General features: G+C 41.0%; 2 protein-coding genes across 3 annotated transcripts; both read right to left on the minus strand.

Annotated features, from left to right (window-relative positions):
- Positions 1 to 20,668: 20,668 nt before the first annotated feature.
- Positions 20,669 to 96,620, minus strand: MSH2 (mutS homolog 2). 2 transcript variants are annotated; one of them, XM_081254041.1, is made up of 16 exons: positions 96,487 to 96,620; positions 89,557 to 89,711; positions 86,360 to 86,638; positions 84,968 to 85,114; positions 82,520 to 82,669; positions 81,473 to 81,606; positions 68,468 to 68,667; positions 51,840 to 51,949; positions 35,863 to 35,986; positions 34,262 to 34,412; positions 31,719 to 31,816; positions 28,189 to 28,434; positions 26,889 to 27,093; positions 25,393 to 25,640; positions 22,944 to 23,119; positions 20,669 to 21,121 (listed from the first exon to the last, which is right to left on the minus strand). In XM_081254041.1, the coding sequence occupies exons 1-16, from the start codon at positions 96,557 to 96,559 to the stop codon at positions 20,951 to 20,953; spliced, it is 2,667 nt and encodes an 888-aa protein (XP_081110167.1). In that variant the 5' UTR covers positions 96,560 to 96,620; the 3' UTR covers positions 20,669 to 20,950. The 2 variants fall into 2 exon arrangements, with proteins under 2 accessions (XP_081110167.1, XP_081110166.1); XM_081254040.1 differs by having other exon boundaries at positions 96,349 to 96,620.
- Positions 96,621 to 108,020: 11,400 nt separating this feature from the next.
- Positions 108,021 to 118,524, minus strand: EPCAM (epithelial cell adhesion molecule). The gene is made up of 9 exons (XM_081254436.1): positions 118,251 to 118,524; positions 115,926 to 116,033; positions 115,403 to 115,643; positions 114,435 to 114,500; positions 113,343 to 113,406; positions 112,402 to 112,503; positions 111,015 to 111,215; positions 109,257 to 109,301; positions 108,021 to 108,476 (listed from the first exon to the last, which is right to left on the minus strand). Exons 1-9 carry the CDS (start codon positions 118,324 to 118,326, stop codon positions 108,435 to 108,437), a joined length of 945 nt encoding a protein of 314 aa, XP_081110562.1. The 5' UTR covers positions 118,327 to 118,524; the 3' UTR covers positions 108,021 to 108,434.
- Positions 118,525 to 144,179: the final 25,655 nt, after the last annotated feature.

Consider the following 144,179-nt stretch of genomic DNA (forward strand, 5'->3'; position numbering starts at 1 on the left):
AGCTTCACTCCTGCTGCAGAAACTCCAGAGAGATTTGCCACCAATTTCAGTGCCCCCTTAGAGGCAGTGGTGAAATAAGCGATCTGACCACAGAACGAGCAAGACGAGCATCACTGCCATCTTATTGCCTGCTCCAGCTCACCCACTGTACACTGGGGAAACTGCTTAGAGCCACATAGGCAAGCAGCTTGCGGACGAGGCCAGATTCCAGCCTGGGTTGGCCACCTCTCTTCGGGAAGAGAGATCCAAGAAATCCTCCCAAATTACAGATGCCTGCATAGCCCACCATGGTTTAGTCTGACCCTCCTGTGTTACAAATGAGGAGCCTAGGTGGAGAAAAGTGACTTGGCCAGAGTCTCTTGGCTGTATGTGGGAAAAACCTGGACCAGAAGCACATCTGTTGGCACCTCTGGCAGAAAGCCTCTGTTTTTTCCATGACGTCAAGCCATAGCTAGGGAGAACATGGCCTTGACCCATACCCCCAAGGGGATGCTCTCCTCCGCTGCTTACAGGTTCCCTCTCTTCTAACATTTATCACTTCAAGGCCTTCAAGGTCTAACCCCAGGTGACCCCAGCCCACCTGGAGAGTCCCCCAGACAGTTGCCCGGAGAGTCATCCAGATCCACAGTAGACTTTGTATGAACAAGAAATACACCTCTGAAATGTCAAGCCACTGAAATGTGGGGATTGTTTGTTACCGCAGCTTCGCATTGCTTATCCTGACCGGTACACACTTGCTCATCTATAGCTGTTCTCATCATGGTTGAGTGTATGTCCCCACCTGCTCCAGGAGCTCATGATCTCCCCCAAGAACAAGGCCAAATTGTCCCCCCTTTTACTGTTTACTTAGACAAGTCACAGCCTTGTTGGGGATTGCTTTTCTCAACCATAAAGTGGAGTTTAAAATGTTAGCCCATATCTCTTAGGGATTTTGTGAAAATAAAAAGAGACATAGCTTGGAAACAGCACAACTGTTAAATATAAAATCTCTTTACTCCTCATTTCTCCATCATCAACCCCCGACCCCATCTGCCCCAGTACCCATGTCAGGGCCCAGTCCCCACCAGTGCTTACTTGCTGGTCACTGAAAATGAAGTGACCGGCACACCACCTGAGACATTCAAGAAAAGGTGCAACCCCCAGGCAAGTCAGCAGCTGCCTCTGGGTTGAGATTTCAGGCATCTCTTCCCCAGTTTCACCAATGGTACCATTTGAAGAAAAAACAATGCTCCCCCACCAGCATCTTGGTGCTGAAAATTGGCAAGACCACCTGCTGTAGGACTTTGGAAACAAACATGAGGCTCAGACCCTGGCTCCTTTTGTCAGGGGTCCCCAAGACCACCCTCAGGTCCAATGATTCACTAGAAGGACTCACAGAACTCAGACAAGCTACTCTACTCACAGCTGTGGGTTATTACGGTGAAAGGATACAGATTAAAATCAGCAAGAATCCAGGAGAAACCAGGTGCATCAGCACCCAGGCATCCTCTCCCAGCAGAACCACATGAACAGCACTTAATTCTCTCAGTAACGATGTGTGACAACATGTACGAAGTATTTGCCAGCAAGGGCTGCTCACCTGAGACTTGGTGTCCAGGGTTTTCATGAGGGTCAGTCATGCAGGCAGGGAGCACCCACGGACTGACCTTAGCTACTCAGCCTTCAGCCCCTCCAGAGAGCAAACCAACACAGCACTGCCCAGGGCCCAGGTGATCACCATGAATCACACTGTTAGTGTAAACTATGTAGCGTGGCTCGAGTTTCCAGGTGTGCAAAGACACTGCTATCAGGCAGGATTTTCCAAGGGCTCAGAGGTTATCTCCCCAGAGCAGCTAAGGGCCAGGCCTTGAGAACATGCAGATGTGAGCACCCCCAACCTGCTGAGTAGACCCTTTCGTGCACACACCTGCACCTGGGCCCAGTTCTTCACTGGAAGGTAGACTCTGCCTCCCTGGGTCATGCCAGCAGAGGCCAGTGGCCAAAATGGGCAAGAAGAGCACTGGAAGCACAGCTGGGCTCAGCTCCATGGCCCCTCCCAGCAGAATCAGCACCAGATCCCAGCCCCAAAGACCCTCTCTTCCCCGAGCAGGGACCTGAGGGGCTGATGTGTTCTCTTTGGTGGCCATAAAAATTGTCCTGCTGCAGCCATCAGAGGTGACCCTTATCCCTTCTACCTCCTGACTCTCCACGTGGAAGGAGCCTGACATGCTCCTCTCGCACGCCCACTGGTGACATCACTCCGCTGTATCACTTTCACACACGTCCCGTTTTCAGCTCTTCTGGAAGGTAGAAGTTCTCTCTCTACCAGCGTTACAGCCCCTAGTAATGTCCCCAAGAGCAGGCCCGGCCGGCTCTTTTTCCTATAGCTCTCTCGCTCAAGGAACCATGGACAATCCATATCAAAGGGTACTCACATGGCACTACACAGTGTCATACCCAAAAGTACCTCTCGCCACAGAATTCCAAGGTCCAGTGCAAGTGCCTTAAGTCTTTGCAGCCTCACGAGGAGTTTCTTCTCTACCTTGTCAACATCCTGGTGGATGGAGGGGGTGATTTCTTTCCTCCATCTTGGGGCTGTTTTCCCCCCTGCCAACTCCAAAGGCCACAGGGACCCCTGATCCCTGTACAAAAATATGTCAATACTGCCTGGGCCTGCCAGAGCTGCCACATAAGCAAATGAGCCCTCCACAGGGATGCAAGTAAAACAGGGTTATAATACTCCATGCCCAAAAGATGACAAATGTGAAAAATTATGTCTACCGTCAGAGGCCTTATGAATAGAAATGAGGAGGATTACTATTCTTTTGCTGACAGAAACTTTTTCTCCACACTATGACTTGAAGTGTAAATAACCAGGGAGAAAGGAGATACTGTGATTTCCACTTATACTACCACACAAATAGATGACTGACAATAGAACCCTTGCATAGGGCTGTTTATGGCAAAGCTAAAGGCAGAAATAGCAGGCCTCACTGGTACCACAAGGGGCTGGAGGTGGGGAGGGGGTGGGAGGGAACAAAGGTCCAGCAGCTTTGTGGTTTGTCAGAAGCTCAGAAGCCCAGCCTCAAAGAGACAGAGTAGTCATGGCAGACGGTTCCGTCAAGGGTGGGCCTGCGGATGGAGCCTCACCCCACAAGTCACCTAGACAGGGCTTCTGGGAGGGACGGGCCCACAGCCAGGGTGGGGGTAGGCTTTGGGGTCAAACCACAATCATGCTGGGCTGTCACACCAAGGATTCAGTCTCCAGAACCAAATCTACAGGCTGGGCTCCCAAAGCGCTCTGCCCACTGGCTCCCAGCCGGCCCCATCTCCTCTGAGAGTGACACCAGGCCTGGCAAACATTGTTCCTGGGCAGCCCCCAGCTCCCGCAATGAGACCTCATCTCGCTCCTCCTCTGAGGCCTGTCCATTCAGGTGACACCTGCTCTCAGCTTTTACACTCTGGAATAAGCACTGAGAAAGGGGTGATCTGCTGCCTGCCTGGGGGAAGGCAGGGCTGGGGGACATGGGAGGGGAGAAGGACCAAGATTGGCAGGTCAGCTGGCCTTGGCCTGGGCCCCACCTGTTCCAGCACACAGCATTCCAGGACAGGTCTGTTGAGGCCACACCTGTCCTCAGACTCCTCTCAAACCAAGGAGAAGAATAATCTTCTGAGGCTGACACTTGAGTCACCCAGGCCTGGGGGAGGGCAGCTCTTCCCTCAGTCCCTACTGCAGACTCTCAGTCAAGCCCGAGCCTACTCCACTTTAATCCAGCACCCACATGCTTTCTGAGTCAATGCTCTGAGTAAAAAAAATCATAAAAATCAACTTTTGGTGTCTACTTGGTGCTGGGTTGACTTCTAGAGTGTGGTGTGATTTTCTATTCAGACTGACCTGGATGAGGGTCCCATTAAGCAAATTCCTTAACCTCTCTTAGCATCAGTTTCAACATCTTGAAATGGAAAAACAAACCTACCTTACTGAATTGGTGTGAAATGATATTATAAAGTGCCAGACACAGTGTTTAGCACAGACATTCAGTTCCCTTCTTATCTCCCTTTATCAATCCACAAATTCTACTTTTCCTGTGCCAACCTGACTATAAGGGGCTACCCAACCAACCATGCATCCATTGATCCAGCCATTCACTGTTCCACCCATCTACCCATCCACCTACCCATCCATCTACCCATCCATCTACCCATCCATCCATGTATCTATATTACATCATTTTTTGAGCACCTTCTATGTACAAGCCACTGCAAGTTGTCCACAGAAGTAGATATAGTAATATACAATCTAGAAGCGAAAATTAAATATTAAGACCAAGATACAAATGACTTGGCAGAACGTGAAAAGTGTCTTAAGGGAGGTACAGAGAAAGTGTTGGGAAATTAAACATTCCCAGACCTCTCTTCGAGCTCCAATAGAAGGCAATTGCCAGGATTACATCTGATTTCATAAAACATTTCCTTCTCTAATGGACACCACTAGGACATTTTTCTCCTCCTGCACAAGGAAGAAGCCTGAGTCTCATTTTCCTAACCTGGGTCCTGGCTTTGTCTCGGCTTTCAGTTTACTGTGTTCAGCTCTAAGTTGCTCCACTGAAGACAATGTGCAGAGTCCAGATTCCTTCCAGGATTTTAATCGGACCGTCCATGAGGAAATTTGAAACCACCACAAGCTAAATGAGGAGATGATGGATACATTAAAGACAGCTGCCTCAGGCCAGGCATTCCCTACACAACAGCTTGCCAGAGAGTCCATTAAGTGAGGGCTTTGCAGCACCAGCAGCCAGCCTCCACCTCCTTAAAAACTTCTCCCCACTAGACATTTCTCCAAAGAAGATATACAGATTGCCAACAAACACATGAAAGGATGCTCAACATCACTAATCATTACAGAAATGCAAATCAAAACTACAAAGAGGGGCCTCCCTGGTGGCGCAGTGGTTGAGAGTCCGCCTGCGGATGCAGGGGATACGGGTTCGTGCCCCGGTCTGGGAGGATCCCATATGCCGCGGAGCGGCTGGGCCCGTGAGCCATGGCCGCTGGGCCTGCGCGTCCGGAGCCTGTGCTCCGCAACGGGAGAGGCCACGACAGTGAGAGGCCCGCATACCGCAAAAAGAAAAAAAAAAAAAAAACTACAAAGAGATATCATCTCACACCAGTCAGAATGGCCATCATCAAAAAATCTAGAAACAATAAATGCTGGAGAGGGTGTGGAGAAAAGGGAACACTCTTGCACTGTTGGTGGGAATGTAAATTGATACAGCCACTATGGAGAACAGTATGGAGCTTCCTTAAAAAACTACAAATAGAAAGACCATACGACCCAGCAATCCCACTACTGGGCATATACCCTGAGAAAACCATAATTCAAAAAGAGTCATGTACCAAAATGTTCATTGCAGCTCTATTTACAATAGCCAGGACATGGAAGCAACCTAAGGGTCCATCAACAGATGAATGGATAAAGAAGATGTGGCACATATATACAATGGAATATTACTCAGCCATAAAAAGAAACAAAATTGAGTTATTTGTAATGAGGTGGATGGACCTAGAGTCTGTCATACAGAATGAAGTAAGTCAGAAAGAGAAAAACAAATACCGTATGCTAACACATATATATGGAATCTAAGAAGAAAAAAAAAAAGAAAAGGTCATGAAGAACCTAGGGGTAAGACAGAAATAAGGACGCAGACCTACTAGAGAATGGACTTGAGGATATGGGGAGGGGGAAGGGTAAGCTGTGACAAAGTGAGAGAGAGGCATGGATATATATACACTACCAAACGTAAAATAGATAGCTAGTGGGAAGCAGCCGCAAAGCACAGGGAGATCAGCTCGGTGGTTTGTGACCACCTAGAGGGGTGGGATGGGGAGGGTGGGAGGGAGGGAGACGCAAGAGGGAAGAGATATGGGAACATATGTATATGTATAACTCATTCACTTTGTTGTAAAGCAGAAACTAACACACCACTGTAAAGCAATTATACTCCAATAAAGGTGTCAACAACAACAAAAAAACTTCTCCTCGCCACCTGAGTTCTGCCCAAACTTAAGTCAACCCCCGGAAGAATTAGGGGGAAAGTATCTCCCTACAAAAGTGCCTGATAAACAGCGTAGGGCAGCATTTCTCAGCTGATAAAAGAGGAAAATCTTACAAATTTTGTTGCCACAGTGAGAAACAAGGACCCATCAACATGATGAATGAAACACCCCATCATCTCTGCAGGCCACTACCCACCAGGAATTTGACCGTAAGATTCCTCCAAAGACATTGGTGAGAAAATGCTGCCGATGCGGCTAGTGGGGTTATTTAAGGTTGCACATTTAGAGACAGAAGACCCAGCTCTGGCACTTACCAGCCGTGTGAGTTTGGGCAAGGCCCTTCAGCTCTCTGAATCTCCATTTACTAGCGGGTAAGTAGGAAAAGCACCCACCTCGCTTATATCGGCCGGCCGGCTTGCTTGCGACGGTGCTCTCTCCGGGCGCCAGCTCACCGGGGCGAGAGGCATGGTGGGGACGATCTTCCCATCTCTCATGAGCTCAGTGACCTTGGGCAAGTAGCATCCCTCTCCTCAGCCTCCGCTTCCGTGTTTGTGTAGATTACAGGTTCGCGTGCGGATTAAATGAGACGCATGGCGCACGCGGAGCACGCCAGGTGCTCATTGGTTTTTGTTCCCTTCCCCCGCCCCCCGTCTTTGCTGTCCACACTCAGAGGAGTGCCCTCAGCCTAGAACAGGAGGCACAGGGTTCTCCTGGATCCCGAATGCTGAGGCCAACCAAACACTCTCCTGTGCCCCCCATTTTTGACTAACACCTCTGAGGCCTTAGGATGACTTCTACTTGGAAACCAAGCCAGGCTCAGTAGCTGACGGCTCCTAGGAAATGATTTTCTGAAACCCTTCCTCCTTTCACTGCACCACCAGCCACCAATTCACGCCCCAGTTCAGCATCCTTTACCAGACTTGAGAATCACTTTCATTCATTGTGCTTCAGCACAAAGAGATCCCCTTCTCCTCAGAGGCCTTTGTGGTAATGAGAACCAGACGCCCCTCTGAGCAGATAAAGGCCAGACCAGGGCGACTGGTGGAGTGAAGGCTGCAGTGTCGCCCCCTCAGCCACGAGCTGGCCACCCCCATGCAAGGCGCAGAGCTGCCACATCACTGTTCCTGTTCCTTCCGCTTTCTCCCCTTCCCCCTCCCCTCCCTCCCTCCCTCCCTCCCTCCCTCCAGCGGCCATGTTAGCGGCAGCTGACACTTATTGAGGGCTCGCCAGGAGCCAGACGCTGTGCTCCGCGTTTCCCGAGTCATGTCCCTTCTGATCCTCGAAAGCCTCCAAAAAGAAGTGTGTGGACATGTGCCCTTTTCTTCAGCCCAGCACCCCTTCTTCACTTCCTTGCATCATGGTACTGCCCCCCATTTCCTCCAAGAAGCCCCACCCCCATGCTGCGTGGTTCTTGGGGGCTGCCCTGGTAGCCTTTGCCTCACGTCAAGGTGATTGAAATCCTTCCTGGGACTTTACATGTGGACCCTAAAGAGAGAGGCCCTCTTTTCTCTGGGATGAGAGCTGTAAGGGTATGACCCTGTTGCTGTTTGCTGGTGGCCATGTCCTCCCCGTCACATGAAGGAACCTGAGGACGAGGCCAACACCCAGACAGGCAGGGATGAGGGAGGGAGGGAGGCCAGCTGGCACTGCTCCAGTTCCCAGCAGCTCCGACCCCAGATGTCTCTTTTTGTATAAATTGGTATAGGTTGGCTTTCTCTCACCTGAAAGCAAAAAAGTTCTGATTATTCGTAGATAGGTATATTAGATAAATTCTATTATTATCCTCAATTTAAAGCTGTGGAAGATGAGGTTAAGGTTCTGAGGTCCAGAGGCAGAGCAAAGATTTTTGCATGAATATATTTCATTCTAAATGAGTGCCCAGTGTGGCCATACGCTGGATGCCGTGCGAATACAGCAGTGGAGAAAGGGTTGTTCTTCTCTTAGAACAGCCTAGGGAAGAGGTGCAGTCACATGTTACTGATACAACCCCACTTTATTCAAATCCACGTATGCAAAGCCATATTTACGGTCTGCATGATGCTGCAAAACAACTCATAGCAGAGTTGCCCTAAACAGTGGATGCCTGAATAATTCACAGAAGCACGAGTCTCTTATGTCTCTTTTGAGGCCCATTAGGAGTTGGCTGTCATGGGTTTTCACTCTGGCTCAGAACGAAATCTGTGCATGAATCATCCAGGGACCCTTTGGTCACCAGCAACAGAAACTGCACTCAAAGTAACTTAGCCAAAAGGGAATTGGTTGGCTTGGTGACTCAGAGACCAGGGGTGGAGCTGCCCTCAGAAACCCCAGGGACCACAACATGGTCAGCCTGCTTTTGCACCTTTCCCCCACCAACACATCTAAGAGCTCTCCTCTCTCTGGATGTTGACTCAATTTTTCCTGCTGCTGCTGGGCTCCATGTGATGATGGCTGGGTGGGTGAGGGAAGATGAAGGGAGGGGAGGGGCATGCCCATAGACAGTTATGGGTAAGCAACATCCCAAACCATCTTGGAGGAAGGAGAGTTTCTCATTCCCCAAATCTGTGTATCAACTCTAGTAGGAAGCTTGGCTCATTGGCCCACCTCTGTGGCCAGGAAAATGGGCCCTGTGACTGGCAGCCCCTTTTGAACTACATAGAGGGGCTTCACCAAGCAAGGTGGGGAGGGAAGGGATGGTGAACAGACAAAACGTCAGACATCACCTCACTGTCAAAGTGGATTAGAGTTTGTAGAAGGCTCAGTGGAGGACGTCCAGTCCAGCCTCCCCGCAACAACACCCTGGGATGGGGCACACAGCTGCTTACCACCTCCATTCCTGGCAATTCCACTTCATACCACCTGTGTGGCCTCGGTTCCTTGGTTCCCTCGTATCTAAATCCAGCATTTGAACTTGGCAGAGTTGTCTGAAGACCCTCCCAGCGTTGATCATCCAAGGACTGTCACAGCAACAATACATGAAGCCCTCCTGGGAAAGGGGTCCCTGCCACAGCCTGAGCCCCAAACTGTGCAGGAGCTGGTACTAAAGTAGCTAAAGCGGGGGGCTGGCCAAAGGCAGGGGAAAGGGCCAAAGCCAGGACCAAAGGCCAGCCCTCGCAGAGCAAAGATCAGGAAGCAGCTGGGCTTGGCATCACTGGAAGGTCAAATTGCTTGTGGGTGAGGAAGAACTGGCATCAGACTGTTGGAAGTTGTGAAGGTGCTCCAGGAACTCGGGCCTCAGTCTGCCTGGACTATTGGGGAGAATGTGGGGCCGGGATGGCAGGGATCTGGAAGCTCCAGGAAGGAACCAGAGAGGGTAAAAGCTACATGTATAGAGGAAGCAACTCAGCTTCAGGCCAAGGAGGTTGCGCCTCTTCTTACTTGGCTGTTGTGCTGCCAGGGCCCAGGTGGGAAGTACAGAGAACATCTTCAAGCTAACAAGAGGCCGAGTCCCCAGGGCTCCCAGGGGATGGTGACCTCTCTGAGTTGTCACCTGGGACCTCTGGTGACCACAGAATCTGGGCAGGAGTCACCATCGGACTAGCTCCAGGGGAGATTGTGATGCTTCCATGTCCCTCGCTAGGTAGACAGAATTGCCCACCAACCCCTGAGACTCGGAGAAAGGGCTGCCTTTAAAACCTGTGACGCCAGTTGAGAACAGGAGTCAACTTCACATAAGGAGGAACCAAGAGATAGATGTGGGTTGATTCCAAGTGGTCTGAGAGACAATATCATTAAGAGACCCACAAAAATCTACTGAGAAAAGTCAGAAGAAAGCAGAAATGACCTCAAAACACCCTTGGAGGTGACCCTACGGCCTCCGTCAGCAAGACTGTGGGAAGGAAGGAGTCTGGCCAATGACTGTAGGTCCTGAAATGGCCACTCTGCCCTGGAGCCTGCCCGCCACTGAGTGTCCTTGAAGCATGATGGCTTCCCCAAAGGGAAGATAGCACTTCCAGCGCTGCCCTTTAGAAAAAGGACACAACTCCTAGAAAAATGAAACTATTCTTTTTTCCAGCTCATTTATTTTCTGGCTTTTCAGTTCTCACACCAAGGGGAAAACTGGGAGAGTAGGGGAGAGAAAAGGATCATCTTAGCAAGTATTACGGTCTCTGGAAAGTCTGCAAACAAAGTACAAGTATAGCAATTACCACTTAGACCTGGTGCTCAAAAATCAGTTCAGGTTCATTATTTCCAACTAAGTTAATCAATCCCAAGAGGAGGGGAGGAGAGAAACAATTTCTGAATACACAAAAATTTATCATTCATTTCTTTTACTTAATGACCCTGTGTGAAGCGGCTCCACCTGGAACTCAGTGTCTGATTGAGAAGCTCTGTGGTCAGAGGTGCTGGAGGGTCAGGAGGCTCACCCTCCAGGACAGCTCTGCCACCAACCAGCCATGAGGTCATCGGCACATCAACCGCCCTCTGCATCCTGTGGAGGGTCATCTTGTTCCACCTGTGCCAATGTTCAAGTGCTCCGCTACCCTTCACGACAGCACAGAGGGAGAAGTATCTGCATGGGGCCACATTAGAGTCCCTGCTCCATGGTGTCAGTGACCCAGGTCCCCAGGGAGCTCATGCTCTGTGCACAAGTCTTTCCTAAGAAACTACTCCATGCCTGCTGTGCTGAGGTCCTGAGTTTTTAGTTTAGTTGAGTTCAGTGGAAACAGGATTACAGAACAGAGTGGAGTCCAAAGAAGCTATTATTCGGGAAAGAGAAGAAAAGAACAGAAGCCAAGACATGCTTTGAGAAAAAACAAATTAAATAACAGTAAAAAATTAACATTTAGACAGGGTGGGGCTTTGAAGATGGTAGGCTGAAGAGGAAAGAAACATCATCATCCCAAAGCACCAAATCCTTGCCATTCCCAAAACACACTTTTCAAAATGAGTTTGGTCCAACTGCCCCCTATGAGGTAGGGAGGACAGCCAAGACTCCATTTCCTGGCTTTCTCTGTGTGGACACATGACTTAATTCTGGCCAAGAAGATGTAAGTGGAAGCAATGTGTACAATGTCCATGATTCCTTAAAGCTAGGAAGAGCATCCTTACACATTCCTCCTTCCTGCTGCCTAAAATGTGGGTGCACTGGATGGAGCCCCAGCAGTCACCTTGGGCCATGAGGGGACCTTGGGAAGAGAAGCCAAGCACAGTAGAGACACAAGCTTCAAGAATCAGGGTCCCAAAAAAAAAAAAAAGAATCAGGGTCCCTGATGCTCATAGAGCCACCTTACCTAGTCTTCCTCCCTCCAGATTTCTTTTACATGAAAGAAAAATAACTTCCACCCTAATCTACTCATGTCTGATGATCTTTGTCGAGTCACTTATCTTCTCTACACCCCAGCTTCCTCATTTCTAAAATGAGTAGTATTTACCTAATAGGTTGAGAATAAACTGGGTGCCAGACACATAGCTATTATTACATCTTATTGAAGCTACTATTTTTAAGAGCTTTATTGATATATAAACTTACATACCAGTTTGCCTGTGTAAAGTATTCAACTCAGTATACTTATAGAGTTCTTCAATTATTATATTACCATGATCGAATTTTAGAACATTTTTATCATCCCCTAAAGAAAGCTTGTACCATTATCAGTCACTCCCCATTTCTCCCTCTGCCTCCCCAGTCCTAGGTATGTTTTGTTTTTAATAGTAAATTCTCTTTAGTCACAATTGTAAGGGTGCTTGAAGATATTTTATAATATTAGGTAGTCCTTGATTTAAGATAAGACAGTCATTTTCAATTTAATATTGATTTTATCAAAGCAATATAGTTTTAAAAGATCAAATTGGAGCATCATGAGGTTTATAGTAAAAAATACCAGTCCCCCCTCTCAATGCTGCCCTGCTCACTTTCAGCTTAGAATCCTCTAGCATTTATATCCATATTTTTAACATGCTTATACTACTATTTCTTTATTTTACAATTTTAGACATTACCTTACAGAAAGAGTGGCAGATTTATTCTCTTACACCCTTCATCCCAAATATAGTTTGTTTTACTATTTTTCTTAAATCACTTGTCGGTGTTTAACTTATCACTAAATGAGTAAAATTCGTAGTTAGGATAGGCAGTGTACTATCATGATACAGTTTTGATATTCCTGGAGTTAATAATCCTGCCCCCTTTCTTCTTTATTGCTCTTCCTTTGCAGCTATTATTAACTCACCCCCACGCTCCCCTCACTGCACTCAAACACGGCAGGTCCACTCGTCCCATTTCTTCCTCGAGTCCATCCTTCTGGGGATTCCCGTCCTCGACCTGGTTGCTTTACGGACTTACTTCAAGCTACTATTTTTCAATCTTGAAAGTTACTTCAGTCATAGCCAATTCTGAAGGCAACAGCCTGCTTCATCTCATCCCCATTGCCCCCAAAACCTAGACTTAAGCTCATGGAGCTGAAAGAGGCTTGGAAGTGCCACTTTGGTCTGACCGCCTTGCCTTTCTTTCCCTTCTCAGGTAACCAGACTCCCCTATTCTATTTGCTTGGAATTCACTGGACCTTTTTTCTCCATGTCTGATTCTAGTGAAAGGGCCACCAAAAGGGTTTCAGGAAAAAGCATTATCAATGAATATTTCTAGGCCTCAACATACTTGGATGCTAAGATCACAGCTAAAAATGATAAAAATAAAGCAGCAAAGTGCTCTGTTGCTGATTAGAGAATTACGAGCTAGATTACTGACATGGCACTTTGAGGAGAGCGGGTATCACCTCAGGGTGGCTCTTTGGATGCTGGCTTAGACTAACTGCAACCAAGGCTTAAGCCCTTTTATAGTACCTATGAAAAAAATCATTTGTTTTTAGGTTGGGGCATTCACCTTAACCCTACTATTCCCTGTACTCTGCACCTGCCTGGCCCTGAAGGTGTGGCATTTGAGAACTCTAACAACCCAACCCCCTTAAATTACAGAAGAGGGGAAATCCAAGGAGGGGCAGTTTCCAGTCACACAGCTAAGTGGCCAAGCAAGGGCTAATCCAATTCAAGCAGCCTTCCTGATGCACCACATTGCTGCTCACTTTAACTCACCCATATCTTGACCTGTGCAGGCTTACTCAGCACTTTACTCACTAGGCACGAATTCAGAGCACAGCGGTGGAGAAAACCTCCGGGGTTATTCCCCACAGGCTGGATAAAACTTTCCTGGCTCAAGAGAGAACATACATAACACCTCCAAGTTAAGTGATCCGAATATCTGAGCGTGCCAGATTCGGTGTCCTGCTCCAAACACTGTTGACATTTAATTCCATCTCCTCATTTTGCAAGCTTCTGGCTGACTGTCTCTCTTCTCATTTAAATATAATCCTTTGTCCAAACGTTTCAATGTAATCCCTTGGCCAGATGTTGGCATTTGGTGACTGGTGAACTTCTGAAAGAATGCAGCTGCTTAGCTCCTGTTTCCTTTGGGGTATCAAGCCCCAGAGAGCAGCCATGTAGTTGCCATGAGCCAGATGGGTGGCAGGGCCCCAGGTGGATGCCTCTTGCTGTGTCCACAGCCCCGAGAGAAGCTTTCCACAGGAGAACCAGCTTCCACAAGAGAACAGAAATAGTACTTCTTAATGTCTGCACCACACCTCCCGTCTTCCTTAACTCCTGTTGCACTGCCGACATCACTCATTTGACACTAAATAATACTTAGAAAGATTAAATTTGTCACATGCGCATCTCAGATTCCTAACAATATTTTAAGCCTTTAAATGGAAAGAAAAAAGGTACGGATTTTGGAGACACACTGCTTGGGGTTCAGGGCCCAGCTCTGCCACTTACTGGCTGGGTGCCCGGGGCAAGTTACTCAACCTCTGAGCCTCGACGTTCTCATCTGTGAAGCGCAGGCAATAGAAGTACCCACCTTTCAGTATTGCTGAAGAGGACGAGTCTTTTGAGGAGCCCAGCACAGCACCTTGCCATTTTCAGATATTCACAAAGTATTTAATGTTGCCAAATCGTGCATCTACTTTGTAATATTAAGGATTCAATGTGTAAAGTCATTTTCATGATGGATTTGGCTGAGCCAAACAATGTTTAGCAATAAAACATCACATTAGAATTGATAATAAACATGAAGTCCTAATCATTATGTGAAGAAACAATTGATAAAACACATCTTGCTAGATGGGCAAATGCACCATAAAATTTCAGATGAGTGGCTGAACTGAAAGTAGTTGCATTGCCTTAATTAGATTTAACTATACTTAATGTGGTTTTAAAACATAAATTAAACTGATTGCTAAGTGTAACAGAGAAGTGTCAACAAAATTCTAGGAAATAAATGCAACAGTAATATTGTGATAATACAGGTTAACCCCTATGGTTTCATTTACTGGTTGATTCTGAACACTGAGGAATTCACTGCCATTGGTCTTTTGCTAGAATAAGAAATTGTCCACTGACAGAATTATCCTTTCTTCTAAATTTAACAATTTTGGGGAGTTTATAATTTTATCTCTTTGAGGTGAAGCAAAGGCAGCAGCAGTCTGGTCTTCTATTTACCAAGTCTAGAAATAGGATGGGAATGGTCCAGTGAAGGCCACCCAGCATCCAGTATCATTCATGCCACTGCTGAGTTCCCCACATAGCTGGATGAAAGATGTGTGTGGGCACTTGTTTGGACAAACCACACGCCAAGGCAAAAATATGCTAACATACATTGAATTTGGATCATGTTCTGAATGTGGTCTGACACAGGAAACACTGTTGCTTCCAGGACCGTGGGAAAGCTGCTGTGTCAAAGGCAAGGCGAGGGCTCCCCATTTTCCTCCTCAAAGAACAGGAGGCATTGCTACCTGCAATGAGACAGTGTCTGCAAGGGACTACTTCCTCTGGATACCCTGGCTCTGTACCAACAATGTTCACAAATACCTGAAAGCTGGCCAAATAGGTAAATTCTGGAGCAGAATAATAAGAGAAAGCAGTGGCTCTGTCTATCAAGGGAAGCGGAGTGGGGAGAACATCAGGCAGGAAACTATTATTTTAAGTTGGGCTCCACTTCCAGTTTTAGTCGAAAAATATGTGCAGCATTCTGGGCACTTTCATCATCTCTCCCGGCCACACCCTATCTCCTTATCCCAAACACACTGACCGACCCTAGGAAGGCAATAATAGAGATTTCCTTTGTATATGAAAGTTCTCTTTACTCATTTGTTCTTCCCCATAAGCTGATTAACATGGTTTAATTTATTTCAGACCAGGCACTGGTTTTCCTTCTGACTATTCTGCACACCATCTTAATCAACAGAATATAACTAACAAGCTTAAAGAACCGCTCAGCACTGAATCAGCAGCTCATACCATATGCTGTGGGTAAAAACATACTTCCCAAAAAAGCTAAATGCAGAAAGACTAAGGATAGAAGATGCATTTAATACTCATGAAGTCTAACAGGATGTGCTTAGTATGTGGAACACTGAGATTTTACAGGGAAAAAGTTATTCTTTAAATATATCCTAAAACATCTTCCTTCTGTTCTAATTTTTACCCTCAAAAGAGTATTTTAAGGAAAAATATCTAACTACAAAAACAATTGCATCTTGGATGGATTCTTAGTGCTAACTTTTTTAAAATGCAAAAAAGCCATGTATTTTCTCAGAAACACGGTTATGTCGCCAACAGATTTCATGGTAACAGTATGGTTGAGTTCTAAATCTTGGATAATATTTATAGATTCGGCTTTATTCTGGTATTATCCAAGTTCGTGTCTGAGTGGAGAAGGAAAACCAAGCCACACTGCAATTAGAGTTTTAAAACGCAACTTGTCTTTTGACAGGTCAGAAATTAGTTTATCTTTTGCTTTACATCTACCATTCCAAAAGGAAGGAGACTGGTTGCTTCATTAGCATATTCATGTAATAAGCACAGCTTAAGTCTGAAACATCTTAAACAACAGGTCTATTATGTTTTTTTCACTTTCAAAAACATCTTAGAACTAAACATTAAGTCTCTTTTAGAGAAATGAAAGCAGCCTGATTTATCAGAGCTTGAGAGACTACATGTTTTCTTAGAATCAACACCTCCCCCCACTCCATTTCTCGTAGCCCTAACAACTAAAACCATGGGCTGATCTCCATTTTATACATGCTTTTGTACAGCAATCTAAAAACACGTGCTCATAGCTAACCAGGGGATAAAATATTTCACCGGAATTTTAAAATTGCCTTTTGAATTATATAAAAGTCTTCCGCTTATAAGCAGCTACATGATTTTGTTAAACCAATAAAAATGTCCACATTTAAATTTTTTCTCTGTTAAGTCTGCCTTCTACCCAAGCATTTGCTAGCCAGAAAAGAAAAGCTTATGTATCTTACTCCAAATTATCAATGATGAAAAAGAGCGTGGTAAATCAAGATGAGCATTTTAAAGGGCTTATTGGCATTAAATTTTCATCTGTTCTCATACCAAACTAAGCGCTTAACACATAATTGCAGAGTTTAGCAATAATCATAAAGCAAGCACCTGCATAACCACCACTCAGGTCAATAACCACAATGCTGTAGCACACCAGAAGCCCTCTAGAAGCCCCTCCCTGTCAGCACCGCCAACCACTCTCCCAACTTACATAGTCAAGTTCTTGCTTTTCTTTATCGTCTCACCCCCATGAATGCACCATTAAACAGTATTTTACCTATTCTTCAACTTCATATGATTGGGAGAAAAACGGTATTATTTGTTTTCTGTCATTTCTTTTGCTTACTGTTTTTAAGATTCCATCTATGTTATTTTGTGTAGCTAATTCATAGCTGGGTTGTTTCCAGTTTGGGTCTACCACAAATATTCTTGTATACCATCATTGTACAGTGTGTATACGTATCTCCACAGTATGCACCTAGGAGCAAAATTGCTGGGTCATATGTCTGTTTTCAACTTTACGAGGTAATTATTCTCACCAGCAGTGTTGTGCCACATCAACAAATACCACCAATAGTTGGTATTGTCACATTTTAAAGGACTGTCAATCTGATGGGGAGGGCAGAGTCAGGAGGGTGTAACCCAGAAGAGTTTTCATTTTCATTTTTCTGACTGGTGACTGAAGACCTTTTCATGTGTATGGATCATTTATATTTCCTCTTGGGTAAAGTGCCTGAACTTCTTTTAAAACAAGTTTTGTTGGAGAAAAGGGAACTCTTCCCTACACTGTTGGTGGGAATGTAAATTGGTGCAACCATTAAGGAAAACAGTATGGAGATTCCTTAAAAAGCTAAAAATAGAGTTGCCATATGATCCAGCAATCCCACTCCTGGGCATATATCCAGAGAAAACTATAATTTCAAAATTATATAATTTTGAAACTATAATTCAAAAAGATACATGCACTCCAATGTTCATAGCAGCACTACTTACAAGTGCCAAGACATGGAAACAACCTAAATGTCCAATGACAGATGAATGGATAAAGGTGTTGTATATACAATGGAATACTACCTAACCATAAAAAAGAATGAAATAATGTCATTTGCAGCAATATGGATGGACCTAGAGATTATCATACTAAGTGAAGTCAGACAGAGAAAGACAAATATCATATATCACTTACATGTAAAATCTAAAATACGATACCAATGAAATTATTTACAAAACAGAAACAGACTCACAGACAGAAAACAAACTCACGGTTACCAAAGGGGAAAGGGGATGGGGGAGGGATAAATTAGGAGTTTGGGATTAGCAGATACAAACTACTGTATATAAAATACACAAACAACAAGCCCCCTACTGTATAGCACAGGGAACTAAACTCAATATCCTGTCATAAACCATAATGGAAAAGAATATGAAACAGAATATAAAACTCAATCACTTTGCTGTATACTAGAAACTAACACATTATAAATCAACTATACTTCAATAAAAATTTTAAAATTAAAAAAAGTTTGAAATATAATTTACATTGTACAGTGCACCCATTTAAAGTGTATGCTTCAATGGTTTTTAGGTATATTCACAGATATGTGCAACCATCACCAATTTTAGAACATTTTCATCTGAAAAAGGAACCCCATTTCCTTTAGCTATCACCTCCCTAGCCATCCATGCCCTGCCTGCCAGCCCTATGCTAATCTACGTTGTTTCTATACCTTTTCCTATTCTGGACTTTCACAAGAATGGAATTACATATTATGTAGGCTCTTGTGCCTGGCTTCTTCACTAATATTTCCAAGGCTCATCCTAGCTTTAGCATGTATCAGTCCTTCATTCCTTTTATGGCCAATTAATAGTCCATTGTATACGGCTTCCCTGGTGGCACAGTGGTTAAGAATCCGCCTGGCCAATGCAGGGGACATGGGTTCAAGCCCTGGTCCGGGAAGATCAGACATGTTGAGGAGCAACTAAGCCCGGGTGCCACAACTAAGGAGTCCTCGTGCCTTAGAGCCCGTGCTCCCAACAAGAGAAGCCACCACAATGAGAAGCCCGCACACTGTAATGAAGAGTAGCCCCTGCTCACCGCCAACTACAGAAAGCTCACGTGCAGCAACAAACACCCAACACAGCCATACATACATACATACATACATAAATAAATAAAATTTAAAAAAAATAGTCCATTGTATGGATATTCTATATTTTGTACATCCATTCATTAATCCACTGATGGACATTTGGATCATTTCTACTTCTTAGCTATTATAAATAATTCTGCTGGGACTTCTCTGGTGGCGCAGTGGTTAGGAATCTGCCTGCCAATGCAGGCGACGCGGGTTCGAGCCCTGCTCCGGGAAGATCCCACATGACATGGAGCAACTAAACCCGTGCGCCACAACTACTGAGCCTGCGCTCTAGAGCCTGTGTGCCACAACTACTGAAGCCTGCGTGGCTAGAGCCCATGCTCCGCAACAAGAGAAGCCACTGAAATGAGAAGCCCACCCACCACAACAGAGTAGCCCCCGCTTGCCGCAACTAGAGAAAGCCCGCGCACAGCAACAAAGACCCAACACAGCCAAAAAAAAAATTAATTAATTAAAAATATAATAATTCTGCTATAAACATTTGTGCATAAGTTTTTGTGTAAACATGTTCCTCTTGGATATATATCTAGGAATGGAAATACTGGGTCATCTGGTAACTCTTATGTTTAACTGAGGAAATGCCAGACTGTTTTCCAAAAGTGACTGCACCATTTTACGTTTTCATAGCAGTGTAGGAGAGTTCCAATTTCTCCACATCCTCAATACTGGTTTATCTGATTTGATTTTAGTATCCTAATAGGTGTGAAGTAGTAGCTCACTGTGGTTTTTATGTGCATTTCCCTGATAACATCTTGCATCTTTTCATTTGCCTATTGGCTATTTGCGTATCTTCCTTGGAAAATTATTCAGATCCTTTGCCTTTTAACTGGGTTGTCTTTTTGTTAATGAGTTGTATTAAGAATAGTGTCTGTTTAGTGATTTTTATAGTTCTTTCTATATCACAGATATAAATTCTTTGATACTTTATGTGATACCAATATGTTCTCCCATTATGGATCTACAGTTGACCCTTGACCAACACCGGTCTGAACTCTGTGGGTCCATTTGTACTTGGATTTTTTCAATACATACTGCAATACTACATGATCCACAGTTGTTTGAATCTATAGATGCAGAGCTGTGGATATGAAGGGACTGTAAAGTTATATGTGGATTTTCGACTGCACAGGGGGTCAGTGCCCCAGACTGCTCGCTCTTCAAGGGTCAACTGTACTCTTAGAACTTTGTGATGCCTTTTTATGAAAATAAGTTCCTAATTTCAATATTGCTAAGTGTGTCAAACTTTATGGATGGTGTTTGTGACTTAAGAACTATCCTTCTGGGCCTCCCTGGTGGCGCAGTGGTTGAGAGTCCGCCTGCCGATGCAGGGGATACGGGTTCGTGCCCCGGTCTGGGAGGATCCCATATGCCGCGGAGCGGCTGGGCCCGTGAGCCATGGCCGCTGGGCCTGCGCATCCGGAGCCTGTGCTCCGCAACGGGAGAGGCCACAACAGTGAGAGGCCCGCATACCGCAAAAAAAAAAAAAAAAAAAAAAAAAAAAAAAAAAAAAAGAACTATCCTTCCCAAAGCCAACTTCATATTTCCTATATTTTTATAGTCATAAAAATATTTCCCTATGTTATTTTCTACAGAATTACAAACACTAAAATCTTGGTAGTGTTGCTTTGTACATTTAGGTAAAAAATTCACTGGAGTTGATTTTTCTATACGATATAGAATAGGGATCCAATCTCGTTTTGTTCCTATATGAATACCCTATCATCCCATCACCATTTATTAAAAAGGCTATCCTTTTCCTCCCATGTTCAGCAGGACCAGCCACTACACTCTTAACCTCTCCATCTCCCTGTAAAATAAAAGTAGAATAAATCAGCGTTCACAATCTGAAAGATTTTGTTAAAACCCTGATTTCTAAATCTCATTACAAACTGGGGGGGGGGAGAATGGCAGAGGGGCTGGAGGATCACACTAGGACCCTGGATTTATAGTAAGTTCCTTGACTAACGCATATGCAGCCAACCTGGCTCGTGCCAACAGATGGGACACTGTGGGGAAATTACTGGAAATGGGTTCCATGCTTCCTTCTAGCTTTAAGATCCCTTACTTTTTTACAAAGTCTCTGGGCTACTTGTTTCTTCCATACCATTCGGGAATATGTGTAAAAGTCTGATCACAAAGAAATACAACACATATCAAATTCTAAAAACTACACGATTTTATTTATAAAATTCAACATATTGCCTACTATTGCCCATGTCCATTTAAGTATTCCTCAGTTACAGCTCTCATTTTTCAAAATAAAGATCTTTGAAAATATACTCAGGTAGAGCAAAGTATACTAAATATTTTATTAACTTGATATCCCATGGACATCAATTGCTAACACTATGGAAAAAGGGTTAATATAAAACAGTACAAAAGCATTACAGACAATAGCTTATCAATACTATCTTCATTCCATTAGTGGAATTTACTCATGTAGTTACCTTTATTCTTGAAATTATTTCATTTACAAAATGATTATTCTTTGCTATCACCTCAGCTTTCAGCTGTTTTAACTTCATTATGATGTTTTCTTCTGACATTTCAGTAAAGGGCACTTGCTTCACCTTGGATAAAAACTCTTGAATAATTTTTTCACCTTGCTGAAAAACACGTGAACGTTTCATTAGTCTTTAAAATGACTTTTCTAAAAGTCACATTAAATAGTAATGAATTGTCCCATTATAATTTCAATCTAAACACTCCACCCACCCAATATTTAAACAACATTCTTTAAGTTTTAAGTGTGCACCATCTAGAATTTATAGCAAAGGCCTTAGTGGACTGTATTTCTTCATAGCAAGTCATTAAAAGGATATTTATAAATATATTTTCAGCTGCTAATGCCAAAGAAACTGAATATTTTAGTAGTTCCCAAATCCCTCAGCTTTTATAACTGATATATAAACTTAACCTTCTGGGGGAAAAAGAACTCAAGGTTTACAAATACTATAAGGTATAAACAGTCACTGAAAATTTAATACTCATACACACATGGGATGTTTCTTCTTTGTTTATTTTACTGCCTAGTTATTGCCATTCTAAAGAACGTGGTTATTACTTGCTATGTGACCCGTGGGCTAATTCCTTAACACACATTCCTCATCCGTAAAATGGGGACAATAATATTACCAACCACACAGGGCTGTTGTGAGAATTAAAGAGTTAAAGAGTGTAAAGTGCTAAGAACAGTGCCTGGCAAAGGATATAATGTTTATTACTAAATGCGAAGCTGAACTGAAAAGTCTGCTTTTTACCAGGGAGCCAGTTAGTAATATGTACCTTAGAGGTGAAAGTAGATAATCCAAATGATAAGATAGAGAAGAAACACATCTCTATTAAATAACAAGTGCCTCTTTTTCCCAAAAAATAAAATCTAGATTGAGTAACATCGATAATTCTGTGTTATATGTCTCCCTTAGCTTAAAATTTTTTTAAAATTCATTGTAATTAACATTATCAAAAGTATATGACTTCTATTCTAATTGGGAATCATTTACATAAAGGAGCCTACCTAATCCTGGATCATGGATAGCTGTGGGGCTGATACCAAGACTGTTTCATATCCAGGATGGCAACCTTCCCTACTTAAAACTATTAACAAGTTATAATACATAGCTCCTGCTTGTATAGGTACAACAGATAAAACCTTATCTTTTAAGCCCCCAAACCATACACATCATCTATTATTGTAACATCATCTATCCTTCAAGTAAGAACAACAAAAAAATCACCAGGTAAAAGCTAACAATGTGACAAGAAGTTGTCACAATGCATAATCACAGTAAATGCTGCCAGGACCTAGATGTAAATTAAGATTCTTTTATTTTCGTTATTACAGAAAACTAATAATCCTTTAATTTTTAAAAAATTCACTGGGCATATGCTTATACCTTTCTGTGTGAACAACTAAATTTCACCCACCACTCAGAAGGCCTAACTTAAGATCCACTGCTCCCACAAGAACTGAAACATCCTGCCCACAGAGAGCTTTCCTGAGTAAACATTTGTCATAATTCTCCATGACATGCTCACTATTACTACCTCCCTAACTAGTTTCTAAACAACTGGAGGGCAGGAACTGTGTTCATTTCTTCATCATCTTAGCTAAGCACTGAGTAAATATGTAATTTAACTGAACTCGATCTATTTGTTTACAAGTAATCAAAGATGTGCATGGACCTATAACTCCTTTGAATTATGTATTTTAACCTACACTAATATTCCTATCCTCCTACTTTTGAAATCTGGTACTTGAAGTGCTATCTTTCAATTGTGCAGATGTGTGCAGTGGTGAAACCAAAATGATACAGATGGATCCTTTACCGTGCAAAGAAATGTAAGTGGAAACCAATAATGAATGATCAATAAGTAAACATTAGAATCATATAGGAAAAAAATAACTACAAAAATAATTTGACAAACCTCTCTTTCCAGATAGCACCTCTTTGCTGCTGGTTCCATTTCATCATATTCCTGTGGTTTCCCAATATTCTGAAACTCCTCTAGTTCCAGGGCTTTTTGTTTAGCACACTCTATTACATGCCTGGGGAAATTAGCAAGCTCGGCAACGTGAATCCCAAAACTCTGATCACAGACACCTGTAAGAAATTTGAGGCGTGTGAGGGGCAGCGTAGGAAGAGACAGCAATTTATGCAAATGGAACTTACTTTCTCACTTTGTCATTAGGAAACTTAATTTTGTATTATTTCAAATACATTAGCCAAATGTTTCAGAGTAACTGAAAGAAATTTTAATTAAGCCTCCAGTGAAAAGTGATTATGACTTGGCACAGTGCTGTATTTTATCCTCAACAAATGTAGTAGGAAAAATAAAAATAGCAGAGAAAAGCCTTGACAGATAGTCCTCAAAAGCCTAGACAAATATCTGAATCGGAAGAAAAATTAATCAACACAATATCTCTGAGGTTTTCGCATTTCATAAGGGAGGAACTAAAGTACTGTGAAAAAAAAAAGATAAATGTAAAGTACCACTATTTAGGAGGAGTATTTAATTCAAAATGTATTTCAAATGACAATGAAATTTTTGACCCAAATCTAGTCTAGTAAATTTTTAGACTAGGTATGTTAACTTCACCCACATTTGCAGAAAATAAACTGACTTAAGACGTTCCTTCCAAATGTTAAATACCAGTGATGCTCACAGTGTTATCATGGAGCTCCCATTTTCGCCTCAACCGTAAATTTTCCTTTAGCCTAGTTATGTATCCCATGCATTCTGGAGCTGGATATTTTGCACAGCTTAGAGAAACAAAAATAAAATAGAAGCAAGTGTTTGATAAACATCCACAGTGAAGGAGGAACCTGTTCCTATCTTCTCCAAACTTCACCTCATCTGTTTTAATACTTTGAACCCATTTCTTTTTTTTTCTTTTTTTTTTTTTTTTCCGGTACGCAGGCCTCTCACTGTTGTGGCCTCTCCCGTTGTGGAGCACAGGCTCCGGACGCACAGGCTCAGCGGCCATGGCCCATGGGCCCAGCCGCTCCACAGCATGTGGGATCCTCCCGGACCAGGGCACGAACCAGTGCCCCCCCGCATTGGCAGGCGGACTCTCAACCACTGCGCCACCAGGGAAGCCCTGAACCCATTTCTTTATCACACAAAACACCTTTTAAAAGCAAAACCTCAACTTCATGCTAAATGCCATGTCCAACCAAGAGTATCTATATTCTCTATCAGCAACAACAATGCAAACAGTAACTCAGAAGGATTCCTAAGAAGCATAAGCAACAAAGAATCAAAAATAATCTCATTTGGGCTTCCCTGGTGGCGCAGTGGTTGAGAGTCCGCCTGCCGATGCAGGGGACACGGGTTCGTGCCCCGGTCTGGGAGGATCCCACATGCCGCGGAGCGGCTGGGCCAGTGAGCCGTGGCCGCTGGGCCTGCACGTCTGGAGCTTGTGCTCCACAACGGGAGAGGCCACAACAGTGAGAGGCCCGTGTACTGTAAAAAAAAAAAAAAAAAAAAAAAAAAAAAAAATCTCATTTATGTGCAACCAACTGATGCAGAAAAATGCATTCATGGAAAATCAGAGAGCCATCTGAAAAAGCTATTCTGATGATTGGTGAAATGTTAAAGCAATAAAAACTTTACAATATGTTAATCTCATCAACGCAGTCAGCTGATTAGCTGCCAGGCCCACTAATGACAAACTTTTCTCAAAGGATGAAATGCCAACAAGTAAGTCATTCCTTACTTGATAACTACTAAAAATTTCAAGGTTTCTGGAAACCCCAGCTTTAAATGAACCTGTTATATAACACATTCTTAAAAATATAATCAGATAATTATGACAGTTTATTAAACAGTAACAGCTAGAGCCTCAGAACTTCAAAGCTTATTGTTACTATCAAGTAGCTAATTTGACAAGAAAACATGCTGCCATGGGAGGTAGAACAAAACCCCTGTGACGATGTTCCAAAGTGCAGATCATTCTTTCTGTGACCTTTTTAAAATGACTGGTTCTACTGTGACACACAGAAATATAGATAGGGCTTCCCTGGTGGCGCAGGGGTTGAGAGTCCGGGTTCGTGCCCCGGTCTGGGAAGATCCCACATGCCGCGGAGCGGCTGGGCCCGTGAGCCATGGCCGCTGAACCTGCGCATCTGGAGCCTGTGTTCTGCAACGGGAGAGGCCACAACAGTGAGAGGCCCGTGTACCGCAAAAAAAAAAAAAAAAAACAAAGAAAGAAATATGGATAACATACCACGTCCCTGTCCCCAGACTGTAAATTAAGAGGTAAATGTGTTCTGTAAAAACATCAGTAATTCATCCTAATGCAGAATAAGGCAATTACTAATGATTCCAAGGATAGGAACACCTAATTTACAGTACACCAGTGGTATGCACTCACCTTTCTTCACCTGATAAAGCATAGTTAAGGTCTCTTCAGTAGTTAGTGCTGTGACATGTAGATTGTTAACAGTTGGTATCTGATTGGCCAAGGCAGTAAGTTCATGAAAATGGGTTGCAAACATGCAAAAAGCACGGATCCTTGTTGCAATGTACTCTGATATAGCCCACGCTAACCCAAATCCATCATAGGTAGAGGTTCCTCTTCCCAATTCATCTATGATTATTAAAGAATCTTTGGTTGCAGACCTGAAACACATAATTACATGAAAATTTCCCATGATATAGCATGTGGTAATGCAAACAACAAACTTAAGGCAATACAACGGGAAAGATGTGCCACAAATGTAACAGATTAATTATCTTAATATATACAAAAATTCAATAAGGTCAATGAAAAGCACTAAATTTCAGTAAGAAAATGGGCATGGACATGAACAAACAATTGACATAAGAGGAAACAAATGGTGAATAAATATTTTTTAAATTACCAATCTCATTAGCTGTAATCTAAGAATTTCCAAATAAAGCAGCTATCATTCATTTCTTAACAATGAAATCAGTCAAGATTAAAAAAAATAATACCACAAGAAGATGGGACAAGGGTGTGGTGACACGAACACTCACATACACGGTTGGTGGTCACGTGAATCTGTATGCCTGCCACAGCCCTACCAACACCAGATACTAGCATTTTATTTTCTCTTTAACCAAGTGAAAGGAGGGGAACTTTTTTTTTAATTAGAGAATTTGACAGTTCTTCATGTGCTTATTGGTCATTTCTTTCCTTCTCCATGAAATGCCACTGACAACTTTTGCTTATTTCTTTAATTTTTTAAGTTATGCATATTAACTTATTGACTAATTACTGAACATTTGTACTGCTTTTATAATTCCCCACAAACGGTAATCAAAGCATAATTTATTAAGGATCTACTACTATATGCGAAGTACTTGAAGACTCCAAGAAATAGAAGGCATAGCCGCCCTGTCTTCAAAGAAGCTCCTAAAAATGAAATAAAGACAAGAGATTTCATAAAGTCTAAAATTAAAAGCTAATAAATTACAGGCATGTCAAAGAGTTCGAAGAAACACCCATGACCTTAGGCACATGTGACAAGGAAAGTCATCAGAGAAGTAGAATTTCTGTCATTACAGGCCTGTAAAGATTAGAAAGGACTTGCTTGGGTAAACAGCAGGGAAGGACCATTCCGGGTAGCATGAACAGCGTAAGCAAAAGCATGGCAGTGGGGAGATTCATAAGGTGAACAACTACCAGAAACCTTAAGAAGACAACATTAAAAATCAAAGAAGCTTTCCACAACTATCGCCAATCACCCTTTTAAGATAATATAAAGTGCATAAAGCTCACAGGAAAACTATTAAACTAGATAAAAGATCACAGATGTTTTATAGATGAACCTGCAAATTTACTTTTCAAAGGACAGAGACATCCATATCCATTTCCATTTTCAGGAGACTGGGAAATGAACTCACCTGAGAATAGAAGCAGTTTCTAACATTTCAGCCATGAATGTGGAGACTCCTTTCAACTGACTGTCACCAGCCCCTACCCGGGCCAAGATGCAGTCCACCATGGACACTTCTGCTGACTCACATGGCACAAAACACCCAATCTGGGCCATGAGAACTACCACCCCAGTCTGGCGAATATATGTTGATTTACCTCCCATGTTGGGACCTACAAAACATGATATCAACAAGCAAGATTATTAACTTATTTGTGCTACTAATAAATTAAATATTACTCCTAAATTGCACATTGGTTACTAATTACCTAGGTCATGTGATATGACATACAAGAAGCAGACCACAGGCTGCCCAAAGGCATGAACAAAGTTCCTGCCTTATACTAGTCCCTGAAACAATGCTATTTTCTCTTCAGACAAACCTATGCTGTACCCTTCTTCAAGAGGACCCATGAAAAATATATCTTACCTATAATTTGACTATGGTCTAGAAAGAACATACAGACCACTTCCCCACAGCTCACAAAGCTGCCTGCAGGATAATTTTATGACATTCAGAAAAGCAGTACAGGCCTAACTGATTAATTAACTGAACACTGTAATTCATTAATAAATGCATCTATCAGAGAATGAATCAGTATGATCAAATCCTTCAAATCACTAAAACCCAAAGACATGACCCTACTTTTGGAAAATGTGCAATTTACCAATTAATGGTGTTAGATTATATGAACAAGTTGAAAATCCATTTGGGGAAATAAAATACAATCACTGACTGCTTCCCAAACACATTTGCCCAAAGACTCCTATCACCCCTGCACCCTAACACTTTTATTTTCTAGAATCTCGTTAAGATCTCTCAAAACCCTTTACTTTGAGACAAGCTACCTTAGTCTATACACAAGTCTACTTTTTTCGAGTTTCACATGAATATAGTATCATGTCTTTTAAAGAATTGCTACCCTAAGCTGAGGTCATTCCAGCACCTAATTCTGCTTGACTTTCAATGACCTCACTATTGAAAGGTTTGGCCCAAAGGTAAGCTTGGAGGATGAAGAGATGTTCATTTTTAAATGCACTGAACCCCTGGAACAGGGGTTTCATTCTGTTCACATATCTTCATTCATTCGTTCATTTGTTCATTCATTCATTCACATATTATTAATATACTACTAACTAGAATGAACAACGTTCTTTTTCTAACATCAAGGACTAGGATTTTCTTCATCAACTTAAAATATATTTCCACTCCAACATAATAAATGGGAAACATTACCCGCAAAAAGCCCATAAACTAAGTTTTTTACCAGTAATGATATGGAACATCTGTTTATCTTTTTCAAAGTGAACATCATTAGGAATAAATGCAACTTCATCTTGAACTTCAACACAAGCATGTCTGGATGCTTTCAGTATAATTCTCCCTTGTCCTTTCTCCAAAATGACTGGCCGTACATATGGAACAGGTGCTCCATTGGACACATGAGCAAAGCTGACAACAGCATCTAGCTGAGCTAACACATCATTTAGTGTCTGCATCGGTTCTACATAGCCTATATAAAAACAGAAAAGGTACACAGGAACATTGGATAAGAAAAAATACATATAAGCAGCTGTAAGAGTAAATTCAACCCTCCTCCATTTGGGAATTCAAAAACCATTTCCTAGTTTATATAATTTTTAAAAACTAACAGAGGTTTGCCATAACTGAACATGAAAGGAACACCTAAAACTTAACATGAGGTTAAAATGTGTTGTCACATTTTCCCTTACTATGAACAGATTTCAAAAATAGAGTATGATGCCCTCCCTTACCAAGATCCATTAAAATATAAAAGTGCATAGCTGCCTGGACTTCCCTGGTGGTGCAGTGGTTAAGAAGCCGCCTGCCAATGCCGGGACACCGTTCAATCCCTGGTCCAGGAAGATCCCACATGCCGCAGAGCAACTAAGCCCATGTTCCACAACTACTGAAGGCGGCGTGCCTAGAGCCCATGCTCTGCAACAAGAGAAGCCACCACAACGAGAAGGCTGCACACTGCAACGAAGAGTAGCCCCCAGCTCACGGCAACTAGAGAAACCCGCACGCAGCAAAAGTTAACATCACCAATGATACGGCAAAAGACATCATGTGCCCCTTAATATGAATCCACAGACAACGGTAACGTCTGTGTATTCCAGACAAAACTGTATCACCTGAAAACAATCATGAGGAAACATCAAACTCAAACTGAGAAATGTTCTACAAAATAAATGGACTGTTCTCAAATAAAAAAAAAAAAAGAGTGCATAGCTGGTTATATAAGGAAATGAGGTAGGTTAAAAAAAAAAACTAACAAGAAAAAGCTTCTATGGAAAAGCTTTCATGATATATTGATAAGGTAAGAAAAGCAGGGTGCAGTGATATGTGAGGCACATTTCCAAATTTTAAGAGTCTGAAACCAGGATGGCATTTCACAATTATCCTAAGAAACCTGCAAATACAAGGTAATAAGATATAATGTGACTGTCAAGATTGTTACTTGAGGTTTTTTTCCCATGCAGTTAAATTTTAGCATAAATTTAGTTCCATAATTGTCTCTTAAAACACTTTCAACAAGATTCCACTCTGCTAGAGCAGTAAAACTAAAAGCTATTACATACATTAAACAGTTCCTGACACATGCTAGGCAAAGCATGATTAGGCAACAAAAATGGTCAAAATTTTCAGAATAGATTCTAAAATTTTAATAGGTCAGAGGGGCTGGTATAATAGACACATGGGTCACATGGAACTATCACATGGACATCAATGTGTCAAAAGCTTCAAAAGACAATCAAGAGAACACTGTTGAATTTTAGAAAAATACAACATTATGAGTTTAATCAAATGGCAGAAAATCTGACTAATCTCTGATTCCCTTGTTCCCCATAAAAGTGATAAAATATTTTTTGAAAATAAAAATTAACTTATGAATGGCCCAAAACAAATAATTCTTACTGTTTCACCACTTTTAAATTTATTCCTGTTTTACCTAACATATTAAAAAAAGGGGGGGAGAGTTCATCATACTAGCCTACCATATAGCAATAGGCACCTGTGAGAATTACTTAAATATTAGTGGAGTACTTACATAATTACTTTAACTCATAAAATTTCTAACATACCAACAAGAATAGGTTTATAATAAAAGAAAACCAAAAGCCTCTTAATCAAGAGTCTATATTTGGTATCTCACAACACCTGGCTCTTCACAGCATCACCTTTTCTGGTTTAAGAGCAAGATAAATTACAAAAATGATCTATTACATTTTTAATAAAGATAGTTTATAATGTGTATATTAGACCAAGAAGAGGTTTCATTTAAATTCAAGGTGACTCCAAATACAAAACCTTCAATTTAAATGTTAAAATCTAGCAGCTCTAACCTACTAGGTATTTAATGAATAGTAGTTAATATTATTTTGGGGGAAGACTCCCAGTTTGAATATATGTAGTGTTTTTTAGGGTCCTTACAAATGCAATCTAGGCTAGGAACTTAATTCAACTAGAAGATTACCATGCTACAGCAATCTGATACCACCAAGCAAAAATGTAATCTTTACAAATCGCATTCATCTCAACACAAATATATAAAGTATACTAAAACCCTTTAAAAGTTTTATGTTTCTTTCTGATTTACTATAAAAATTCATAATAGTAAAACAATTTACAGAATTATACATGCTTATACTTTTTTTTTTTTTTTTTTTTTTTTTTTTTTGCTGTACGCGGGCCTCTCACTGCTGTGGCCTCTCCCGTTGCGGAGCACAGGCTCCGGACACACAGGCTCCGCGGCCATGGCTCGCGGGCCCAGCCGCTGCGCGGCATGTGGGATCTTCCGGGATAGGGGCACGAACCCGTGTCCCCTGCATCGGCAGGCGGACTCTCAACCACTGCGCCACCAGGGAAGCCCCATGCTTATACTTTTTAAATGACTTACTACCCTTAAATAATCCAGCACACATAACCTGAGAACAAGGACATTTTCCTACTTAATCACTATACACACCCAAGAAATGTGACACCAATATCATATTATCTCATATTAAACTTTGCCAATTTGTCCCAGTAGTGTCCTTTATAGCTAGTCCCCAATTCCAACCCCTAGTACTGGATCCAATCAAGGATCATCCTCTGCCTTTGACTGTTCTGTCACTTTAAGTATCCTTTTATCTGGAACAGAATCTGCCCATTCCTTCTTTGCTTCCATGACACTGACATTTTTAAAGAGTGCAGGCGTTAAAAAGTATGTCCCATAATCTAAATTTATCCAATTTTTTTTCTTCTTGTTACTATTCAGGTTAAACAATTTTTTTTTCTTTCTTTTTTTTTTTTTTCTTTTTGCGGTACGCGGGCCTCTCACTGTTGTGGCCTCTCCCATTGTGGAGCACAGGCTCCGGATGCACAGGCTCAGCGGCCATGGCTCACGGACCCAGCCACTCCGCGGCATGTGGGATCTTCCCGGACCGGGGCACGAACCCGTGTCCCCTGCATCGGCAGGTGGACTCTCGACCACTGCGCCACCAGGGAAGCCCCAGGTTAAACATTTTTTTTCAACAGAGATATTGCAGGTTCAGTTCCAGACCACCGCAATAAAGGGAATATCAGAATAAAGCAACACACAAATGTTCTGGTTTCACAGTGCACATAAAAGTTACGTTTACACTATACTGTAGTCTATAAGTGTGCAATAACAAAAAAGTATATACCTTAAATTAAAAAATACTTTATTGCTAAAAAATGCTAACCATCATTTGACAAGGTAGGGTTGCCACAAACCTTCAACATTTAATGTATTGGTTCTATTAAATTTACCTGAAGAAATATTGACAATTTCTTTAACAATGGCATCCTGGGCTTCCTCATATTCGGTTTTATTTTTGGTATACTCTTCATTGAGAGAAGACAATTTACTGCAAATCAAGATAATGGTATTATTAAAAATATTAAAACATCTACTGGAGATAATGTGCACTATATAAAATATATCCAGAGTATTATCCTATAAAGCATCAAAACAATTAAAATCGAAATATCAGTAGAAAATGGGCAACTCATTAGATTAGGGGCGGATGTGGCTGGAATTCAGTGTATTAACATTTATGCTGTTTGGAATGGCCCACTGGCACCAATAGTATTCTTGCTATAACAGTTATTCCCTTGAGTAAAATTCTGGTCTGTGACCTTTTCTAAAATATTTAAATGGAACCTAAAAAATAAAACAAATGAATGTATACAGCAAAACAGAAACAGACACAGATACAGAAAACAAGCTAGTGGTTACCAGTGGGGAGAGGGGGAAATTAGGGATATAGGATTAAGAGATAGAAACTACTATGTATAAAATAGATAAGGCTGTGCTCGCTTCGGCAGCACATATACTAAAATAGATAAGGCAACAAGGATATATTGTACAGCACAGGGAATTATAGCCATTATCTCATAATAACTTTTAATGGAGTATAAACTATAAAAATACTGAATCACTATGCTGTATTCCTGAAACTAATATAATATTGTAAATGAGCTATACTTCGATTAAAAAATAAATAACACACACACACCCACACAGTTTCTCTCATCACTGTAGGAAACGGTCTTTGATACTGAAAGTTGTCGAAGTAAGGTAAATGTTTTGAAAACAATCTTACTGAGCAATTTGAAGAGTAAATGAAAATTAAAGGTTGAAATAAAAATTGCTGGAGATGAGAATAGAGAAAAGATATTCACTGGTATCAAAGGAAGGGAATGAAATTAAAAACAAAAAGACAAGATGAGGGGGTCACAGAGGATACGAGAAAGAGGGGGAAGTACTTATCAGAAGGAGAGTATTAGTCAATCAAGGCAATAATTGTGAACATGATGGAACCAGCCAATGCCATAACATGCATATACAGCTCGAGAACAGTACATTGGCACAAAAAGACTATGAAACAGGCAACTGGAAAGAATTAAAGGAAGAAAAGAAAGAAGCAAAGACATTATAAAAGTGAGACTGCTGTGTGACGGGAAGAGCTGACAGAGAGAAAAGAAGAGGTGGACAGGAATCAGATTGTACAGGTTATAGTAAAGATGTAAAATTTTTCTGGATGACAGACACTGGAGGTTTTTAAGGACAATTATATGATCTGAGTCAGATCCACAGCAAGCAATCTGTTGACAACAAGCAATGAATGAATAAACGAATGAATTTTTCACAACTTTTGGAACCACTGTGGTCAGTTCAAACTTTATATTTTGGCTTAGATAAGACAGAAATTTTGAGGTGTTATAATCATCTTCCAGTCACCCAGTGGTTAGTTATAACATATATAAATTTCTTGAATCAAGGATATAGTGTGATTGAGAAGCAGCAACTAATAAATTTGGCAACAGAAGATCCAGGTTTGAGTATCTATTGTTACTAGCTGTCCAATCCTGGGGAACTGGAGTTTCAGTTTCTCCATCTAAAAAGTGAGAGAACTGTAACCTGTCCTATTTATCTCAGAGAGTTGTTATGAGAAACAAACTAAACAGACCGACTGTTCTCATTACTAGGTTGTCTGAACACCTAGAATAATGTCTACATATAACAGATACTCAAAACACTTACTAAATAAATGGATAAAAGAGGATCATATATACAAAAGTTAGCTGTAAATACTAAGAATATTCAGGAGGGTGGGAGTAAGGCTGGCCATAAGTTCTAGAACAATACAGAAGAGAAAGGATAAATGCCCTCACTCTACCAGTCACAGAAGATTTATTTTTAAATAATTCTTTTTTCACCCATGAATAATCTGCCTCAGGAACTTCCTAACATCAGCAAGAGAAAACGCAGAAAAAAACTGGTAAGGTTTTTTAACATGGAACACATTTTTTTTTTTAAAAGCTGTAGTCTAATGAATGGCCTTATTAAGGCTGGTAGACATCTCCCTAAACTAAATGATACATCCAACTGATATACCAGAATTTAACTGATCAAGAATAACAAAGTTTTCGTAGAAAAAATAAATGTGAAAATAACAGAGATATGAAGGGGGATTAACTCTAATAGATATGGAAACATAAAATAAATGTAATATAATGCATTTCACACTGATAAAAGGATGGTAAGAGACATATATGAAAGAATAATCTTAAAAATAGACCCAAAGTGCCATTTCAGTCAATGAGGAAAAAATGAATTATTTAACAAGTGGTGTTGGGATATCTGACCAACCTCTTGTAAGGGGAAAAAAAAGCTTCAATCTTATCTTATGCCTTATATCAATTAACAATAAATATGGTAAAACTTCCTTATCATAGAACATTCACATTTCATCAGAGAATAGTTTCATGGGACTAGTAAAGACTTAATTTAACATAGGCTTACAAACCTGTTGGTAAATTTAACACCATTCTTCTGGATATCTACTGTACTGAAATTTTTATTATTACGAAGGACTTTTTCTTCCTTGCATGTTACACGAAAATAATACCCAAATTGTGTGCTGGAATCCAGTTTAATCTGTCTGCCAGGATCCAAGCCTTCATGATCAGGAAAAAAAGAAAAAGTATGTCATAGATATCTACAGCCATTTTCAATGTGTTTAAAATACTTAAATCTAAATAGTGAAAAATACACTTTTATTACATGACAGCATACCGGAAATTATTAATATTATCCAACTGGGAAAGATGCACATCCTACTTCACTCAAAAAACTACAAGAAAATATTTAAATCCCCTTATTAATGTTAGCTTCTGATGTGGAGGCCTTTCTAGGTAAACCCAACCAAGGCTGCAGAGCACCAGCAGTGGGTAGCACACACTGTTCTAAGATGCTGTGGGCATGAGGGTGGATAAGAAATGGTCATTGTCCTTGAGAAGTTCTGCTGAGCGTTCTCTAGTTAACCAAAGCATTTCTCTGGAACTAATATAGAGTGTAATCAAGAAAACAAATATACTTTCCAAACAAAAACGTGAGACTCTGACAATGAAGCCCTAGAAAAATTAGGACATATACTTCGTGTTAAGTGTAGGAAGCTTCACAAAACAAGCAATGATCAATCAGCTAGACTTTATGCACCTAAGAGTTTTGAGTTTTTATGTTTGTCCTGTCCTCATAATCTCATTCATCATTGTGATCTTTAGCCCCTAAACCAGAAGAGAGAGATAGCATCTACAAACTTATTTGCTAAAGCATGACTATGGAATGTCAGAAGCAGCGAACAACTAAAGACAGACGTCACTTGACCAGGGAGCAAAGAGACAGAGAGAGAACACGGAGAGATCTATGAAATGAGGAGGGTAAATTTCAATATCCTTCAAGGCAAAGATTCTTAAATCTAGGATCTAGTTCATATAAGGACTCTCCAAGGAAATTTGTAAAAAATTTTATATATGTTGATATGGGCATATACAAGAGTATTACTGCTCTGAGGGCTCTTCTGATATGCTAAGATTTATTTGCTCAACATACATGTGAGAGATGCTCAGAACAAAGAGGTTTAAAAATTCAGAGCAAAAGAGAACAAAACAGTGTGAGACTTATTAGGGAACTGATAATCTAGAGAATTTAAATCTAGTAATTTTTTTAAGTTGATATTAATGAAGTGCTTGGGAACCCCAAAGGCAAATCAATGAACTATTCCTAGTAGAATTAGGCTTATAGAGGTGGTGACATTTAAAACAGGTCTCATTTAAAAGACATGATGCAAGGGCATGTAGGATGATTTGTCTGGCAGTAACGTGGGGTCATCCTGGGATTAGGGAAATTAGTAAGAGAAGAATCTGAAGGGGAGGCCAGGCTCCAGATGTAAAGAACCCTGTCTGTAAACTTTATGTGACTGTAATTTTATTCAGTAGAAAAGGGGGCTGGCACTTTAAACAAGGAAGTGGCATGATCAATTGTGTCTTCTAGGAAAGCAATTCTGGCTCCAGTGTGGACACTATGTAGACAAAAGAATTATTCAAACCTCCAAGAACCCATTCTTACCTAGATCTCTAGCTGCACTCATTAATGTTGACTGCATCTTCTTTTCTAAGTCATCCATTATTTCTCTTAATTCACTCAAGTTAGGATCAAATGAAGGTTTTACAAGGAATTCATGGTTTTCCACCTAGAGACAGAACAAAGAGTAGCTAAATTTTATCAATGATGGGTAAAGATAGAAGTCATGAAAGTATTTTTCTTATTTAATTTAAAATTCACTAATGTTTTGAGTTAAATGATTCACTATCCATAAGTTATTCAGTCACAACTATAAGGAGTTTGTATGCATTAACAGATATAAAGAGCTCTGTTTATTAGGAGCTTAGATCTCTAGATGTAGAAAAATTATTCATATGAAACACAGTGCTGATGATAATTTTGTCCCTAACAGTATTCATTATTTTTATTTATATTTTTCCCTAAGCAATGTTTAAAGACTGTAACAGAATGTGTAGTTTTTGCCCAAATCAAGGATCCATCTTAGGAATCTCGAAAAGTTAGGCCTTGAAATCCCTTTTTGAAACAAAACGACTAAAACTTGAACAGACAAAATTATGAAAGAATATTTTTTAAAAAGAATTAATCCTATCCTTATAGACATTAAGAACTATTGAAAAGACCTAATTTTATGTAAAAATATGAGTCAGTTTTCTAAAACAAGATTTTTAAAAATTCAGTAAGTGAGATTGATATAAATTCCTCCCAATTACTATCCACTTAATCAGAGCACACCTTCTTCACATACCAAAACTGAACACCACAATAAGGAAATAAAATCACAATACAGAAAGCTAGCAAAAAAGAGAATAAAATGTTTATCAAATAACTTTCTCAATTTAAACCAACAAAAGATTTAATTATATAATATACTAAAATTTTAAATAAACCTAATTTTTTAAAAGGGAAAAGATTTATAAAAATAGCTTTGCAAAATATAAAAATGTAAAGGTTGACATTTTCTTTTATAAAACGGCACTTGTTTGCATGTATGAGAAAAACATCAAGTCATTAAATGAGCAGGCATAAAAACACACAACTCACAGATGAGAAAATAAGTAGTAAACTAAAGCCACAGAAAACTGCTAAAGCTCCATAATAATAAAACACATGAATTTTTTTTTTTTTTTTTTTTTTTTTGCGTTATGCGGGCCTCTCACTGTTGTGGCCTCTCCCGTTGCGGAGCACAGGCTCCGGACGCGCAGGCTCAGCGGCCATGGCTCACGGGCCCAGCCGCTCCGCGGCATGTGGGATCTTCCCGGACTGGGGCACGAACCCGTGTCCCCTGCATCGGCAGGCGAACTCTCAACCACTGTGCCACCAGGGAAGCCCAAAACACGTGAATATTTAAGCAACCTTAAGGTATTATTCTATAGCTATTTTTTTTAAAGAAAAAGGAAAAAACCTATCACGAAATACTAATGAGGCTATAGTGAAATTAGTATACTCATTCATTTCTGGTGAGAATCTAAGTTGTTATAACCTTTAAAAAAGAAAAAGCAATATGAGACAAGACTCAGAGATATCTGTTATACTCTGACATAGCAATTCTACTCCTGGGAATTCAATCTAAGGAAATAATGCAACAGAAGCAAACAACACAGGGATGAATAAAATCTCTACAGATTTATCTGTTACAACAAGACCTGGAAATAACAGAACATCACAATATTTGCACAATCGTACATCACTAGAATATTATACAGTTATTTAAACAAACAATGAAGATGATCTAGAAACAAGGACCAAGACTTATGATAATCCAAGGGAAAAAATAATGTTACAATGGTGGATTGACAGTGTTAAAGCAGAACTGCCTTCTTCCAATGAAACTTAAAGAGAAGTGAGGCTGAGCCAGGCTTAGTTCCCATCCTCACTCCCACCTTCCAGAAATTCTCTGGTGAGTCAACAAAACCCTGAGAAATCTCACTAATAATCCCAACCTGGAGAGTAGAAAGTTGAGGGGTGCCCTTACATTTTCCTTCTGCAGATGGGGGAATACTATTCTGAAAATGCTGCTGGGAGACCCCAGTGAAGCAAGGGAAAGTGATGACTGAACTCTAACTTAGTAAACACTCTTAGGCCACACACCAAATGGAGTATCCTTCAGTAATGCCTTACTCCTCCCAAACAATGGATAAGAAAATATACCACCCAACTAAGTGATCTAACCTAGAACTGAGGTATTCTAACAAACACCATACAATGACCTCTACGAGTTATCTTTCAGATTATCACCCACCTAGCTCCAGAAACACACACACCCATTACACCAGCCTACACAAAGGAAATGGAACAAAATAAACCCAGGCTTAGAACTCCAAAACGGGATAATGTAATCAAGAAACAAGATAAAAAGAATAAGGAAGGGAAGTTAGATCCTAGCAATATCATTAAAATACAAATAAATACAACATAACAAAGAAGAGATACCGTTGAATCAAATTACCTGTACTGACATAGTAGAAAAGACTTGATATAATCAGAGAGAATTCACATGAAAGAGATTAAAGTAATTAGAGAGGAGAAAATAAGTATGGAAGATACTAGAAATCTTCAAAAACAAAAGCAAAAACTCCGCTATCCTAGAAATACTAGATAAAATATTATAAGCACTTTTTCAAATAAATGTATAGTTGAGTTAGGGAAAACTATGTCTGAGCTCCTGCAAAGTGGAGAGTCCCCAGCATAGAGCAAGGCCGGGGGACCATGTTAAAAACCTACTTCATGAGATATGGTAACAATTAGGGAAACCTGCCTCTATCAGCCTGGGCCCCTGGAAAAGGGAAGGCGGGGGCAGAATCTCCTCTCTGACAATGTGTGACTAAAAGCCAGCCTTTACTATATATAAAATAGATAACTAATAAGAACCTACTGTCTGGCACAGGAAACTCTACTCAGTACTCTGTAATGACCTATATGGGAAAAGAATCTAACAAAGAGTGGATATATGTATATGTATAACTGATTCACTTTGCTCTACAGCAGAAACTAACACAACACTGGAAATCAGCTATATTCCAATAAAAATTAATTTTAAATAAATAAATAAATAAAAGCCTGCCTTCACTGGGGTTGGGATTTCAAAAGTCTGCTGTATGTCTTAGCAGTGAAAAAGGCTGCTGGGTGTGGCCATTTCCATTATCCCCTCCTTCTACAGTGACAGAACTGACAATTTTTCATGAGACAAGTAGCTACTAAGAATAAAGACTACATTTTCCAGCTTCACTTGAAGCTGGTGTGGGCATGTAACTAAATTCTGACCAATAGAATGTGAGCAGGAATGATGTGTACCATTTCCAGAATGTGTCCTCCTCTTCCCCTTTAGTCCTCTCCCATTGTCTGGAATAAAGATAAGGTAGTAAGCCATCCTAGACCTTGAAGATGAAGGCAACACCCTAAGGATGCTAGAGAAGTAGAGGAGGAGACAGGGTGCAGAGACAGTGGGGCTGCCCTGCCAGCCCTGTGCTGCTATGCCCACACTGTCGTGATAGATAATGAAACCCCTATTCCTGTTTAAGCCACTGTTATTTATTTATTTGAGGTTTCTTTTTCAACAGCTAAATCTCTGCCCTAACAAATGTAGAAAGCTACAGGCTGAGAAATTAACTTAAATGTGTTACTGGGTTAATTACATTTGTAGGGTATCAGGCAAAAAGCAAAAGCAAATTTTATCTGAGAGGATATATGATTTGCCTGTATGATTTGCACAGAAGGAACCCAGATAAATGAGACTTCATAATCTAAACATACATAACAGACAAGGAAACAAGCCACCACGAGTAAGAGAGTCAAAAAAAAAAAAAAAAAAAAGGTAAGACTCAGCAGAAAGAAGACAAGGAGCAGATTTAAATCCAAGAAATTTTAGAGATGGAATATTAAGAATGGGAATGGAGGGCCTCCCTGGTGGCGCAGTGGTTGAGAATCCGCCTGCCGATGCAGGGGACACGGGTTCGTGCCCTGGTGTGGGAAGATCCCACATGCCGTGGAGCGGCTGGGCCCATGAGCCATGGCCGCTGAACCTGCTCGTCCGGAGCCTGTGCTCCACAACGGGAGAGGCCACAACAGTGAGAGGCCCGCATACCGCAAAAAAAAAAAAAAAAAAAAAAAAAAAAAAGAATGGGAATGGAATACATGAGCAAAGAACAAGATACTACTTAAAAAAAAAAAAGACTAGGCAGACTTAGAAATGAACCGAACAACTTCTATAAATGAAAAATATAATCATTAAAAAAAAACACAAAAACCCGGGCTTCCCTGGTCGGGCAGTGGTTAAGAATCCGCCTGCCAATGCAGGGGACATGGATTCGAGCCCTGGCCCAGGAACATCCCACATGCCGCGGAGCAACTAAGCCCATGCGCCACAACTACTGAGCCTGTGCTCTAGAGCCTGCACCACAACTACTGAGCCCACGTGCTGCAACTAGTGAAGCCCACCCACCTAGAGCCCACGCTCTGCAACGAGAAGCCACCACAATGAGAAGCCTGTGCACCGCAATGAAGAGTAGTCCCTGCTCGTCACAACTAGAGAAAGTCTGCGCGCAGCAACAAAGACCCAAGACAGCCAAAAATAAATATAAATAAAATAAATAAATTTATTTTTAAAAAACCCAATGGGATTGTTAAACAACATATTAGAGCTGAAGAATTAGACCATCTGAAATAATCACAAAGAGAGAAGCACAGACACATGGCAGAAAAAGAATGCAAAAGTCTAACATATGTCTAATCATAGCTTTAGAAAAAAAGAGTAAAGAAACACAATAGTCAAAGAGATAATGACTAATAATTTTCAGTTCTCTTATTAAGAAAACACAGCAGGGCTTCCCTGTTGGCGCAGTGGTTGAGAGTCTGCCTGCCGATGCAGGGGACGCGGGTTCGTGCCCCGGTCCAGGAGGATCCCGTGTGCCGTGGAGTGGCTGGGCCCGTGAGCCATGGCTGCTGGGCCTGTGCGTCTGGAGCCTGTGCTCCACAACGGGAGAGGCGGCAATAGTGAGAGGCCCGCATACCGCAAAGAAAAAAAAAAAGAAAACACAGCAAATCCAAATAGGAAAAATAAAAAAGAAATCCACTTTTGGACCCAGTGTAGTAAAAGGAACCAATATCTGGGATCAAAACTTGTAAACAACAATAGTGCAAGCCAACAGACAATGCAACACAATCTTACAGGTACTAAGGAAAAGCAGCTATCAACATGGAATTGTACACTCAGATAAAATATCCTTCAAGAACAAGGGTGACACCAAGAGGGGAAAGCGGGGGTTCGGGGGTGGGATGAATTGGGAGATTAGGATTGACTTATATACACTAATATGTATAAAATAGATAGCTAATAAGAACCTGCTGTATAGCACAGGGAATTCTACTTCACTCCACTGTACAGTAGAAACTAACACAACATTGTAAAAACAACTATACCCCAATAAAAAAAAGAACAAGGGTGAAATACAGACATTTTCCAACAAACAAAATCTGACTAACAGACTCCCCTCCACCAATAAAGGAACTCCTAAAGAATATCCAGGAAGAAGAAATGAACAGCAAAGAAAATGGTAAGCATATGGGCAAATCTTAACACTGACTATAGAGAAATCTAAGGGGTATAAAAAATAGAACTAAACTATCAGCCAGTAATGAAGAAATATAATCTGATCTAAGGTATTCTAAGGTCCTAGTATTCTGGGGGAGAAGTAAGAAGATGCTGATAATGTTTTTGACTTTGATGAGTTATGTATACACATTAAAAAAAAAAATTTGTGAAGAACTTCAAACCAGTGCATGTGTGATAGGATACAGGAGGAGCATAAGAAGAGGGAAAATGGTAATTTTTAAAACCCAATCGACATAAAATTAAGAAAGAACAGGTAAGGGGAACCAGGAACAATAAGAATCACAAAATAATTTGGTAGAAATAAATCCAAATTACCACTTTAAAAAAAGAGCTTATCAAATTAAACTTTTTTTTTTTTTTTTGGCTGCTTTGGGTCTTCATTGCTGCGCACAGGCTTTCTCTAGTTGCGGTGAGCTGGGCCACCCTTCGATGCAGTGCACAGGCTTCTCACTGCACTGGCTTCTCTTGTTGCAGAGCACAGGCTCCAGGCATGCAGGCTTCAGCAGTTGTGGCTCATGGGCCTAGTTGCCCCACGGCATGTGGGATCTTCCCACACCAGGGATTGAACCCACTGCCAGGCAGATTCTTAACCAATGCACCACCAGAGAAGTCCCTATCAAATTAAAATTTTTTTTAGTTTTTTAAAAATTTATTTATTTTATTTATTTATTTTGGCTGTGTTGGGTCTTTGTTGCTGCTGCGGGCCCCCTCCAGTTGCAGCAAGCGGGGGCTACTCCTTGCTGAGGTGCACAGGCATCTCACCACAGTGGCCCCTCTTGTTGCGGCGTGAGGGCTTCAGTAGTTGTGGCATGCGGGCTCAGTAGTTGTGGCTCGTGGGCTCTAGAGTACAGGCTCAGCAGTCGTGGCACACGGGCTTAGTTGCTCCGCGGCACGTGGGATCCTCCCGGACCAATGGAAGGCGGATTCTCAACCACTGTGCCACCAGGGAAGCCCTCAAATTAAATTTTAAAATAAATAAAATCCTGCTATAAGTTTTACCTAAACCAAAAAAACTCACAAAGGATGGGAAAAGATATACCATGTGAAAAACAAAAAAGAAGGACTCTGGCACTGCTTTCTTATTATCAGACAAAATAAATCTGAGGCAAAAAGCATTACATAATAATAGCATTACTATTATTTAAATACCCCTAAGAATGATAAAGGTTCAATTGCCCACACATACACAAAAAATGACAGCTCTGTGCCTTGAAAACATGAAGCAAAAATGTACTGAATTTATGAAGACATCCACATTTCTCTCAGTAACTCAGCAGATTAAAATTAGCAAGTATCCAGACAATGTGAACAAAACAACTAAAGCTTTATCTAATGGACATATAGAGAACTCTGCAACCAAAATTAGGGAGCACTCATAATCCACACACACGGAGAATTTTTATGAAACTGACACATACCAAGCTTGGAAATTTAAAAACTTACTTCTAAACAAATGACAACCAAAGAACAAATAAATGATAATGGAATAAAGGACTTAAAACTAAGTAAGAAATTGTACCTCTCAAAACGTATAGGATTCAGTCAGCTAAAACAACACATTGAAAGAAAAGTATAATCTTAAGTGCTTACTAAAAAAGAAAAGGCTGGAAAAATAGTGAACGCTCAACTAAAGAGGCTGAAAAGAGACCAAAAATAGATGAAATATATATGTAAGAATGGAAATTAATGGGAAAAAAAAAAACCAAAGATACAAAAGAGGATTTTAAAGGTCGATTTAGACAAGTTGATCTCTAAAAAACAGACAAACTATGGAAAGGAAGAAGTGTCAAGGGAGGCACAAACAAATTATATTAAAAATAAATAAGAAATCTATCTGCAAATACAGCAGTCCTTTTAAAAATAATAAGCAATCACTATGAACAACTTTTAGCAATTGGAAAACTCAGAAATATATATCTACTAGAAATATATTCAGAATATAAATAGAACACTTACAACTCAACAACAGAAAGACAACACAATTTAAAAATGAGCAAAGGATCTGAAGAGACATTTCTCCAAAGATATAAAATGATCAACAGGGACTTCCCTGGTGGCGCAGTGGTTAAGAATCCTCCTGCCAATGCAGGGGACACGGGTTCGAGCCCTGGTCCGGGAAGATCCCACATGCCGCAGAGCAACTAAGCCCGTGCGCCACAACTACTGAGCCTGCACTATAGAGCCTGCGAGCCACAACTACTGAGCCCGCGTGCTGCAACTACTGAAGCCCATGCACCTAGAGCCCATGCTCCACAAGAGAAGCCACAGCAATAAGAAGCCCATGCACCACAACGAAGAGTAGCCCCCGCTCGCCGCAACTAGAGAAAACCCGTGCACAGCAACGAAAACCCAACGCAGCCAAAAAGCAATCAATAAAATTTAAAAATAAAATAAAATGATCAACAAATATATGAAAAGATACTTGTCATTAGACACCAGGGAAATGCAAATCAAAACCACAATCAAATACAACTTCATACCAACTAGGATGGCTATTAAAACAACAAAACAAACAAAAACCACAGAATATAACAAGTATTAGCAAGAATGTGGAGAAACTGGAATCCTCATATATTGCTGGTGGGAATGATAAATGGTGCAGGGACTATGGAAAACAGTTTAGTGATTCCTCAAAAAGTTAAACATAAAATTACCATATGACTCAGCAATTTCACTCCTAGGTATATACCTAAAAGAACTGAACAAATACTTGTACATGACTGTTCAAAGCAGTACTATTCATAATAGCCAAAAAGTAGAAACAACCTTTAAGTCTATCAACAACTGACTAGATAAACAAAATGTAGTATATATATATAATGGAATATTATTGAGTCATAAAAGAAGCCAGTCACGAAAGGTCACATATTGTATGATTCCATTTATAAAAAATGTCAAGAATTGGCAAGTCCATAGAGATGAAAAGTAGATTAGTGGTTGCCAGCATCTAGGGAAATTGGGAAAAGTAAGTAACTGCTAGTGGATATGGGTTTTCTTTTGGTGGTAATGAAAATATTTTAGAACTAACTGGTAGTGGTTGCACAACAGTGTAAATGTACTAAATACCAATGAATAACACACTTTAAATTGGTTAATTTTATGTAAATTCCCCTCCAAAAAATGTAATCATTGGAAACAAAACAAAGGAAAAATATATTTATGGATAGAAAAACTCAATGTTGAGAGGGAGGAGATATGGGGATATATGTATATGTATAGCTGATCCACTTTGTTATAAAGCAGAAACACAACATTGTAAAGCAATTATACTCCAATAAAGATGTTAAATTAATTAATTAATTTTTAAAAAGACTCAATGTTGTAATGATGTTGATTCTCCCAAGTTAATCATTAAATTAAATGCAATTTCAATCAAAATACTTAAGACAGGGCTTCCCTGGTGGCGCAGTGGTTGAGAGTCCGCCTGCCGATGCAGGGGACACGGGTTCGTGCCCCGGTCTGGGAAGATCCCACATGCCGCGGAGCGGTTGGGCCCGTGGGCCGTGGCCGTTGAGCCTGCGCGTCCGGAGCCTGTGCTCCGCAACGGGAGAGGCCACAACAGTGAGAGGCCCACGTACAGCAAAAAAAAAAAAAAAAAAAAAAAAAAAAAAAAAATACTTAAGACAATATTATTTATAAAGTTTAGAAATAACCAATAGCACATATTAATGAAATATGATGAAAATACTAATATTAATGAAATGCATGAAAATTATAATAAACACCAATTTCAGGATAGCATGTAATTCTGTGGAGGGATGTATGCAAACAGGACTTTATAGTGTGCATACAAATGTTGATTATATTAGTATGACAAGTATTTTATAATCAAAATTTTAAACTTTTAAATACCTCAAAACGGAGGAAAGTGGATGGAGAAATTAACAGGAGAAAGAATGTGGATAGAAAGAAGGGGAAAGGAAGGAAAAGGGGTGGGAAGAGAGAAGGAAAGAAAAAGAGGTCAAGGCCCAGAGGGGGCCAGACAGAGGAAAGGGGGAAGGTGAAAGTGGGGAAAGATAAGGGGTGAAGGAAAGGGAACAGGAATGAAGAATTCTTCACGCATCCAGGCAGAGCAGATTACCTGGAATGAGGGGATGGGGAGGCAGGTGGGAGGACAGGGCGGTAGTAAATCAAAAGTGATAACAGACATTTCATTAACACTGAATGTCAGAAGATAGTGGTGCATCACCCTCAAAGTTTAGGAAAGCTGCAACTATAATAATGAAGATTTGCTCAAGAATAAAGCTAAAAGACAGATATGCTTATCAAGCATAAAATAATTCAAGGACTATAATATCCATCAACCTTTCTTTTTAAAAAACCCAAAACACCTGAAAAACAGATCTAGCCAAATAAAAGTGGAATCAAGCATTTTAAAGCCAGGAATGAAGAAGCCATGGTAAAAGGACATGGTAAGCACTGAATCCATTTACATATAAACATGAACATTAAACAGCCTGGAAATTGGAATTAAGGCTACAGACATGTTGGGCATATTTTAGACCTGGCCAGTGTAAAAATATAACTATTAATAAATACCAAGAGGTATGAAGGGAGTTCTACAGAAGCACATACAAGAGTGGTTAACTGCTCAACTTTCAGAGCAGGTAATTAATACTCCAAAATTGAAACATGTCCTTCAAAGAAATCTCCAATCTCCTCATATTTTTCCTAATGTGAGTTTCTTTAACCTATGTTTTAGATTATTTTCCCTCTCTTATGGTGAAAAATTATTCATTTGAAGTTCAACAATTCCCTCCCATAATTTTTTTTTCTGTTACACTGAAAACCATTAGGTTGGATCCTTTTTAAATTAGAAGTTATGTCTATAGTATGAACTCATTTCTCTATCTATGCATCTGTCTGTACATAACCATAAAAAGACCATTAGCTGTGTCTCAATGGAGGCACTACTAGGATTTTTTTTTTAATGATATCACTTACATGTGGAATCTAAAAAATACAACAAACTAGTGATTGTAACAAAAAAGAAGCATACTCACAAATACAGAGAACAAACTAGTGGTTACCAACAGGGAGAGGGTGGGAAGGAGAAATATAGGGGGGGCAGAATGGGACGTACAAACTATTGGGTGTAAGAAAGGCTACAAACATGAATTGTACAACATAGGGAATATAGCCAATATTTTGTAATAATAAGTGGAGTATAACCTTTAAAATTGTATAAATTGGAGTAGTCTCTTATTGTCCATTGTATTTCTGTGGTGTCCATTGTAATTCTTTTTCATTTCTACTTTTATTGATTTGAGCCCTTTCCCTTTTTTTCTTGATGAGTCTGGCTAAAAGTTTGTCAATATTGTGTATCTTTTCAAAGAACCATCTTCTAGTTTCATTGATCTTTCTATTGTTTTCTTCATCTCTATTTCATTTATTTCTGCTCTGATCTTCATGATTTTTTTCCTTCTACTAATTTTGGGTTTTGTTTGTTCTTCTTTCTCTAGTTGATCTAGGTTTAAGGTTAGGTTGTTTATTTGAGTTTTTTCTTGTTTGCTGAGGTAAGCTTGTATCACTGTAAACTTCCCTCTTGAACTGCTTTTGCCATGTCCATAGGTTTTGGATTGTCGTGTTTTAATTGTAATTTATTTCTAGGTATTTTTTTTATTTCTTCAGTGATCCATTAGTTGTTTAGTAGCATACTGTTTAGTCTCCACGTGTTTGTGTTTTTTTTACAGTTTTTTTTCTTGTAGCTGATTTCTAATCTCTTACTGCTGTGGTCAGAAAATATGCTTGATATGACTTCAATTTTCATAAATTTACCTAGGTTTGCTTTGTGGCCCAGCATGTGATCTATCCTTGAGAATGTTCCTTGTGTACATGAGAAGAAAGTGTATTCTGCTGCTTTTGGATGGAATGTCCTATAAATATCAGTTAAGTCCATCTGGTCTAATGTTTCATTTCAGGACTGTTTTTCCTTATTGATTTTCTGTCTGGACGATCTGTCCATTGATGTAAGTGTGGTGTTAAAGTCCCCCACTATTATTGTCAATTTTCTTTCTCCATTTATGGCTCTTAGCATTTGACTTATATATTGAGGTGCTCCTATATTGGGTGCATATATATTTACAATTGTTATATCTTCTTGTTGGATTGATTCCTTGATCACTGTGTAGTGTCCTTCTTTGTCTCTTGTAACAGTCTTTATTTTAAAGTCTATCAATGAATTCAGTAAAGTTGCAGGATACAACATTAAGACACAGAAATCTCTTGCATTCCTATACAAGTTCTGAAGGCTGGGAAGTCCAAGATGAGGGTCCCAGCATGGCTCAGTTTTGGTAAGGGCCCACTTTCTGGTTCAGAGTCAGCACCTTCTCGCTGTGTTCTTACGCGGCGTAAAGGGCACTACTAGGATTTTGAGTGGGACAATACTTTATTGTAAGGGACTAAAACACAAAATTTCAACATCTGTCCTCTAAACCTTCAATACTGCCCATACTTGAGAAAAGACTAAATGTTAGTAAGAGTTATTTCTGGGTGGTAGATGTGGAGGATATTTTTAACTACCATCTCTCTACCTTTCTGCATTGTGTGAATGCTATTTTATATAGGTATCAGTTTTACAAAAACAGTGTTTTGTTTTTTATAAGACAACTATAAGAAAAAATGTCAACACTCTGACAGAATTCTAGATGGAAGAATATGAATACTTCCATTTTTTGTATTTCTTTTTCATTTCCAAGTACAAAAACTTTAAAGTATTTATATTTAATTTAAAGTTATAAAGTATCTTTATAACTTACATATACTTATACAGTAATGATATATGAAATATATATATATTGTATGAGGATTATTCAATTGTGGCTTTTTAAAAACTATTTCAATTTCTTCTGTCCCAGTATTTTCAATAAAAATTTATCTAAAGTCATTACTTTTCCAATAGTAGATGAAATATCAATAATAAGTGTATGTGAAAACTAAGATTCAAAGATATAATGGTCCAAATACATATAGAAAGGTTTAAAAATTTAATACATCTCACTGAATCATCCAATAAACAAATATTGTTTGCATTTTTGTGAAAAATCATTGGTTTTTTTGAACCCTGTCTTGGGGTAGTTTTGCTCTACATTTACTTCAAAAATGGAAAACCTTTCTATAAGAAAGTAGCCACAAAAAACACCCAACACATTTATATAAAAAGCTAAGCCTAGGAAAAAACAAAAATTAACCCAACCACTCATATAAATGACTGCTCCTCTCATCACATGAATTCCTAAGTGCACAGGTAGAAAATATTAAATCATACATGAAACGATTGATAATATCCTCTTGAGGTTTTCTCAAAGTGGTTCTGAATCACGTGATTGAAACGCCTAAATTCACTACAAATATCTACAATGACAGTGAAGGGTTGAATTCACCTCATAACTTGAGCTAAGTTTAAAAGTTTGTAACTGAGAATAAAGACAGAATCTTAGGAGACACTCCTGGTGGTCTTACAACAGTTATTTCCCTACTTCTCCCTTCCCAGTAGTGCTCTTATACTTTGTGTATCTCCAACTAGGGAAATAACCTACCCCTTGTACCTTAGGCCAAACATCACATTCTATTTCTCTGGCCACAATCATTGCTTAAATAGTCCCATCAAGGCAAACTTCAGGACTCTTTCTTGGAATATGGCATGAACTGCTCCTGGTAGGTAGCCATCCTAGAGCCAAAAGAGGAACCAGCCTTAGGTCAAAATTTAAATCACAAAAAAATAGAAGAGATCAAGAAACTAGGTCCTTTGGATGGCCTTACAGAGCTGCTGAATAAAGCAACTCTAAATAAAGCCTACCGTATCTCTAGACTTAAAATTTCATGAGCCAAGGTGTACTGAGAGTTTAGATTACCTGCAAAAATAAAGAGTCCTAATTGATATAAAGTTTAACCACAAGTCATCTACTCATGTCACTGTGGCATAAAAATTATATTGAGATGAAAGCATGAGAGTAGACTTTGTTTCTGAACTCTCTTATCTACCTAAAAGCAGAGCCTCCCCAAAGAACTCAATTGTCGTTAAGTCCTTTCCCAGGGAGTTTCACAACCAGGGAAGTCAAAACTATCATATCTTCCATCTGTTCTCCAAAGAGCTCATTTATCTTTCCTAAAAGCCATTTGTTTTCCAATAAGTGCCTTCTCTCCCACTCCCCTTTCCCCTAATATTCCCAAATTCTAACAGCTTCCTTGAGTCACATTTTTCTGTTACTCATAACAGCTTCCTTGAGTCACATTTTCTGTGTTCTCTTGCTAAATTTTTTTTTTGGTCAGTTTAATTACCAGTCCCCCAAACAATGAACCTAAGAAAGGAGAAGAAAAGTTTTCTTTCCCTACAAAGTGAACTACTTAATACTGTACTTTCAGATTTAAAAACTAGGGCTTGTTGTATCTAAAGTGACAGCAATGAAATTAGGACAAATGACCTCTTCTTTTGCAGTCTATATCCAACCAATTACTGCACTGCTTACCTTCGCAATCCACTCTTCCCAGATATTTATAAAATCTTATAATGCTCCAATCCCATAGCATCATTCAAGAATTAACACTGACTACTATTTTACAGTCACAGCAAATTCTAGTTTAACAGATATGTGTCAAGTATTTCAGATCAAAGTAAAAATCCTTAACCCACAATAAGGATAATACAATTGAGTTGAAGAAAAGCACACCAGGCTGTTAACATTGTTCATCTGAAAAGAGGGAAAGAGAAATATCAAGGACAGTTATTTTTGACTCTGTATTTCTTTCCATCATTTCGTTTCACTTGTTCTAATACTATGTGCTCCATTTATAAGTAGAAATGCACCAAATAAAGAAAAACACTTTAAAAGTGTATATCATGGTATTTTAAATATCTTTCTGGAAAACTACCCACAAGCACACTAACCTACAAGCAAATGAAAAAAACTGCCCTATCACTGACAAAATATTACCAGAAAAGCATTTATACCTACACACACAGACACACACACACAAACACACACACTCACACACATTCATGTGCTTCTAAAATCCAAAGATTTTAAACAGGTGGATACTGCTGCCCCCTTCTTCCCAACAGGTGAGGATGTGGCCTTACCTGTGACTGGGCAGAGTTGGACATTTGTAAACATTCCTTTAAATGAAAGCAAGTAAACGTGTAGCTCTTGATGGTTAAAAAAAACTCTGACTAAAATAGAGGTGGGAAAGCAAGAATTGAACTTTTCCATGTCATTACACCTATTTACACACTTGAAGGAACCCAGAGGCCAGGCAAAGCTCTGATGAAATGCTGCAGTTGATTTTGCCCTTTGTGGCCAGCTTTATTAGAAACTTCTAAGTTGCTATCTCCATGCCTTAATATTGTGGGTCTCAAACTTAATCATGTATCAGAATCACCTGGTGGGCTTGTTAAAACAGATTGCTGGGCTCCCAATGATCTAAAAGTTGGGCACCTAAAATCATTCCACTAACAGCAATATTACAGAGGAAACAAGAGCTAAAACAAGTTTTCCTAAACAAAGGATGAACGATGCAAGTTTTCTGACTGCTTAACCTACAAGTAAATGGAAAAGACTGCCCTATCACTGACAAATTACCAGAAAAGAGCATTTATACCTACACGCGTGCACATGCGCACACACACACACACACACGTAATTCTAAAATCCAAAGAGCACAGAGTAAACGAGGTTTAATTTCTTTAAATCTCAGTTAATGATCCAGTAAAAACAAAATAAATCAACATCATATATGGCAAATGTTAACTCCACTTAATCCAGTTATTATGAAGAATGCAAAGAATCTAACTATTCTTTAATAAGAATAATGTAAGTACATATTTCCTGCATGATTATGTTTAACAGGAAAGTTAGTATGTAGAAAATTTCAAAGTATTAGTATTTAGAGTCATGGTTAACTTTTTAGTATACTCCTACTCAGGAGATACACCCATACTCTAACCTCCTCCCCCAAAGACCTTCCCTACGTGGAAAATAAAACAAGAGAAGCTGACTTCTCTTACGTTCTATGTTTACCTCTATACCCTTCCCTTTTCCAGTGACTATAACTTTCCTTCTTTCTTGGAATTAAAACAAAACTCAGCTGGCATATGTGAAATCTTTTATTTATGAAATTTCCTTTAACCAGGCCACTTATGCCCAATATTCACTTCCTCTGTTAATCTTTCTTAATTTTCGTCCACCGAAATGATTGTTATTTAAAAAAAGTTTAAAAACCTTTTCCCATCACTTAATCTTACATCCACTGTCTCAAAGGTGCCTTACAAAAGCGCCAAAATTAAATATTAAAAAGAGAAATCTGGAAAGTTTTCTGATGTGCCTTTGCTTTTCAAAACTATTCTGCCGCTTGTTTTAAAGAGTATATTGCATACCTGATCCATATCTAAAGTTGTTTCTATCATTTCCTGAAACTTGGAGAAATCAGAACGAAGATCAATAAGAGGAGTCATAAAAACTGCCAACAACAATGCCTGATGTTTTCCTAAAAGAAAGCAAAAAGTAAATAAATAAATAGGTCCTATATTAAAAATACAAAACTACAAATCATGAAAATTTGCGATAATGAGCAGCCTTTGATCCCAAAAGCACAAACTGTGTAGCAGATCTCTGAAGTTACTACTCACTCAGGTATCTTAATTCAAATGTGTTTAGTACTTATATAGTAAGGGAGATGATCTGGCACTCTAATAAAACACTGCCTGCCCTGCATGTCTGCTAATGTCCTTCAGAAGAGGTACTATAGATGCAGAAACGTGACATTAATTACAACCAAATGAATAGCGTTTCTTTTAGATTTAATAACGCAAAGTTGAAGTCATTAAAATAAAATATCTAACTTACCTTATAAATCCCTAATTTCCATTAATAATACAGTGTTCCAATTAACAGAGGTTAAATCAAGCCACAAGTAAATGGAACTTCACTTGATGCTGTTTAAGAGCACATGCTGGGGAATTATGTAAGGAGAAGTAAGTGAAGCAACAGAGTCTGTAGTGTGAAAGGCATGAGTAGAGAGACCTGGAAGCCAATCCCTGCTCTGGTATCTACTGGCTCTGTGATCTGGAGCCTCCTTTTCCTTGTCTATTACAATGGGAGTAATAATAACAGCTACCTAGAAGGTGAATAAATAAGACAACTATGCTTAGTATATATACAGTAGTTGACACAATAGAAGCTCAGCAATAGTTACCACGCATTATTATTGGTTATAACACAAGGATTTTCTTCTGATCTCCAATAAATTCCCTTAGGAGAACGCTGCAAGTGATCTCTAGCATACTGCATTTCACTCCAAAGCAATAATTCCCAACATTTTCCAGAAGTATTGGTAGCTCTTGATTGAGAAAATGATGAAAACGTTATGATGGCAGTCAGTAAAACTATTGTGAGAATTCATATTTTATTATTAATCACAACAGCATCTAGACATATTTAGAAAACAGTACATATGTGTGAAACATTATTTAGACAGTCTATAAACAACACTTTGCCCACATAATGTTTGTTGTGCTACAATGCCTGGTTCTTTATTCTGAATTAGCTCATATGCTATTGGTAAAGAGGGGAATGATGGCAGCAAAACATGGTGGTGGCACTGGTTCACAAATGATTTTTCCCCCAGCCCATTAATGTTTTGAAGAGATCAAGGGAAAGCTTTCACACAATTAAAAGTAAGCTTAGCAACATACAAAGACCTCAGAGTGGCTGGCTTAATGACCATTATACTTTCCACTATGTTAAGATATGTGGAAAGGCTGAGTATAGATGAAGAGTACAAAAACATTTGCCACTGTTTAAAAAGAAATTTTTTATTTAACTGAATTCTACATACCCTGGTTCAGATTTTTAACTTTGTTGAAACTGACATTTGAAGCAAATGACCTCAAAGGGCATCTCAAAGGAGGAAATAAGCCCCAGACTTCAAAGCTGCAAAGTGTCACTTGATGCTGGCTACAAATGCAATGGAGATTTAGGCAGGCTATTGTTTCTATTAAAGGTTGTTAATGCTTTTGTTATTAATCACTTAAAATTTTTCATATATTTTGAGGTCTACCTTAACTCTATTTTTTTCTGTAAGTTCTGTTTTCTAGCACATGACTTTGAAGAAGGTAAGGTTTTCCAAGAAAACATAAGTAGTATTATTACAGAAGTACCTGTATAAACTTCAGAACATGTCCTCTAGCCCCTCACACACAAAGGCCCACCTTGCTGCAGCTCTTCTAAGAGTTAAAGTCCCTTCCTCTGCTCACTTGTTCCATATCCTGCAAAGCCTTCACTAGCATCTTGAATTCCTTCCCCTACTTGTAATTTGTACTGAGCCCCAGTTGGCAATTTCCAACTGGGTTTTTTTCCCCCAATTGGTTATGGTTTTAATTAAAAATAACAGCTCTATTGAGATATAAATCATATACCAAACAATTCTCCATTTTAAAGTGTACGATTCAATGGTTTTTAGTATATTCACAGATTTGTGCAACCATTGCCACAATCAATTTTCAAACTCTGTCACTGCCCTCAAAATAAACAAGGAACCCTGTACCCATTAGCGGTAACTTACAATTTCCTTCCAACCTCCTGCCATTCCTCCAAGCCTAGGCAATCACTAATCTACCTTCTGAATCTATAAATTTTCCTATTCTGGTCTTTTTATATAAATGGATCACATTATATTGTGACGGCTTTTTTTCACTTAGCATAATGTTTTCAAGGTTCATCCATGTTGTATCATGCATCAGTACTTCATTACTTTTGACTGAGGAACAATATTCCATTGTATGGATATGCTACATTTTATTTATTCATTCATCAATTGATGGGCACCATTGGGCTTTTTTTAATCATTTTTATTTCTAGTAACAAAATAACATACTTTTCAGTACGATTGTTTTTAATTACAGAAGTACAGAAACTAAAATAAAATCTTTTTTTTTTTTTTTTTGCGGTACGCGGGCCTCTTACTGTTGTGGCCTCTCCCATTGTGGACCACAGGCTCCGGATGCGCAGGCTCAGTGACCATGGCTCACGGGCCCAGATGCTCTGCAGCATGTGGAATCTTCCCGGACCGGGGCACGAACCTGTGTCCCCTGCATCGGCAGGCGGACTCTCAACCACTCCCTAAAATAAAATCTTAATAACACTATTACCTAAAAATATGGAACATTTCACGAATTTGCATGTCATCCTTGCGCAGAGGCCATGCTAATCTTCTCTGTATCGTTCCAATTTTAGTGTATGTGCTGCCAAAGCGAACATCACCATTGGGTTTTGATAAACTCCATCTTCCACTAGTTACCACAACCTAAAAAGCCTTACATGATCTATCCCAGGGTCTTAAACAAAGGTCCATAGATCCTTGAATTCAAGGTAGTACATAAACAAAGAAGTAAATCCCATCTTCATTTTCTCTAACCTCTAACTGGAATCAAGCATTTTCTTCCATTGTTAATGTAAGTAATAAACCACAGTAGTATCATCAGTACTTGTGTCTTTGTCATCAATTAAAATTCCAGATATATTTTCATATCATATTATAGTTTTTTGGAGATAACTTTAACATTTAAACTCATTAGCTCAAAATTAAAGAAGTTCGAACTTCACTCAGATCATGTTATTTAATGCATTAATAAAAAGGACTTATTTCTCAAGAATTTTTTTTGTATTTTGATAAGTGTATTTCAATATAATTGGCTTCCTATTTAACTCTATGTGTTTCATTTTACGCATTTAAAAACACTATTCTGACAAGTGGTTCATAGACTTTATTAGAAGCCAAAAGGGTCCACAGCACGAAAAATGTTAAGACCCTTGGATAGGCCTCACCTCCTAACAAGCGCCCTTATTCTCTATTTCCATGCTTGACAACCCTAGCTTCCCTTCACTCCTTCAACAAGTCAAGCTATAGGTACTTTTACTAGCTGGCCCCACTAGCCTCCCCTAGATCTTAACAGTGAGCTCTTTGTCATCATTTGAGATTCACCTGAGACAGGAATGCCATAGAGAGGCCATGCTTGACCACCATATTCAGCATCTTCCTGGCCCAGCCAAGTCACTCTGTCACATCAAAATATTATGCTTTCTTTGTTGTACTTACTACTCTTTGAAATTCTTGCTCATTTATTTCTCTCTCTCTACCCTTCCACTGTTACTGAACCTCCATAAGAAGAGGGACCTTATCTGTCATATCTACCATTGTAGTTCCCAGAACAATGCCTGGCACAAAGTAGGCAATGGATAACTCTATGCTGAATGAATGACTTTATGAAGGGAGCAAGGGACTAATGAAGCAACCAATCACTGGTCATTAGTTCTGATACACACAACAGTCACCTAGGAAAAATACAAAAGATCACACCGGGAAATAACTGTTAAGCTTCTTCTTCTTTTTTTTTTTTTTTTAATAATTTTTATTTTTTGGCCTTGGCACGCAGGATCTTAGCTCCCTGACCACGGATTGAACCTGCGTCCCCTGCAGTGGAAGCACAGAGTCTTAACCACTGGACTGCCAGGGAAGTCCCTGTTACCTCCTTAAATGCATCAAAATGTGGAATATCTAAGCAATCAAATTCAGTAATTTCTCTAAGAACTCCAGATTCATTGTCAGCCCCTAAAGATTCATTTAAACTCGCTGAAGATTTCATTTTTGAGAATGCTACTGAATACTCAATGGAGAAAAGACAATCTTCTTCAATAAACAGTGCTGGGAAGATTGGATATTCACATGTAAAAGAATGAAACTAGACCCTTATCTTGCACCACTTAAAAAAATTAACTTGAAATGGATTAAATACTTAAATTTGTTAAGACCTGAAAACATGAAACTCCTAGAAGAAAACACGGGGGAGGGACTTCCCTGGTGGTCCAGTAGTTAAGAATCCACCTTCCAACGCAGGCGACATGGGTTCGATTCCTGGTGGGGGGACTAAGATCCCACATGCCGCAGGGCAACTAAGCCTGTGTGCTCTAGAGCCCACGTGCCGCAACAAAGAACCCACGCACCACAATGAAAGATCCCACATGCCACAACAAAGATGCTGCATGACACAACTAAGACCCAACACAACCAAATAAATAAATAAACATTTTTTAAGAAAAAAGAAAACATGGGGGAGAAGCTCCTTGACATGGGTCTTGGCAATAATTTTTTGGATATAATACCCAAAGCACAAGTAATAAAATTAAAAATAAACGAGTGGGACTACATCAAACCAAAAAGCTTCTGCACAGCAAAAGAAACAATTAACAAAGTGAAAAGCCAACCTATGGAAGGGGAGAAAATAGTTGCAAAACATTTATCTGATAAGGCACTAATACCCAAAATAGATAAAAAACTAACAACACAACTCAATAGCAAAGAAACTCCAATTAATCCAATTTAAAAACGGACAAAAGACATTTTTCTAAAGAAGATATATGAATGGCCAACAGGTACATGAAGAGATGAAATGCAAATCAAAAACACAATGAGATAACACTTCATGCCTGTTAGAATGGTCATCATCAAAGAGACAAGAGAACAAATGCTGGTGAGGATGTAGAGAAAAGGGAACACTTGAGCCTCTTGGTGAGACTGTAAACTGGTACAGCCACTATGGAAAACTGTATATGGAGGATCCTCAAAAAATTAAAAATAGAACTGCCATATGATCCAGAAATTCCACTCCTGGGAATAGAACCAAAGAAACCCAAAACACTAACTGGAAAAGGTATCTGCACCTCCCATGTTCACAGCAGCATTATTCACAATAGCCAAGATATGGAAACAACCTAAGTATCCATCGATGGATAAAGGGATAAAGAAAATGTGGGGCTTCCCTGGAGGCGCAGTGGTTGAGAGTCCGCCTGCCGATGCAGGTGACACGGGTTCGTGCCCTGGTCCGGGAGGATCCCACATGCCGCAGAGCGGCTGGGCCCGTGAGCCATGGCTGCTGGGGCTGCGTGTCCAGAGCTGTGCTCCGCAACGGGAGAGGCCACAACAGTGAGAGGCCACAACAGTGAGAGGCCCGCGTACTGCCAAAAAAAAAAGAATCCGCCTTCCAATGCAGGGGACGCAGGTTTGATCCCTTATCGGGGAACTAGGATCCCACATGCTGCGGGGTAACTGAGCACATGAGCCACAGCTACCGAGCTCATGCGCCACAGCTACTGAGGCTGCATGCCACAACTAGAGAGAAGCCCATGCACCGCAAGGAAATATCCCACATGCCGCAATGAAGACTCCGCGTGCAGCAACTAATACCTGATGCAGCCAAAAATAAATAAATAAATAAATATTTAAATACTAAAAAAAAAAGTTAAGTGGTTCATTAAATATACTCCTGGAATGATGCCCAGGCCAGCTTTAAATCTAAGCCTTAACTGGTGTATTAATACCACTTTTGGGACTTGTTTTCTCCATCTTGCCTATGTTCATGCCACTTAATCACAGATTGAGAGAAATACTATGGAGGCTATCCTTAGTGAATTTAGAAAGGTTAATTTTCAGGGGAACTCCCTGGCGGTCCAGTGGTTAGGGCTCAGCACTTTCACTGCTGGGGACTGGGTTCAATCACTGGTCAGGGAACTAGGAGCCCACAAGCCGCACGGCTACTTGTCAAGTGGCAAAAACACCAATGAAAACCACTTTGGCATGTGCACTGCCCCCAAATAAAATGTTGCACTTTCTTGAAATACCACTTTAGAATTTTCCTTTTATGACATCTATCAAAATTATACTTTTGTGTGATTATTTGTCTAATGTCTGTTTCCCTCGCATGCTATAAGGGCAGAGACTGTTTTGGGGTCCTATCACAGCCTCAGCAGCTAGCAGTGTCAGGAACACAGTGAGTACTCCAAGTGTTTGCTAAACCTTCTCGCTGTTTCTGCTTCCCCCTTATCTTCCCTAACAACCTCTGGATACCAGTCCTTTGTTATGATGTAAGCAATGAATTAATCAATTTTTGCTAACATACCTTTATTAGTACAGACACTAAAGTAAAATAAAGAACACCGTAAGCTTTCAGGACCTCTTAAATAACAATGGTAAGACAAAGCATCTTGAACCCCTAGCACAACCATTCATCACTAAGTACTTTCCTATTCTTTCACTGCTTTTCAGTTTCCTTTCTGACACATTCTCTCTCCTACACTACGTGGTATTTTCTCATTCTCCCAAAAGAAGTTTCTGAAGGCCTATTACATGTCAGAAGTTCGGCTGGAATACTTGTTCCCTGGGGACATACCGTACACTCAGGTGTCGGGGAGAGATGACACAGTCATTAAACTAATTACAAAGAAGGATGGCAAGTATAATGACAGGGGAATACAGGGTGCTTTGGAAACACATAACCAGGACAGGAGTGTACTCAAATGTAGGAACAAGGTAGGTCTACCCAAAGAAATGACTTTGAAGGTGAAAATCTAAAGATGAAGACAACAAAGCCAGGTGAAATAGGAAGAGATAAATGTCTGACTCTAAAGGAACAGCACATACAAAGGCCAAAGAGTGTGCAGTATATGTGAGATCCGGAGGATGTTCAAGTTCACTTGAACAGATGCAAAAAACAAATGCAGTTTGTTTTTTCAAATTGCAGACTTTTCTCCATCATAGATTTAATAAATCTTAGCATTTTTCAGTGAAAAAATTGAAAAATGTCCAAGTACACTGTATTGTTGTTTCAGTTTTACATATTATTTCAGTTTATACAATTTATTATAAAATTATGTTTTTATATATACCGTGTATACATGTTGTTAAAAACAAGACACCAGGCCCCAAATGGAGTCGCTTATGCTAAGCCCCATGTCACCAAATCGAGGCTTAACTTAACTACAGTTTCGGCTCTCCCAGAAATGGAAGCTTAAACCAGCCAATCAGGAATCTCCTGATCAGCACCAGTTAGGTAATACACCTGACAGACCCTAAAATCCCCTAAAGGAAAGTAACTTTACAATAACCAACCCGCTTTTTATAACTTCCTTGTTTCAGCTCCCTTCTGCCTATGAAAGTCTTTCATTTTGTACAGCTCTAGAGAGCTCCTTTCTATCTCCTGGATGGGATGCTGCCCAATTCATGAATTGTCCAATAAAGCCAATAAGATCTTTAAAATTCACTCAGTTGAATTTTGCTTTTTAACACTGCATAGACACACCCATGGGTATGCACTAAGTCAAATGAAAATATATATCTTACTGTGAGACATGGTCAAAAAAGTCTGAGAAACACTGGCAATGAGTCCTAGGAGGGAAAGGATAGACAGAGAGATAGGCAGAGGCAACAATTTATGAGGGGTCTGTCAAACCCCAGTCTTGTCTCTGCCCTTACAGCATGTGAGGGAAACAGACATTAGACAAGTAATCACACAAAAATATAAGGCAGTGAAATATAAGGGCAGTAAATATATAAAGGCAGTGAAAAACCCCTGAAGGGTTAACAACACATTTATATTTTTATTTATAAATATATTTACATATTGAGAAAGACAGTTGGCTGAAGCAAAGAGAAAGGATTAGAAAGAGCCAAGACAAGAGAGTAAAAGCATTAGGAGGCTGAGAGTAGTTCAGGTAAGAAATGCTATAGCCTGGACTAGGGTGCTGGCAGTGGGATGGAAAGGTGTCCGAGGTGAAGAATATATATGATGCGATACCAATAGGACTTAGTGACTAAGTGAATGCAAAGAGGGAGAGGAAACAGTTAAGGCTGATTCCCAAGGCTTAGACCACTGGGTAGATAATGGGGCCGTTTACTGAGAGAGAGAACACCAAAAGCAGAGTTTAGAAGGAGGAATTCAGAGTAGACTTTGAAACATGGGCCCATATGAGAAATCCTCAGTCAGAATTCCCATTCAGTGATAATCAGGTAGCCCGACCGGCAACGGTCCACTTTAGTCAGACCATGACTTCCCTAGCTCATCAGAATATCAGCCCACCATTCTGCCTCAATATCTGTAACCTGACGGGCCCCTCCAGGCACGAGCTTGCAATGCCCGGTCTTATTCACCACAGGCAGACACCAACCACACCACAGGCCCCCAACTTCCCACCACGAGAAGACTTTCCCAGATCTGTGTCTGGCAAAGTTGAGGATGCGGGGTAAATTGGCTGTAATTGCACCTAAATTATTGATACTCACTAGTAAACGTCTTCTCTCTCAAATCATTTACATTTTATTTAATGTAACTGAGAAGTAACTGGAAACAGCTGGCAAAATAATTAAGAAAAAGACACTAAGATTTTTTAATCAAGTTAAATGAGCAAGTAACACTAAAATCAAAATGAACTATAGGAGAGTTCTGGGTAACAGACATGAGGTGCCTCCCTACACGTGCCCTCCCGACACTAACTCAGGTCCAAGGCCTACCACTAGTCACAAATCTGCTGAATCAGACTTTCCAAATAGAATATGACCGGAAAAACCAACCTAAAGTCTAAATTAATTATCAAGTTAGTATTAACATCCTTGTTCTAGTAAATTTTTTTTTTTTTTTTTGCGGTACGCAGGCCTCTCACCGTTGTGGCCTCTCCCGTTGCGGAGCACAGGCTCCGGACGCGCGGGCTCAGCGGCCATGGCTCACGGGCCCAGCCACTCCACGGCATGTGGGATCTTCCCGGACCGGGGCACGAACCCGTGTCCCCTGCATCGGCAGGCGGACTCTCAACCACTGCACCACCAGGGAAGCCCTCTAGTAAATATTTTGGTAAATGGTAATAAAAAGACATGAGTTTCAACTAACAAAGATTTAAAAATTTATTCTATGCCCATGTTCCCTTGACTAATTTAACATAATTTCCTTCTATTATTAACTCCAACCTAGAAGTTTTATGAAGTACAATTAAATTTTATCTGACCCTTTAAATATATTTATGAAATGGATTTAAAAATTCATGTAAGTGGAAAAAAGGCTAGCAAGATGCTGCTAATGAAAGTTTACAGTATTCACACAAATATGAGGCTGGAGCCAAAACATTACCAAATTAGCAAAGAAGCCAACAGTTGAAGTGCAGTCAATCATGATAAAAGATCAAAATAATTCAATCGCTCTGAATAACAACCTTTAGCACAAGGGCATCTCTGTTATTCCTCCACCACCAACAGCCGCCCTATAGTTTTGGCCTCTTATCCTCCCTCATGGCCCCTGCCCTCTCTTCCTTTTCAGATTCTCGGGTCACGTCACCCCTTTTGTTGAGCACAGCCACCTGTTTCCATTCCTTCATTTGCAGGTAATACTTTCCCTGACAATATACCTCATTTTCCTTTCTTACTATTGTCATTTTGACAAAACAGTAATTTTCTTTCCTATGCTGACTTTCTCTTCTGATTCCACTGATTAGTTATGAGTATCATTTTACACCATGCTAGTCTCTGTGAGATAACAGAAAATGTACTGGTCTCTGCTCCTGGTTCCTGACACAGAGTTCCTAAAACGCTTGTAATTTCCTAAGTGACCAGAGTACTAGGAGCATCTCTTGTTCTAATAAGGTGACCCGAGATGAGCTCTTGAATGGGGGCTGGTCACCAGAAAGACCAGCCATGATTAGGAGCTTGGAATTTTTAGCTCTACCCCCCACTCCCCCGTCATCCAGAGAGGAGAAATTGATCATGCCTACGTGAGGAAGCTTCCTAAAACCCCAGTAGTGGTGGCGGGGGGCATGTTCGGTTCAGAGAGCTTTCAGGAGGGCAAACACATCCACCAGAAAGGTGACACAACTCAACTCTACAGGACAGAAGCTCCTGTGCTCAGGACCCCCCCGAGACTTGTCATATCTCTTCATCTGGCTATTCATCTGCATCCTTTATCAATAAACTGTTAAGTGTAAGTTAAGTGTTTCCCTGAGTTCAGTGAGCTGTTTTAGCAAATTGATTAAACCCAAGAAGGGGGTCATTGGGACCTCCTCTGTAACCGGTTGGTCAGAAGTACAGGTAATACCTGGGCTTGAGACTGGGTAGAGAGGTCGCAGGGCACCAGGCTTGTGGGATTGAACCCTTAACCTATGGGATCTGATGCTATCTCCAGGGAGACAGTGTCACAACTGAGTTAAACTGCAGAACACCCAGTTAGTGTCACAGGAAATCACTTGTTGTGGGGCAAAACCTCCACACATTTGGCGACCGGAAGTGTAACTGATGAAGTTTCTGAGTGTTGTGCCTTGACCTCTTTTATCTCGTAAACTAGTTTTTATTGCAGTTTTGCATAGGGATGCATATGTTTCATTGTAACAGACCTGGCTGTATGCAAAAGTGTAACAGAATATATTGGTGGGATAAAAATGTTCTAATTGTACATTTAATAAATAAATAGTACTGATTTTACAATAGTAAAAATAGTACTAATTGTTAGTTGCCATAATTTAACCTCTATGACTTGACACTAACTGGGTAAGTCAATTATACTTCCATGAAAAAATAAATAAAATTAAGAAAAGAAATAAAAAACAAAAAAATTTAAAGGGCAGTTTTACACATGTTAAATTAAATTAAATGTATAGGAAATACAAAAATACTACAATAAATAATGCATTTTACCTCACAAAAGACATGAAGTTTGCTTGTGGAGGTGGACTTCCAAAAGGCTGCAGCTTGTAAGTTACTGTGAAATGGTGAGTCCTCTGAAGTGCAGTGCAAAGCTGTAACACCACATGCAAATGAGTGTGGCTCATGAATACACGGTGGATGTTTGAGGTGTGTGTCTGTGTACATTTTGTGTATGCCTACACTGCTCAGTTCAGCTGGGTGCAATTTTCTGCATTCACCCAGTGTTTCCCATGGGCAAAATGTGCATAAGCAACACAAAATTCACATTATGCTCAAATTGTTTCCTAATATATGAACTACATTAGAACAAGTCTTGCTTGTCAAAGAAAGTGTTAAGCTTAACTGACCGTCTATAATTTTGCTTAAAGAATGAAACAACATAAAGCAAAATATTAATAATGATTACCTCTGGATGGTAGAGTAATTACTACAAAGAGTTTACCTTGCTTTTATAAACTGATAAAGACGAAATTTAAAGAAAATATCTCCAAAATACAAAATCCAACCAGATCTTAAATTGCAGCTTTATAGGCTAAAGTTTAAAAAGTGCTACATTAGTAAACAGATTCCTTTTCAGAAATGCCAAATTGCTTTCATATTCTTATCTTCTATTTAGAAGGAAACTGAGCAATCAGGTTAAAAGGGGGCATTATTGGGGCTTCCCTGGTGGCGCAGTGGTTGAGAGTACCCCTGCCGATGCAGGGGACACGGGTTCGTGCCCCGGTCCGGGAAGATCCCACACGCCGCGGAGCGGCTGGGCCCGTGAGCCATGGCCGCTGAGCCCGCGCGTCCGGAGCCTGTGCTCCGCAACGGGAGAGGCCACAACAGTGAGAGGCCCGTGCACCGCAAAAAAAAAGGGGGGGGGGATTATTATTAGACTAACTTACTATGTTATTTAGGGTTAAAAAGCAATGGAGATAAGCAGAAGGTGCTATGGAAACCAGAAAACTGCATGAGGGCAGAGAAAGCTTCACAGAAAGGGTGATATTTGAGCTCAATCTTAAATATTAGTAGGGTTGCATCACATAGACAAGGTAGTGAAGGGCATTTAAGACAAAGGAAAAACATGGAGAAAAGCACAAAAAATGAGAGCAGTCTGGAGAACCAGCACAATGAGAAGAAGAGTAGGTGAGGGAGTATAAGGGAGGCTGACTGAGAAGTAGCAGCCAGCCAGGCACAGGAATGGGTCTTCTTCTGGTAGGTTATGGGAAGCAAATTAATGTGTTCATAACCAAAAGGGAAGAAATGATAAGATCAGACGTGCTAAGAAAGATTACTATGGGTTCATTGAGGAGGATGCAATGACCGGGGGAGGGAAAATAGCACATGTAAGCTTTTTAAATATACTGAAACAGAAAAGGATGATTACTTGGATGTGGGCAGAAGGAAGGGTTACATACCTCAGTGTGATAGCTGTTACAATAAAATTCATCAACAGAATCTAGATACTTAGAGTTGTTTTAAGCACTATCAGAAATATGCTCCCAATGCAGAATACCATTGTTTTAGGTTGTGCCTCAATTTTTTTAAAAAAATTTATTGAACTATAATTTACAATGTTCTGTTAATTTCTGTTATATAGCAAAATGATTCAGTTACACGTACATATTCTTTTTCATATTCTTTTGCATTATGGTTTATCACAGGATATTGAATATAGTTCCCTTTGCCATACAGTAGGACCTCATTTTTTATCCATTCTATACATAATAGATTGCATCCGCTAACCTCAAACTCCCAATCCTTCCCTCCCCGGCCCCCTTCCCCCTTGGCAACCAAAAGTCTGTTCTCTATGTCTATGAGTCTGTTTCTGTTTTGTAGATAGGTTCACTTACGTCGTAGTTTAGATTCCATATATAAATGATATTATATGGTATTTATCTTTCTCTTTCTGACTTACTTCGCTTAGTTTGATAAACTCTGGATCCATCCATGTTGCTGCAAATGTGTGTCTCAACTTTTCAATTTTAAAAGATACGAGGAATAAGGGAGGCCAAGTACATTTTTCAAATAGCCTTTTTTTTTAACAGGAGAAAGATAATTTAGAGTAGAGCTTTTATCTCTCAATGCAAATCTACTTTCTAAACTGTTGCTGCCCTCTGCTGTCTCTGAATTTACTTTTTTTCATTTTTTTTCCAGTAATAACATTAAAATAACATTAAACCTAGAGTTAATCAAAACCAAAACATCACAGGATAGCAGAATACACTCAATTTCTAGTAATATACAAATATATTTTTTAAAACTTTTAATGATTTTAATTTTAAGGAGAGTGCATCTAGCTTTTCCTCATAAATTAGCCTCAGTTTTGACTTTCTCCATGAAGTCAGTAGGCTAAGGAGCTATGCTGAACTCTGCAAAATGCCATTTTAAACTCAAGAGAGGCACATGAAAAGATGCTCAACATCGCTAATCATCAGAAAAATGCAAATCAAAACCACAATGAGACATCACCTCACACCTGTCAGAATGGCTATCATTAAAAAGACCACAAATAAAAAATTGTTGGCAAGGATGTAGAAAAAAGGGAACCCTCATAAACTGTTGGTGGGAGTGTAAACTGGTGCAGCCACTGTGAAAAACAGTATGCAAAAAAAAATAACTAAACATAGAACTACCATATGATCCAGCAATTCCACTCCTGGGTATATATCTGAAGAAAATGAAAACACTAATCCAAAAAGATACACAAATCCCAATATTCCTATCAGCATTATAGTGACTACACTGAAGAGGATGGCAAAAAATAGAAGGATCCAACGATTCCAGTTCTGGGTATATATCTAAAGGAAACAAAATCATTATCTCGAAGAAATATCTGCACCCCCCACGTTCACTGCAGCATCATTTACAACAGCCAAGACACGGAAACACCCTAAGTGTCCACCAGCGAAGGAATGGATAAAGAAACTGTGATACATATGTACAACGGAGTATCCTTCAACCATAAAGAAAGAAATCCTGCCATCTGCAACAACATGGATGGACCTTGAGGGCATTATGGCAAGTGAAAAGAGTGAGACAGGGCTTCCCTGGTGGCGCAGTGGTTGAGAATCCGCATGCCGATGCAGGGGACACGGGTTCGTGCCCTGGTCCGGGAAGATCCCACGTGCCGCGGAGCGGCTGGGCCCGTGAGCCATGGCCTCTGAACCTGCGCGTCCGGAGCCTGTGCTCCGCAACGGGAGAGGCCACAACAGTGCGAGTGCAGCAAAAAACAAAAAACAAAAAACAAAAAAAAAAAAGAGAAGAGTGAGACAGGGAAAGTCAAATACTTTGTGATCTCACTTATATGTGGAACCTAATAAAACCAAACTCATAAACACAGAACAGACTGGTGGTTGCGAGAGGCAGGGAGTGGAGGAAATGGGTGAAGGTGGTCAAAAGGTACAAATTTCAAGTTATAAGATTTAAGTCCTGGCAAGGTAATGTACAACATGGTGACTGTAATTAAAAAACAAAAACTAAAACTGTATTGTATATTCGAAAAGCTGCTAAGAGATTAGACCTTAAAAGGTCTCTTCATAAGAAAAAAAAACTACGTGAGGTGACGATGTTAACTAAACTTATTGTGGTGATCATTTACGTAGTATATATATACATATCAAATCGTGTTGTACACCTAAATTTATACAATGTTATATGTCAATTATTTCTCAATAAAACCGGGAGGAAAAAAAGCCTGTCACACTCACCAGTGAAACCTAGTAAGATAAGGACTGGACCGTGTTCACTGAATTCAGCAACAAGTAAGTCACTTAGCAAATGCCATTTCAGTACAGTGGTCAGGGCTGAAGCCAGTGGAGTGAATGGAATATGGAAATGTAGGCTTTCAGAAACTGCACTGAGTACAGGTACAAGAGGAGGACACAGGGACAAGGATGGCTTTTTTACCTCATGAGGGAAGAGATGTGAGACAAATGTTTAAAACAGCTGATGTTAAGTGGTAAGAGTAAATTGTTTAGAGAGCCTATCTCCATGATTACACCCTGATTACATCCCTAACACCAGTCAATCCCCTTGTGCTTCCAACTGATCGTGCTGGAATGAGGCCAGAGGAGACAGAGTCAGAAAATCGTAGCAGTAGAAGATATTCATTTACAGGATGAGGAAATTGAGGCACAAAGGAGGGAAATTAAGCCACACTAAAGAAATGTGAAACAGAAAAGATTAAAGACCCATTTTCTTTAATTCCACTTTGGTGGAACTAAATTCTAGGGCATTTAAGCCTCATCAGTCTAATGAGGAGCCTTGACTAGAACAGGAATACTTTTTATACAGTGGTACTCTGAAACGATAAGCAGTTAGCTATTCTTTTACACTCTGTTAGATAAATAAGAGGAAAGGTTACCATAAAATTTAAATTAAGTCTATACTTATTTTGTACCAGTCATCATAGTTTTTTTTAAGTCTGCCTACAAAAAAAATCATGAAGCTTTCTCATAATATTGAAAGGTTTGTTTTCCATAGTTCTAAGAGATGTTGATTTTTAACTCTGAAACTTAAAATGCTTTATGTATTAGACATATAACTTTGTACTTACTAAAATATTTGTTGTAGAAACTTATGTTCACTTAAAGTTAAAAACTATGCTTGTAAGAGCAAGTTGATTTTATCCACCAATACTATATTGATTAACTAATATATGACTTTGCTTACTTTACTGTAGTAACTTCCCTCTGACTTCAACTGTTACCACCAAGACCTTCTGTCTTAACTTTCTTTCATAGGTGTACTGGAAAGGTTAATTCCCGCAGGCCTGGAATTAGCCTCCAGTGTTTTCTTAAAGTTCCTGCATGGCAATGGTCAAGGCATGAAACATACTAATTGTGTTGTTTTGTAATCTCTAGTCCCAGGAGATTCGAGGTGGTTCACTCAGCTTAGCACCATGGGATCGATGATTTGCACCTGGTCTCACTGAGGCCCCAAGAGGGCTCTGCTGTAGAAACTAGTTACAGAACAGGAATACACCCACAAGACCAGTAAAGCATTAAGAAGCCCAGCAATACAGTTTTAGGCTCCCTGGTTCCAGGGTGTTCTGCATACAATAATGGTCCCTGATCTGAGAAGGTGCACCTCACCAAGGACCTTTTTATAGGTACCTGCACCTGACCTCCCTGGCCCCCTGGCTGTGACAGCCTTTGGCTGTGATGCATTATCCTTACTTTAGTGCAGCTGCTAGACTGTATCCTTTTCCCGTAATAAGCCATATGTTTGTAAGCACTGTCATTTTGGGTCCTGTGAGTCAAACCCTGTTCAACTGCCACTGTTAGTGCAAGACACCTATTAATAAACCTTGTAATCCTAATATTCATTTCTAAAAAACAAAAATTCTAAATTGTCTCATGACTTCTGGCTTCTGTGATACAGCCAGAGGGCAATACAAACCTATTAGGAAAACTTAAAGATGAGTCACTAGAACCAACTTTAAAAGGACAGAACATTTGCTAAGTATATTGAAAGTGAAGGAAAACAAAAACAAAATCATTTTATTACCTTCATATTTTTCCAGAGCCTGAATAACATTAGGGAGTTGATTTATACCCTGATAGAGTCGGTAACAATCTTGTAAGTTTGCTGCTTGTCTTTGAAATTTCTTGGCAAGTCGGTTAAGATCTGGAAATCGACGAAGTAAATCTTCTTGTAAACTCTGCCTCAATTCTGCATCTTCTACAAAAGCTTCTACTAAATTTAATCTGAAATAAATTATACTAGAATTAATCTTAAATATTTTAGTATGAAACTAAAATTTGTCAACTAGGTGCATGTCTCAACTCAAAAACTCCATGTAAGAAGCTTGAATCTATTCTGAAATGTTAGTTTTTTATAGAGGATGGAAAGCTCCATAACACTGTGATGTAAGCAGTTTGTGATTAGTTAATAACCAAATTAATGTTTAGTTAAGTAGTATCATATGATACTGAAATATACCCAATTTTGTTTGCCTTTCACCAAATTGACATTTCTTAAATAGAGGAATCTCATTATTGGGATTGTTGATATTGACACATTACTGCACATGGAAACAATGATCTTTAATGAAACAGAATTACAATTCAAGAATGTTGCCAAATTCAATACTTATTCTATCAGAAAGTCTTATAAATTCAAAATGTATTCTAAAATTACCTCATGATAGTACAAAGCCAAAATGATCTTTAATAAAACAGAATTACAATTCAAGAATATTGCCAAATTCAGTACTTATTCTATCAGAAAGTCTTATAAATTCAAAATGCATTCTAAAATTACCTCATGATAGTACAAAGCCAAAATTTTCTAATTAAAAAACTGAAATAAGTTTATTGCTTCACAAAATCAATAAATAAAATCTTAGCTTGTTTCAAGAACTATAAAATACACAGCTAATATTGCTTTTGTAATTTATTGGAATCAGTGGCTTTCCATTTTTTTCCCTGTAATCCACAGCAAGAAATATAGTTTTACATCATGACCCAGCACACACATGCACAGATACTGATTGTAGCGGGCAAAATAAGCCACCTCAAAACATGCCACTCTAGTGTCCATAAGGACTACTTTGGTCCTTAAGGACTATTTTTAGTTGAGGACAATTGAAAAGGAGCAGAAAGAAGGAAAGCTCTTTGCCTTCTCCCTATTTGCCCAAAAGCAGGACATAAATTTACCAAGGTGCTCCCCTTCCTTCTTTACCAGGAAGGACAACAATTAATCTCAACTTTAGATCCTTAACAGCCTGGAAATGGCAACAGAGGAACCTACATAACCCTACCAGCTAGCCTTTATCTACCTTTAGTGTCCATACATTTCCCTTCCCACAATTTGTAGCCCTAGGAACTCAAAGTCCTTTTCCTTTGTCTTGTCACTTCTCTGAAAATTTATTGTTCCTTTGCTAAGATGCTATATAAGCCCAAGTTCCAACTAACCCTAGAGTTACTCATCTCTGAGTGCTCCCACATGTAAGCATAAACTTGTTTGTTTTTTCTCGTTAATCTGTCTTTTGTCAGTCCAATTCATAGGGCCACAGCCAAAGAACTAGGAGAGTAGTAGGAAAAAGAAACTTTCCTCCCTGACAACATATAATTAAAATAGGTTTTGCAAGACAAAACTTAACTTACTATATGTGGTGCACTCTTATCTTTCTATTGTATTTAACTTTTCAAAACTGCTAGTTATCACCTGCTACACTAACTTCACAACCCACCACTGGGGCACAACATGCAGTATGAAAAACTGTAGTAGATGGTATTGAAGTAATAGCTGAAAAGTAAACTTTAACATTCAAAAGTAGGGGAAATGGTGTGGGCACAGAAGACAATCCTAGGTTTAGAACGCTATCAGACGAACAACCGTTTTCCTTACATTTGTAAACTATATGAGTAGTAAATTAATCCTCAAATTGCACAGGAACAGGAAAAGGAACCAAATCAGCTTTCTAAATTTCTTAACTATTTACTGATCTCTCCATCAGCATTTACAATTCCTGCATCATCATAACGTTCATCTAGCATGTCATATGAAGGGAAAAATATGCTGCCCCTGTAGTACTCATATAATGACTACAAATATTAAAGCAAGATTTTGCAACCTTGGTATGTGGCAGCCTGGATGGGAGGGGAGCCTGGGGGAGAATGGATACATGTGTATGTACGGCTGAGTCGCTTTGCTGTGCACCTGAAACTATCACAACATTGTTAATCAGCTATACTCCAATATAAAGTAAAAAGTTAAAAAAAAAGATTTTGTGGGGCCTCCCTGGTGGCGCAGTGGTTGGGAGTCCGCCTGCCGATGCAGGGGATACGGGTTCGTGCCCCGGTCTGGGAGGATCCCATATGCCGCGGAGCGGCTGGGCCCGTGAGCCATGGCCGCTGGGCCTGCGCGTCCGGAGCCTGTGCTCCGCAACGGGAGAGGCCACAACAGTGAGAGGCCCACATACCGCAAAAAGAAAAAAAAAAAAAAAAAGATTTTGCAACCTTGGCAACATTGACATTTAGGCTAGATAATTCTTTGCTGTGAGGGGTTGTTCTGTGCTGTTTAACAGCATCCCTGAATTCCACCCACTATACTCTTTCCAGAGTAACAACCCAAAATGTCTCCAGACACTGCTAAATGTCCCAGAGGTGGCGGGGGAGCGGAGGACAGCCCCAGGCTGGGCCACTGGTTTAAATGACCTTGAATCACTTTAAAAGATGAAAATAAAGAGAAAAATAACAAACTCTATAGAATGTCAAGATAATATTTAGGGAGTTGGTAGTAGATATATTTGTTGTAGCAAATGCCAAATTAGTGGGGAAATAATCTGCTACCAAGCTTGTATTACGAACCAGTCACAGGTTATACAAACAGAATTATTCAGGCACTTACTGCTTAGGAAAAGATTTCTATGGCTTGTACTCTAGATTTTAAAAACAAAGCAAACAAAATTGAGTAAGGGATGCAGCCAAATCACAGCAAATTCGGGCCTTCCTAGCTATCCTCTGGCTCTAACTGGGCTTCTCCAAGTTTGATCCAAGATTACCCATATTAAAATCACTTGGAGGTGGAATACAGAATCCCCAAGGTTGGGGCCCACCTGTAAAACTGCAATGAGCTTCTCAAGCGATTCTTCGGCCCGGAACAGTTTAAAAAAGTGAGTTCTAACAATCACAAGAAATTTCTCAGTTCTCATGATAAAGCAGGAAGAGAAGTTTAAGGGGGTCAGGAAAAGGATGAAAGAAACCTGATGCTGGCTTCACCTACCTCATCTTTCTTTTCCTAAAACTCCTTAGGCCACTCTCCATAAATGGTAAGTATCCATAGAGAAGACATCTCTGATCTAGAATCTCCCTATGCTTCCTTCCTGTTCCACCAAGTGTCTTATCACTGTTTCCTCTCAAGCTGACCACAGAATCATAAGTAACCAACATTGTTCAAGGGCATAAAGTTCCACAGAATAGAGAGTCCAGAAATAAACCCACACACCTACGGTCAATTAATCTTCAACCAAGGAGGCAAGAATATACAATGAGAAAAAGACGGTCTCTTCAGCAAGTGGTGTTGGGAAAGCTGGGACAGCCACATGTACATCAATGAAGTTGAAAACAGCCTCACACCACACACAAAAATAAACTCAAAATAGCTTAGAGACTTAAACATAAGACATGATGCCATAAAACTACTAGAAGAGATCATAATTTTGTAAAACATTTTCTGACATAAATCCTACCAATGTTTTCTTATCTCAGTCTTCCAAGGCAATAGAAATAAAAACAAAAATAAACAAATGGGACCTAATCAAACTTAGAAGCTTTTGCACAGCAAAGGAAACCACAAACAAAACGAAAAGACAACCTACAGATTGGGAGAAAATATTTGTAAACAATGCAGCTGACCAGGGCTTAATTTCCAAAATATACAAACAGCTCATACAACTCAACAACAAAAAAAACAAACAACCCAATCGAAAAATGGGCAGAAGACCTAAATAGACATTTCTCCAAAGAAGACATACAGATGCCCAATAAGCACATGAAAAGCTGCTCAACATCATTAATTATTAGAGAAATGCAAATCAAAACTACAATGAGGTATCACCTCACACCAGTCAGAATGGCCATCACTAAAAAGTCTACAAGTAACAAATGTTGGAGAGGGTGTGGAGAAAAGGTGGGAATGTAAGTTGGTGAAGCCACTTGGAAAACAGCATGGAGGTTCCCCAGAAAACTAAAAATAGAATTACCATATGATCCAGCAATCCCATTCCTGGGCATATACCCAGACAAAACTAATTCAAAAAGATACATGCACCCCCTATGTTCACAGCAGCACTATTCACAAGAGCCAAGACATGGAAGCAACCTAATGTCCATCGATGGATGAATGGATAAAGAAGATGTAGTATATATATATATATATATATATATATATATATATATATATATATATATAATGGAATAATACTCAGGCATGAAAAAGAACAAAATAAAGCCATCTGCAGCAACATGGATGCAACTAGAGACTACCGTACTAAGTCAGTCAGAAAGAGAAAGACAAATACCGTATGATATCACTTATATGTGGAATCTAAAATATGACACAAATGAATCTATCTACAAAACAGCAACAGACTCATGGACATACGGAACAGACTTGTGGTTGCCAAGGGCAAGAGGGATTGAGTGGGAGGTTGGAGTTAGGAGATGTAAGCTATTACATATAGAACGGATGAACAGCAAGGTCCTACTGTATAGCAAATGGAACTATATTCGATATCCTATGAGAAACTATAATGGAAAAGAATATAAAAAAAGGAATGTACATACATATATATAACTGAATCACCTTGCTGTACAGCAGAAATTAACACATTGTAAATCAACTGTACTTTAATTAAAAAAAAAAAGAGCATAAAGTTCCAGAAAGAGTATTAAGAAGTAAAACAGCAAGGGAATGAAAAAGTTTCTAAAACACATAGCACAAGGCAAGATACACAGCCCCCTCAGTCTTTGGCCTGGATATCATTAAAAGTCTAATAATGGACTTCCCTGGTGGCACAGTGGTTAGGAATCCGCCTGACAATGCAGGCAACACGGGTTCGAGCCCTGGTCCGGGAAGATTCCACATGCCACGGAGCAACTAAGCCCCCACGTGCCACAACTACTGAGCCCACGTGCCACAACTACTGAAGCCCGCGCAGGTAGAGCCCGTCCTCTACAATGAGAAGCCACCGCAATAAGAAGCCTATGCACCGCAGTGAAGAGCAGCCCCTGCTCACCGCAACTAGAGAAAGCCCGTGCGCAGCAACGAAGACCCAATGCAGCCAAAAATAAATAAATTTATTTAAAAAAAGTCTAATTGCTAGTTTCACAAGTCTATTCAACATGCCATTTCAGAAATAATTATAGTATTAGTTTGTGTTCTGGCTAACAGAGGTTTTTTTTTTAAAAAGACTGCTCTACTGTTTCCATGACAATCCCACTTTCAAATCACAACTTCAGAAGTACCAAAGTTAGTGTTGGCAAAACAGAGTATACCTGTCAATCCTACTCAAAATTACTCAGCTGTCACAATTTGATACATTAATTCAAAAGTTGACTGGAATACAAGATAATTTTTAGGGTAAGTTAATCTCTAAAATTCCGAAGAATAAATTATAAAATTAGTCATGAAATTTTTGATATTTTAAAATCACCATTCTGTTCTTTAAAACCAGCACTTCTGATCTCTCACTGTAAAAACAGTTGACTAGAATTTCATGACAGCTTATTTATATGGCTGAGAACACATCTGGTACCTAAATACAATTACAAGTTTTTGAGCCTCTTCTTTATCTGTTCTTCACATGGTTTAACGCAGACAGAACCACTCATTTGATACATTAAATAGCAGATAATCTGCTACATAGGCTTGAGAAAATTAAAAAAAAAAAATACGGCAAAATATAAGAGAAAGGAACATGCTTTCAAGGAATTTTCAATCTAGTGGAGAAGGACATGTTGCATCTTACAGTTAGTGCTGAGTAACAACCAAGATACAAAATGCAATGAAATGTGGTACAAGTAAGAAAGCAGAGAATTTCTATGGGAGCTGGGGAACCTCATTTTTGGGTATTTCATTTGCCTATATTCTAAATAGTTGGGATTTAAAGAGATAGGATCTTGAGGAAAATACTTGAGAGGCGAGGGTGGAGCAGCAACAGCAGAGACTTGAAGGGAGAACAGTACAGAATGCACTGGAAGAAAACTGAAGCAGAGAAGGAATAGCGAAAAAAACTATAACCAAGGCAAAATGGAAAGGTTGCCTTTGGAAAGGAAAGAGCATTATTTCCTCTTCTGAGAAAGAGCCAGGGAGTAAAAGACTGAAAATACAGGTACATTTTGAGATTATAAGAATCAGGGAGGAGATCATCTGCTTACACATAGGAGGCAGCTGAAGGGAAAATAAAAAATGTTAGATTGGTCACTGAAATGAGTCATGTAACAAAAGTAATACCAGGCAGCAGTGAAAACTAGATAGCTTGAAAGTACAGTGGGTCCAATCAGCATTCTGTGACCTTCTCCAGACACTTTTAATTGAGAAAGAAAGCTAAGGAGAGAGGGGCCAGTATGACAAAGGACCAATGGGGCAAGAAATCTATGGCCCCCCTGAAAGCACTGGAAAGAGGGCTGCCTTTGTGGTGCAGACTGGACAGGAAGGCAAATAAAATTCAAAGGGACTAACACATCAGCCCAGAGACCAGAAAAAAGGGGTTTCCACTAAACTTGATAGGAAGCAGAGAAAAGTGGTGGAAAAGCAGTAGAGTGACAGCCCTCCTGTTCTTCCTGAGGCCAGAGCAATGCTTTGCTGTTTTAAAGAAACTGCACTCACTGTATGACTTCCAGACCTCTCTGTTTCCACAGAATACAGACTACTAACTAAAGACATCCTTGCACAAAAGGATACTTAATATAATCTGGAAAGAAGTCTAGGTCTAAGTCTTAATATAACCCTGGAAGTACACTGCCTCAAGAAGCATGATATATTATCACATAAGCACCACCACCATTTCTACATTTATAGGAACCACTTTTTAAAAAATAAATTTATTTATTTTATTTATTATTTTTGGCTGTGTTGGGTCTTCGTTGCTGTGCACGGGCTTTCTCTAGTTGCGGCGAGTGGGGGCTACTCTTCGTTGCGGTGCACGGGCTTCTCATTGTGGTGGCTTCTCTTGTTGTGGAGCACAGGCTCTAGGCACGTGGGCTTCAGTAGTTGCAGCACGGGGGCTCAGTAGTTGTGGCTTGTGTGCTCTAGAGCACAGGCTCAGTAGTTGTGGTGCACGGGCTTAGCTGCTCCACGGCATGTGGGATCTTCCCGGACCAGGGCTCAAACCCGTGTCCCCTGCACTGGCAGGTGGATTCTCAACCACTGTGCCACCAGAGAAGCCCAGAACTACTTTTATTTGGAGATATATATTTCTAATAAGATTGCTACATTAATCATATTAAATGTCATAGAAAAAGAAATACTCAGTTTTAAACTAGAAGGCAATAAGAATACCAAATTCAACATATGCAAATGACACCATCAGCAATTTCACAAGTGAACTATTTCATATGCTAACATATATTCAACGTTCTTTAAAGAATTCTAACTTTGAGGGGCTTCCCTGGTGGCGCAGTGGTTGAGAGTCCGCCTGCCGATGCAGGGGACATAGGATCGTGCCCCGGTCTGGGAAGATCTCACATGCCGTGAAGCGGCTAAGCCCGTGAGCCATGGCCGCTGAGCCTGCGCGTCCGGAGCCTGTGCTCCGCAACGGGAGAGGCCACAATAGTGAGAGGCCTGTGTACCGCAAAAAAAAAAAAAAAAAAGAATTCTAACTTTGAAAAAACATGGGAAAATTACCAAGGCTTCAGATCAATCTATGGAAAGACAAAAACAAAAAAAAATCCCAGAAGATTAAAAGTAATAGTAACAGTCCTAGTGTATGAGCAAACATGAGGACTCTTTGGACCTATCAGAAAATAAGTGCAAAAATAGTAATATGGACAGTGTTCTTATAATTCCTAATTTGATTGTTAGATAAAGCACAAAAGGAAGAAATACCCAGAAACTCACTCCTAAAAGGTAATAACATATCAATTCTCATTGGAGATTAAAGTATTTAAGCCATCAGCTAAAAAGTATTTGTAGTCTCAGTGCAAACAGGTTCTAATGAATGGAAAAATGAGCATTACAACACATAAAGCAATTCCATGGATTTAACTTAAATAAAAGCCAAAATAGTACATTTCACTTCTGATGTTAATCCAACTTGGATCAAATTAAATACAATTGACAGAAACAAGAAATACAGTACAGGGACTTCCCTGGTGGCGCAGTGGTTAAGAATCCACCGGCTGGGCCTCCCTGGTGGCGCAGTGGTTGAGAGTCCGCCTGCCGATGCAGGGGATACGGGTTCATGCCCCGGTCCGGGAGGATCCCATATGCCGCGGAGCGGCTGGGCCCGTGAGCCATGGCCGCTGAGCCTGCGCGTCCGGAGCCTGTGCTCCGCAACGGGAGAGGCCACAACAGTGAGAGGCCCGCATACCGCAAAAAAAAAAAAAAAAAAAAAAAAAAGAATCCACTGGCTAATGGTCCGGGAAGATCCCACATGCCATGGAGCAACTAAGCCCATGCATCACAACTACTGAGCCTGAGCCCTAAAGCCCACGAGCCACAACTACTGAGCCCACGCACTGCGACTACTGAAGCCTGCACACCTAGAGCCCGCGCTCTGCAACAAGAAGCCACCACAATGAGAAGCCTGAGCACCGCAACGAAGAGCAGCTCCTGCTCGCCACAACTAGAGAAAGCCTGCATGCAGCAACGAAGACCCAACGCAGCCAAAAGTAAATAAATAAAATAAATTTATATTAAAAAAAAGAAATACAGTACAGCATTTAAGGGCATGGGCTCTGGAGTCAGGCCAGCCTGGCTTTAAAGCCAGCCTCCATCACCACACAGCTAAGGAACATGAGATGCTTAGCACAGTGCCAGGCAACCTGTCTTCTCTTCCTCCTAAGAGCCTGACCGTAACTTAAAAGTAATCCTATTTTCATCATTGTTCCTGAACCTATCACTGGGCTATAGTCCTGGACAAGATGTATGAATCAAACTCAAAGATCTAGTCATAACTGTCCCTATGTCTGCTCTAATAAAAATAGAAGAAAAAGAGAAATCTTTGCTTCCCTTAACAGAATTCACCGCACAGCCACACACTTTAAAATTAACTCCTCACTTACTGTTTAAGAGGATGGAGTAGAAATTTCCACTACTTTCTCTGCTAGAAAATCATCCCAAAACAATGACAGTAAAAAAAAAGAAAAAACTGGGGTGGGCCTCCCTGGTGGCGCAGTGGTTGAGAGTCCGCCTGCCGATGCAGGGGATACGGGTTCGTGCCCCGGTCTGGGAGGATCCCATATGCCGCGGAGCGGCTGGGCCCGTGAGCCATGGCCGCTGAGCCTGCGCGTCCGGAGCCTGTGCTCCGCAACGGGAGAGGCCACAACAGTGAGAGGCCCGCATACCGCAAAAAGAAAAAAAAAAAAAAAAAAAAAACTGGGGACTTCCCTGGTGGTCCAGCGGTTAAGAATCCGTCCTGCAATGCAGGGAACGCCAGTTCGATCCCTGGTTGGGGAACTAAGATCCCACATGCCGCAGGGCAACTAATTTAAGCCCGCGCGCCGCAACTAAGACCCGGCGCAGCCAAAAAATAAATAAATATTAAAAAAGAAAAAACTTGATTCAGTGTGTAATCCTGAAGATCAATCTTAAATGCTTAGAGAGGGAGTTAATAGACTTGCCCTGAGAACCCCAGAAAGGCATTAACTAGAAAGCATGAGGTATCACAGCAGGTGGAATTGAGAAATGGTGATAAGAAAAAGAGACTGTCCCAGTGAAAGTCTGCCTTAAGGAGTATAACTTTTTCTTCCTGGTCTGTGCAATTTCAGCATTTGGCTTTGAAAACCACAGGCCTTAGTAATTGCTGGTTAAAAAAAAAAAATTCTGGGCTTCCCTGGTGGCGCAGTGGTTGAGAGTCCGCCTGCCGATGCAGGGGACACGGGTTCGTGCCCCGGTCTGGGAGGATCCCGCATGCCGCGGAGCGGTTGGGCCCGTGAGCCATGGCCGTTGGGCCTGCGCGTCCGGAGCCTGTGCTCCGCAACGGGAGAGGCCACGACAGTGAGAGGCCCGCATACAGCAAAAAAAAAAAAAAAAAAAAAAAAAAAAAAAAAATTCTCCCCAAGATAAAAAGGGGAAAATATTTCCTCTTATCTTAGTAGATCATATTTTGACTTATAATTATAAAGCCTTTCTCGCAAATATTATTTCTAATTAGTAAGTCTTATAAGGCCACCAGATTTTGGAAATTATTGCTATGTCCTATGAAAATAACCTTTACTTACAGTCAAAAAAAATTAATTTTGATATCTTGTCTTCTAAATAATTTGTTATTCTGGTAATAGTATGTAAGGTTTTTGAAGGGTTTAAATACATGCAGGCTCTAGTTGTTAAGCCGGAAGAGGACCACTGACATGTGCCCTGTTCCCACAAGCCCAAAGTTAAAAATAAAACCAATGACCTAGATCTTGGGAATTATTTAAATTACCTAATACTTCTTTTAAGAAACAACTAACAGATGAGGGAGAATGGACACAAACTTTTACTTGTTTAGGCACAGGCTTTCCATGGTAGGATACTCAAGAAACTGATTAAGACAAGTTGCTCCCGGGGCAGGTGCTGGCAATTCGCATAGAGTACAATAAGAAATGTGTCCCTGGAGCTGTGCAGAGGCCCTGAGAAAAAGTACTGAGAAACTGGAAGACAAGAGTAAGAGACTCATCACTGTATATCCTTCTGTTCTGTTGGACTTTTGACACACGTTAATGTAGTTACTTACTCACAAATTATTACAATAAAAAATTGTAAACTGCCTTAATTACTTGCAAATATCCAATCCTTCCTATTTCTTATTTTAAGTTACTAAATTCCACTTTTCTTCCCCAAAAAAACTGCCTTCAGAAAGTTGCCTTAGCATTTCAATTTTTGCATTTTCAATGATATATCAACATACCCACGAATAACTGACCTCCTGAGTTATTTTTATTTTAAGACCCTTGAGAATCCACAGGATCAACACTTAGCTAGGTAGTTATCTGCAGGGTGTCTTATGATACTGATCAACTATTTCACATTTGCCTGGCATACACAGAGTCCCAAACAGTCAAGGGATCACCATGCTTTATACCATCAGAATTCAGTAGCTATTCAACAAATTCTTGAACAATTTGACAACATCAAATCTATAAAAATACTGACTCTCTTTTACCTATCCTGGCAATATATCTTAATTTACCAAATCGAAAACATGAGGTATAGGGACTTCCCTGGTGGCGCAGGGGTTAAGAATCCACCTGCCAATTCAGGGCACACAGGTTCGAGCCCTGGTCCGGGAAGATCCCACATGCCACGGAGCAACTAAGCCTGTGCGCCACAACTACTGAAGCCCGCGCGCCTAGAGCCCGTGCTCTGCAACAAGAGAAGCCACCGCAATGAGAAACCCGCGCACAAGGAAGAGTAGCCCCCACTCGCCACAACTAGAGAAAGCCCGCATGCAGCAACGAAGACCCAACGTAGCCAAAAAGAAATATAAATAAATAAATAAATAAATAAAGTAAAAAAAAAAATTAGGTATACAATAAGGTCACATGAAATAACCTAATTATTGAAAAAGGTAAAGTATATCTAGTCAATAAAGTATTACGTACTTATTAAAAATGCTGAATATGAACATAAAACAACACTAAAAAATGCTTATGATAATGTAAACACAAGTGGGAAAAAACAAGGGCACAAAACTATATTAGGATTACAATTATGTTTTTAAAAAGACAATCAAACATAAGAGTGCCCTACAGAAAATTATTTTATTTATATGCAGTTCAAAAACAGGCAAAACTAATTAACCTATGATGTTAGAAGGATAGTAATTACTCTTGAAGTGAGGAGAGGTAGTAACTATCAGGATAATTGAGGGGAGTTTCCGGGATGCTAGTTCTGTTGTTTCTTGACTTGTGTGTTATTACCAATGTGTTCACTTTGTGAAAATCCATCAAACTGCACATTTAGGATTTGTGCTCTTGTGCACAGTATACTTCATTTAAGTTTTAAAACTTGTATCTAAAACAAAAGATAAAAATAAAACCTACTCCGGGCTTCCCTAGTGGCGCAGTGGTTGAGAGTCCACCTGCCAATGCAGGGGACATGGGTTTGTGCCCCAGTCCAGGAAGATCCCACATGCCGCGGAGCGGCTGGGCCCGTGAGCCATGGCCGCTAGGCCTGCACGTCCGGAGCCTGTGCTCCGCAACGGGAGAGGCCACAACAGTGAGAGGCCCACGTACCGCAAAAAAAAATAAATAAATAAAATAAAACCTACTCCAATGCTAATTATATTAGGACAGCAGCATTATATAACTTTTATTTCCTCAATTTTAAAGATTTTCTGAAATACATTTAGGCCGCATTAAATCCTTTCTAGAATAATAAAGCATAAGTGCTTCCTATGTGCCAGACCTGTTCAAAGTACTTTATACACATTAGATCATCTAATCCTCAGAAAATCATCAAATCCTCATAACAACCCTAAGAAGTAGGTGTGTTATTACTGTCATTTTAAAAGGGAAGAAACTGCCACACAGAGGTTGAATAACACCCAATATAACACAGCTCCTAAGTGGTAGAGCCTTAACATGAACCAAGGTCATCTGGCTCCCAAGCTCATGCTGAGACATTATCCATACCACCTCCGTAATAAAATTTTACTCTTTCATAGTGGAGGAAAAAAATAATAATTAAGAAAATAAGTTATTTAATCAATCTAAATCATTACTACTATATTACTTTATTAGCTTTCTGTGCAGTTAGATGCTAAAATATAGGTGCAAAATTGCATGTTACAATAAGGGGTATAATCATATGGAGTGACTGGAAGTTACTCAGAGCTTACAGAAGTATATACTAGTAATATACCTCTCTTCTATTCTGTTCTTGTCCATGAGAGGCTGCTTAATCCACTGGTTAACCAGTCTTTGTCCTTGAGGGGTTTTGCATTTATTCAGCAATGCAGCCAGAGACTGAGAGCCAGTAGTATCTTCAACGGAACCCTAGTGAACAAAAAATAAAATAGAAAAATGGCACGCTCATTAGTGAAAACTTTACTATGCCATGAATAATGATTAAGTAATTTGGGGAACAAGAACACTTAACCCTGGGAATTCCCTGGCAGTCCAGTGGTTAGGACTCTGTGCCCACACTGCCGAGGGCCTGGGTTCGATCCTTGGTCAGAGAACTAAAATCCCACAAGCCACGCAGCTAAAAAAAATTTAAAAATAACCAACCCCTACACTCCCCAAACTTGTAAAAACAAACAAACAAAAAACACTTAACATTCTTCAAATATTAAACAGAAATGTACACAAAGGTTCCTCATCCGAAAATCAAACTTTCAACCTGTTAATCTGATTTTCTGCTGTATATTTTCCACCAAACCAAAACCACCAAATTACTGCAGTTCTAGACATAAAACTTCTTAGAATGTAATTTTTTAAAAACTGCTATTAGGGCTTCCCTGGTGGCGCAGTGGTTGAGAGTCCGCCTGCCGATGCAGGGGACACGGGTTCGTGTCCCGGTCTGGGAAGATCCCACGTACTGCGGAGCGGCTGGGCCCGTGGGCCATGGCCACTGAGCCTGCGCGTCCGGAGCCTGTGCTCCGTAATGGGAGAGGTCACAACAGTGAGAGGCCCGCGTACCGCAAAAAAAAAAAAAAAAAAAAAAAAACCTGCTATTAATACACAAAATTATTCATAAAACCAGGACAAATACTGTTTATATAGCTTGCAATTAGAAAAATACAGTAATTCAAAACTATCTATTTTAAGTATAATATTTCAAAATATTTAAGCTCCTTAGTAAGAGTCTTTTATACACACACACACACACACACACAGAGAGAGAGAGAGAGAGAGAGACATTTTTAACCACTCAATATTTTTAACCCATGTATTTTTTTTTTTTTACCTGGAAAAGGTTAAGGGCTCTGACTGCTGCAATATCCAATTTCATGTACTGGCTGAAGTCAAAAGTAGTCAGTTCAAACTGTCCGAAGTTTGAATCATCTGATAAGAGTTCTAGAAACTTGATTACTGCACACAATGAAGAAACTGCAACCTAAGATTAAGAATTTAAAATAAGAGATGACTATCACTAGAATTCCGGAGATTTTTTTAAAAAACAAATGGCAAGATGAAAATAATTTCAAACACTATCATTTTCCCTGTTCTTTCCCAATCCAAACCAAGAAAATCAGACAAAGTTTAAATAAACCTAAGACTAAAAAATGATTTTCAGAAAGTGAAAATTTACTGTAACAGCAACATTATTTATAATAGCCAAAAGTAGAAATTATGCAAATGTCCACCAAGAGTAAAATGGATACAGCCTGGCATGTTCACATTGTGGAATACTACACACAACAACAGATATAAGCACAAACAATCCACAACAACATGCAACAATATAGATAAATCTCACAAACATAATACTGAACAAAAGAAATCAAACACAAGAGCATGAACTGTATGAGTCCATTTATATAAACCTCAAAAATAGACCAAACTAATCCATACTGTCAGAGGTAAGAAGCAGGGTTACCCTTGGTGGAGGTAACAACTGGAAGAAAACAAAAAGGGTCTTTACGATCCTGCTACTCTTCTGTTTCATGGGTGCTGGTCATGTAGGTACTTATAATTTATGAAAATTTAGTTATACACTTATGATATATGCACTTTCCTATATGTGTATTTAAATAAAAAGTTTAAATAAACTGCCTATATTACTACTGTAACATAAAATAAAGACGCTAAGGACATCAAACTGATAGCCCAATGACAAGTTCTACTTATACTCGATACCAGATTCATTGTGAATGTGCATATATTTCCTAATTGATAACACAGTCATCCATCTGCCTCTGCCAAACTCTAACAAATATATAAGGTTGTCACAAGAATCTCCTGCTACGTCACCACAAGGCACAGATAACACCTTTTAGTAGCTCTAAAAGCTTCTTCCCATTTTCAACGCTGAAGTAAGTTTCTCTAATACAGATCTACCTTGACTTATGATGGGGTTACATCCCAATAAACGCATCATAAATGTAAAATGCATTTAATACACCTAACCTACTGAACATTGTAGCTTAGCCTCACCTACCTTAAATGTGCTCAGAGCATTACATTAGCCTATAGTTGGGCAAAATCATCTAACACAAAGCCTACTTTATAATAAAGTTGAATAACTCAAAATTTATTGAATACTGTGCTGAAAGTGAAAAACAGAATGGTTCTATGGGTACAGCATGGTTGTAAGTGTATCGGCCATTTAACCCTTGTGATTGCGTGGCTGATTGGGAGCTGCTACACGCTGCCCTGCCCAACATCACAAGAGAATTGCACCGAGTATTGTTAGCCCAGGAAAAGGTCAAAATGAGAAGTACAGTTTCTTCTGAATGCATATCACTTTCGCACCATTATAAAGTAAAAAAAAATTGTAAGTTGAACCACCATAAGTCAGGGAACATCTATATTGGGATTATTGCTCATACACAACTGCTTCTGATTCTGTCACACAAGAAAAGTAAAACAGGTAAACTTAGTTTATAAGGATCAAACTATTATGTGATAAGCAATCACTGCAAGATCATGATAGTAATAATAGTCTCTGTTTATTGTAGTTTGAAATCAATTTTCAAAATTATAAGCTAGAGCTTGCTCTTATTTAAATATACAATTCTTCATTTTACTTATCAGTGATCCACAAATAACCTGTCAAGAGTTTCTAATATTTTACCATAAAAATACATCCCTCAAACCATACTTGCCTCAAAGATTTGAAAAACTGAAGATAAACTTCAACCACTGAAAAATCCCATAAAAAGTTACATTGTTTGCATATTCATTTCTACACTGAACATACATAACCAGTGCCAATTTTTGAATTGTTTAAATGTAACATTTATTATGCAACTATTATGCACTGTATATACTTTCACCCTTATTACTTCCTAATCTCCACAACGATCCTTTAAGACAGATAATGAAACTGAAGTAATTTATTAAAACCCCCACAGCTCGTACATTATAAAACTTTGATAGGTCTTTTTCCCCCTAAACAACTAAGCTACCTCACCTACTTAGGTGACAGTAATCAGGCTCTTTCAGGTGAAACCAATAAAACAATAAACTCTTCCTTACCCCAAGAATATATATAGTGTAAATATAATGAAATTATATTTAAGGTTATGTTTAAATTTTTCTAGTCAGTCCTTGAGTTTTTCACAAGCTTCTTCATAGATTAAAATAAGCTTAAATATCAGTGATCCAGTTTAGGCTTTGAGATATAGATGACAGAAGTAGCCTTCTAAAAAGTCACTATTTAATGATAAATCCACATTTGTAATCCACATACCTGATTCTCCATTTCTGGCAACACAGCACTATTCATCTGTTCTCCCTTTTTGCCTTTCAACAACCGGTTGAGGTCCTGATAAATATCTTTTGTGGAAAAGTCAGCTCTTTTTCTTTCTGTGATCAGAATTCCTCCTCTCTGAATAACCTATTTTACAAGAAATATTTTAAATTACTAGGAGAAAAGGAACAAGAAAAGCAATAAGGAAAGCTGTATCACTGACAAATATAAAGTGACAACAGATTAACAAATTATTAACCCACATTAAATTTTTATACAACATGCAAGAAGACATTGGTAATATATGTATTAACATGTATTTTTAAAATCTGTAAATCAAATTTTCATGGAAATTTAAAATTAGGCTCACATAAAGCTTTCAAAAAATAGTCTCAATAGTAAAAACTCTTAACAGAATAATACTTGTGGAAAGTTCCCTAAATACTATTTATACTAAAAATGCCCATCACAGATATGCTAACTCTCAAGTAGTTCTTATTGTATTTGAGGCTCATGAGAAGAAAAGAATCCTTGGGGGGAATACAACATCCCTTAAATATTTAAATAATAAACCATATATCTATACAAATAGCAAAATCGAACTTTGTTAAAATAAAAGAATCAGTAAAATAATAAGAGGCTAGGGCTTCCCTGGTGGCACAATGGTTAAGAATCCACCTGCCAATGCAGGGGACATGGGCTCGAGCCCTGGTCCGGGAGGATCCCACGTGCCATGGAGCAACTAAGCCCGTGTGCCACAACTGCTGAGCTTGCGCTCTGGAGCCTGCGAGCCACAACTACTGAGGCTGCATACCACAACTACCAAAGCCTGTGTGCCTAGAGCCTGTGCTTCACAGCAAGAGAAGCCACCGCGATGAGAAGCCAGCGCACCGTAATGAAGACCCAACGCAGTCAAAAATTAATTAAAATAATAATAATAATAGGCTAAAGTTCCACTTGAACTATTAAAAATTAATCCTGAAGAACTACAACTTATTTGATATATCCAGGCTAAATACAGTCATAGTTTTTTTTTCTTTAATGGCCCTAAATCACCTCTTCCCCACCCTGCACCCCCCAACTGTGAAAGCACTCCTTTTATCAATTGTGATCCCTTTAAAATGGCACTGAGTTACTCTTTCGGAAGGCGGGAGGAGGGGGGATGATCTGAGGTAGAGCAAGTCTTAAGAAACAGCTCCTTCTGAAGTCCTAATAAAGATACAAAGTTTCTATCAAAGACAAACATCAAGACATTCCTCAAAGCCCTGTTGTGATTAGATTTAAAAGGTTTTGACTTAAAAATTTTTTTTCCTTAAGTAAAACAGTATTATGTTAATTTAGAGCCATTCCTAGCCTTGGATTCTCCTCTATCTCTACACTCCATTTCCTTACCTGCCTCAGTTTTCCCATGTCTCCAGCAGTCTCTCCTCCTGGTAAAACACATTCCTTTGGTCCAATCTGAATCAGGAGAGCCTCCAGATTGGAGAACTGATCATTATCGGGAAACTCACACAGTCCTAGCTTCCTCTGTATGGAGTCAACATACCCAACTCCAACCTGTCTTTGGCCATCAACTGTAGACATTTTAACACCCACAACACCAATGGAAGCTGACATATCGTTGTTACCAAAGAGAATGTCTTCAAACTGAGAAAGATTACCTGGAGAAGCCTAAGCAAAAATAAAGAAAAATTTTAAGAAACTGTTGAATGTACTTTAAAACTTTAATAACCAACAGAAATTACCCAACCTAGATGAATTTTATTAATTAAACGTTTTCTTACCAAAATAAATTACTTATAACCATATAGTCCAATTAATATTACCACATTTTCTATAAAGTATCCTCCCTACTTTTCCAATTAATTTCAGAACACTTGGGCACATCTAAAAGTAATAGTATCAAAAGCGATTTTCAGTTTGAAATTTGGCATCTAAGTTTACACTCACTCACACAATCATTGAGGTACCCAAAGTGATAACCCTCTCAATGGTATGCCTAAATTTCTACACTCTGCCAAACTACCTATTGGTTGCACATATCAGAATTTTCAGAGTAGTTATACCACATAGAAAAACAGTATTATTAGCTTAAATATTAACCTTGGATAGACATCTCTCTATATCAATGTATTTATTTGTAAAATGCAGAGATTCTTCTAGATCAATGATTTCTAAATAAAGGGTCTTTGACCAATTTTGTTTGTTTGTTTGTTTTTGGCTGTGCCGGGTCTTAGTTGCAACACGCGGGATCTTTGTTGCCACATTCAGGATCTTTGTTGCGGCATACAGGATCTTTAGTTGAGGCATGTGGGATCTTTTAGTTGCGGCATGCGGGATCTTTAGTTGTGGCAGGTGGGATCTAGTTACCTGACCAGGGATCGAACCCGGGCCCCCTGCATTGGGAGTGCGGCATCTTAACTACTGGACCACCAGAGAAGTCCCTGACCTATTTTCAAAATTTCAAAAAGATTAGAAATCTCTTTAAGACTGTACAAGGTTAAGTAAAGGGTCAAGTTTCTTTGCTTTTGGCTCCACCTGTGTCAAGCTGGTGGGTAACAGTACTTCAACATGATCAGAAGCTAACAGGTTGCTGTTAACGTGAGGCATTTCTGGGGCAACTGATGGACCATGGTATGAAACATGAGATAGTCAGAAATAGTCCAAATGCGCACTGTGACAAGCCAAATTTAAGCAACAAGTAGCCATCAACAGTTCTCAAATGTCTTTAGCATCATAATCATGATAATCATTTATCTTTTCCCAATATGGTTCTGAATATCCTGTAACTATATATGGATTATTGATTAAAATCTGGATCAAAAATGAAATGGAGGAAGTTCCCTGGCAGTCTAGCAGTCAAGACTTCGCACTTCCACTGCAGGGGGCTTGGGTTCAATCCCTGCGACCAAAAAAAAAAAAAAAAAAAAAAAAGGAAAGCTAGTATTACCTGATACTCAAATTTTAAAAGCACTGATTCAATCACAAATGTGAACATATTTTCACATACATGCTTTGGATTTACACGCACAGGTTATGCACACCTTAAAAAAACTCTCAAAAGTAAACTAGAAGCTAGCTTATCAAGTAAGATCCCGCAAGCCGCACAACAAGGCCAAAAATTTAATTAAAAAAAAAAAAGTCAATTATAGAGGTCAACTATCCCAAATATCACTAATACTTTACAATAGAATCAATAAGCTAAAAATTAAAAGATAAATCAGTTTTAGCAGTTTTAGATCTGAACTTCTTAAAATAAATATCAGGATGAAGATACTATCTTTTAACCTGACAAAGATACATATTTGAAGATTTTTTTCCCCCTGATCTAAAAGGTAGGGGTTAAAAACAATGCATCTCAAAGGATTCTGATGACACAAAGGAGTGAGGTGTGATGGGCTGATAATCCAGTTAATCAGCTGAACTCACGATCCCACATTTTGGTGTTGTTACTAACTGAGCTCTGTGAAGAATGAGATAGAAAAACATCACTTTGCGGTACCCCTCAATTTTCTATTAAAATCTTTCAAAATGTAGGATAAAACTATAAGTCCCACTTTTCTCAGTAAAGTAGCAACGAAAATTCCAAGGAAATTCCATAATAAAGAATGATAAATGCTCTCAGATATAATCTTCAGTACATGTCGACATTTACAAAGGCGGGGGGTGGTGACAGCAGGCAGTATGGAAGGAATATTGAAGAGTATTCTATTTGGGGCAGCACCAACATCAAGTGTTGAAATGTTGTATTAAACCTCACAAAAAAACTTTCACAGGGCTTTCACGTCAGAAAACATCTTAAAAACCTTCTAATTTTACTGTTTATAAAGAAACAGATACAGGAGAAGGCTGGGAAATTTGCCAAGGTCATGCAGAGGGACAGAGGAGAAATGAGATCAGCCAAATACAAGCCCAGAACACTGTCCCGCCTTACCACACATTTATTCCCTTTCAAGGATAAATCTCACCTCCCCAACATTTTAACCATTATCCAATATTTATGTGAAGGTATTGTGTGTGAACAAACAGAAACATGATTTTACAGACTAAAAATAAAGATAGTCCTTAAATAAAACAAAATAGTACCCCCATCTCCATGAAGGCATGAGAAGCACGTCAATAAGCCCTTCTAGGCACACCTAGGAATATGATCAGCATTAAACAAAGTTCCACACTTCTAAAAAATTAGTCTAATGAAAGAGAAAGGAACATACAAATATCCAAACATATTAAAAACGTGTATAATCAGATATTTGGGATATGTAAATTTGCGTGATATTACTTCAAAAACAGTAAAATCAAATCTTCTTTAATGCTGGTATTCAACTTTATTTAAAGGCTATTTATTATTTAGGTTTTAGGGACAGTGACAAAGCTCAGAGTATTCATACTCATAATAAGGATTTACTGAATTTCTGAATTGCTATTAAACTGTGATTTTAAAACCCACATGCTAAAGAATATTAAAGTTTCTCACAGCATTTTACTATCACAACCTGGCTAAAATATTAAACCAACACAGAATTCTCTCATGTTTTTATTTTGTCTACTCTTAAAAACACAACTAAATTTAAAAGGAAGATAATTACCTTAAATGCCAAATACCAATCATTCTCCTTGGAGGCCTTATTTCCAGCTCTATTCTTATAAACTTCAACTCTGTACTGACGAACTAGAAGAAGATCTTTTACAAAAGACTCAAAATTCATTTTACTAAGCACAACACTCTCCAGAGTCTTTGCTCCTAAAGAAAAATATTAAAAATACATGTTACGGATTTGAGGATTTGAAGTCATAAGTGTTGAAGACCTAACACAATGCCTCCCCCCAAGCTATGTTGTTTTCCCAGTAATTCATTCACTCAATAAACTATTTATCAAGCACCTATTACATGTCCTAGAGACTTTAGTAGATGAAGGGTATACAATGGTGGATAGACATAACCCCCTGCACCTGTGGAGCCTACACATCAAAATAAAAAATTGGGAAGATACAAAGACAAAAGAATGAGTCAATATACATACAGCTAATCCTACTTGTCCTTTTTTATCATTTGTTTTTCACAAGTTTGAATAAAACTCTTATGTAATAGCTACAATAGTATTTGTATAGGATTTTTTTCAAAAGTCCATAAAAATAAATTAGTTATTATTCATTATAAAATGTTCTAGGTAACAGAGTTCAAAACTTGAAGGTTCAGAGACTTCCCTGGCAGCCCAGTGGTTGGGACTTGGCCTTTCAATGCAGGGGGTGTGGGTTCAATCCCTGGTCAGGGAGGTGGGATCCCACATGGCTTGCGGCCAAAAAGCCAAAACACGGAACAGAAACAATATTGTAACAAATTCAGTAAAGACTTTAAAAATCGTCCACATCAAAAAAAAAAAGAAAAAAAGAAAAAAAAACTTGAAGGCTCAAAAAGGTACATCAAAAAGGAGACTTGCATTTCACCACTGTCCCCTACACATCCAGTTCACCACCCAAGTGTTATCACTTTATAGAATATATTTCCAAACATAGTCTAGGCACACACAAGCAAATATAAGGCATTGCTTTTTTCCTCTTTTTTTTTTTTTTGCGATATGTGGGCCTCTCACTGTTGTGGCCTCTCCCGCCGCGGAGCACAGGCTCTGGACGCGCAGGCTCAGCGGCCATGGCTCACGGGCCCAGCCGCTCCACGGCATGTGGGATCTTCCCAGACCGGGGCACGAACCCGTGTCCCCTGCATCGGCAGGCAGACTCTCAACCACTGCGCCACCAGGGAAGCCCGCTTTTTTCCTCTTTTACATAAATAATTGCACACTATACACACTGTACTGTATCTTTTTTTTAACTTTGATATAGTATTTTGGAGATTGTTCCATCGGTACATAATTAGCTTCTTTCTGTTTACAGCTGCAAACGTTCCAATGAACCTAAGGAATTTCTATAATTTAGCCTCCTCCTGATGGACCTATGGGTTGTTTCCAATCTTTGTTATTACAACAGTGTTGCATGAATAACCTTGTATGTGCTTCACTCTCCAAACATCTGAGTGTATCTGTGAGATAAAGTCCTAAAACTGGATTTTATCAAAGGATGATATGTGTGATTTTTATAAATATTGCAGACTATCTCCTTTGGTTGGCTGTACCAATTAACACTACCACCCGTAAAGTATGAGTGCACCTATTTCCCCTATCCAGTCAACCGAGTTTTCGAACTTCCTGGCCTTCATCTTACATCACTGGTTCTCAATGGGGGACGATCCTGCTCCCTTAGCGGACAACTGTCAATGCCTGGGGGGCATTTAGGTTGTTACAACTGGGGAAAGGGAATAATAACAGAATCTAGTAGGAGGAGGCAGGGATGTTGTTAAATGTGCACAGGATAGCCCCTCACAGTAACAAATTAATTCTTTGGTCCAAAATATCAATAGTGCCAAGGCTAAAAAATTGTCTTAGATGGAATATAGTGTTTCACCTTAGTTTTGATTTGTAAATAACAATTTCTTTACAAAATAAATAAAATCACCCACATCATCAAATGGAATTAAAATTCAATTTTCATATAATATAGGTAATACAAATTATTCACTTAAAGGTAATTCAGATTATACTTGTAGATTATTCTGACAATTCTGGATCTTATGAAAGATTTAACCTAAATTTAACAATAGATCATATCAAGTACAAATATCAAATACAAATAAGCATAAAGATTAATTAAATGACATAATACAATTGTTTTGTACAGCAAAACGCAGCTGATACTTTCAATATCAGTTCACTAGTTATAAGCAGTAGACAAGAATCCCCGCTGCCTGTGTGCCACAACTACTGAGCCTGCACTCTAGAGCCCCTGCACCGCAACTACTGAGCCCATGTGCTGCAACTACTGAAGCCTGCACACCTAGAGCCCGTGCTCCACAACAAGATAAGCCACCACAATGAGAAGCCCACGCACCGCAACAAAGAGTAGCCCCCGCTCGCCGCAACTAGAGAAAGCTGGTGCGCAGCAACGAAGACCCAACGCAGACAAAAAAAAAAAAAAAAAAAAAAAAGAATCCCTCTGCTGTCACAGACACCCTGAAAACTGGCTCAAATCTTGCCTCTTTAAAGTTATTCCCTAGAACATTCCTTAAGATCTAACCTAGGACTGGCAAAAAATATCTACAGGGACCAGGCAGGATCTAATAAGCAGAGAAAGCCAAAGGAAGAACAACACAACTGACAGATGAAAAATGACTTCAAATGGTGGGAACTGTGGCAAAACAAGGAAAGCACATCAGGGTAAAGAAAAAATCTAGACTCAGTAGGTCAGAGGGAGCAGCCACTCAACTCCAATCCAATGCTAATTTGCCCAGAGTTTCCAACTGTGCAGAATTTTCAAAAGAAGCTCAAAATCTGAATTTTTTCATGAAACTACCTAATCTTTAAAATATAGCCAATTAATTCAAACTTTTAAGAAAACACTATTTAGGCCACCAGTTTTCAACCCGGCAAGTTCAACACAGCCACATTTTACAGACTTGAATATACTGCTGTTTTTTTACCTTGCATTTGGAAAGCTGCATGAAAATTATGTTTACTGTGAACGTTACTCATTCAGCAAAGCCTGTACTAACATTCTCAGAGGCATAAGCGGGATCTCAGGCCTATCCAGGCTGCAACAGACTCACATCTCCCAATTAAGACTCCCTCAGAACCAGAACCTCAGTGGAATGGTAGGCCCCATTTAAATTATTTCCTGTTTTTGCCTAGCACATAGGGTGAGCAACTCATCCCATTTTGCCCAAGTTTTAGTACTGAAAGTCCAGCATCCCAGGAGACCACCCCCCGCCCCCCGCCGGTCAGTCTCAAGCAAACCAGAATGATTGAACACACTATCAGCTTATCCAGCTGAATTCTACATAAGTAACATTACTCATATGACAAAATATTATCATTAAAAAAAATTTGCTCACAGAAAGCACTAAACCAGAGTTAATACAAAATTAGAGATGAATTTCTCCCAGAGACACTTATAAATGCCACTGTAAGTATCAGTCGGCAACTTCCAGTAAATACAGCAATGAATTTCAAAACAGTGTTATACCATCCTTTAATTTAGAAGACAAAATAACACTGGTCTGGCACCTAATTCAGAAACAGGTCTTAAAAATCATCAGCCCAACAGGATGTACCAGCATAGCTGTCTGGCCAGCACTGGGTTTTTAAAGCATTTGAATTTGAATGCTTAGCACACGTGAACAAGCACTCTCAGATCCACAAGCCCCACCACTCCCTATTACTTATACCTGACTATTTGCACATCAATGTTATCTGCCAGGCCAAGGGCAGAGGGATCCAGAGCAATCCTCAGTCTTTTTCTAGACACACTCAACAGGAACACAGGAACACATTCACAACAGTGCTGATTTCCTTCTTCCTTTCTTTTTTTTTTTTTTTTTGGTCACACCACACAGCATGAGGGATCTTTCCCCAACCAGTAATCAATCCTGTGCCCCCTGCAGTGGAAGCATGGAGTCCTAACCACTGGACTGCCAGGGAAGTCCCCAGTGCTGATTTCTTAAGAGTGGGTGGGTGAAGAGGTAAATGAGGTGATTCCCCTCCCCACCATGGCCTCCCCTACTTCCTCCATTACTAATCTCCAGATAGGTTGCCCAACCATCAAGATTATCCTCCAGGCTTCCCTGGTGGCACAGTGGTTAAGAATCCGCCTGCCAATGCAGTGGACACGGGTTCGAGCCCTGGTTCGGGAAGATCCCACACGCCACGGAGCAACTAAGCCCGTGCGCCACAGCTACTGAGCCTGCTCTCTAGAGCCCGCGAGCCACAACGACTGAAGCTCACACGCCTAGAGCCCGTGCTCCGCAACAAGAGAAGCCACCGCATTGAGAAGCCCGCGCACCACAACGAAGAGTAGCCCCCCTGCTCGCTGCAACCAGAGAAAGTCCGCGCACAGCAACAAAGACCCAACGCAGCCAAAAATAAAAATAAATAAAATAAATAAATTTATTTAAAAAAAAAAAAAGGTTATCCTCCGAAGATACTATTTCTCTCAAAGGAGTGTTTGTGACACACTGGATGTTCCTGGTGAAGAGCTTGGCTATATGCTTTAAGTCTGAAAGCTGGGAAGTAAGACTGAAGGGAAACTGGAAGAGAAAGCTACCCAGCCTCCACGTGGCGCAGAAGAAAAACCTCAGGTTGATACAAGATTCTCCTCTTCAAGAATAATTTGGAGCCCCCATCTTCATTCAGCTGATAATGTGTCTGCTTACATGTGGGCACTGTGCCAGGTGCTGGGCTTCAAAGGCAGAGACTGGTTAAGACAGAGTTCCTGCCCTCTAGGAGTTTTCAGTATATTGGCATAGAGTAAAATAAATGTTGTGTCTAGGGTAAGGAGAAGGTCCTAGGGCAGGGAACACGTGAGAGGGGCAGCTAACCAGGAAGCCTTAAGATGGGAGTTAAGAAAAGCTTCCAAGGGCTTCCCCAGTGGCGCAGTGGTTGAGAGTCCGCCTAACAATGCAAGGGACACGGGTTCGTGCCCCGGTCCGGGAAAATCCCACATGCCGCGGAGCGGCTGGGCCCGTGAGCTATGGCCGCTGAGCCTGCGCGTCCGGAGCCTGTGCTCCGCAACGGGAGAAGCCACAGCAGTGAGAGGCCCGCATACCGCAAAAAAAAAAAAAAAAAAGGCTTCCAAGAGGAGATGCTTCTAAGCAACTTCCTTTTTTAGGGACTCAGATTCCTTATATATAAATTGAAGCTAGGTACTAACCCACCTCACAGGGCTTTATTATAATAATGTTTTGATAGTTGTTGAAAAATAAAAGTAGCTAAAAGGATATGAATAAGCCTGAATGCCAAAAGAATGAACCAAAGAGAGAAGAAATGATCAACAGAAAAGCCATCTGTGAGGAGAGGAGAGGGGATCCAGACCACAGCAAAAGGCTCATCTCTTCACTGGCACAACAGGGAAGGAGAGAACGGGTACAGACGACATTAAAAGTATTGGTTCAAGAAACAGCCCAAATATCCATCACCTAACGAATGGATTAAACAAAATATTGTATATCCATACAATGGAATATTTGGCAATAAAAAGAAATGAAGTACTGATAACACAGATGAACCTTAAAAATGTTAAGTGAAAGAAATCAGTCACAAAAGACCAATGTTATAGGCAAATCTAGAGAGAGAAAGCAGATTAGCAGTTGCCTGGGTTTGGGAGGACTCAGGGGAAACGGAAAGTTCCTGCTAATGGGTACAGGGTTTCTCAAGACTCAAGTGAAATTTAACCTCTCTTGTAATCCCTCTTCTGATGGCTCCAGTCTTTGGCAATCCTGCCTCTGCCTCTTTGGCAACTTGTTACGGAGCATCCTCCATAGGTCTTCACCTGGAATTGGAATTACTTCTACCTTGCTCTCCACTAGGGGGAGCTCTGTGAAGGTGGGGATACTGCCTTTTGATCTAAGTACTCCCAGTGTCCACAACCCTGCCCGACAAGGCAGCACTCAATAAATGTCTATCTAGTGAATGAAACATCTTTTGTCAGTAACCTTCCATCTGCATATGGCAGAGGCAGGACTAAAACCCACAACTCCTTACTCCTCCTATTATGTTCATTCCTAGGAGCCAGGGATAAAAGAGATTAACATAAAACTAGATGTTCAGAACATCTAACTACAAGAGAGCGAGAAGTTTGTAGCCTTCCAGGGAGAGATGATGCTAGAGAGATGGGGATGGGTTACCGAGGGCACTGAATGCCGAGCTGAGGCACAGACATACATGACTAGCTCAACGCCACACAGCTGGTAAGTGGAGGGGCTGCGACTTGAAGCCAGGCAATCTGGCTCCAGTTCGAGGTCCTGACCACTTGGCAATACTGCCTATTAACAGTAAACACTATAGGTCCCTGCGCTGAACAGCGATATAAATCACGTTCGCCCAACAGGCAAAATCACGCTGGTGACGTAAAACCGTCTCCCTAACCCCCTTCTATTCTAAATCTCAATCCTGGACTGGCGTTTGTGATAAAGAGGTTTGGCGGCGTTTGTGATGATATCCACAGCGCCAAAGCTGGAGCGAGAAGCAGACACCCACGCGAACTGCAGCAAAATTAAATAGAACAATGTGTTAAAACGCCTCGCACGAAGCCTGGCACGTAGCGATCGCTATTAGGTCTGATCCGGGGCAGCTCCGGAGGGACAGACTCAGGGCGGAGGCAGGGCAGGGGGCGGGTGGCGCCCCACTAGGCCAGGCAGGGGGCGGAGCACGCGCAGTGCCCCCACGAGGCACCAGCGTCCCCGCCCCCGTTGTCTCCCTGCCCGACACCCTCCCAGTTCCTGAGAGGAGCCAACTCCGCGGGGTCCTCCCCTGAGCCCGCGCCGTCCCCGCCCTCACCTGCCGGCCCCATGTACTTGACCACCCCCTGGGTCTTGAACACCTCCCGGGCGGCCAGCAGCGCGTCCTCCCGGTGCGCCGTGTAGAAGTCGCCCCGGTCGAAGAGGCGCACCGTGGTGGTTGGCTTCTCCGGCATGCCCTGGAAGAAGCGCACGAAGCCGACCTCGGCCGCGCTCTCCAGCTGCAGCGTCTCCTTCGGCTGCACCGCCATTTCGGAACCTCTCCGCCGCCTGCCTGACGGAACTGCGCGACCCCGCACCCACTAAGCTGTTTCCCGCCTCCCCTCCCTCTCCCCCCGTGCGGCGTCCGGCCTCTGTGGAGACACCCAATCAGCATCCAGCGCTGCGTTTCGGTGGGTGGGAGTGCGTCACGACAGCCAATCATAATCGGACGCGGCCCAGCTTCCCGCGCACGCTGGTGATTCTGTCCACTGCGCATGCTTGAGCCTAGGTCGCGCGCCGCCCCGGCAGACACCCGTCCTTGAGAGAATTCAGTTCTCTGGGTCTTCTCGGTTGCACTGGTGTGGGTCCCAGGTGTATGGTTAGCTAGTTTAGGAGACCAGGTGGGAAGTTCTGGCAGGTTTTGAGTTTGTTATGTACCCGGAAGAAAGAGAGTGAAATCAGAAAGAAACGTGAAAACAAGGAAAAACTAGCCTTCCTCCCTATCACAGTATTTGTTTAACCTGTGCCCCTCTCTCTCCAACTGCCTCACTTTTCGTTTTTAAGCAAACTGCCTGCATCAAGGTTACACGTTTCTTCTCCACAGCCTCCGTCCTGGCCAGATTCCCGTATTGTCCACTCCTTGAATGATGCATTCATTCAAAAACAGAAGGCCTGCTATGCGCCAGACTTCTAGGATCTGAGGATCACTAGCAAAGAAGAGAAAAACCACTGCCTTTGTTGAACTTACATTCTAATGAATGGATTCAGATAATATCCTAAGTAAACTTATAATAAGTAAACTGTTAGAAGATAAGTGTTTAGATAAAAAAGATGGGGGGGGGTTGACTTTTTTCTTTTTTTTTTTAATGTTGAGCAAAGACTTGAAGGAGGTCAGGATACGTCCTGCACAGTTACCTGCCTTACAAAAGGTATTGCACTCTCCTGTTTGCTCACCCTTCCCCCATAAAAGCAGCCCCAAACCCTGATCCAGCAGCAGAATTACCCTGGGGGCTTTTCAAAGGTGTTCCTGGGCCCCACCCACACATAATGGGTTGGAATTTCTGCAGGTGGGATCTTGGGATCTGTAAGAAAGCTCCCTGGACATTCCTGACAATGAGCTCAGTTTAGAAACCACTTAATTCAAATAGTTTCAGAAGCAGAGAAAATTTGAACCATCTGACTGCTGACTACTTCCTGTAGTGCTCCCTCCTCTCACACCAACTCTGTGATCTGGAGCAATAAACTTCCCCTTACCTTTCAATACCTGTGGCTCTAACACAGACTTGTCCCTGTGCTCTGGAATGGCCTTGACCTGCCCTTTGTGTAGCAAACTACTGGTCGTTCTTCAGTCCTCAGGCCTGAAGTATGCCCAGTCCCCCCAGGTGTAATTAGTTGAATTATCTTCTGGAGTATCATTTTGTTCATATCTCTATTATATTTGCTGCATTGTTTTAGAAATATATGTTCAGGGACTTCCCTGGTGGTGCAGTGGTTGAGAATCTGCCTGCCAATGCAGGGGACACGGGTTCGAGCCCTGGTCTGGGAAGATCCCACATGCCGAGGAGCAACTAAGCCCGTGCGCCACAGCTACTGAGCCTGCGCTCTAGAGCCCACAAGCCACAACTACTGAGCCTGCGTGCTGCAACTACTGAAGCCCGCGAGCCTAGAGCCCGTGCTCCGCAAGAGAAGCCACCGCAGTGAGAAGCCCCACGCACCGCCACAAAGAGTAGCCCCCGCTCGCTGCAACCAGAGAAAGCCCGCGTGCAGCAACGAAGACCCAACGCAGCCAAAAATAAAATAAATAAATAAAATAATTAGGGGGCTTCCCTGGTGGCGCAGTGGTTGAGAGTCCGCCTGCCGATGCAGGGGACAACGGGTTCGTGCCCCGGTCCGGGAAGATCCCACATGCCGCGGAGCGGCTGGGCCCGTGAGCCATGGCCGCTGAGCCTGCGCGTCTGGAGCCTGTGCTCTGCAACGGGAGAGGCCACAACAGTGACAGGCCCGTGTACCGCAAAAAATAATAATAATAATAATAATAATAATAAATTAATGAATTAATTTTAAAAAAGAAATATATGTTCACCTGTCTCTCTTACTAAACACCTGGAAAGAACACAGATGAGTATTTACATTTTTTATAGTTAATAATAATGGCTAATGTTCATCAGCATTTATTGACTTTTAAATTTTTTACATGTGCTTACTGTTTTAATTTTTGCAACTCTATTAGGAACTATTGTTATTCTTATTTTACATTGAGGAAACAAACTTGGAAATGTGAAGTAGCTTGCCCAAGATCCAGAGATAATAGTAAGTGATAGAGCTAGAGTTCAGTCTCCAGATTCTGTAAGTTTAACCATCTGTGCGCCAGAGGGGGCCTGGCACATAATAGGTACACAGGAAATTTTTTTTTTTCTTTTTTTTGCGGTACGCGGGCCTCTCACTGTTGTGGCCTCTCCCGTTGCAGAGCACAGGCTCCGGACGCGCAGGCTCAGCGGCCATGGCTCACGGGCCCAGCCGCTCCGCAGCATGTGGGATCCTCCCGGACCGGGGCACGAACCCGTGTCCCCTGCATCGGCAGGCGGACTCTCAACCACTGCGCCACCAGGGAAGCCCCCAGGAAATGTTTTTAAATGAATGAACTGTGTATCACAATAACCATTTCTATATGATAACCTGGCCTTGAGTGTCATCCATTTCTCCCCTTTCCTAATTCACATTCTAAATAGTTCAGAGGAAGGCAAAATAGTAATAATAACTACCTCCAGGCTTGATGTTAGGATCAAATGAGGTAGTAGCTTTGAAAATATTTTGTTATCTTTTGTAAAAAGCCTTTATACTATTATCATCACATTTCCCCCCACCCAGACTGTCTTTCACTTATTCATTGAATTATTTATTTGTTTATCAATTGAGTCTATTAATTCTAAAAATAAAGAGAATACCTGGACTTGCCTGATCTATCTAGAGAGTTAGGATCTGGATGTGTACTAGAGGGCAGTTAAAGGTAATGGAATATCAAAACATAAGCTTCTCATGGCAATTTAAGAAAGACAGAGTTTACAGGGTGGAGATAGAGAGCCTGACGTGAGGAGGTTTGGTTTCATCTAGGTGAGGGCAGTGGATTTTTCTCTAGTCTTTAAAGATGAACAAGATTTTTAAAAATCCGCTTTAGATTATGAGCTATAATATTTGTACAGTTTAGATGCATAGCTCTGCTGATACAGATGGATCTCCAGAGTGTGAACCTAGTACAAGGAACATAACCATGGCTGCTTCTGGGCAGGGGGACTAAGGCCAGCAGCCCGAATGGGAGCTTTTTCTGCATGTCCTTTTTTTTTTTTTTCTGCGGTACGCGGGCCCCTCACTGCTGTGGCCTCTCCCGCCACGGGGCACAGGCTCCGGACGCGGAGGCCCAGCGGCCATGGCTCATGGGCCCAGCCGCTCCACGGCATGTGGGATCCTCCCAGACCGGGGCATGAACCCATGTCCCCGGCATCGGCAGGTGGACTCCCAACCACTGCGCCACCAGGGAAGCCCCTTTGTATGTCCTTTTGTTCTGAGAAAGAAAATGTGTCTCAGACCTAAGCCTTATAGTCTGATGTCATTAACTGCTCCTTTTGGGGAGTTACTACCATTTCTGGTAGACTAATGGGCATAAAGTCTAGAAATTCATCTAGAGGACTATCAGCCTTGGCAGAGGACAATGACCTTTCACCAGACTTAAAAGATAGCTAATGATTTCAGACACTCTTTACTTTGAATCCAGGCTAATAATAACAATGATCCTAACAGGCTTTTTTTCCTCCAAAATGCCAAAATGTCTTCAAGAAGAGGGACCTTTTAATTAGCCTGCTTAGAGAAAAGCTTGAAATAAAACTTTGAAATGTGCTTGTAATCAATTTGCCCAAGAGGTTTTTGTTTTGTTTTGTTGTTTGTTTGTTTTTGTTGTTTGGTGTTTTTTTGGCCACACCATGTGGCTTGCAGGATCTCAGTTCCCGGACCAGGGATTGAACCCAGGCCATGGCATTGAAAGCCTGGAATCCTAACCACTGAGCTGCCAGGGAACTTCCTAAGAGGTTTTTTTAACAATATCTTTTCTTAGGCTTCCTTGGTGGCGCAGTGGTTGAGAATCTGCCTGCCAATGCAGCGGACACGGGTTCGAGCCCTGGTCTGGGAAAATCCCACATGCCACGGAGCAACTAAGTCCGTGCACCACAGCTACTGAGCCTGCGCGTCTGGAGCCTGCGCTCTGCAACAAGAGAGGCCGTGACAGTGAGAGGCCTGCGCACCGCGATGAAGAGTGGCCCCCGCTCACTGCAACTAGAGAAAGCCCTCGCACAGAAACGAAGACCCAACACAGCCAAAAATAACTAAATAAATTCATTTAAAAAAATATATATATCTTTTCTTTAAAGCCATGTGCACATATTAAATGTTTATGATAATTTCGAAAGTTATGTCAAATAGTTGTCTTATAGAAATTTTTTATATTTTCTAGTCCTACAGAGGAAACTATGAATTTCTAAAAATAACAGAAAAGAGGGATTTTGCAAAAATGGAACACATGGTACAATATGATTGATAGGGTGCAATAAAATCATTACCACCAAATGGGTTTTAATTTTCTCATATTTTCCAAATTCATAATGACTGTTACCTATTTATAATCAGAGTAAGTAAGTATTGGGCAAAAAGGCACACGTACCTAACAAAGAGGCTCTTCAAAGAAGTAATAATTAAGATTTTTAAACAACCAAAAATAGAAAAGTGTTTAGTAAATTTTAAAGTGTTTAACTTAATCATTTTTGTTGGGGTTTTTTTTGCGGTACGCGAGCCTCTCACTGTTATGGCCTCTCCCGTTGCGGAGCACAGGCTCCAGATGTGCAAGCTCCGGACACGCAGGCTCAGTAGCCATGGCTCACGGACCCAGCTGCTCCGCGGCATGTGGGATCTTCCCAGACCAGGGCACGAACCCGTGTCCGCTGCATCGGCAGGCGGACTCTCAACCACTGCGCCACCTGGGAGGCCCAATTAATCGTTTTTTCTGTAACATCTTTATTGGAGTATAATTGCTTTACAATGGTGTGCTAGTTTCTGCTTTATAACAAAGTGAATCAGCTATACATATACATATATCCCCATATCTCCTCCCTCTTGCATCTTAACTTAATCTTAGAAATAAATTATTGCTAGCTCAGGGAGTTCCTTGGTGGTGCAGTCGCTGAGAATCCACCTGCCAATGCAGGGGACATGGGTTCAAGCGCTGGTCTGGGAATATCCCATAAGCCGTGGAGCAACTAAGTCCGTGCGCCACAACTACTGAGTCCGAGTGCTACAACTACTGAGCCTGTGCTCTAGAGCCCGCGAGGCACAACTACTGACCCCACGTGCCACAACTACTGAAGCCCACGCACCTAGATTCTATGCTTGGCAACAGGAGAAACCACCGCAATGAGAAGCCCGTGCACCACAACAAAGAGCAGCCCCTGCTCGCCGCAAGGAAGACCCAATGCAGCCCAAAATAAAATAAATAAATAAATTTCTAAAAATAAATAAATTATTGTTAGCTCAGTTTTCTATGATAATATGCCCATGAGAAATTCATATTCAACACTAATTTTGCCACCACTCTAGTTTCTAAAATTTTTGTAATTTGGTTGTATTATTCCATTATTAAAGAATGACAATAAGTAAAGTGTTGTCAACCATGTCAGCAGCCGCAGTTTCAGAGAAAGGACAACTAAAAATGGCCCCTGGAGCTGAGTATTGAGACATCTTTTTCTTTTTTAAACAGCTTTATGGAGATATAATTTACATACTGCATAATTCATCCATTTAAAGTATATAACTCAATGATTTTTGGTATATTAACAGGGTTGTATAACCATCACAACAATCTAATTTTAGAACATTTTGTCACTCCAAAAAGAAACTCCATACAAATTAGCAGTCACTCCCTATTTCCTTCTCCCCCTAGTTCCTGGCAACCACAGATCAACTTTCTGTCTCTATAAATTTGCCTTTTCTGGGCATTTCATATAAATGGAATCATACAATATAGGGTGTTTAGTGACTGGATTCTTTCTCTAAACATAATGTTTTTAAAGTTCATTCACATCATAACATGTGTCAATACTTCACTCCTTTTTATTACCAAATAATGTATTATTGAATGGCTATACCACATTTTATCTATTCATTCATCAGTTGGTGGACCTTTGGATTGTTTCCACTTTTGGCCATCATGAATAATGCTGCTATGAACATTCATTTACAAGTTCTTATGTGGACAAATGTTTTGATTTCTCTTCGATATATACCTAGAAGTGGGACTACTATATCATACTTTTAATATATATTTAGCTACAGTCCTCACGTTAAACTATAACCCATATGTTTAACATGCTATGTTTAACATTTTGAGGAATTGTAAAACTTTTCCAAAATGCCTGCAACATTTTACATTCTCTTTAGCAATGTATAAGTGTTCCAGCTTTTCCACATCCTCACCCACACTTGTTGCTGTCTGTCTTTTTGATTCTAGCCATCTTAGTGGGTATGAATGGTATCTTATTGTGGTTTTGATTTTCATTTCCCTAATGACTAATGATATTGAGTATCTTTTCATGTGCTCTGTATGTTCTTCTGAGAAAATATTTGCAAATTATATATCTGACAAAGGACTCGTATTCAGAATCTATAAAGACATCTTACATCTCAATAATAGAAAGATAAATAACCCAATTTAAAAGTGGGCAAATGATCTGAAGAAGTCATTGGTTTTTGAGAAAGCTCTTTGGTTGGTTGATGTGGGCAACAGAAGCTCTATGGATTGAAAATTTCATTCTGAAAACAAAATGTGCTAGTTCTATTTAAGAAGTTTGTTAAGAACGGAAAAGAGATAGAAATGGCAGCTTGTTAGGGAAGCAAGGTCAGTGGGAATTTTTAGAGGGGTTGGGGGGCCATGTTTTAGGATGATGGGAAATAACTGAAATTATGTTGTATCTACAGAAAGCGTTGTGTTTATTGAGGAGGGAAAACTTTTTCTCTACTCTCTTAAGTTCAGTTACTGGTAGTATGTGAATTAAACTAATAAAAGACAGATTAATGGGGGAAAAGGCACAATTTTTATTAATATATACATGCACAGGAGTTCACAGAAAAGTAAATATCAAAGAATCAGTTAGACTCAGGGTCTCATATATCCTCTTAACAAAGGAAAGAGGGTTTGGGCTTCCAGAGATGACAATTGTGGGGAAGTAACCAGGAAATATATGGGAGAACTAATGGAAGATAAGGGCTGTTGCAGTAAGGTCTAGTTATGCAAACTCATCTCAGTGTCAACTCTCTCTCTCTGGTGATGGGTTGGTGGGGGCGGGGGGGGGAACACCTTCACAAAGGGAAATTTCTGCCCTGATTTTAGGCAGATAAGGGGAGGGCAGAGAACTCTTTCTGCATCTGTTGATTCTCAATTGCCTTTAGCTCAAAAAAATCCTTATGCCAAAGTGGCATATTTGGGGGTAGCATATCCTGATCCCCTTCATGTTGAAAGAAGTAGAAAGAGCTGAGACTAAAGTGTTAAGAAAGGCTTCATGAAAGGGAATCTTAAGCTGGGCCTTGACTAAGTAGAGGATATTCCAGATGTAAGAAAGAACCTAAGAATATAACCTTTAACACACCATTGTAAAGCAATTATACTCCAATAAAGATGTTTAAAAAAAAGAATATAAACTTTAAAAATTGTAAATCACTATGTTGTACACCTGACACTTATATAACATTGTACATCAACTATACCTCAATTAAAAAAAAGAAAAGAAAGAACATAAACAAAGACATGGTCAAGCCCAAGCAAAATATAAAAGGACTGGGGAACAGGAACATTTGAGGAATGGGAAGGAAAATCTTGAATGCAGCAAAGTTGGATATATTGAAGTATAATGGGAAATAAGGTAGATTGTGACCATTTTTTTTTTTTTTTTTTTTTTTTGCGGTACGTGGGCCTCTCACTGTTGTGGCCTCTCCCGTTGCGGAGCACAGGCTCCGGACGCACAGGCTCAGCGGCCATGGCTCACGGGCCCAGCCGCCCTGCAGCATGTGGGATCTTCCCGGACCGGGGCACGAACCCGTGTCCCCTGCATCGGCAGGCGGACTCTCAACCACTCCGCCACTAGGGAAGCCCGATTGTGACCATTTTTGTTGTTCTGGGAATAATACACAGGAAGGATTGAGAGCGAAGAGGAAGGAAGCCAGAAATTACATCTAGGCAAGTGGTAAAGTTTTGGAGCAGGGTATTGGCAGTGGAGACAAAGGAGGAACCAAGAGAGGCCAGGCAGAGTGACCATAGCTAGAGGGCTGGGATCCCACCCGTGGAACACGCCTGTGGCTGCCATTGGTCTCACCCCATCGCTGCCCTTGAGAGTTTTCTCAACTGTTCTTTGTTTTCATCACAAGATTCCAAGTCCTAGGTGGAGGTGCCAGTGCCCTGATGCTCAGAGCAGAGGGAGGATAACCACCCTTAAATTTCTGCAGAGGGAGTTGGAGAACTGGCTCCCAATACCACACACAGGAGGATTCTCCCCAAATGGAAGAGGAGATGGATGCTGGGCAGCCAAAAGGGGAAACGGCACCCAGTGCAGGGCCAGACTGGCAGGGGGAAGGGGCAGAAAAGTGCTAGGATCAACTTTAGGCAAATAATTCTGGGAGCAATGTGGGATTTGGTTTAGAAAGGGAATAGACTGGTGGTGAAGAGATCAGTGAAAATGTGTAAGAGAGGCAAATTAGAGGCAGATTTATTCCTGAGGGAGAATCTCAGGGCCTGATGACTAAAAGAATGGAGAAGTTAAGAGAGAAAAAAGAACTTGGGACTTGGTACCTGGTTACAATGCCATTAACTGATTCTGAGAATATAAGAGTTCACTAGGTTTTTGGAGGAAGATGATGAGGTCATTAAAGGCTAGTTAAGTGAAACATAGTTTAGGGTAGAACTCAGGGTGAATTACAAGAATGGAGATGGTATTTCTGTTATCATCAGGACTTGGATGGTAACTAAAGCAAGGGAAGGGAATGATGAAATCCTCCCAGAAGAAAAAGGAAAAAACAGAAGAAAGGATAAATCCTGGGAACATCAGTATTTCAGAGTCAGCAGAAGAGAAAACAAAACAGAGGAGAGTAATGCCAGTGAAGCCAAAGAAGAAAATCTGTAGGCAACATACTGGGGTAGGATATGGGGCAGTCGTTGTGGTGATAAGCTGTGGAGAGATCGAACGATTCAATACTGGGGAAATTGGCAATTAGCTGGTCAGTGTTGACTTTTGGCAGGAGTAGCTTCAGAAGAGGTAGAACAGAAACTAGAGGGCACTGGGGTTCAAGAGTTACTGATTTAATTACCTCTTAGCTCCAAATTCACCCTTAGTGCATGCTCTGAAGCTTTGTCGGTAGATGGCGCTGGAGAGACACTGCAAGAAGAAAGGGTATTGTTTCCCCTGTGGCACCTGCTGCTTCCCCAGTGCCCAGCTCCTGCAGCACCCAGGGCTTCTGCAGCCCTGGACAGCAGATGGCAGCTTCCTGGAGCACCAAAACTGCTACACCCAGCTATAAAAGGCAGCTTTATACAGTGCCGTAGGTGTCGGCCAGGACACCTCCCTATGAGGAGCTATCCCTCAGCACCCTAAAGCAGGCGTCAGCAAACTTTTTCTGTAAAGGACCAGAGTAATAGTTAGGCTTTGCATTCCACTGGCCCACTGGCCCGGTCTGTTACAATTACTCAACTGCCCTTGTAGTGCAAATCAGCCACACACAACACATAAACAAATGAGTGTAGCTGTGCTCCAATAAAACTTTATGGACACAGATTTTTATTCCATGTAATTTTCACGTATCATGAAATGTTCTTTAAATTTTTTCAACCATTTAAAATGCAAAAACCATCCGTAACTCCCAGACTGTCTAAAAACAGGTGGTAGACCAGGCTGCAGGCTACAGTTTGATGACTCCTGCCCTTGAGAGCAAATTTTTCCAGTGAGTTCCACAAGAGAGATTTTCAAAAAGTTCTGCCAGTGCAGCACCACAGCAACTTCTCTGCTCTTTATCAGAGCCCTCTCCCACAAGGTCTGGATTCCAGCCCAGGGTGTGGGGCTTGGCAGAAGTAGAGGGCCTCTTCTCTGGGTGCTGTCCCAGCCCTGGGGTGGTGGCTGCTCCTTGTATCTGCTATTCTGTCTTTAAAGTTCTCATTACTTTCTACTACTAATTTTTGTTGCTGTGTGACAAATTACCACAAACTTAGCATCTTAAAACAATAAACATTTATCACCTCACTTTCTATAGGTCTGGAGTCCAAGCAAAGCGTGACTGGGTCTTTTCCTCAGGGTCTCAAGACTCCAGTGAAAATGTCACCAGGGTTGCTCTCATCAGGAGCTGAAGTCCTCTTCCGAGCTCACTGGTTGTTGACAGAATTCACTTCCATGGTTGAGGGACTGAGGCCCTCAGCCACTAGGGTCGGCCTGCCATTTCCTGATAGGTGACTCTCTCCAAAACACGGCAGCTTGCTTTAAGGCTAACAGGAGAGCACGTTTATTTCTGCTTTTTGTCTCTTACTTCTAGGCACTCTTTTGTAATCTCCCTTGAGTCAAGAGATGAGGGATCTTAACTGCATCTACAAAATCCCTTCACCTTTGCCATATAACTTAATCTCAGGGGTGATAGCCTATCATATTCACAGATCTTGCCCACACTCTAAGGGAAGAAATTACATACAGCATATATATCATGGGTAAGAAATCTTAGGGGCCATCCTAGAATTTGCCTACTACGGAAGGGATAAAAATCATAGGTAAATGTTTAAATCTAGTTTTTATATTTTCTTTAATGTTTTCATAGTGTTTAAAAATTTTTCCTAAGAAAAGCAAAATATTTCAGGATACTTTAACTTCATATAAAATGTGTTTGTACCATAATTATTCAGTTGAAAAACTGGTGCTTCTAGTTCAACCAACCATGGAATTCATGGTTCACAACATTCTCCATCAATTCTGCCTCAAGGTATTAAGTGTCTGTCAAAATGCCACTTTGACTAAAATAGAATCTTAGATGCATGCAGAATAAAATTGTTTGGTTTTTCTGTGTAGATGTTACACACTACAGGGACTTCCCTGGTGCCCCAGTGAGTAAGACTCCGTGCTCCCAATGCAGGGGGCCCAGGTTCAACCCCTGGTGGGGGAACTAGATCCTGCATGCCGCTACTAAGAAGTCCACATGCCACAACTAAAGAGCCTGCGTGCTGCAACAAAGACCTGGCGCAGCCAAAATAGATAAATATATATTTTTTAAACATGTTATTAAAAAAAAAAGAAGTTACACACTACAGGTTATAAACTTTATATTGAATATACATTATTATAAGCACTCATGCAAATTCTAATTTGTAGCTAGCATTCAGAGCATTTCTTAACCTATTATTTGTATACTATGAAATTTGATTCAATGATTCAAATGAAGTTAGGAAACTCATTTTTAAGTGTTTTATTTCATAGTTCATAAAAAACATTTATATGTACACGACTCAAAGTAGACAGAAAGGCAGCTATTTAACCACAAACAGACAAGACAGTAGTCACTCAGACTCTACTGTGGAAGCATATTTAATGTATACCCTTCAATGTTAGGCATAAATAATTCAAACTATGCAGTTCAAATTCTGGGTTTTATATCAGATCTGCATATATGACACTTGCGGTCAAATTTTAAGATTAGTAAAGTCAATTTCAACTGCTTATATTTTGAATACAGGTTTAACTGTTACAAATATATGATGTTAACTAACACAATAGCGGTCTTCAAAGATCTTCTCTTTGCCCCACGTTCATACGTTTGTAATCTGAGTCTGTTTGCTAATTTCCCTTATAGTTACTCTTCAAATTAGTGTTATGCATTGAGTTCCCTATGCATTTCACCCATCTCCTTTATCTGAAAGAGGGAAAAAGAAAAAATTAAAATAATTTTGGACCCAGCCTTTTGTTCATTCTGAAAATAGCTTAAAAAACAAAAAGGAAAGCAAGAAAATTCTCCACATTTATGACTTATTTAAATTTTTTTTAAAAAAGGTATATTACAAGGAAGCACACATTAAGTACATGATCCAAATTGCTTTTTAGAGATAAGATGGCCAAAGTGACAGGGGGAAGTAGCAGGTAAGCTAAATCTTTAAGAATGGGTAATATTTTTGTTAAATGTATACCATTTTTAAATATAGGAAGAACCAATTCATTTTCTATTACGAATCTTTTACTTTATGGGTGAGGAAACTGAAGTTTAGAATTAAATGATTTGTCTGAGATCGCACAACTAATTATAGGCAGAACCGAGACATGATGATGACAACTACTGCGGATGGCAAACATCTTGCTGTGCGGCAAGCATGGGATCGACACTCTACACAGATTACTTTATTAAATCCTTACAATGGGTCTGTACTATTATCCCTGTCTTACAGATAAAGGAAACATGGAGGCTTAAGGGAAGTTAAATAACTTGCCCAGCCAATAAGTGGTCAGAATTCAATATAATCTGGTCTGCTATGGAACTCGTGAAAGAAAATTTAGCATTGTGAGACTCTCCCTAAGACCCTAAGGACTATACTATAAAGGGACTCAAGTGTAATTGAGACCTGTCAGTGTCTGGAAGGTATAGGGATTATTAGGAGTAAGAGATTAAAACAAGGGCCTTTTAATTAAATAATCCACTTACCTCAGCTTTCTCATATTTTGCCATTCTTTTCTTTCTGGAAACAACCTATATGGAAGAAAAATGATTACTATTTGAGGACTGCTACCCAAACAAAAAGTTAGTTTAAATTGACACATATGCTTTTAATGAACACAATTCTGATATGAACAAATTTAATTTTAAAATCTATCCGTAGACATTGTTTCTCAAATGCACTGAGAAAACAATGAATACCTTTAGTGAAATTTAACAGTTTAGTGTGCATTCTTCCACATCTTTTTCCATCCTAATACAAATATATGAACATATGCATACAAGTTTTAGGGGGTCTCAAAAAAAAATGGGATCATGCAGAGTATCATTTCCCTCTTTGCACAGCCTGTATCCACATCACAGGAATCCTTCCAGATCAAAAGCTATAGATTGAACTCCTTTTTTTTTTTGAACTCCTTCTTTTTAATAGCCACTTTACTCCATGGCATGGATACCCCCCAGTTTACTCATCCATCCTCCTCTGGATGTACACTCAGGTTGTTTCCAGATTCACCCTTACTAGCAACGCTGTAATATATGACTTTGACCATGCTTCCTCATGCACTTGTGCTTTCATTTCTGTAGGACAATTAGATTTCCATGATGAACCTTTGTGTTTATCTGCCATGTGGAATTCCTTTTCTGTAAATTATCTATTCACACCTATTACCACTCTTTCTTTAGTTTCCTCATCATTTTCTAAGAACCCTTTATATAGTATGCATAATAATCTTGTTTTATGCATCGTGAATATTTTCCCCCAGCCTATCATTGACATTTTTTTCACTTTACAGTATCTCTGCCATATAAAATATTTAATTTCAATGAAGTCAAATATATACTTCTTCCTTCATGGATTCCAGATTTCCCACCTTACTTGGTTTCTTTTACCACAAGGTTGTACAACATCTCCTAAATTAATTTTGAGACTTATCTTATTCTTTAACATTTTGAACTATAACCCATCTAGAATTTGTGTTTGAACATGGGTGTACTGCCCAACTCCTTTCATGCTGCTGTGCTCCAAAACGTGCTATTCACACACAGTTGAGCAATACGGCCAGCCCTGGTCGGGTGAAACAGGAATCCAACTTTTGTTTTCTTCCAGATGGATAGCCAAGTGTGATAATGCTGCTGAACTGAAAATATAACTTCTCATATACCATCAAATCTATTTCTGAATTTGTTGTGTTGGTAAAGTTTCCTGATGCTGAAGTACCCTTACATATCTAGAACAAATGCTGCTTGTTCAGCTGATACAGTCTTCTTCTGAAGCACTGCTAAGTTCAGTTTACATTAAATCTTTTATTTTGAACTGTTGCTTCATATTTATCCCTTTTAATTCTTTTTTATGCTAACATTAGTTTGTGTTCTGTAGTTTCATCTTACTGAATGGTTTGGGAATTCAGGTTATTTTGCACTAACCCTGGCAACAGTGTTGAACTGCACTCCTGTGTGCAGTGAGGACAACTGAAGGACGTTTGCTATTTGATAGCAAGGTAACCAACCTGTGAGGTGCTCAGCTACAAGCTTTTCTCAGATCAGTATCCTTTCTTGCTTCATAAGGTTGACTATTTTATAAAAAGGGACCGGAAATGCAATAGATTCATTCAGCATAAAGGATTACAAAAAATGAAGACTTGGTTTCATTAACTTGTTTTGGAACACGGTTGTGGCTTTTTCATATTATCACCTTTTCTTCAAAGAAGAGACCCTGAAATGAAATTTTACTTGTCCTATGCTCACCAGCACAACAATTCCAGCAGTAATTGCTACTGCCACAACCACAATGACAGCAATAATACCAGCTTGTAGACCCTGCATTGAAAATTCAGGTGGTTTTTCATCAACATAGTAAATTGAAGTTCGACCAGGATCCAGATCCAGTAGTTCCCCATTTACTCTCAGGTCCATCCTTTTGGACTGGAACAAGGATTCATCTTTAACCTACATTGAGAAGGAGAAAAGCATTTTAAAATAGTTAAGAAAACCTACCATGGCCACATAGAATTACGTGCCAATTACGTACCAAAAGAACTGCTGCCAAGAATCTTTATGGTTTTGGTGATAACAATCTCATCCATTGAAACGTAAGAAAGAAAAAACCAAAAAAACCCCACCACTTTAATGACAGGAAAATTTCAAACATATACAAAAGTAGAAAGAATAGAATAATGAGATCCCATGTACCTGTTAATGCAGACTCAATAACATAAACACGTGGCCAACCTTATTTTATCTACTCTTCCTTCTATCCCCACACCCCCAGCCTCTCCCAGCCTGGTTTTTTGTTTTGTTTGTTTTGTGGGGTTTTGTTTTGTTTTGTTTTGCTGCATCGCTTGGCTTGTGGGATCTTAGTTCCCTGACCAGGGATCGAACTCTAGCCCTTGGCAGTGAAATCACGGAGTCCTAACCACTGGACTGCCAGGGAATTCCTTGGCCTTGTTATTTTGAAGTGAATCCCAGATTTCATCAGAAAATAGCTCACTTTAGGGACTTCCCTGGTGGTCCAGTGGTTAACACTCCATGCTTCCATTTCAGGGGGCACGGGTTCGATCCCTGGCCAGGGAACTAAGATCTCCCATGCTGTACAGCACAGCCAAAAAAATTTTTAAAAAAAGAACAAAGCCTCAGTGGCCCTGTGGTTACTATCAAGTGGTCTAACATACACGTAACTGAAATTCCAGGAGATGGGCTCAGGAAAAAAAAAAAAAGAAGAAAATAGCTCACTTCAGTATATTAAAGTTTAAACAAACATTTTAATCACACCAGTTACACAGCATTTTTTACATAGTCTCTTGTTAATGGAAATTATAGTAGGGGAAGGCTACACTCACAAACTAAATAACTGCCAAGGAGGTAATAAGAATCATAGAAGAGAAGATATTCTAGGCAGAACAATGTGATAAAAAGGCATAAATATACAAACAAGTAAGAAAGGGGTTTAAGAAAGGTGACTGTGAACGACAAGGAGGACAAAATTAATTGCAGCATGAGAACCAGTTGGAGAACAGTTATTCATACAGTTGACCTAAAAGTAGAGAAACAGGTGAAAGATCTTGAATCCACTGAGGCATGATAGACAACATTACATTTCTAAACACAAGAATAAAATGAGGAAGATTATACTCACATCTTTTTCAAAATAATAAGCCACATCAGCTATGTCCACATCATTCTGAGTTTTCTGAGAAGAATTTTGTACCAGGTCAATAACGATAACATCATTCTCATACTGGGGGAAAAATGGAAAAATACAAATTAATATTACTATAACCAAAACTGTATGAAAGTATCATTGTTCAATAATCAGAATATTCAGTGTTTGATTTTCTGTAATCTGCAGGTGTCAGTGTTTCTTGCCATTAGTGGATAATTGGGTTTATCACTAATAATTTCAAAATCTTTGGGAGGTTTTAAAAATCTATCCAAAGGAATTAAAATAGCAATGCAACCAAAGATAATTATAATTTTCTCTTCAAAAGAGAATTTTTAAAAGATTTTAAACAAGATATTAAAGTACCTTATTTGGTTAGAACTACTTTAATGCTAAAATGCCAAAGAAATGCAATCCAAAATGCAGTGGCATTTACCATGTTCTGTTTTTAGGAAGGAAAAGTCTGTCCCTACCAAAAAGTCTTTTAAAAAATGACAGCAATTTTCTGCCTTGAAAGAGTTCCATCACACTATTCAAGCATTTTTCAACCAAAGCTGAAAGAGTTAAGGAAGGGCTAACTGGTTAAAGACTAGCTCCTGAAACCAGAGAAAACAGGACTACGTAGCATCCTAAGTATTGCCAAAAACAACCACAGAGAGAGGTTTTCCAAGGTGTGAAGACTGGCATGTGTTAGAATAGTAAGAGACACTACATTTTCTTTAAGGGTAAACTGAGGTTTTCAAAGACTACGGAAGGAAAACAATAACAGGGGATTTGCAGGATTAAGTGCCCAGGGCTTAAACTGTTATTCAAATGCAGTTTAACCACTATCAAAAATCATACCCAAACCAAACTAGCCGACCAATTTTCTGTTAAAGCTCACTTGCTAAAAAAAAAAAAAAAAAAAAAAATCTCACCAGAATATTTGTGATATATTTTGGATCCAGTTGATAACGACTTGTGATTACCTCCTTGAGTGCACTGTAAATAAAAAATTTTATGCCATTTTACAACTATCATCATAATAATTGATGCAAAAACTGCTGAGTTCTAGTTTGACTAGAAACAGGATATTTACACAGTATCCAAGTATCCACCCAAAGATTATACTTATTAATTACAAAAAGGAAAGTGGTAACTCCATAGTAGAGAAACCTGGTGGACACCACCCTGACCACAGTTAACATTACTAGTAAAGGAACAAGCTGATGTCGTGCGCCTCCCAGTGTGAGGTACTGAGACAGACACAAGATCACTTTAAGTAGCTTTCCTATCAAAAATGAATTACCTGTATTTAATTATGAGGAAACATGAGACAAATCCAAAATTGAGGGACATTCTATAAAACAATTTGCCCATACTCTTCAAAAATATCAATGTCATGGTTTATAATTCAAATACTAATTAAAAATTTAAATTTTATTGGAAAAACAAAGACAAAGAAAGGCCAAAGCAGTGTTCCATATTTAAAGAGACTGAATAGTCATAACAACTAAATGCATGATCTTAGACTGGGTCCTGGGTCAGAGGGGAAAAAGTTGTCACAAAGGACATCGGGAAAACTGGCACAATGTGGTTTAACATTAAATTTCCTGAATTTGATAACTGTATAGTGGTTATGTAAGAAAATGCCTTTTGTTCCTAGGAAAAGATACACCACAGTATTTAGGGGTCAAGGTGCATGACATCTAGAACTTGCTCTCAAATGTTCTGGCGAAATAATATTTATACATGCTCAGATAGATATAGAAAGTACACACACATATGCATAAACATATAAAAAGAAAATGTGGCAAAATGTTTACTGGTAAATCCGAGCGAAGGGTACTACAGGAATCTGTACAATTCTTGCACTTCTATTTTTTAAAAAAAGTTTAAAATATTATTTACAGTATTTTATTTTTCAGAAATATGAAAACGCACTGAGACTTGTTTTAGTTTATCTAATGGTGTAGGAGGGAAGTTCTGAGCACGAACTGTGCAAACATAATGCATTTAATAGCACTTACGCCTGCAAACTTTGAACATCATAAGGTTTTTCTCTTGTCTTGTGTTTTACTTCAATGATGATCCAGCTATAAAGTAAAAAGACAGTATTGATTGACCGTAACAACTCAGCCTTTTATATTATTTTCTTAATATGTTAATAGCCAAATTCCCAAGTGGAATTACAGGAGAATTAACAGAAAAAGGATCTATACAAAAGATATGCCCTTCATTTCTTCCTTGGCCCTCACACACATCATTCATAAAGAACTCAGGCTTTCTAACATGGACCCTCTGGCCTCTGGTCACCACACTCAAGATCACATATTACATATTCAAAACTAAATTTAATTAAATGAATCCAAAAAGCATGAAAACAAGTAATATATAGGCAGCTAAGACTTAGTTGGTCATGTTGGGTCACTTTCATGGGAAGAGACAAAAAGGCACTGAGAGAAACAGAAAAGTGGCCACAAGGCTCTCCAAAGACAGAAGTGGAGAGAGTGCCTGCCTTGGTCTTTCTAGTCCTTTCCAATAAAATCTTTTTGGCTTAATCTAGCTGCAGTGTGTTTCCATTCCTTTCCATTACATAATCCCTGAAACAATCATACCTCGCTCTAAGACACAATAAATGAGCAAATATATACATAGCTTAAATCATTCATATACATTTAACACTAATCGTATTTTAAAATACTGAAGTGTTAAGTAAAAATATATTAAGGAAAATTATGTTTAGTATGCTACCATAAGAAAAAAATTTAAAAATAAGAAAAACTACATTGCTAGTAAATTCACAGAAGATCTCTGGAAGGTTATGGCGTAAACTGAGTAAATGGGGGATTGAGATGGGATGGGGGCTTGTCACTGTCCACTCTCTTCTATCTTTTGAATTCTAAGTCACAAAATCATATTACATGTTCAAAACTAAATTTAATTAAACAAATCCAAAAAGCATGAAAACAAGAAATTTATAGGCAGCCCGACTCACAAGGTCCTCACTGGCTCGGAGCAGGATATTTCACTGTCCTTATCAGTTCTTCTGACCCCAGCAGTGTTCACACACCAGCACGTGGAGGTGCCATTGCACTGCTTGGCTTTAAAGAGCCCCTTGTCGTCACACTCGGGATCATAGAGCCCGTCATTATTCTGGATAGCGCCCTCTGGTTTCACTCTTCTCCCATCCTTTGAGCCAGTCATTTCTGCCTTCATCACCAAACATTTGGAAGCCACTGAAAAGAAAGCATCATGTCAAAGTGAAAAATAACTGCAGTTGTATGCTTAAGGAAAAAATTTAATTTACTCCAAACTTCCAGGGCCAAAGATTACCGTAGACTTATAAGTTCCCAGGTTCACTTCCTAAATCATAAGAAACTTCAGAGATGAGATAATGTCGACAAAATAACATGATTCAGATTTAAGCCAATTAAACGCTTCCCGACTCAAGACAAATCAATTAAAGAAGTATAAGTCAAAATAAAACTTAAAGGTAATGAGGATAATATTCTACTCACGTTTTGTGCAAATGACGGAATGTTGTGTACCGATTGAAGTACACTGGCACTGACCATGCGCATTCACAGAGCAGTTTGTGGTCAGTTTGTAGTTTTCACACACACATCCTGCAGGGGAAAAAAATCCACTTTAAAAATGAGGATCCAACTATCAACTCTGATGGTGGACCAGCTAAATTACGTTCTGACAATAATGTCCAAGTTAGGGCTTCGCTGGTGGCACAGTGGTTGAGAGTCCGCCTGCCGATGCAGGGGACACGGGTTCGTGCCCCGGTCCGGGAAGATCCCACATGCCACGGAGCAGCTAGGCCCGTGAGCCATGGCCGCCGAGCCTGTGTGTCCGGAGCCTGTGCTCCGCAACAGGAGGGGCCACAACAGTGAGAAGCCCGCATACCGCAAAAAAAAAAAAAGTAAAATAAAATAGATAACACGGACCTGCTGTATAGCACAGGGAACTCCACTCAATATTCTACAGTAACCTATATGGGAAAAGAATCTGAAAAAGAATGGATATATGTATAACTGAACCATTTTGCTGTACACCGGAAACACACTGTAAAATCAACTAGATCCCAATATATAATAAAAATTAAATTTAAAAAAGTACCAATTCTATGATCAGTGAATAACTCACATTACCTCCCTCTTCCCACCCCATTTTCTTAATAAGAAATGTTTCTTGAGACTTAATGGGAACATATTCAACCCTTGGACAATTTCGTATCTTAGAAAAATTATACTTTCAATTGAATTTGGAGGTACCTCCGGATGTGCATTTCCTAACTAAATTAAATTCTAGAACCTGATTTTGAAAGTGCTGTTAAGCAGCCCATTCTGGATATTGATGTCAATAGTTATATCTTCGACTATCTCAAAAGTTCATTTTAACTTCAAATGGCAAGCACATCTAATTTCTTCGTCTAGCTAAGAGAGTTCAATCTTTAAAAACAAAAACTAATTACGACAGACCAAAGAATTTATATATTGCTCCTTCATATCTCAAGTTGGCTTTAGTTTTTCCCTGTTTAAATTAAAATCAGTACGAACCACCTATATAATCTGTCCAGCACTAAACTCAGTATCGGGGTCATAAAAAGAGAAAGTATAGTGCCGGTCCTCAAGGAGTTAAAATCTTATGCAGCACTACGCTATACCTGCTCAGAGCACATATTTATGCCTAAATGTGAAATTTAAAAGTGACCAAACAGACTTTCTGAACATACTCCTACAGCAGCTATCATCACTTCAAAGCAATTTAAAATTAAGTATTTGGTCTCAGATTGAAGTTGAAAAAACATGAGTTGATTAAACTGCATTATTTTGAAAGTGTAGTGAATTAGGCTGAGCCCTGCTGGTGAGACTACAAAAGCCTTTCCACGAAACTTTGGCTAACTGACACTTCGCTGCTACCCACGACCTTACAAATAATCAAGAGATGGCAGCCAAGATGTTTATTCCAGAGTAAGAAAAACTGGAATCAAACTACATGTCCAACATTAGGATAACGGTGCGACCTTCCAGGCTATAGATTGTTTTGTACCATTTAAATCATGCTTTTCTAGACTAAAGGAAACGGAAGACTCTGGATATTATGTAGGGGGAAAAAAATCAAGACATAAAACCATGTGTTTAGGTTCAGGGTAATGTTTAGAGCAATGTCTAAAAGAAAAATATACCCAATTATTAATTACAGGATTTTCTTGAAGTGGTTCCAATATGACTTTTTTTTTACTCTTTACGATTATCGATATATCTGGGTTCCCTACAATAAACTTGGCATTATTTATATGATCCTTAAAGAGAAAACATCCACACACCTCGTTGTCAAGGCCCTCCTCCCCGCGCACAGGTGCGTAGCGGCCCCGGAGGCCTCACCGCAGCCGCCAGTCCCCGCCCGAGACCCACATCCGGGGCCCACCGCAGGTGCCCGGGGAGGGGCGGGGCCGCAGGTCGCAGTCGCAGAGTCCCCTCCCGGCCCGGGCAGGTTTCCGCTTCGCCAAAACTCCAAGTGCGCAGGGGCCGAAGGAGGTGGGCGCGTCGAGGCGGCCGCGACCGCAGCCACTCTGCTCCCCGCCTGCCCCTCCACCCCTGCCCCGGTCCACTTCCCGAGAGAGGCGCGCAGAGCGCCAAGCGAGGCTGCTCCCTCCGGCCCGCCCGAGTGGGCGCCTTCCCGCTGCCTCCCACCCGCACAGAGCCTGGGCAGCCCCGCGCCGTCAGTCTCCGGGCGGAGAAGCGCGGCTGCCCGCCCCGTCCCCGCAGGTTACGTCTAGGGCGCCGAGGGCCGCCACCCCTTGGTCCTCCTAACCCCTCAACTCCGCTCCTCACCTTCCTGGGCCGCGGCCACCGCCGCCGTCGCCGCGGCGAGCAGGAGCCCGAACGCAAGGACGTGGGGGGGCGCCATGCTGCGCGCGCCGAGGACAAGGGCGCGAAGGGCTCGAGGCGGGCCGGGGGCTCGCGGGAGGGCGCGCGGACAGAGTAGGCCGCCGGGAGCCCGCTGGCCGGCGGGACGGCGCGAGGCCTGGGACGCGCGGGTCCGCGTAGGGAGGACGACAGCGAGGTTCCCGGGTTCGGGAGCACGGTGCGAGCTGGCCGGCGGACTGCGCGCTTTGGACGCTCGGCGGGGCGGAGCAGACCTTCCAGACCTGGCGGCCCCGCCCCCGGCCCCTGCCCGCGGCAGCTCACCTCTGACGGCCAGTTCTCGGCTATGAGTCACAGCCGGGAGGCGGGGGGAGGGAACAGACTCCCCTCCCCTCCCCCACTCGGAACGCGGCCGTTGGGATACCACCCCCTCCCCAGGTGTGCGCCGGGTTCGCCAGGTGCTTGCTCCTGCGGCTGGTGGGGGCGGGAAGGGTGGGACCCTGGGTGGCCACGGAGAAAGTTTGAAAATACTGAGACTTCCTTTTTACCGGAGGGAGCACGACTCTGAAACGTCGAAGAAATTGGACCTGGAGGAAAGAGTGAGGGGGCCGGGAGGATGAAGGCGGAAGGTAAAATGGAATACAAAGAGAAGCGGAAGACCGTCCCAAGCACAATAAAAAAAAGACCTTCGAGCTTTACCTGTACGTTTAATTGTACTCCTTTGAAACTAGAAAAAAAGGAGAATCTCCCTAGCTCTCGGGATGACAAACTCATGTGATCTTTATAATTCTCAATAATTCTTTTCTTTTTCTTATAAGCCTTTTTAGCACTTGAAGGTGTTCCCATAGAGCGAAATGCTGGAGACTGAGATTACCAGGGTCGATTAATATTAGAGAGCAATGTTGATGAGTACTTCGAAAATAGAAGGAAGTAGAAACGAAGGACAATAATTTATTTCGGTGCAAATGAATTCAAATCACAACACGCTGTTGTTACACTCTTAAGTGTAGTGACTTGAAGCTTTTAATAATTATTAAAAGTATTAAGTGTTTTTAATGGTATTTTTGTTAGCTGTAATATTATGACCTGTTTTTAAAAGTCTTTTTTTTTTTCAGTTTAAATCATCGGAGAAAGTTCAAAAGAGGAAAAGTGAATAGGCAATTTAAAGATTCAACTGAATTTGATTAATTTTTACAAATGTATATCAAGTCATGGATTATGTTTTTACTGAGCAATAATTTAAGTGTGTTGTATCCGCCTATTGCTAGTTGATTAATGTAAATAATAACTTTGTTGCAGTAAATACCAGTATAATGTGAATTTTAGTTGGACGTTAAATAAGTTATTTAACTATTTAATTATTGACATATTAAGGAAATCCTATCAATATTTTAAATCTGTAAATCTGAGCTAGACCTAGTTCTGGAACTTTGTGATCTGTTCAAAAATTTCTGTAAATGGAAAGAATAGCACTATCAAGTCAGGAACAACTATCAACCCGATTTTTGTTATCTTCTGCATTTTGGATGTCTTCAGAAAGTTACACACTGCCTGCCCCCAAACTACACACACTTTTCCCAAGAATAAAACCGGTTATTGTGGCTTTATTTGCAAAATGTTCCATTGCCAGGTCTAAATCTGTTACCTACCTAATCAAGAAAAACCTCATCTTTTTATAACTTGACGGCTGTTTATTAAATGGTTCATTTCAATAATGTGAATTGAATAAACATGATTATTAAATAAATGACAAAACACCACACTAATCCGACTCATAGTATCTGAGTATACATCCAAGATATTATTTATTTTTATAGGTCTTTAACACCTTCTCAATTTGTCACTGCTCAAAATTGCTCTCATTTTATGCTTTGTGAATCTTTTTTAGTTCCAGTGCCATATTTAAGAACATTTCGTAAAATCTTGGTAAGATTTCCTACTAAGTATATGCTTTAAATTGTTCTTAAAATTTACAGGTGTTGCTTTTTAATTTTCACAGTAGTCAGTTTGATATAGAATTTTGACTAAGAAAAAATATGACAATATTAAAAATTGTATTTAAACTTTTCTGACCAAACTCTTGCAGCCTGTCAGTTAAGAACCCAATTAAAAAACCAACATCAAAGCTAAAGAATGGATAGAAAAGGAGAGAAGCTAGTTAAGAAAAGATATAATGGGTAGTGCAAAGTATTGCTAGGTTAGGGATTTTGGTTGTGACTTTCTCTTGAATGTTAAGAGATACTTCTAAATCAAAAAGATAACATGTTAAATATAAATAGTATAGGAGAAAAGTTAGTTATCATGTTCCTTAAAAAGAAACAATTAGGGGTACTATTTAAGAAAATTACTTATTTAATATTCTATAGTATAGTTTCTTCACACAGATTTTAGAGTATGTGTGTGTGTATATGTGTGTAATATGTAAAATTTAATGAAACCTTAAATGGGATGAATGTTATTCTTGCAGATGGCTAGAGGAGAGTGTAATGTGTAAACATTTGCTATAAAGGGCCACTAGTTCTTAAAAGTTTAGTTATTTCATGAATAATACATTAGTAGAAAACAAAAGTACATTATATAGAATGAAGAATGAAAGCTCTTTTTGACCACTATTCAGCAAACCCCTCTCTCTCCTAGATAATCCTTGTTAACAGTTTGGTATTCATATTACTTGTTCATTACTTCTCACATATCCTAAAGAACCTGGTTTCATAGGATGTACTCCCTGCAGAGTGGGAGATATTATTCATCATGGTTTAGGTTTATAAAAATAGTCTGTATATTCAGAGTCCACCTTAATACATTTACATATGTGTGTATAATTTTTTATCAAGTGTCATTATGTTTGTCATTAAAGTAAACTTTGTCTCCAAAGCAAAATGCCTATCCCCTACCGTGAAAAAACCCTTTTCGTATCTTTCTACCCCTGAGATTATTTTATAAAATACAAAGCACCACATAATAAGCACTTAGTATACTATTTAGTACATTAATATCAATATGTACATGCTTTTTAAGTGATATCTATTATAATTAAAATAATACAGTAAAGTTTTACTTTTATCAAAGAAATGCATGTACATAGTATAAAAGTCAAGTAGTACTATAAAGTTTAAAATAAAAAATAAGAGCTTCCTTCCTGTCCTGATTCTCGTTCCTTCAGAGGCAACCACTTTCTTAAGGTGTCTTTCATCCCCAGCATATGGTCTGTCTTGGTGAATGTTCCATGTGCGCTCGAAAAGAATAACTTTTGTGAGGTGGAGTGTTCAGGTTGGTTGATGGTATTTTTCAGGTCTTGAAAATTCCTTTTGATTTTGTGTCTACTTCTATCAAGTTGTTGAGAGAAGAGATCCAGCCTTAGATTATACCATTAATGTTTTACTGTACTTGCTTCATCACATAACTATCCATTTATCTACTCATCTGTCTTATTATTTTGATGCATTTCCAAGTCAACTGCAGGCTTCATTACACATTTTTCTCTAACTACTTCAGTACGAATATCATTATGTAGAGATCAGTGTTTGCTTAGAGGGTTTTTTGGTGTGGTGAAAGAATAAGGAGAAAAAAAATGTAAGTGTAACATTAAATGAGTTTGACAAATTCATGCACCTGTGATATGGACTCTTATCAAGATAAATATAACCATCACTTTCAGAAAGTTCTATTTTTCTCTTTCAAATCATCCCTGCTCCTTCCAAATGCAATCCCAATTCTGATTTTTTCCACCATAAATTAGTTTGCCTAGTCTAGCACTTAAGGCCAGCTTCATGGGTATACAACCTGCACAGTCATATAGGACCCCATGCTTAGAAGGGCCCCATACTTGGTATAATGCTCTACTGTAACAATATTGAAATTCTTAATATTTTAATAAGGAACACATATTTTCAATTTGTACTGGGCCCTGGAAATTATGTAGCCAAGGCAATGAGAGAAATAAGGTAGTAACCTGAGAGACATGAGGGCTCAGGGAAGGGTCTTACTAATCCGAGGGATAATATAACATGTTTCTATGATGATAGAAATGATCCAGGAGAGAGGGGAGATTGACCAAATAGGGGAGATGAGGAATAACTAGAGGAGGGACAACATTGAGAAAGGGAGAGAGGAGAGAGGATGGGACCCAGAGTGGAGGGGTGAGCCCTTGAGAAGAGCAGGGACAGATTTCCTACCGTAACAGAAGGATGGAGGCAGATGCAGATATACTAGCTAATGTGGTGGTGGAGAATGAAACTCCTCTGACCATTTTATTTTATCAAGGATGTATGAGGTGAGGTCACCAGCTGCAAAAAGGGTATGAGGATGAGGAGATATGTGTTATTTTAAATTTTATTTTGAAATAATTTTAGATTTTATGAAAGAGATGAAAATATGGTATAGAGTTCTCGTACGTTCTGTCCCCAGTATCCCCGAGTGTTAGCATCTCACATAACCATAAGAAGTTAACGTTGGTACAATATTATTGACTAAGCTGTTGACTTTATTGGGAATTTCCCAGTTTTTCCACTAATGATCTTTTACTGTTCCAGGATCCAATCTAAGGTCTCGTATTGCATTAAGGCATCATATCTCCTTAGTGTCTACCAATCTGTGACAACTTCTCAGTCTTTCCTTTTCTCTCATGACCTTGACACTTGTGAAGAGTATTTTGTATAGTACAGTTTTGTGGAATGTCCCTCAGTTGGGGTTTGTGTGAGGTTTTCTCATGAGTAGTCAGAGGTTATGTGTTTGGGGGAAGAATGCCACAGAGGTGTTACACACTTCTCATTGAATCATATCGGGGGTACAAGATATCAACATGATTTATTACTTGGATCATTTGTATAAGGTGGTGTCTGCCAGGTTTTCCCACTGTGAAGTTGCTACATTTCCATTTTCATACTCTATTCATTTGAGTCACTCTATCCAGCCCACACTCAAGGGGAGGGAAGTTAAGTATCACCTCCTGAATGATGAAGTATAAAAGAAACTGTGGACAGATGTTAAAGCCATCAGGGCTTCCCTGGTGGCACAGTGGTTAAGAATCCGCCTGCCAATGCAGGGGACAAGGGTTCGAGCCCTGGTCCGGGAAGATCCCACATGCCACGAAGCAACTAAGTCTGTGCACCACGACTACTGGGCCTGCGCTCTAGAGCCCGTGAGCCACAGCTACTGGCCCGTGTGCCACAACTACTGAAGCCCACGTGCCTAGAGCCCATGCTCTGCAACAAGAGAAGCCACTGCAATGAGAAGCCTGTGCACTGCAACAAAGAGTAGCCCCGCTCGAGGCAACTAGAGAAAGCCCGTGCAGCAACGAAGACCCAACGCAGCCAAAAAATAAATTAATAAATTAAATTTAATTAATTAATTTAAAATAACCATCAGAGTTAGGTTTTTTTTGTTTGCTTTTTTTTTTTTTTTTTTTTGGTTGGGGGTGACCATGCCACGTGGCTTTCGGGATCTTAGTTCCCTGACAAGGGTTCAAACCAGGACCCAAAACAGCAGTGAAAGCGCCTAGTCCTAACCACAGGACCACCAGGGAGTTCCCTAAAACCATCAGAATTTTAATAGATATTCTGGGGGAGATACTTTGAGGTTATGTAAACATTCTATTTTTCCTTAAAACTTTGCAATGTGGGAGATTTTGAGGAAAAATGGAGAAAGTCATTTTAGAGTGGGAAAGTGAACTTTCCCAGAAAACTTGATAGTATTTGCCAGGCAGTATGCAGTGTTCATTTGAGGTTCATGATCACCAACTCAAAGTGAAATCTCTCAACTACTTTGTGTGATTTCCTCCAGCAATGACCAGCTGCTTGGGTGCAGGCTCTGAGAAGTTAGGAAGTTGGGTTCAAAGAGAATGGGATATTTCAGGCCAATATGACAGAAGAGAGAAGGACAAAATTGTTAGGGAAGATGTTTGCAGAAGTGGGATGAAAATGCTGGGCCAAGGGACCTATGCAGGGTTTGGAAGTGAAGACGAGAGGAGAGAAAAGCAGCTGCCAGACAAGGTTGAAGAGCTGTGACAATGGGAGTTCTTGAGTAAGTGATCTGGAAGGACAGGAGGTGATAGGAGGGACTTCAAAGGAGCTGGATGTTTAGAAGGAGGAGAGGAAAGAAATAATTTGGAAAAGGCAAGCAGCACACCTACTATACCCCCTGGCCCTTAGGTGCCTGGGATATGAATACCTCCCACCTGAGAGGGCTGCTTGGGAGATGGGATAATCAGGGACCACCAGTTTCACTTACTGCCAGGAGATGGAGGGAATGTTCAAAGAAGAGGAGGTTACCAGGATGTTTGATGGTGACGGATCTGGAGTTGCAAAGGGCACAGTGGAAGAGTTCAGGGAGGGGCAGGGAAGGGTTGGATCAGATAAGGCGATGAACTCAGGGATTCTGGGATGAGTGTCCGGTGTTGATGCTGGGTCTCCTAGAGGGCTTGTTTTCCTGGCAGTGACTGAGGCAAATGAGATATAAAGCATGACAGGATTAACCTGACAGGCTTTTGGAGGGAGATGGGAAATCAGCCCGAGATGTGTGGATTTTGGATAGTTAGCAGGAAGGTCCAGGAGCTTCAGAATGACTGCCCACCCCCGCAGAGTGTAGTGGTGGTGACAATCTTATGGAGAGGGGTGGCTGTTGTCTCTTGGGAGAGTATGGTAACACAGGGGCTATGGAGTGACCAGTCTTAGCTCATAACCACCTGAATGATTGAGTCATGATCATTAACAAATATTGGGCATTTACTTTGTGTATGAGTTAATTCAACAGTGTAAAAAGAATACAGTGTTCTTAAAGACAGCTGAGAGAGGAATCAGTTGGTTCCAGAAATTGTATTCTGGCCTAGACCGAAGGAAATAAGAGTGTAACAAACAGAGATGGACCTTAACCTTTGCCTTATCAGTATCAGAGAGGGGTGGGGTCTTTATGATGGGTCATTTATGGTGTTGGCAACAGCCTTGATGAAACCTGAGAGCTTTTTTCAGTGTTTATGTTTAATGACATCTCTGAAGCAACCAAGTATACATACACAATTGTGAGGAAGTTCCCTCTCCTGGTAACTGGACAGGGCCCAACAGGATGGTGGCCCTGGGTTCTCATGTTGCTGGTTGAGAATGAATGCATTGGCAGTTTACAAAGCATGATAAGGAAACAACAAAGTATAAAAATGCACACTTAGGGTACTTCCAGGAGTTTGTAGGGAAGTCTTGTGATAAAGTAATGACCACATTATCATTTCCACAGAAGATTTATTAGGTGAACAAGCAGCAGGTTATAATAGGGGTGGTGTGATGATGGTGATGATACAAAGTCCTGTAGAGAACAAATCTACAGTTAGCATTTTCCCCTGTGGTCAGCTGCTGACAGAACTTGCTGGAATACAGCTAGGAGCTAATGCGTGGTGAGTTGAGTCACTTACACAGTTGGAGTACTGTTAGGGACCAATTTCTATCTCCTCTTTGGTCAAAAAGACAGCCCAGAAAAAATAGCATGCGGGTCTAAATGCTGCGAATAGTTCAAAGAATATCTCAGACTGATGAAGGGTTAGTAAGCCATGTGAACATGGAGGACATCACGCTCTGCTTCTATCCTTAGGTCCAAAAGGCTTTGTAGGAGAAAGCTGCAGGTGTGTTGAATGGAGATCGCTAACCAGTGGAATTTCACAAGTGTAGATAAGGACACAGCCATAGCTCGGCTTATATGCCATCCAAGCTAGTTAACCCCGTAGAAATAGGTCCATCTGAAAGCATAGGTAAATTCATTTGGGGGCATAAAGAGGGGGCAAAAATGCGAAAGTTGGCCAATGAGTAAGCCTTAAGGGGATCCAGAATTACCTAATGATATTTCAGAACCAATTGGAGGGGAGGGGAGGGGAGATTAAAATGATTCAGAACCAGTTGGAGGGGAGATTAAAATGATTCTGTTTTAATCAACAGTCACACTGTGGGTCTCCATTCTGCTTCTGTGGAGATTCTGTGTCAGTAAGACAGAATTCTTAGGGTTCTCAGTCGATGAGTTTCCAGCTTCAGTGGCCAGACATATACCCACACCGATAACTCCAGTGTGTAGAATTAATAGGATCTGGATGGGTCTGGCTACTACCCAGTTCTAGATCATTGTCAATGTTAATGAAACAGGCTGTTTTCTCTTTCTCAGCTTACTTTTTTGGATTCTTCTTCCCCTCAAAAGTTTGCAGAGCCGGGCTTCCCTGGTGGCGCAGTGGTTGAGAGTCCGCCTGCCGATGCAGGGGACACGGGTTCGTGCCCCTATCCCGGAAGATCCCACATGCCGCGCAGCGGCTGGGCCCGCGAGCCATGGCCGCGGAGCCTGTGTGTCCGGAGCCTGTGCTCCGCAGCGGGAGAGGCCACAGCAGTGAGAGGCCCGCGTACAGCAAAAAAAAAAAAAAAAAAAAAAAAAAAAAAAAAAAAAAAGTTTGCAGAGCCTTGTTTGGCTCCTGGTCAGAAATCTTCCTTAGTGGTTTGTTAATTCAGCTGACCATTTAGAAAGGAAAAGAAGAGAAAATGAACATTCGGTACGCACTCACAAGGTGCGTTCTTCACATTATCTTATTTAATCTTCACAGAGACTGTTTCACTTATTTCTATTTTACAAGTGAGAGAACTGGTTAAACAAACTTAAGTAACGCCCAAAATCTCGTTAGTGAATGGTGGTGCTAAGGCTTGACCCTAGGTCTGTGACACCAAAACCTATACTCTTTCCCCACGTCATGTAGCTTCAGTGCTATCAACCCCAAAGCTTATGTCTTGGTTGTCAAAACTTAGAGAAATAAACATTTGTGTATCAGATAAGCTCAGGCACTTAATAACTTTGGACTAATTCCCAAAGGAGCTTGTAGTTAGGTGTTCATCTTTACAGGGGGCCTTCATTCTTTAAAATAGGATGTCATACTTTCTGAGAAGCTATACAATATTTTGTACTTTGCTTTTTTCTTGTAAAAATGCCCATAAGAATGAACATAATAAAGCAGCCAAGCCCTTACAACCATTGGAACCCTCCCTGTCTGCTTCCTGCTGGAGCTTGGTAGAGGAGAGGACCCTGTCTGTTAGCCATGATCTTTCCACTCACTTTGGGAGGCTGCTGACTTCTGACTCCTACCCCACCCTAGCAGGAAACTTATAGAAAAAAAAACAATTGGAATTATATATGTGGAGGCACTTGAGCATAGGTATGTTGCACATGGGCATGTATGTTTATGTACACATGGCTGAGAATTCAGAAGCTATATTGGTTGTGGGTCAAGGGCCACACCACATCGACCCATCTCCCCATGACTCTTGAGGGCTTGAGTTAATAAAGCCCCCTGGTTCCCTCCTAAATTGTTTCTCCTCTGCTCTCCTGCTTTGGTTCTCTTTGTAATTGCAATGGAATCAGCACTTATTTCTGAAAGTAGAACAGCCTGCAAAGAGCATTGACCCAGCTTCTAGTCACCACTCAGACAACGCTCTGAGTGTACCCTTGGACCAGTCATTTGTGCCTCTTGGTCAGATGGGAATTCACTCTAATACTTGGTTCATACCCAGCAGCGCTGTGTTAGTTTGCGAAGGCTCTATGCTATAGCTCCATTCGGGAGATGCACTCTGGCCCAGTTAGGCATTCCCGGCCCCACGCCACAGGTGCCCAGCCCAGTGGACTCCTGCTTTATGCTCCACCCCTCCTCTGTCACAGACGTGGTGGGGGTACTCCATGTAATCTGCACCCCAAAGTTGGATGCTAGGTTCTCTGACTCTTTCCCTGGACAGAATCCTAGGCCCAAGCTCCCTGCTAGGAAACTATTAAAGACAATGTGCTAGTGAGTGACATCTCCAAGGTTAGATATTTACATTTTTTTTTTTTTTTTTTTTTTTTTTTGCGGTACGCGGGCCTCTCACTGTTGTGGCCTCTCCCGTTGCGGAGCACAGGCTCCGGACGCGCAGGCTGAGCGGCCATGGCTCACGGGCCCAGCCACTCCGCGGCATGTGGGATCTTCCCGGACCGGGGCACGAACCCCTGTCCCCTGCATCGGCAGGCGGACTCTCAACCACTGCGCCACCACGGAAGCCCAATATTTACATTTTAATTCAGGCCTTCTGGAGACAATTGTTATCCAAAAGAGGCAAGTGATGATAGGAATCTTAGGCATAGAAACATGTCTTTGAGGGAGGTGTTTGAGGTAGCATGGTTTTTCGGTACCTGTCAAATCACCACCCTGAAGCACAGGGCTGGCTTGGCATTAAATTGTAACTTGTGGGCTTCCCTGGTGGCGCAGGGGTTGAGAGTCCGCCTGCCGATGCAGGGGACACGGGTTCGTGCCCCGGTCTGGGAAGATCCCACATGCCGCAGAGCAACTAAGCCCGTGCGCCACAACTACTGAGCCTGCACTCTAGAGCCCACGAGCCACAACTATTGAGACCACGTGCCACAACTACTGAAGCCTGCTCACCTAGAGCCCGTGCTCTGCAACAAGAGAAGCCACCGCAATGAGAAGCCCGCGCAATGAAAAAAGAGTAGCCCCCGCTCTCCGCAACTAGAGAAAGCTTGCATGCAGCAATGAAGGCCCAACACAGCCATAAATAAATAAATAAATAAATTTATTAAAAAAAAAATACGTTGACAGATTTGGGATGAGAGAAATGTCCTAAAATTAGATTGTGGTGATGGTTGTAACTCCATAAACTTACTAAAACTCATTGAAATGTATGCTTAAGTTAATTAATGGTGTGTAGATTATACCACAATAAAGATGCTTAAACAAAACAAAAGAAACTCCCTGAACCTTACCCCTAAGATCTGTGCACTTTATTGTTTGCAAATTATCTCAATTTCAAAAAAGTGAAAAGTAAAGGAAAATGGTGTCCTTAGAACTAATGACAGACTAATACGCAACCAAAGAAAACATATGACATGCCGTTTCCTTATATCTGCCTACCGGGCAGGTTTCGAGAAACTGACCTCATCAATGGACATCCTCACTCTAAGATTGGAAAAGGATTAGAAGAGCCTGCAACTCCAAGATTCCTCTCCATCGGCCAGAATAGAAATCAGAGGGGAAGAGAGCAGGTGGGAAACCAGTACAAAACCACTAATAAAAAGACTAGGCAGATAAACTCAACATCGAGTTGTAGAACTGGGATTTTTTTTTTTTTTTTTTGCGGTACACGGGCCTCTCGCTGTTGTGGCCTCTCCCGTTGCGGAGCACAGTCTCCGGACGCGCAGGATCAGCGGCCATGGCTCACGGGCCCAGCCACTCCACGGCATGTGGGATCCTCCCGGACCGGGGCACGAACCCGTGTCCCCTGCATCGGCAGGCGGACTCTCAACCACTGCGCCACCAGGGAAGCCCAGAACTGGGATTTTTATGCTTTTTCTCCAAAATTTAATTTCATAGTCTGTTCAACAGAGATATGATTTCTAAACAGCATCTCACTCTCAGTGTGTGTGTGGGGGGGCAGCCGGGAGGGGGCAGGGGGAGAAGAGAGTGAGAAGGAGAAACTCACAAACACTCCGAATAACGAATATCATCATAAATTTGAAGCTAGAGGAAATAGTTTCACCATACCCAGAGGAAATGGATTCCACGGCCATGCAGGGACCTGAATCAATGTCCTGCTTTCCCAACCTGTTCTAGTCTGGCCTCATTATCATGATGTTTGCATTTTTCTGAACAACATCAAATAACAAAAGATCTCCTTTCCCACCACTTGGCTTTTCGGTGACACTCATTTGCACAGTTTCTCTTCTGTAACGAGTCGGCCGGGGCACAGGGAACTTAAGGCACAAACGCTCAGCCCGGGGGGCGGGGCTCAAGCTTGTCATGAAAGTCTTTCTCGTCTGCTCTCTGGTCTCAGAACGGCGAACAGACTGGAGGAGCAGGGACCCTTAAGGATCCTCACAGCCTTTACAGTCTTAAGTCCTCTTACCAGCTTGGGTTAATTTTTAACTTCCTTGGGGTGAGATCAAAAACAAAGGCAGAATCTCTCACCCGAGGGCTGGTTTCTACAGCTCTTTGTCCTCAAGTCTCCTCCCGTCTCCTTTGTCTCCAGGCAGGCTGGGGAGGCTGAGAGAAGGGTCACGTGGCATGAATGGGGCCGTGTGCCTCGCAGTCCCCTGGGATCCCTGCAGAGACCAGGATTCCTAGTCTTTCAGGCGGCGGCCCCCTTTTGTCATTTTCCTTTTCTTTTTTTGTCGATGTGGCTCTGTGTACACAACCTTGGGATTCCCTCATCCTCCAGTATCCAATTTCATAGATCTCAGTGTTTTAAGGTCAGTGGAAACTTTTTTTTAAAAAACAACGTCAAGCTAATATATCCTTAACTACAGAAAGAAAGCTTTGTTCTATTTCTCCATAAAACTGCCACTCACTAGTAGTTCTCAGATCTTGAAAGATGGACGCCTATTTACTTGTAGGAAATGCGCGAGATCAAGGTGTTTTTAAAAAAAAACAACCAGGGCTTCCCTGGTGGCGCAGTGGTTGAGAGTCCGCCTGCCGATGCAGGGGACACGGGTTCGTGCCCCGGTCTGGGAGGATCCCACGTGCCGCGGAGCAGCTGGGCCCGTGAGCCATGGCTGCTGGGCCTGCGCTTCCGGAACCTGTGCTCCGCAACGGGGGAGGCCACAACAGTGAGAGGCCCGCGTACCACAAAAAAAAAAAAAAAAAAAAAAAGTCGGGGCTTCCCTGGTGGCGCAGTGGTTGAGAGTCCGCCTGCCGATGCAGGGGACACGGGTTCGTGCCCCTGTCCCGGAAGATCCCACATGCCGCGCAGCGGCTGGGCCCGCGAGCCATGGCCGCGGAGCCTGTGTGTCCGGAGCCTGTGCTCCGCAACGGGAGAGGCCACAGCAGTGAGAGGCCCGCGTACAGCAAAAAAAAAAAAAAAAAAAAACAACCAGTCACTCAGGATCCTTCCCTTCCCTTTCTAGGATGATATCACTATTTTTAAGTCTCCTTCATATATCACCCAAATAAATGAGGTATAAAGAATTATCTTCCTGGGATGTTGTTTTTACACTGGTGAAATTGCATGACATGTATTTCATTAAAACTTTTTCCCCTTTTCATGACTGAGATGTCAAATCTTGGAGTCAGCCTGGGTAATATTATACAGGAAAATGGCCCTTCACCACTGTACACCCCTGTGCTAAGGGACCTGGGAGATGTCAGATAAATATTTATGAATGAATGAAGAACAGTGGAACAAAAGAGGAAGCTGGTGATATCTAAAATGGGAGGATTCCTCCTAGACTAATCAAGAATTGAGTGTCAAAAAAAAAAAAAAAAAAAAAAAAAAAAAAAAGAATTGAGTGTCAATAAAGGTACACCTTTTCCTTTTCACTTAGCTAATTACTGGGGAAATTTTCAGAGAAAAATATTATTGGACATAGAGGAAGTTTTAGGAAACTGAAAAGCCTTTAGACCCCAGAACTGCTGGGATCCCAGGCCGTACAGTGCAGACAAGGCAGTGGTAGTTGAACTTGGTCCATCCTGCTCACAGGCTCAGAGTGGACACAGCTACTGATTATTTTATGTCTAGAAGAATTAAGTGGCTGCAATATTCTCACCTTAAAAAGTTGTCATCAACCTGGGGAAGGGGTAAAGGGGGCTTGGTGTTTAGAACCCAACCAGTCCTGACCACCACTTTCTGCTCTGGGCAAGAGGGAAGACAGAAACATTTGGTAAAGTGTTGCCCATAGCATCTCTCCCAGACTCCTGGCTGCTCTGGGGAGATAGTACTGGTTGCTCTGTTGACCATACAGACCTAAGTCCAAATTCTGTCTGCGTCCTGAGGTGTAGAGTCTGATAAAAGAAAAGTAGACACTGTGGGGCATGGTGTTAAGCTGTAAAGAAAACTCAGCCAATTCGTTTCAACCTTGGAGATTTAGTTGAATGAGAGCTGCTCCTGTGAAGACCAAAGACAAGGGGATTGGGGGTGGGAGGCAGTGGCGGCAAAGTTGCACAAGGAAGAGGGATCCATGGTTCAGGACTGGTTGGTCTCATGGGAGCCTGGCATGGCCAATTGCTGGGCCTCAAGTGCACTTGCTGAGGCTGATAGTACAGTTCCAAGTTCGCCATCAAGTTGCTTTTCTGCTGATACTGACCCATTTTTTTTTTCTGGAAGTAGTCACTCTGGGTCCTTCTTTAGGAGCCCTGACTGCCTGTGATCTTATACTTTCCAGGCGCAGCATCCTGCAGCAGGCAGGTCCAAATGCACAGGCTCAAGATATTAAAATTCACTTATCAAACACTCAGCATTATTGATATTTGGAGCTGGATCATTGTTGCAGGGGGGCTGTTCTGTCGGATTGTAGGGTAGTAGGAGATTTTGCAACATCCTGGCCTCTAGCCACTAGATGCCAGTAGCATCCCCCAAATGTGACAATCCAAATGTCTCTTGACATTGCCAAATGCCCCTCGATGGCAAAATTGCCCCCAGTTGAGAGCCACTGCCTCAGACAATTTACCTTCAGTGAAATTCTTCATATAGTCTATTGTGATGATCGGTATTAGTTCATCCAGCTACCAGAACAAAACCAAGAAACAATGTCAGTACGTGCTGAGTTTAAGAGTGCTCCTGCCCAGTTCTACCTTAGATAAATCTAAGGGTCAGTCAGCTTGAGGTCCCAGGCTTTAGAGGGTCCTGCTCTAGGCCTATCCCAGCCATGTCCCTTCCCATGGGACAAGGGACCAACAGGGCCAAGAGAATATGCCCACTGGAACCTTCGCCTTGCTTCTGGACCACATTCTGGCACGTCAAAATTCCTTTCTCAAAAGGGTCAAGTCTGCTTTCAGGGCTGACATGGTTTCTTCTCTGGGTCCCTTTTCCAGACTCTGGGTCCCTTTTCCATGTGGGCCATGCCACTGAAGAGGCCCACCTGGGGCCAAGGAGTGTCACTTATTGGCAGTGTGGATGGAGCTCGGACAAGCAGGCTATATTCTTACCCTGGAAACTGCAAATGTCAGACAAGGGCCTGTCCCCTCTTTACACCACCAGCTCTCGAAGAAAACGTAGTTGTTAAGGGGTCATTCATTAGCAGCTGCACATCCCCCCATACCTTCTCCACTTCGCCACCTTCCTCGTCCTCTGCAGAAGGTGGTGAGGAAAACTGACTGTGAGTGGAAAACCAGGTAGAAAAAGAAGAGAAGATTCCAAGAGCCCAAAGAATTGCCCCCAATCAAGCAGGGGCTGGACAGCTTTATACCTCTCCACAGAGCGGAGAGCACTACCTAATTGGTGGTGAAACACTCCCCAGAAAAACACCAGCATTCCTGGCAGATTTGCTTTCCTCTGTTGGTCTCTGATCAGCTCATAAGACTGGTATCTCCTCTGGGCTGTGGACTCCACAGTCAGGCATTATTTGCTGACATCTCCTCCTCCACCCCCGCCTCCTCCTCTGAGGAGGGGCTGGCTGATCCTCTTCCAGGTGGAATGAATCACTCTCTTGATTTGGAGCCTCTACAGCCTGTTAGTCACACTTTGATTAATCACTCATGGATTCCATTACACCTTGCACTCAGACGAGTCCTGTTAGAAAGAGCTCCTCACAGACAGAGGGCATGTGACTCCTCCGGCTTTTCCCCAGTGGGCTTAGCACAGGACCTCACACACAGCTGCTCAGGCCCACTCACTGAATCAGTTAACTTTAAAATTCAACCTGGTTGGGATTAAAGTCACTGAGTTTTATGGGAAAACCAGTCCAACCAGTTCCCTCCTTCATGGCTCTTAGATCCTGAGGCTGGTTTATTTTGTCGGCTTAGAGCCCTGCTTTCAGCATTCTCTTCACACCTGGGCCCCCAGAGCTTTTTAAGCTTATAAAGACTGGGGACTGGACTTCCCTGCTGGCGCAGTGGTTAGAATCCGCCTGCCAATGCAGGGGACACGGGTTCGAGCCCTGGTCTGGGAAGATCCCACATGCCGCGGAGCAACTAAGCCCGTGTGCCACAACTACTGAGCCTGTGTTGTAGAGCCAGCGAGCCACAACTACTGAGCCCGCGTGCTGCAACTACTGAAGCCCGCACGCCTAGAGCCCATGCTCCACAACAAGAGAAGCCACTGCAATGAGAAGCCTGCACACCGCAACAAAGAATAGCCCCCGCTCGCCACAACAAAGACCATGCACAGCAACAAAGACCCAACACAGCCAAAAATAAATAAATAAAATTTTAAAAAAAGAAAATGTATTTAAAAAAATTTTTTAATGTTAAAAAAAAAAAGACTGGTGGGCTTCCCTGGTGGCGCAGTGGTTGGGAGTCTGCCTGCTAATACAGGGGACACGGGTTCGAGCCCTGGTCTGGGAGGATCCCACATGCCGCAGAGCAGCTAAGCCCGTGCACCACAACTACTGAGCCTGCGCTCTAGAGCCCGTGAGCCACAACTACTGAGCCTGCGCGCCATAACTACTGAAGCCCACACGCCTAGAGACCACGCTATGCAACAATATAAGCCACCGCAATGAGAAGCCCACACACCACAACGAAGACCCAATGCAGCCAAAAATAAAATAAATAAATTAAAAAAAAAAAAGACTGGTGACGTCAGGGAAAAGAAAGTTTTAGAGATTATATTAGTTTCCAAGGGCTGCTGTACAAAGTATCACAAACTTGGAGACTTAAAATAATAGAAACGCAGAGAAAGACAAATATCATATGACATCACATATGTGGAATCTAAATAAATGATACGTATTTACAAAACAGAAATAGACTCACAGAGAGAAAACAAACTTGTGGTTACCAAGGGGAAGGGGAGGGGTAAGGAAAAACTGGGAATTTGGGATTAGCAGATATACACTACTATATATAAAATAGATAATCAACAAGGACCTACAGTATAGCACAGGGAACTATATTCACTATCTTATAATGCACCTGAAACATTGCAAATCAACTATATTTCGACTTAAAAACAAGAAAAAAAATAGAAATGTATTCTCTCATGGTTCTGGAGGCTAGAAGTCCAAAATCAAGGGGTGAGCAGGGCCATGCTCCCTCTGGGGGTCATAGGGGAGGGTCCCTCCCAACCTCCTCCAGCTTCTGTAGTGCTCGCAACCCTTGGTGTTCCTTGGCTTATAGATGTAAACACTCCATTCTCTGCCGCCACTGTCACATGGTATTTTCCCTGCGTGTCCAAATTTCCCTCTTTTTTATAAGGACACCAGTCACTGGATTTAGGGCCCACCCTAATCTAGTCTGACCTCATCTTAACTTGTTTACACCTGCAAAGACCTTATTTCCAAATAAGGTCACATTCACAGGTACGGGGGGTTAGGACTTGAACATATCTTTTTAGGGGACATAATTCTACCCATTACAGGGATAAAAGAGCTTAATTCCCACAGCCTTTGGTAAAACTCTGTCTTGGAGCGTGTATGGCTCTAAGTCGATGTGAGTTTGTTCTCCCATCTTCTCTCTCCATGTGAGGCTTTGCCAGCTAGAACACATGATTTGAATCCCAGCTCCATATGTGCAACCTTGGCTAAACCACGTATCCTAGAATACTTTCAAATGTTACTATACACCTCCATGTAAAATTTAAGTACCTCACAACAAAGTATTTCCATTTCTTCTCTCCCATCCTTTAAGCTAGTGTGATCACACATTTTACTTCGACGTATGTTATAAACCCCATAAGACATTGTTATTATTTTTTACTTCAAATAGTATCAAACTTGGGAAAATTTTGGTGATTCTTTTTTTTTAAATTTTATTTTATATTAGAGTATAGTTGATTTACAATGTTGTGTTAGTTTCAGGTGTACAGCAAAGTGAATCAGTTATACACATACATATGTCCATTCTCTTTCAGATTCTTCTCCCACATAGGTTATTACAGAATATTGAGCAGAGTTCCTGTGCTATACAGTGGGTCCTTGTTGATTATCTGTTTTATATATAGTAGTGTTTCTTAAATTTTATTTTATATTAGAGTATAGTTGATTTACAATGGCGATTCCTTTCTTCAGAATTTTTTGTGTGCCTTCCCTTGTTTTGGGGAGGCTCCAATTATGTTAGATCACTTGATATTGTCCCACAGATCACTGAGGCTCTGTTCAGTTTTTAAAGTCTTTTTTTCCCTCTGCTCCACTTTCGCTGGTTTCTATTTCTGTGTCTCAAGTTCAGTAATCTTGTTTGTTTGTTTTTTTTTGCAGTATATAGTCTACTGTTAGTTCCATCTCTAGAAGTTCCATTTGGGTTTTGTTTTTTTTTTAAGATTTTTTTTTTTAATTTATTTATTTATTTATTTATGGCTGTGTTGGGTCTTTGTTTCTGTGCGAGGGCTTTCTCTAGTTGTGGCAAGCGGGGGCCACTCTTCATCGCGGTGCGCGGGCCTCCCACTATCGCGCCCTTTCTTGTTGGGGAGCACAGGCTCCAGACGTGCAGGCTCAGTAATTGTGGCTCACGGGCCCAGTTGCCCCGCGGCATGTGGGATCTTCCCAGACCAGGGCTCGAACCCGTGTCCCCTTCATTGGCAGGCAGATTCTCAACCACTGCGCCACCAGGGAAGCCCAAGATTTTTTTGATGTGGACCATTTTTAAAGTCTTGAATTTGTTACAATATTGTTCTGTTTTATGTTTTGATTTTTTTGGCCCCGAGGCATGGATCTTAGCTCCCTGACCAGGGATCAAACCCACACCCACTGCAATTGGAAGGCAAAGTCTTAACCACTGGACCACCAGGGATGTCCCCCATTTGGGTTTTTTTTAAGTATCTTCCATTTCTCTTCTGTGTGTTCATGTTTTCATGGAGTTTCACTCCTCATGTATACCCTACAACAAAGATTCAAGGGGACCCCCAAGCCCTTTCTCCTTTGTAACCCCACCCTCCCTGGAATTCAGCCCCACTAATTCCACTACTCTCAATCCCCGGCCCCTGAACTCTGATTCTCTCCTCAACTCAGCAAGACCACTGGGCTCTCCCTGTGCCATGGTCTAGCATGTGCCTCCAGGCAGAACCAGGGCAATGGCAGGTCTCACTTCCTTTGTTTCCTTCTCTTAGGGATCACAGACTTGGGCTGCCTGTCGTCCAATGTCTAACAACATTTGTCTTCTATATTTTTGTCTAGTTTTCTGGTTGTTTACAGTGAGAGGGTAATTCTGATTCCTGTAACTCCACCGTGGGCCAGAAGTGAAAATTCTGGGTAAATTACTTACCTCTCTGAGCCCAAGTGTCTTCTTCTATAGAACAGAGCCAATGATTTGTATATCCCAGAGATAATGTGAAGATTAAATGCGATAATACATGCTCATAGTAGTAGCTGCCGTTTGCTGAGTGTTTAGTATGCGCCAGGCCTCACCCTAAGTAACTCATATTAAGTATCTCACATATATTTGAACTTCACAACAACTCTGAATGAAAGACATTATTAACCCCATTATATAGATGAGAAAGGTTAAGTAAATTGTCCACGGTCAAATACGTGATAAAGGCAGAACTGGAACCCTTCTTATTTCAAAGTCCATATTAACCTATGGGTTATAAGAGCTTGAGGCAGTGCCTGGCACATAGTAGGAATCTGAGAATTCAGGTGTTAGATTCCCCCTTTATTATCCTCCCTGATACCTGGATGCTCAAGGGTTGTAGAACTGTAATAGATGCCAAAGTTTATACCGGGAAATCCAATTTCTAGTATCGAGTCCTTTCTCTCCGCATCTCCCTCAGGATATTCTCTCTTAAATAGCTCCCAAATCCATCGACTTTCTTTGCCTCCTGTGCCACCCTTCTGGTACAGGGGACTGTCCTCTGCCTGACTTCCCTGCACCTACTCTGGTCTCTCTAACTTATTCTTCTCCTCGTAGGCCAAGAGATTCTTTCAAAACGCAAGTCTAATTAGGTCTCTTTACTATTTAAACTCTTTAGAGAACCATTAGAAGTCTAGAAGTCTGAAAGTCACAGGATATGTATGGTTTGGCCTCCACCTGGTTCTCCAGCCACTTCTCACACTGCACTTGCCCTCAGTCTCCTGGACACACACTGTCCTGTTGTCATTTCCCTAAATATGCCATCACGCATCTGGGTTCTTACCTTTCCTCGTTTGTCTATATAACGAATTGCCATTCTAATAAAAATGTCTAGGTTGTTCTCATTTCTGTTTTTAACCTGAGACTAATCTCCTAGGGCTTGCAATGCTTACATCTGGTTGGCCATCTAGGCAGGCTATTAAGTAAGCCTTGGTCCTTATGCTGACACCTGCCACAGAATTCACAATGTTCTAATTTGCCTCATTAACTTGATAGGAAAACATTGGCTCCTGAGTGAGGATTATCATCCTGCACATGCAAGTTTCACAAAATGGCCCTAGAATTATCAACTCAAAATGTTTCTAGAAAGCACAGATTGATGGCCATGATTAACTCTTTTCTTATACCAGAGAAGGCCTGGAAGTTTCTTCCAGCCTGTTTGTTCCCAGATAGAATGAATCTGCTCTTCTGCCTTCAGGGCTGCTGTGGGACCTAATGAGACAGGGTCCATAAATGGCTTTGACTTCCTTGGTGAGAGCCAGTGCAGATGTAAATATTACATGCTGAAGTTTGAATGAGAGTGTGTCTTAAAGTCTGGCATCACCCTTTCAAGCATTCAGTGTTGCTCAATGGACTGGGACTATTGAAGTGGCCCATTAAAAGTTCATGAGAGGGCTTCCCTGGTGGCACAGTGGTTGAGAGTCCGCCTGCCGATGCAGGGGACACGGGTTTGTGCCCCAGTCCGGGAAGATCCCACATGCCGCGGAGAGGCTGGGCCCGTGAGCCATGGCCGCTGAGCCTGTGCGTCCGGAGCCTGTGCTCCGCAACGGGAGAGGCCACAGCAGGGAGAGGCCCGCGTACCGCAAAAAAAAAAAAAAAAAAAAAAGTTCATGAGAAAAACATGGAGAGGGAAGGTAGCTCCTGGGAGGAGGTGGGGTGGAAAGCTTCATGAGGGTTCATGGGTTCTTTGACTGTCCCCTCGTCAGAGTTTAGCCCAGTGTGGAATATACAGGAGCTGCTCTGGATAGAATGAGCTCAGGATCACCTGCAAAGGTTATCAGAGGTGATTCTGTGCTCAGAATAGACAACAGGGAATGTAGCCTCCGTGATGAGATCACCTGGGGTTCTGTGAAAGAGACAGTATTTGGCAGAGGTGGTGGCTTCCCAAACCTGGCTGGGTGTGTCTGGCCCTGTATTATCTGGTTAGATTCAAGGTTGGCTTCAGTGAGGGGTGAAGAGGAAACTACTTATGTGGTGGTCTCCTCCACTTAAATATGTCTCTGCCCAAAGCTAGGAGTCCCACTTTTAGACTTTAATTCCTTTGTGTATTTTCCCCTTGTTACAATGTGAACACATTACGTTTAGTTACAGGCATGGTTAAGAAAGAGTTTGGAAGCCATGACTGTCACCACCATGGAAAGCTGGGTCCGGAGCTAGGAGGCAGGACCTCCGGTTAGAGCAGCAGGTGCTTCAGGGCCCAGAGATTCAGATTCAGACTCTACTTAGCTTGACCTGCCTTCAAGGTATGATTGATGTCAGGTGTGCTGGGAAAGCTCTCTGTCCCCTGAAATGTTTTCCCCATGTGCTCACTGACGCCTGACATTCCTTTTAACAGGGAGCTAAGACTTGCATTACAGAACTAAACAGCAAGCTTAAAATGATCGTGAGAGGAGAAAGAGAGAAGAGAGGGTATACATGACACTGAAGGAGACAAAGAAAGGCCAGTTCGCCTTGGCCTGGCAGGGCAGGGGGTTGGTGATGGAGGCGTGTAGGATGGTATAATTTTGCTCAAGGCCATCCAACGAAGAAAATTTTTTTCCCTCATAACAGCCACAGAATCATTCCAGAATTTCTTTAAGGTTTCCGAGAACTGGGAAACAGAAGAAAATAAGACCTTTTCTTTTAGACAAGTAACTAAGAATGTGAGGGGGGTGGGGAGTGAGGAGGGGGCTCAAATTCTTTGTCTAAATTCTTTAATAGTTCTCAGACTGCCCCTTTGAAACGTAGTACTCCCCTCTGCTGGCTACAGTGGGCATAGTTCATCAAAACCAAAGAGAGGGCTTCCCTGGTGGTGCAGTGGTTGAGAGTCCGCCTGCTGATGCAGGGGCCATGGGTTTGTGCCCCGGTCCAGGAAGATCCCACATGCCGCGGAGCGGCTGGGCCCGTGAGCCATGGCCGCTGAGCCTGCGCGTCTGGACGCAACGGGGAAGGCCACAATAGTGAGGCCCGCGTACTGCAAAAAACAAACAAACAAACAAACAATGACTCCCAAGTCCTTTTCCCACAATCTAGGGAAGACTGACGCATTGACCCTCCACATGAGGTGGGAGAGAAATCAAATGTGGAATGGTTTTCCCATCACCACGCCCCCTCAGAAATCACCCCTTAGTGTTTTTTGGGTTTGCATTTAAACAGGTATATCTAGCTTCTCCAGCCTGTGCTTAGCAAAATAGGTCACATTGGTATAAATGTTCAAACAACAGTGGCTCCAAACCCCACCCACCTGATTGCAGGGTCTTGGCCACCTCCCAAAGCCTCCCTCAGAGCCTCGGCAGTGCTCTCAGGGGCTAGAGACACATGGTCTGGGGCTGTGGGCACCAGAGAGAGTCCGCCGTGCCCTTCTCGCTGGCTCCTGGCTCTACAAAGGCTCTTGGCCAGTTAAGCCCTTTGAAGGGACTTTCCTGCTACACTGCTGACTGGGGCCCAGGCACTGCTGATTCTCCGCTCTGCCACAGCTGCCATTCTGGCTGGTGCCAGTTTGTGTGCAGACATAGTAAGAAGGGGCCCAGCAGAGATTTGGGATTTATTCAGATATACTTGTATGACTAAATAACTCAACTTAAATACTCTCATTTGCCTGGTGTTATGTTTGGGTATTAAGCTTCCATGCTTAGGGGCTTTCTTTCATTCTTGGGAATTTCCTACAAATCAATTCTGAAATCACAGTGAAAACTTCCCTAGTATTTTCTCTCTATTTCTTTGTAATGTTTAACTCAAATTTTGCTTTTCTTTTCTTCAGAGGCCTTCAGAACTTTGCATAATGAAGAGTGGATGCTATTCATCAAATCCCTTAGGTTGAGAAATGGAGCCTAAAAGAAAAGATGTTCCCAGCACGACTCTCCAATAATCAGTGGCTTTAAGTACTAGGGTTAAATTTCACCTTGGGGGGCTTCCCTGGTGGCGTAGTGGTTGAGAGTCCACCTGCCGATGCAGGGGACACGGGTTCGTGCCCCGGTCCGGGAGGATCCCACATGCAGTGGAGCGGCTGGGCCCGTGAGGCATGGCTGCTGAGCCTACGTGTCCGGAGCCTGTGCTCTGCAAAGGGAGAGGCCACAGCAGTGAGGGGCCTGCGTACCACAAAAAAAAAAAAAAAAAAAAAAAAAAAGAATTCACCTTGGGGAGAAAAAAAGAAAGTATGTATGGTTTATAGAGCTTTCTCAAAGTACACTGGGAAACATGAAACAGGGGTCTGATTTCAGAGGCTGGCAAATGGAAGCATATCCAATTTCTAAAAGCAAATAAAGTGCAAGTTATTACTTGTGACACAAACAACCCAAACTCCCAAGACCCTGAGGTGCTCTTTAGCCTCTGGAAGAATCTGAGGAAGTGGCAGTGATCTGAGTGTGAAGATGCTGAACTACACCTCCTCAGGCCGTCGCTGGTGTTTTATTATTAGAGTGGGGAGCTTCATGCCTCTCCTAATGCCAGTCTCAGAACCCATCTCAGCTCTGATAGGAGTAAGTGGGGCAAGAGACTTTGCTGAGAGCCCAAACTGAAAGATGTGTGCCTTGAAAGTCGTAGCCATGGGTGTGTAACCACTGCAGTCACAGCCACACATGCTCAGAAGGGCTCCAGGCTCAAAGGGGTCCCACAGTTGGGGTTAATGCTCTGTGGCCACTGTCTTGAAGATTTCACCTTTAATTACTTTAAGAATTATTAAAGAAGATAATTTTAAGAATACTTTCACCATTCTTAATGACATTATCTTTGAATTTTATGTTTTGTATGTGAAGTCTGATGGGCCAATGAAGTGTATACTCGGGTTTGGAGCCTCCTGCATGCAAGGTCTGCTTCTTGCTGCCTCTCTGCCTCCCTGCGATGGGTCCTTGGCTATCTGTTCCCTGCTCTCTGCCTCCCTGGGCCCTGCCTGGCTTCCTCCTCTCTGCAGCCTCCTCCTGGGTACAGGCACAGGGAGAATTGCAGTTGAGCACGTGTGCCGGGCAGTACCTCGGGGAGAGGCTTAGTGGCAGCCGTCCCTACCCTGGGCTGTCAGTGCCACAGTGCATTTGACAGGTAGCAGCAGAGGTGAGCCTCTCACCCACCCCTGATCCAGGTACCAAGTATGTCCTGGCACAGAGGATTAATCCTCTGGGGCTTTCCCACCCACAGCATGGCATGTCAGTCTGGTGGCTGGAGGAGGAATCCCAGAGCTGGAGCAGTCAGGGGGCAGCCACTCCCACCCCACCCCAGTGCCTGTGAGGGTCTACACTCATTTTACAAATATCCCTGTGTCCAAGGAAGAAGCAGAACATTATAGAGCAAATAAGAAACACCATGAGAAGGTGAGAGAGACCATGGAAGAAAGAAAAAAGTTTCATATTTAGTGATTTTAATGGCACTATTCCTCTGCTTTTTTTTTTTTTTTTTTTTTTTGCGGCACGCGGGCGTCTCACTGTTGTGGCCTCTCCTGTTGTGGAGCACAGGCTCCGGATGCGCAGGCTCAGTGGCCATGGCTCACGGGCCCAGCCGCTCCGCGGCATGTGGGATCTTCCTGGACGGGGGCACGAACCCGTGTCCCCTGAATCAGCAGGTGGACTCTCAACCACTGCGCCACCAGGGAAGCCCGGAATGCCCTTTTTAAAAAAAGCAAACAAACAACAGTACTTATTAATGCCTATTCATTCTTTGGTGACTTCCCTGACTCTTGTCTACCAGGTGGAGGGGTAGACAGCCCAGAGCCACACGGGCCCACCTTCAAAAGCAGTGAACATTTAAATGTGTGCTATATGCACAGAGCCTAGGGGCAGCACCTCAGCCAGCAGGGTGCTTGTGAAGCCCATGGCAGCACCAAGGAACACACATATCTTGTCCTGGGTGGAGTCAGCACCCTGAACCTTTCCTTCATATCTTTGTTACAGTCTATAATTACATATCCGGGTGATTGTCTGGTTAATGTCCTTTCTTCACTTAATAGTCAGCTACTTGATGGCAGGGCTTTTTTTTTGCTTTTTGCTAGCCATTGTATGTACAGCCCAGTCTGGAGCCAGGGGCCTGGATGGTGTCCTCTATGCTACATGTTGAATGAATTCCTTCCTTCCTTGTTTTGCTGAGGACTGCCTGTCTGTGCAGTTGGCATTTTGCTTTAAAACTCACATAATTCTTGGGGGTGAGGTGGGAGGGCTTGGAGGTCATGGTCATGTCTAGAAAACTGTTCCCAGGCTACTCGATGTTACGTTTTCTTCCTAGCCCACGGTTCCCATTGGGTTTGAGGTCCTCCAGTACTGGGGACAACTGAGCCTGTCACTTGCTGGTCAGGATGAGAAGGTGGCTCTTGTGAGAGGTATGTGCTGGGTGGGCATGAGTTGTCAGCTCTGACAGTGTAGAACTAAGGAGACTTCTAACCTGTGGGACATGGGGTGGGGTAGGGCCCTGGCACCGGGCAGACCTGTCATTCCTCTGTTTAGCCACTAAGGGGCACTGTTGCTCCACAGGGAAGAGCCAAGTTGGCGGGAGCTGACCCCAGTGGAGTAACCAGGTGAAAGGGATGACATTAGCTGGCATTTCCTCAGCACCACTGATGTGCTAGGCACTATGAACGCTCTAGCTCCATAGTCATGAAAGAGAGGGATGATGAAATCTATTTTACAGACAAGGTAAAGAGGTGAACAGAATCAGAGAGATTGAATGACTTTTTCAATGGCCGAGCCAGCATTCAAACTCAAGTCTGCCTAAATTGAAAATCCAGGGCC

Source organism: Mesoplodon bidens (assembly GCF_964165515.1).
Source record: "Mesoplodon bidens genome assembly, chromosome: 14".
Taxonomy (NCBI): Eukaryota; Metazoa; Chordata; class Mammalia; order Artiodactyla; family Ziphiidae; genus Mesoplodon; species Mesoplodon bidens.

What these genes read in the sequence shown, in the direction of transcription:
- EPCAM (XM_081254436.1), bottom strand. Translation starts at nt 118,326, where the DNA reads ATGGCGCCCCCCCACGTCCTTGCGTTCGGGCTCCTGCTCGCCGCGGCG. An exon ending in TTCCGTCATTTGCACAAAAC is followed by an intron (nt 115,644 to 115,925) that starts GTGAGTAGAATA and finishes CTTTCTTTTCAG; the next exon opens with TGGCTTCCAAATGTTTGGTG. An exon ending in AATATATCACAAATATTCTG is followed by an intron (nt 112,504 to 113,342) that starts GTGAGATTTTTT and finishes TTTTTCCCCCAG; the next exon opens with TATGAGAATGATGTTATCGT.
- MSH2 (XM_081254040.1), bottom strand. Translation starts at nt 96,559, where the DNA reads ATGGCGGTGCAGCCGAAGGAGACGCTGCAGCTGGAGAGCGCGGCCGAG. An exon ending in ATTGGTATTTGGCATTTAAG is followed by an intron (nt 86,639 to 89,556) that starts GTAATTATCTTC and finishes ATTTTTGCTTAG; the next exon opens with GCTTCTCCAGGTAATCTTTC. An exon ending in CAACTTTAGATATGGATCAG is followed by an intron (nt 35,987 to 51,839) that starts GTATGCAATATA and finishes TTCTGTCTCTAG; the next exon opens with GTGGAAAACCATGAATTCCT.